The 144,179-nt window shown below is 37.4% G+C and overlaps 1 protein-coding gene across 3 annotated transcripts; it reads left to right on the top strand.

The window, feature by feature from the left end:
- Positions 1 to 23,714: 23,714 nt before the first annotated feature.
- On the top strand, positions 23,715 to 143,162 carry UBE4B (ubiquitination factor E4B). Of its 3 annotated transcripts, XM_031962893.1 has the most exons (29): positions 23,715 to 23,878; positions 53,650 to 53,836; positions 70,746 to 70,881; positions 72,611 to 72,698; positions 83,923 to 84,067; positions 86,165 to 86,393; positions 86,861 to 87,247; positions 87,950 to 88,105; positions 96,869 to 97,010; positions 98,044 to 98,144; positions 99,529 to 99,643; positions 103,760 to 103,843; positions 105,944 to 106,000; positions 106,883 to 106,999; positions 107,101 to 107,199; positions 108,348 to 108,461; positions 108,799 to 108,997; positions 109,402 to 109,540; positions 115,467 to 115,566; positions 117,546 to 117,673; positions 118,088 to 118,186; positions 119,029 to 119,264; positions 123,538 to 123,664; positions 131,675 to 131,819; positions 134,843 to 134,977; positions 135,272 to 135,463; positions 140,010 to 140,184; positions 141,163 to 141,309; positions 141,721 to 143,162. In XM_031962893.1, the coding sequence occupies exons 1-29, from the start codon at positions 23,855 to 23,857 to the stop codon at positions 141,780 to 141,782; spliced, it is 4,065 nt and encodes a 1,354-aa protein (XP_031818753.1). In that variant the 5' UTR covers positions 23,715 to 23,854; the 3' UTR covers positions 141,783 to 143,162. The 3 variants fall into 3 exon arrangements, with proteins under 3 accessions (XP_031818753.1, XP_031818754.1, XP_031818755.1); XM_031962894.1 differs by lacking the exon at positions 87,950 to 88,105; XM_031962895.1 differs by lacking the exons at positions 86,861 to 87,247; positions 87,950 to 88,105.
- Positions 143,163 to 144,179: the final 1,017 nt, after the last annotated feature.

The raw sequence follows: 144,179 nt of genomic DNA, 5'->3' as shown, positions 1-144,179 counted from the left end.
AATACTCCATAATATTCATATTGTAAGAGTAGGAAGAGGAGGAGTCACAGCACTCTGCAGTCAGGGAGTAAACAGAGGCTTTGAAGCCATGAGATCCCTGGGTGTGATTTACTGTGAGCAAACAGGGACCATCTCGTGAGCAGGAACTCTGGCCACATTGAGAGCGCATCATTAATGGGAAGTGTCTCCTTCTCTGATTGGCTGTGGGTGTGATCTCATAGACCCTATTTAAGCAATGGGGAGGAGGAAGTCGCTCTCTTTGGCCTGGTGTTCATTTGGGAGTCAGCAGGAGGTCAGGGGTAGGATGTGAACACGTGAATAAAAGATCTTGAGCTTATACATGGCTGTTTTCTAGCTCGCTACTGTGTATCTAAACCATTGTTCTTGTGAAACAATGGCCAGAGATCTCTGAAGACCTCAGACAGAGATAAGCTTGGTAAAATTGGTTTAAGCACTGCAAAAGACAATGACTGGAGATTTCTCTGGAGATTTAGGAGACACTGACAATAGTGAATGCAGAGTGGTACAAGGGTGTTCCCAAATAGTGAATGCCTAGAGTTAAGCATTTACATCATATACCATAACTTATTCAGCCATTCTCCAACTGGTGGGCATACACTTAGTTTCTAGTTTCTTGTCACTACAAAAAGGGCTGCCGCCAACATTCCCAAAAGACTATGTTATGAAAAATTCACATAAGGGAAGAACTCACGTGATAGTAGCAAGAAGTGATACAAGAACACTCTCAAGGTCTCTCTAAAGAATTTTAGAAACAATTGCACAACATGGGAGACACTGGCACAGCATGACGTGCCCTCATCAGAGAAGATGCTGTGCTCTATGGGCAAAGCAGAATTGAATTAGCTCAAATGAAATGCAAGATGCACAGATTTAGAGAGTCCACCCCCAATGGTCACATCAACTATTTGTGTCTAACCTGTGCCAGAGCATTCCATACTCATATTGGTCTGATCAGCCAGAGTTGGACACTCTGTAACTTGACTCTAACATATCAATGTCACTTTGGACCTCTTTGATAATAAAGCACAATAACTAACTAAAAGTAAATATACTAATGGGAGCTGATAAGCTGCATTTAAAGAGATGTAGGCACATTCAATATCTTTTTTAAATAATATTTTTAATTAATAAATTTTAACAATTTACAAGTACATGCAAGGATAGTTTTCAACATTCACTCTTGCAAAATCTTGTGTCCACATTTTTTTCCTTTTCTTCTTTCCCCCTCCCCTAGATAGCAAGTAATCCAATATAAATTAAACATATGCAATTCATCTATACATATTTCCACAATTATCATGATGCACAAGAAAAATCAGATCAAAAAGGGGAAAAATGAGAAAGAAAAAACAAGCAAGCAAATAACAACAACAGCAACAAAAAGGTGAAAATGCTATGTTGTGATACACATTCGGTCTCCATAGTCCTCTCCATACAAATGGCTCTTTCCATCACAACTCTATTGGGATTTCCTTGAATCACCTCATTATTGAAAAGAGCCAAATCCATTAGAGTTGATCATCACATAATCTTTTTGCTGTGTACAATGTTCTTTTGGTTCTACTCACTTCATTTAGCATCGATTCATGTAAGTCTCTCCAGGCCTTTTTGTATATATGGTATGTTGACTTTGGTGATAGTACCCAAGGGGAAAAGCCCTTCCAGTACAAAACTGTAATGTCCTGGTTAGCTTTCTGGAGGTCTTGGAACCAGCCTTAATTTCAGCAGAGTAATCACCACAAGAATAATCAGGGATAAAGTCCAAAAGTCTTTATTATCTTCTCTATCTGTCTCTTTTCCTGGGGCTCAGCTAGTTTTCTGGAGACCCTCCGGAATGGGTCTTAGTTTCAATGGAGGAAGCAGGAGAGCCACCATGACTGAGTTTGTCCCCAATTTATATGCTCTATTACAATTACATCATTACAGTATACTGAGTATAAACCAATCATTCTATCACTAGGGAACCATTATTTGTTGTAAGATTAAATCAATTATACTGAATTAGAGATCTCACATGCTAAACTAGATAACCATTGTCTTATCAATTCCACTGAGTTAACACCTTCTTTAAATCAGTCATACTGAGCCTTAAGTATATTTCTCCAAAGTTCCTGCCCTTTACACAAAACCCCTATGAAACTCACTGATAATGGGGGAGGGATAGTAACACAATAGGTGACAAGATCTCATGGAATTCAATAAAATTTAATCCAACAGGTATAAATCCAAAATGGAATAAGCACTTAAAGAAACCTAGCAGTGAGACACACAAGGAGGAAAATCCACATACTCTGTATAGCTCGTGCCTCCAGATTCCAGCCTGGATGTCAGTGTTTTAGGGAGCAATCTGCTTCTGCCACCTGTCCCTTTTCTGAACCTCTTTGCTTTTTTGCTGGATGAAGCTGTTTTTCTATTCCTCTTTGGCAGGTGAAGCAGTGTTAGGTTATTTTAATAAACCAGCTGCTTTACGCTTTTACAGTGAAACAGCAGCCCTAAGCCAGGAGTCTACAGCTTTCCAAATCTGCTCCCTTGCCTGGGCGCTAATGAAGTGTAAAAGCTATTTCTGGCAAATGATGCTCCTACGTCAGAAAACTAGGAAGCTCCTCATAACTGTCCTCTGAGTTCTAAGATTTGTTTCTTTCAATCAAGAAAAGTCATATCATTGTAGACAGTATCACAGTCAAGGAAACCCTAAGGGGTTTCCTTTATATCAGGTTTACAGATACTAATAATAGTATACTATACTGAAATAGGCTTATAATAGGCTACTAAATAGCCAAATTACATTTTAAAGATTCATCTACTACCTATCTTTAAGTTTTAGGCATATGATGAAGCAGATACAAGGTAACCTTTGGGTGTGGGAAAGGGGTAACAATGGAGCAGAGCCTGGAAAGTACTTGATCTGACTCATAGGAAATCAGAGATTGCAAGAAACTCAAATGAGGAGAAAGAGCATTCTAGGCATGAGGAACTGCAAATACAAAGGCATGGAGATGGGAGATAATGGGTCATAGATGAGGAAAAGCAAAAAGGTCAGTATGGCTAAATTGTAGATTATGTGGAAAGGAGTTGTGAATAAAAGAGCCGTCTGCTATGGGGAATAGAATGTAAAAAGAGCTTTCAATATCAAAGCAAAGGAGTTGCAGACCTTTAGTTTAGGCAAAATGATCTAACAGTTCAAGCTGGCTAAGCGTGTATTAGTTGAAATTAAGATGAACTGAGACACAAAACTCCAAGCACCATCAATTTATTAACGAAGTGTGAATTTATCAATAAATAAGACCTTAGCTTCCTTAGAAAAGCTAAGACCACAAGGTGAGGTGAGCTAGCCTTTTTATAGTATTTCTGGGAAGCTCAGAACAAAGAACAAGACTTAATAGGTGACATAGGCAGGAAATGAGCTATGATTAGTTACAAAGCCTAAAGAAAACAATATAATTGGTGGCATTATTGATACAGGATAGAAAATGATTAGCTGGAAATTGGGAATGTGGGGCTAGTAAAAACTCCTCCTTCTTATTAAGGAATGCTGAGTGATTTATGGAGTTCATCTACATCCTATATGGCTTGTTAGGGGAACAAAGATAATGGACTTCCTGGTACCCCTGTACATCTTGCATAGCTTTAGCCAACATAACAGAGTTTCCTTAATTGTACTTGGATACACAAGACTCCTTAATAAGATAGCAGGTCTCTCTAATTGTAAATGGGGAGTAATATATGTAGAGATAATACATTTCTTTGAAGTAGGGTGATTTATGGGACAACTTAGCTCAGAGAGGAAGGCTGAACCTACAAACGTCTTAATTCAGAGACAAGGAAAGGGACTCAGATGGTTATGACAAAATACAGAATAAAATTAACTACAAATAGAATTAATTACAAAAATGGAATTGATTTGTAAATTGAATCAATTTGATTTCCCCTCTTTGATCCATAGTAAATGAGTCTCCCATGAATCACTTATCTATAAGCTAACTCTCTACAGTTTTTAACATAGTCATGAGTAGTAGTGCATACTAACAAGTTTTTCTGGATCTAGGCTTGAACACAGCAATTAAGGCAAATTCTAAAAAGCATAACAAGACTGAGGGCATAAGGGTCTATTTACCAATAGTAACTTTCAGATCACTTCCTTGGAGTCAAGTAAACCATGAAGAGGGACTTCACTACAAGTCACCTGTAAAGATAATTGAATTTTTGCTGTAATTCATTGAATTTTGGGAAAGTTTTGTTACAATTTCACCTGGTTTATTGATATAAGAATAGCCAGACTGATTAATCTTAGTACAGGCTCGTTCCTGAGAAGCAGTGAGGAAATTTAGGACCATGTCATTATACAAGGCCATTTAGGTTTAAGTATCTATTTCAATGTGTAAGGAGGTAATGGATATGCTTGTGGCCTGGACTAATTTTTAAATTTTGAGGGAGAGATTCCTAGCTCTTGTTCTCAAATAGACTCCCACATAAGAAAGAGCAGCCCCATCAACTTCATGGAGTCATTGCTGGCTTTTACAGGATTCTTGTTTCCAACTTCATCCTTAGTGGAGAGAATTTCTTTCTTTCTTTCTTTTTTTTTGACATTTGGGCCACCATGTCCCCAAGTTTCTAATAAAGTATTTTTTCCCCTCCAGCTCAACAGTATGATCCAAGATTGAGCCTGGAGGGACAAAATGAGCAATTCCGTAAGTGCCATATCAATTTGGGGGTAAAGATGCACAAGCCGTCAGTACAAATGAAAAAGTGACCTTGGATTACCATTTTTCATGAGACTTCAGAAGGTGAAAGCTTAATTCCACTGATGACACTGTCATACTGGATCCATTTGGAGTTAAGGAAACATATCAAGGTCTGTTGTTACTAATATTGGCAAGGAGACTGGCTTTGGAACAGGTACACAGATTCATCTTTGGTAATGCTGGGAAAGGAAATACTATAAGTGATTTCCTATCCTTCCTAAATATCCTTCCTTCCTAACATTGGAACCTCTCTCCTTGGTCACACAAAGATGTTAGCTTCGAAGAAGAGTTACAACTCTAAGTAAGATGACTCTAGCTTTGATGCAAAGCGAAGCCAGTGAAATTAGAAGAGATTAAGAAATAATAAAACAAAATATGAAGAATGAAAAAATAGAAGAGAACATGAGACATTTCATAAGAAAAACAGCAGATCTGGAGAACAAATCAAGAAGAGGAAATATTTTTAAAATAGGATCACTTGAGAGATATGACCGAAAAAAGAATTTTGACATAATAATACAAGAAATAATCAAAGAAAATTGTCCTGAAGTGATAAAATAAGAGAGGAAAGTAGAAAGAGAAAAAAAATTCACTGATTACCACAAGGAAAACAAATGAGAACATAATTGCTACATTTTGAAAATCCCAGATCAAAGAGAAAATATTACAAGCAACAATGACAATCACAACAAAAACAAAAACAATTCATATATGCTTGAACTACCATTATAGTTACATTAAGACCTATCAGCAGCCACAATAAAAGACCACAGCTCCTAGAATATTAAATATCGACAATCAAAAGAACAAAGGTTGTAGCTGAGAATATTAAATCTAGCAAAATTAAGTATAATATTGAATGTAAAAAATAAACTTTCAATTTTTTTGCAAACCAACCCAAACTCATTAGAAAATTTAACATATAAGAGTCAACATCAAAGACTAATTTCAAAGACTCCATAAGGACAAACAGTTTATATTTTATACAAGGAAATGTAAACCATATCTTTAATTTAATTTAATTAATTTAACATTAATAATATTATGTTATATATAAATATAATATTAGTAATAAATAAATAAATAAATTTAATTAAAATCTTTAATCACACTTATTAGTAATTGGAGAGTAAAAAAAAAGGTTGGGATAGAGCTGAGTATGATGTGATTATAAAAGGCAAAACTGTCTAAAAAAAGGGTAAAAACAGTAATTATGTTATATGAATGTGACATGAGAGCAAGAACTCTAACACAGAAGAATTAAATAGGGGAGGAGGGCTGGCAGTTCTGAAAACCTACTTACAGTGGAAATGGGTTAAAGAGTGAATACACACCTACATAGAGACCAAGAAGGGTATAGCACTCTTCAAAATCTATAAAGAAATAGGAGGAGGGAATAGTATAAAGCAAGGTATAGAAGAATGTGTAGATTAATGGGAAAGGGATACAAAGGGAGAGAAGGGATTGGGGGGGAGAGGATAAGGGAGAGACTCTTGGGGTGGGGATGTGGGGAGATAATAGCAAGGCAAGTTAGCAGGTAGAAGTAAAGTAAAAGTTAGCAGGGATAGGAAATGATAAGATTGTGTATGCGTGTGCGTGTGTGTGTGTGTGTGTGTGTGCGTGTATAAAAATAAATGTATCTATGCTTACATGTAGCCTGCTTGGGGGGTGTAGGAGAAAAATAAAGGAGGAAAAAAAATAAAGTAAAAATACCCAGCAGAGAACTAAAGAAAGCCTACAAGAAATCAAAGAAAAGATAAATAGTTCTGAATATAATGTTTTTTATTATTATACATGTTTTCTAGAATGGAAATTTATTGTTAGATATTGTGAATCTTATTGTATGTTCTGCTATGCACATTACAATTTTTTTCTTTTCCTATTTCATTTTCTTTCTATTGTCTATTTATGTTTTAAATGTAAAAAATGATATAAAAAGTTCTAAAAGGAAAAAAGAGAGAGACCTACTGAATTTCTAAGTAACTTGGTTATGCAGGAAGAGATTAAATTTAACTTTTCGCTTCCAAATAGTTTGGTACTTCTTTATTAGGGTCATTAAGATTATAAGTGGTTAAAGCAAAGGACATTAAAGCCCCACTTAAAGGTAGAGGGCTAGGCTCTGGATCACCTGCCACAGTGGGAAAAATTTCATTTTCAGTAATAGGAAAGGTCATCTAACATTCATGAGGTACAGTCGTTTTGAGGTGGTGCAAGTTTTACCTACTTCTTCATGGAAGTTACTAATAGCATTAATACTTTTCAGCTTTTCTTCAAGAGAGTAGATTGGGGAGGAAAAAGCCACAAGCTGAGTGAAGGAAAGCAAACAAAATAAAAATGTTATGACTTCATATGGGGAGGCAGGTTTCAGGTAAGAGCAATATACCCAGGAATCCTTTTTTCTGATCTTGATTGCTATCGAGATGGTCTAACAACACCTGGAAGGGTCCTTCCCAAGTTGGTTCAGTTTCATTGTTCCATTGGAAGTTCTTGATGTAGATCTTATCTCTTGGGGGTAAAATCAAGGAGTGATAGGTCCAAAGGTCCAGTCTGTCATATATATATATATATATCGTCCTTTGTTCTGCTGAACAGATAAAATAAAGCCAGAGGAATGACATCAAGTCATTAGATGGGTTTCATTTCACAATTTACTGACCATCGTTTTAAGCTCTTTATTTATATACTCAATTTGGCCTGAACTTTGAGAGTGTTGGGGTATGTAAATTTAGGAATTTCTCCTAGGTAAGAGTAAACTTTGAATTGTATAGAGTTGGTAAAGTGGGCACTGTGGTCAGAATCAATAAATGCTGGTGCTCTCAAATGGGAAACAATTTCCCTTGGGAATATTTTAGCAACAAAATGATTGTGGCCCCAGAACCAGGAAGGTCACTAGAAGCAACAGGGTGCTTCTGGTCAATAATAAAAAGGCATATATTATAGTGGCCAGATTTAGGCATATAGCTAAGATCTATCTGCAAATATTCAAAAGGAATACAGGCCAGGAGGAGCTTATGGCCTATGGTCACTATAGGAAGTAGCACAAAAGGCACGCTGGTTATATACTTATAATTCCAATCCACAACAAAAGGCAAGTAAGAACATGAATAATCAATTTATTAGGAAGACAAGTAGTCCCTAAGCAACTGGATCCACAATTCTTCCCCATTAAGGATCCTTCTGCACATTGCCCTTGGAAGGTCACTAAAAATAAAATGAGGTGATATAATATTATGATCTGTCAGCTTTAGAAGGAGATTTCACATGATTGGTTATGGGGGAGAGGTGGAAGAATTCCTATATTTGGTTAAGGGTGATGCTCATTAATCATTATTTTGACAGTAGCATTCTTGGGCCTTTTACCAACCATCTGGCCATCTCAGCAGGGGTTTTCAGGGATTTGGTCAGCAGGATTCTGGGGTTCAAGAAAAATGTGACAAAGGACCAAGGAAGTTGTAATTTTTAAGCAAAGGTCACTTAGAAGTGAGTGGGGTTAGTGCTAGTAAAGCAAATTCCTAACAAAAGTTAGTGTAATTTCTCATAATTGGCCCAATTAATGTGCTATAACTCCATCCTATCAATCAATCAGAAATAATATAATCATCACTACAAGATAATGACCACTAATAAGGTCATTAATCATGACTCTTATTCTTACAGCACTAACATAATTTAATCAACTTAATTCTTATAACACTAAAAGTTTGAGAGACATAATTTCTGGATAATTAATCATTTTACTAATAATGCTAGCATTTTATTAATAAGAGGATCAGTGATATTCTCAAGTGCCAAAGAGAGATCAACATTGTGGGTGCTCAGTTTATATATCCTTGAAAGAATGGGTGTTCCTGAGGGTGGCAATCAGCTCTTGATTGGTGAACAAGTAATGAAAAAGAATGAGTATTACCATGAAAATTAGATCTAGGCTTGGGGAACGTAAACTTTGATCAAGTCATTTATTTATAAATTGCCTAATTTGGGACATTTTTGTCCCCATCCAAACTTGGGCAGAGCACAATGAACTTCTTTTCCCCCACATTAGAGTAAATTCCTTATAAGATTAAGTAGATTGATTGAGGAGAAACTCAATTCAATCTTATCATCAATGTCCTTCAAAGACTGAAGAACCTATGGCTTCTGAAAAAATCCTGGTCCTAATTCAATAATTGATTATTAATAGGAGAGGGAAATAATCATTTTTCTCATTCTACTTTACTTAATTCACTAATGTAGTCATTGATCTCCATTAACTCATAATGATTTGAGTAAATGCTGATTAAAATGAATAGGGGTATCAAAATTATTTTCACAATATCTGGTGATAGAAACACTGGAGGAGGAGTATCCCAGAGGCCAGCAATTTATTTTGCTACAACAATTAAATCATTGTTTCTACTTTTCATTTTCAGAGTTACCACAGAAAAGAGAGACTTGATCATCACATAAAAAGAAATTTAAAATATGTGTGGGGCCTTCTAGGACAGCAAGCTTGTTGACTGTGTCAGCACCATCATTCCCTCTTTTATATCTTTTTTTCAAAGATGTATTTTTGGGGAGTTATACTTTCACTTCTTTTTCTGAAGAAGAATAGTATCTTCTTTCGCAAGTCCTTTTTTAGTTGGTTTGAGTATTTATAATACTCGGAAATAACTTAGTTGTTCACAGATGTGCTTTAAACAATATTGTTATTATTGTATACAATGTTCTCTTGGTTCTGTTCATTTCACTTTTCATTATTTCATGCAAGTCTTTCCATATTTTTCCAAAATCGATCAGCTCATAATTTCTTATTGAACATTATTATTCCATCACAGTCATTGTTTAGTCATTCCCCAATTGATGCACTTCCTCTCAGTTTCTAATTCTTTACTTCTACGAAGAGTGCTGTTATCAATATTTTCGAACATATAGATTCTTTTGAGAAATAGACCTAATAGTGATATTGACAGTTGCTTCCTCTTGACACAGAGTCACTTCCACCAATAGATAACGTGGGCAGGACAATAGATAATGGCTAGGGCAGTGGCAAGTTTCAGAGTGGACAAGAGATCTTTGATAAAATCTACATTAGCATTAATTGTACTAGCAGATGTCAAAAAATGTCTCTGTGGTCAAAGCACTCAGACATGGCAGACACCAAATGTACAACGTGAGTAAGGATTGATAGCGGTATTCTTCCCATTGGCTAGCTGACATGCCTGAGTAAGGGCCACAAGCTCAGCATGCTAAGCAACTGAGATTACAGGGCAGTGATGCCACGTCATAGTCAGAAAAGAAGATGGTGGCAGAATAGTAAGTACTATCTCTCATAAAAGAAGACCTGTCAATATATAAAACAAAGTTAGGATTTTGCAAAGGGATATCAGAAAGATCGTTACAGGGTTCTTCAGCCATATCTACTGCAGAGGCATAATTATGTAATGGCTCTCCAGTGAGTGGCAAATTGGGGAGCAATGTGGGCTTTTTTGGAGGTGATGTTCATTTCCGATTTGGCAAGATTTGAGTTTGGTGATGAAGAGGACCTCAACATTATGGGGTACTACACTATTAAGGGGACAGCAAAAACTAAATCATGAGCCTTCTCTGCCAAAAAGCAGATGCTCTAGATGTCACAGACTCAAACTGAAAAAAATTAATAAGCTACTGGGTGTGGAGTGTGTCCAAAAGACACCAGAAGCCACTGCCATTTTGTTTCTGTACAAAAAGAGAGAAAAGCTGTAATCTGGGAATCCTAGTGTAGGTGCCAACAATGGCTTTTTTTGAGGTCTAAAAAGGTGCAAAAGTGCTGATGATCAAGCTGCAAATGATCCAGAACCAAGTATTAGGAAAGGATGATTATGCTCTTGGCACATTTAGGCACAGATTGTTGCTAGTAGGAGGTCATGGACATATTGGATCAGAGAAGAGCCCTTGAAAGTGATATATACTAAATCCTATTGTTAAATTTGTGAGAATAAAGTGGAGCTCTGAACATACTGTTGAGGCAGATAAGTCCACTTCCTTTGTGTGTTTTTCCAGGTGAATGCAAATAGATATTGGGTGTCTGAGTGAACGGAGATTATAAAAAGTGCTGAGCAAATATCTATGATCATAAAATAGGTAGCTTCACAAGAGATTGAAGAAATAATAGTAGCAGGATTGGGCATCACTGTATGCCTAGGGATAACATAAGTATTAGTGGCGCTCAAATCTTGTACAAAGTAATAAATAGGCTTCCCATATGGACTTGGGCTAGACTTTTGAACAGGGAGGACTGTTGTACTGCAAGGTAATTTGCAAAGCATTATAAAACCCAATCCCTTAAAGAGTCAAGATGGGTCAAATGTTCTCAATAGCCTTTCTGTGTAAAAAGTAAATCAATGTAGGGGTGGAGGGCATGCTCTAATTTTGATGGCAATAAGGATGGCAAATTTCAGGAGTCCCACATCTGGAAGATATAGAGGTCCATAGGGAGTCTGCAATATTGGATAAGGTGCTAAATATATCTCTGACCATCTCTAGGTCATTTTGAATGAAAATGGGAAATGAGCAAAAGAAATCCTCTAGAATCTCCAAGTATGAAGTACCATTGAGAGAACAGGAAATGGTAGTTCTAAGTTTGCTTACGAGATCTTGCCACAGTAGATTTATAGGAGCTTTGGGCATGAGGAGAAAAGAGTGTTCAACAGACAAGGAGTCAATGGATACTGTGTGATGTAACAATCTAGAAACATTCAGAGGCTTTCCCAAGATCTCAACAACATTTAAAGACCTAATAGAGGTACAAGTGGAATTAGGTTTGCTCTCAGAAACAAAAGAGAGGCTCTGTTATCCCAGTAGTCAATCATAAGAGTGTGTCACTAACTTTAAGCATAATATAAGTTTCACTATTTGAAAAGAAGAATATCCTGGAATAACTGAAACCAGAACATCAGGTTCAGAAAAAATAAGAGTCTTCTTTGGAATCTGCAACCCCTCCCTCTTTTCACCCCACCCCTCACCCCCATCCCATACCTTCATGTAGCAAAGTTACCCTGGGAACTCATAAGGTTACCTTTCATTTCTGAGGTCCTATTATTTCTTTTTATAATCTTGGATAATATGGACTTTCTCTCTTCAGTAAAAACACTCATATGATTTGTGCATTTTGATAGAGTCTCTGGAATAGATGGTACAATGGCCTCCAAAATAGCCTGTATGGGAATTTCTGAAATAGCCTGTACAAGAACAAAGATAGTTTGTTCCTATATCTTAGGTTTCCCCTTTCCCCTTTCCATTTCTTCCTTAGCCTTTCTTTTTCAGAAACATCGGGAAATATTCTTAAGTTGACCATCCTGGGTACCTTTTACGGAAATGTTTTCATATTTCGGGCAGTGATTGATTTGTAAATTGTGTGTTAATGATGTATGTATCTCATGGTTTGAGTGGATCTAATCTTGCATATAGCTCAGCACTTTTTGCTCAATCTATCATAAATTTCTCCTCCTGTACTGTCTCCTGAAAGTTACTTCAATTTTCAGGTCTGGTGGTACAAGCTTTCATGCCTGCAATTAAGTTATCCCTGGCTTGCAATACTCTAATACAATGAACCTGAATATTATAATTCCAATGTAAATCTTATAATGGCCAATTGGGAAGAACTTCAGGATCTTGAGAGTCCCCTCAGATTAGGGGACTAATTCTATTAATCATCTATCATGGCAATTCTTTCTCCAGTCAAGAGTAAGATCTCCCTAAGGTCAGCAGCATCTCCTTAAGTAGAGTTATACCCTGTAAAAATGGCCTTAAATTGGGAAATAAAAGTCCCAGGATCTTCATAAAATTTGGGTAGAGTGATTGAAAGACTAATGGTGTCTATTGAGTCATAATTAAGTCTTTCTTGGAGAAGAAATATACCAGTTCCTCAGTTTTCAGCCAATTTAGGAGAGAATAGGATTAGAGTGTAGAAAGAGGAGAAGAAAGAAGAGAAGGTAGTGGAGGAAGAAGAGGAAGAGTTGGTGAGGAAGACAAGGGAATAGGAATGGAGGAAGAAGTAGCCAAAAGGGAATTAAATATAATTTAACAAGTGATTATTGTCACTGCTTTTGAGTAAATGAGTAACCAAAACACAGAGAGCAGAAGTAACCTAAGATATATAAGAAAAGATCCAAAATTGGTCTGGAAAGAGACTATCATGTGTGCCCAGTCATTTATTTTTGGAATTTTGCTGTTTAGTATTTTGTTCTGAAAATTTCACAAATCCTCTGATTGGGGAAGTGAGGGTAGGGATGTGAGAATTTGCCTCAGGGATTAGGCTGGCTTTCTCCACTACTCCTAGCTGGCTCCCCAATTGTTGGATAAAAATTTAGGTAAACTGAGGCACAAGGCTCCAATTATGATCAATTTATTAATAAAGTATAAATTTACTAATAAATAGGATCTAAACTTCTTCAGAAAAGCTAATTCCACAAGGTGAGGTGAACTAGCCTTTTTATAATCTTTCTGGGAAGCACAGAATAAAGAACAAGATGAGATTTCCCAGGCAGGAGATGAGTTATGATTAATTATAAAGTCTAAAGAAAACAATATGCTTAGTGGTATCATTGATGTAGGGTACAACCTGATCGGTTTGAAATTGGGAATGCAGAGCTAGTAACAATCAACCCTTCCTTGTTAGTAAGGAATGCTGATTGATTTATGGAACTCAGCTGTATTCTGCAGGGCTTCTTTGGAGAATAGAGATATCAAACTTCCTGGTATCCATGTGCATCTTGCAAGGCGTTAGCCAATATAACAGATTTCCCTTAATTATACCTGGGCATCCAAGACTAATTAGTAAGATAAGTCTCCTTTATTTGTCCATGGCAATAATATCTCTATGGGTAGTATTATGTGTGGAGCTAATATATGTCTTTGAATTAGGGTGATTTGTGGGACAACTTCACTTAGAGAAGATTAGGCTTCTGAATCAATAAGTTTCTTCACTCAAAGACAAAGAAAGGGACTTAGGTGGTTATACAAAATACAGAAGAAAATCAATTACAAATAGAATTAATTATAAAAATAGAATTGATTAAGAAATGGCATCAAGTTGATTTTCTCCAGTGGAATGGGGTCTCTCAGGAGGTGGTGGGTATTCTCTCTTTGAAGGTGGTAAGCAGACTGTGATTCCATGATTCTATTTTAGATTGGAGCATTCAGAGGAACAGGTTATTTTGAGGTTATTTTGGAGCATGTGTGGAACTCAACTGAGCTCACCTACCACTTCCTGTGAAAAGTGCCCTTGCTCAGTACTGAAGCCCTTCCTCTCTCCCATAATGCCACAATTTTGCATTGTTCTTGGTTGGAACATGTCTCTGGCATGAGGAAGCAATCTTTTAGTTGATTTCTTGGTCCTAGTGGCAGAATTTGGGTGAGGGAAGACAGTTTTGAAGAGAATTGACCTCTGAGCAGAGAGCTGCCCACTCAATAGACTTTGCCAAGAGAGACAACTCCATAATTGCTTGCTTTCTTCTTATCTTTTGAGGTTGTTAGGATTCATCAGAGAACAAGCATTTATTGTCAGTCAGTGAACATTATTAAATGCCAGGTACAATGTTAATACATACAAAGGATACAAAGAATGTCACACCTACTCATAGCTCTCAAGAGTTCTCAATTTAATAAGGGAGAAACATACAAACAATAGGTACTAACAAACTATAGCCAGGATCAATTGGAAATAATCAACAGAGAGAAAGCTGCCAATTAAGATGGGTGGGGAAAGATTTCCCATAGATGTAATTTTAGGTGAGACTTGAAAGAAGTTAGGAAATTAGGAAGGCAGAGATAAGGAAACAGTCCCATAGGAGACAATCCCTGAAAATGCTCACAGCCAAGAGTAATGTCTTATTCAAACAAGAGCAAGGCCAGTGTCTGTAATGTTCTCTTTGATTTGGTTTTCTTGGGGTCTCTGGGAGCAGCCTTTGTTTCAGTTCAGTAAGCACCACACGAGGTGTTAAAGTCCAAATCTTTTATTGTCTCCTTCAAAGTCTTGTCTCCTTTCCTGGGGCCCAGATAGTTTTCTTTCTTTCTTTCTTTCTTTTAATTATAGCTTTTTATTTACAAGATATATGCATGGGTAATTTTTCAGCATTGACAATTGCCAAGTCTTTTGTTCCAATTTTTCCCCTCCTTCCCCATCCCCTCCCCCAGATGGCAGGTTGACCAATACATGTTAAATATTTTAAAGTATAAATTAAATACAATATATGTATACATGTCCAAACAGTTATTTTGCCATACAAAAAGAATCAGACTTTGAAGCAGTGTACTATTAGCCCGTGAAGGAAATCAAAAATGGAAGGAAAGACAAAAATAGAGGGATTGGGAATTCTATGTAGTGGCTCATAGTCATCTCCCAGAGTTCTTTCGCTGAGTGTAGCTGGTTCAATTCATTACTGCTCTGTTGGAGTTGATTTGGTTCATGTCATTGCTGGAGATGGCCACGTCCATCAGAATTGATCATTATATAGTATTGTTGTTGAAATAAATAATGATCTCCTGGTCCTGCTCATTTCACTCATGTAAGTCTGGTCCGGGCCTTTCTGAAATCATCCTGGTCATTTCTTACCGAACAATAATATTTCATATTATTCATATACCACAATTTATTCAGCCATTCTCCAATTGATGGGCATCCACTCAGTTTCCAGTTTCTGCCAGATAGCTTTCTTAGAGGCCTATCTTTTGCCTTGGTTCTGAGAGCTTGAGCTCCTGCCGTCAGTCCTTTGTGTTCTCTGCCTCTGCCAGCTGCTTGAGGTCCTCCTGAATGTGTCTTGGTTTCAGTGGGGGAGGCAGGAGGACCATTACCACGCTCTCTGTCTTCCCTAGTTCTCTTTCTGGCTGAGTCTGTCTGAGTTTATACACTCTCTTATCAAAGGTGTGAATCTTGTAGAACTATAGTAAGTACTAAGTACATGTACTGAACTAGAGAACTGTTAAGCACCATGCTAAATAACCATTGTCTCTATCAATTCCACTGACTTAGCACCTTGTTTCAAGTTCTGGCCCATAACAAGTGTCATTGAAGACTATATGGGAGTGTAGGGTATAAGAAGATTAAAAAGAAAGGGCAAATGTTTTGAATCCAAATAATCTCAATAATGAGAAGCTTGTTCTCAATAAAGAAGGCATGATATGATCAGATTAGTGCTTTAGGAAATAATCAATTTGACACTTGAGTAAAGAATAGACTGAAGTGGGAAAAGACTTGTGGCAGAGAGACCAACAAGCATCCTATTGCTGTAGTACAGCATGAGGAGATAAGGACTTGCACCAAGATCACAGCAGTGTCATGGCAGAGGAGAGAAGGGGGCATATAGCTGGAATCTTGCAAAGGTAGAATCATAAGGACTCAGTAGCAGATTTGATGAAGGGAGTAGAAGAGTTGAGGATGTCAACTAGGTTTCAAGCCTAGGTGATTGGAAGGAAAGTAACACCTTTGACTCTCAGTAATAAATTTGGAAAGAGGTAGATTCGGAAAGAAAAATATTGAATTAGTTCAGTTTTGGACATATTGAGTTTAAGATGACTATAGGACTGCTAATTCTAGATCTGAAACTGGAGTTCAAGAGAAAGAGAGGTTAGGAGTAGATCAATAAATGTGAATCTTCAGCATGAAAGATCATCCTCAGAGATAGTAGTTGAATCTTTGAGAGCTGAGGAGATCAGCAGATGAAATAGTACAGATAAAGAAGAGAAGAGGGTCCAATTTCGGGCACAACCATAGTTAATAGCCATTATCTAGATAAAGATCCAACAAAAGAAGCTGAGGAGTGGTCAGATAAGTAGAAGGAGAATCAGGAGAGAATGATGTCCCAAAAAGAGAGTGTTAAGAGGAATAGAGTGATCAACAGTGTCAAAAGCTGTATAGAGATCATGAAGGAAGAAGACTGAGGAAAGGCCATTAAACATGGTCATTAAGAAATAATTAGAGGGAGCAGTTTCAATTGAATGATGGGGTCAGAAGGCAGATCATAGAGTGCAGAGAGGAAGAGGAGAAGAAATATATTGTTCAGCCATGTCTGATTCTTTGAGACCACATGGATCATAATACAACCAGCCCTACTATACTCCACTTTCTTTTGAAATCTATATAAGCTCATGTTTGTTGCTTCCATAACACCATCTTTGTCCATCTTATCCTCTGCAATCCCCTTTTCCTTTTGCCTTCATTCTTTCCCAACACTGGGCTCTTTTCCAATAAGTCCTGTCTATTCAATTCATAACCAAAATATTTAAGCTTCAGTTTTGGTATTTGACCTTCTAGTGAATAGACTGAATCAATCTCTTTAAGTATTGATTGATTTGACTTCCTTGCCATTCAAAGGAATTGCAGAAGTTTTTCTTTCCAAAAAAGCATCTTTTAAATCTCCTGGTACAATCACTGTCTGCAATGATCTTTGAGTCCAAGAATATAAAATCTGACATGCTTCTCTTTCTTCTTCCTTTGTTTTCAAAGAGCAATTGTATCAGTTGGGTTCTCTTCCAATGTCCATCTTCTGATGTCATCTCTTTTATCATTTTAGTATTATCCTTGGCATTTTCTTGGCAAAGATACTACAGTGTTTTATCTTTTCCTTCTCCAGTACAAAACCTTATGTCAGAACATTCCACTATGACTACACTTGGTTACATCTTGGGTAACAGCATATGGCATAGCTCATAGTTTCAATGAGCTACACAAGGTTTTCGGACATAACAGGGCAGCAGTGCACCAAAGGATAGGGTTGTTGTTGCTGAGTTGTTTCAGTCATGTTCAGCTCCTTGTGACTCCCTTTGGGGGTTTTCTGGGCAAAGATACTAGAGTGATTTGCCCTTTCCTTCTCCAATTCATTTTACAGATGAGAAACTGAAGCAGACAGAGTTAAACAATTTATTCAGAGTCACACAGTTAGTGTCTCATGAAGATGAGACTTCATAATTTTAAGGCTGGTGCTTTATCCACTGCACCATCTAGCAGCCCAGAGAGAAACTTGTGAATGGCCGCCCTCTCAAGGAATTTAGCCATAAAAAGGCAGAGAGATAGGACTCTCTAATCATTGGGGATAGATGGATCAAATGCTGGTTTCTTGAGGATGAGAATGTAGGTATGTTTGTAGGCAGTAGGGAAGCAGGTAGCAGACAGGGAATGATTAAAGATAAATGAAGATGACAGAGGAGGCAATCTAGATGGAACAGGATTACTTGTGCATATAGAGGGGTTTTCCTTGTTAAGGAAAAGGGTCACCTCATTATGTGAGATGGATAAAGGAGATAGTGTTAGAAAGCATCACAGTATTGTGAAATGAGGAGGAATGAAAAGATGGAGAAGTAATAACCTCCAGGGAGAGAATAATATTCATTTATTCAACATAAGTTTGTTAAGCATCTACTATATGTCAGGCACTGTACTAAGTACTAGGAATCCAAAGAAAGGCAAAAAGTAATCCCAGATTTCAAGGAATTCACAATCTAAGGCGAGAAAATAGCACACAAATAATATGTACCAACAAGATATAGATAGGATAAATTGGAGCTCACCTCAGAAGGAAGGCATTACATTAAGACAGATTAGAAAAGGCTTCTTTTCAAAGGTGAGATTTTAACTGAGAGTTGACTGAATCAGGAATTGGAGCTAAAGAGGAAGAAAATTCCAAGGATGGGGTTCAGGCAGTAAAAATGTAGAATTGGGAGATAGACTGTTTAATTCAAGGAAGAGTCGAGGGCCAAGAGTCAGTAAATCAAGAAAGATGAAGACTGAGAAAGGCCATTCAATGAGATCACCCAGGCAAGAGATCATTGGCACTTTTTGAAGGGAGTAGTTTCAGTGGAGGTTCTGGAACCTAACATCCTTTGCAGAGGAGGGAGGATTTTAATTTCATAGGCCCTATTATCCTGAATTCAAATATTCCAGGTGCAAAAGGAGATTTCCTGGGCAAAGTCAATTTAGGTTGTGGCATTAAGAGTAACCTCAAGTTCAAGACTGTAGAGATCTGCTCTTTTAGAAAAGAAATATAAAGGAATTTACAACTCAAAAAGAATTTTAATAGCTTTTTATTTTTCCAAATACAAGCAAAGATAGTTTTCAACATTCACCTTTACAAAATCTTGTATTCCTATTTTTTCTCTTTTGCTTTCCCCTACCCCCTCCCATAGACAGCAAGCAAGCCAATAGAGGTTAAACATGTGTAATTCTTCTAAACATATTTCCATATTCATCATGCGGCTCAAAAAAAATCAGATCAAAAGGAGAAAATGAGAAAGAAAAAAAACAAGCAAGCAAACAACAAAAAAGGTGAAAATATTATATTGTAACCCACATTCAAACCTGACAATCCACTTTCTGGATGCAGATGGTTCTCTCCATCCCAAGTGTATTGAAATTGGCCTGAATCACATCATTATTGAAAGGAGTCCACATCCATCAGAAATGATAAGCACATAATCTTGTTGTTATGTACAATGTTCTCTTGATTCTGCTCACTTCACTCAGCATCAGTTCATGTAAGTCTTTCCAGGCTTTTCTGAAATCAGCCTGTTTATCATTTTTTATAGCACAATAGTATCCATTATATTCATAGACCATAACTTATTGAGCTATTCCGTAACTGATGGGCATTCACTCAGTTTCCAGTTCCTTGCCACGACAAAAAGAGCTACTACATTTTTGCATGTGTGGACCCTTTCCCCTTTTTATGATCTCTTTGGGATACAAACCCAGTAGAGACACTGGCTATATACAGTTTGATAGCCCTTGGGGCACAACAATTCAAAAAAAAATTTAAATGAATGTTAAATTTGTTAAATGCAATTGGGAAATACTTAACAAGATAAAAATATATTTAAAAATCAATAAAATCTGGTTCTGAGGGACAATAAAGAAAATAAATATAGATCTTGCCCAGAAGGACTTGCTTCTTGGAAAAAAAAGGATCACTCATGAAGTCCCATAGTTGGGGAAGCAAGTCATGATATGGGGAGCAGAGAGAAATACTCTGCTTGTCCTTCTTACTGAGTTATTCAAATAATATTGGTTGTTTTCCTTTGTTCTTGAAGAAGCCCAAAATGAGATCACTATGTTAAAGTCAAGTTACAGTGTGTCTTTAACTGTGGCTGTTCAGACCAATATGAGCTCAGGATGTTCTGCCACAGATAGGCACAATAGTCCGTGTGAGCATTTGGGGTGAATTCTCTAAATTTCCACATCTCACATTTCTTTTGAGCTACTTCAGTTGTGCTTTGCTCACAGAACCCAGAATCTTCTTTGATGAAGGCACACCATGCTGAGCTGTCCTGTGCCAGGTCTCCCATGATGCATAATTAGCTAGGGGAGACCATAGTTCATAGAGCACTGGGGTTGGAGTCAGGGAGACTTAGCTTCCCAAGTTCAAATACGGCCTCAGACACTTTCTACCTGTGTGACCCTTGGCAAGTCACATAAGCCCATTTGTCTCAGTTCCTTATCTGTAAAATGAGTTGGGAAAGGAAATTCAGATAATATAGCTCTATCGGAAGGAGGTGTGACTATCTAATAATTCCAAACTGGATCTGTCCTTTATGGTGAATCTGAACCATATGTAACCCTATGAATTAGGAAGGATTAGGCAAGATATAAGAATAAGGAATTTGGTCATGATTTTACCATTGACAGCCTTATGTTCAATTCCCTTTTGATGGGAATTTAAGCATTATTGTGAACATTTTCTGTTTAAAGGTTTAAGGGTGCTCAAAGATCCTTTGCACCTTTGGCATTTTTGGGGGGGGACTGAAATAAAAGCTGTCTTCTACCTAACATGCATTTTTTACCTTGAATATTAATACAGGAGCTAGAGATTTTGTTGTGCTGGAGAAATCTGGACAGGAATTTGTGGAAGAGGCATAATAAGTTAAAGAGAAAATATGCCTTTGGGGAAGTCCCTGAAGTCTGATGCACCCTGTTTAAGGCCAGAGCGTGGGAGGTCTTGAACCAAGGGTTACATTAGATTGAAATAAATTAGTGATAATATTTGTATTTTATAACAAAACTTTAACAGTTCAAAAACGAAAGCTGTTTTCACATAATTACTGGCAATGCTCTATTTGACTTCAATAGTTTTCCAGTTAATCTCTTCATAAAACATTTCTTTTCCTGGATTGAAGATATTTTACAAAGCCCCAGCTGCCTCCTTAACTCACAAATTCCTTAAATAACTAGCAGTCAGGTTAAATTTAAGCCTAATCAAAGTGAATTGTAACTGTTCTGATTTTAGAACACAATCTTTAAAATTACAACCAGGTAAGAAATCAAATGCCTTCTTGGTATGTGATAAAACTTGGAACTCCATCCTGGCAATAACACTTTGTATTTTCCATATGTCAGCTTAGATACACATGCCTATCAGGAAATGCTCCTCCTCTTGTCTATCTAGCTCCCTGATTTCCTTGCTTTTGCTTATTGTTTTAGGGCAAGGAATCGATTGAACTATGTGTCTAGAGATTTAAAGCTGTCCATTATCCCTGTTACCATATCTAATCATTTTCTGAATGTATTCAAATAGCTCAACCAAGATATTTTCTTCAAAAGCCAACAAAGTCAAATTAGCTGAAATTCTGCTCGTGTTCCATTTTTTTTTTTCACACCCAGTCAGATATCTCAGAACAGATGGATGAGCTTAGCAGACCAACGGGGGGAAAAGATGAGACTGTGAACAGTGAGATATTCGCTGTGAGAATGCCTCTAGAAATGAGATTTGATTTCATTGTGCAGGGTGTATGTTTGTACAATAAGGTGTATTTGACTTTGCATAGCAAAATAACTTTGTCTCGAGGTGTGTTTGTGTTCATAATGAGGGAGTTTATATGATGTGAGTGTGCATGATGGGGTCTTTTTGTGTTTATGGTTTACGACAAAAATGTTTGGATGTATGGTAAAGAGAGTGTGCAATATAATGAGTTGTATTTTTTTTTTTTTTGCATGTGTAAATGGTAGTCACTATGTATGCATGGTAAAGGGTATGCATTTTGTCTACATGGTGATGGGGTATATGGTCCGTTTTTGTGTACAATGAAATATATGTATTTGTGTACAAGAATGACATTATCTACAATGGGTTTGTATGAGTGTGTGTAGTGAGGGGATGTTAATGTGTTTAGGTGTGCGGTGATGTGTATTTGTGCAAGGTGAGGGCAATATGGCTATGGTGGGTATGGTGAAAGACGTGTGCTTGTGTTTATGGTGATGAGAGGTAGTTTTTGTGTATGTCAATGAATTGTATTTTTATATGTTCGGTGATGAAATGTTGGCTGTGTTAGGTGTTTATGGGTGTATGTATATAATCTGGTTGTGAAATCTTGTAAAGGCTGGGTCCCCTTTGGTGGCCTCTCTGTATGGTGACCGGTTTTTAAAAGCATGTGTAAGTGGGTGATGTGTTTATGATCCGTTTTGGGAGACAGAGCCCTATTCCTTGCTCCAGCTGTCCCCCAGAAGTCCTTGCGCGCGGGTATAGTGAGAGAAACTGGTTTGTGGCTATTGTTTACGATGTGTCGGTAAGGACCTCTACTTCTGAGAACTCCAGTATGGTGACAGGGATGCATGTTTGTCCCAGTAGGTCTCAATGTGCACGTGTGTCTGTGTGCACACGGGTTGGGGGATGGGTGGGGTACGCGCGTGTGTCCCAGTAGGTCTGTGTGTACTTATGTGGCTCCCAGGTCTTGGTGTGTAGTGTGCGCACTACTCGGGGAGACTGACGGGGTGTGTCCCAGTAGGTATCGGGGTGTACGTGTGTCTGTGTGCACGTGTGTCCCAGTAGGCCTCAGCGTGTACCTGTGCCTACGTGTGCATACTCTGGTGGGGGGGCGCGCCGCTGTGGGCTGTTCGGGTGTACGCGGGGGGTCCCAGTAGGTCTCCGTGTGCACCCCCTGGCCGGGGGCCGTGCCGTGGGAGTGATGAGATTGTCCGTGGGCCGAGCGCACAGTCTCGCCCAGGTCTCGGGGAGTGTGCTTCGCGAGGATGCGCAGCCCGCCCCTCCTCCTCCCCGCGGCGGTCCCTTTGTGTCAGCCTTGGGCCCTGGCCTCGCTGTAGACTACATCCCGCCTCCTCCAGTCCACGTCCCCCAGACCGCACTCCCCCGCGCGGTTGCTATGGTAGCCGTCCGTACGACTTCCCGCCCCCTTTGCTAACTCCGCCCCGCCTCTCCTCCCGCCTCCCGCCTCCCGCCGCTGTGGCTGAACTGGGGAGGGAGGAGAAGAGGGTGGAGAAGAGGAAGAGCGGGGGCCGCGGCCCTCTGAGGAAAGGAACGCCGGCGCGCCGGGGCCCGCGCTCCCATTGGCCACCTCGTTCGGGGGTCGAGAGCCCCGCCTCCCCGGCGGAGGTCACGTGATCCCTTTCCAAGATGGCCGCCCTGTTGTTTTGATGAATAATCCTTGGTGGGGCCAGGGGGGCCAGCGGCGGGCGGAGGGGTAGGAGGCTTGGCGCTCGGGCCTGACGCACCCGCACTCCCGGCCCCTTCCCCGGCCCCCGGCGGGGCTCTGGCACGCAGGCAGGCGGGCGGGCGGGCAGACAGGCCGGCAGAGCGGGGCGGGGCGGGGCGTGGCGTGGCGTGGCGACCGGCCTTGCCCGAGGAGGCGGCGGCGGCAGCAGCGGGGTCAGCGGCTGCCCGGGAGGCTCCGGCCCCGCAGCTCCGAGGTGCTCGTCCCGCCCGCAGTCCGCAGTCACCGGGGCACGAAGGGCGGCCGGAGCCGAGCGGAGCACAGGCCGGGCGAGGGGCGCGGGGGAGAGCGAGTGCCCGGGCTGCAGCCGCGGCGGCCGCCACGAGGAGCTAGCCCGGCGGGCGGCGGAGCCGGGCCGGATCGGAGCCGGGCGCCCTCCTCCCCTAGCAGCGCGGCGGCCGCGGCAGGCGGCGCGGGCGGCCTCGGGCTCGGCGGCGACGCGCGCCCAGGCGCAGCCCCCCTGGCGGCCCGGGGCGCCGCTCCCCGGGGCCCCTCGGCCTCTCTTCTCCTCTGACTATGCAATTCTGAGGCCGCCCGCCCGGCCCCTTGCAGCCGCCGCCGCCGCCGCCCGAGGAGGGGACGCGGACCCGGGCCCGGCCCCCACGCCCCCCTCCCCGACGCCCTTCACCATTAAGAGGAAAGCGATGGAGGAGCTGAGCGCTGATGAGGTGAGGGGGGAGGGGAGGCGGGCGCGGGGAGGTGGGGGGAGGGAAGGAAGAGATGGGGGAGGGGGCGGGTGTGCCTGGGTTGTGTCTGAGACGGTGCGTGTGATTGTGGGAGACTGATGCGACTGGTGCGAGCAGGGATGGAGCTGTATGAGACCGACTTCGTAGTGTGTGTGTGTGTGATACAAAGTTTTGAATGTCAGAGCTGGAATTGTGAGTGGTGTGTGTGTGACTGAGTATTGTGGGTTTTGTGAGACTGAGAGTCGTGCGTATATGTGTGTGTGTGTGTGAGAGAGAGAGAGACTGGGTGTAGGACAGTACGGGTCTGTGACAACGAGAGCATTGTGTGTTTGTGTGTGTGATTGAGTGATAGAGTGGTGCGTGTGTGTGTGTGAGATAAGTGTGTCGTGTGTGTAACTGAGCATTTTGTGAGACCCAAGTTGTGTGTGTGACTGGGTGTGTGATAGTTACAGGTGTGCGTGTATGAGAGCTTGATGTTGTGTGTGTGTGTGAGACAGTTTGTGTCTATCTGTATGACATGTAGGAAACTGGATTGTGATAGGTGTGTGTGTGTGTGACTGAGTGTTGTGATACAAGTATGGCGACTGAATGTGGGAGACTGTGATAGAGTGTGTGTGTCTGTGTCTGAGAACCTGAGGGCGAATATGAGTGTGTAAGTGTGTGTGTAGGGTGGCACTGCCCCAGCTGCTGACAGACCCATTTGGGCCGGAGTTTCCCAGCTGGTTGGGGGGCTGAGTCTCTGAACAGGAGACAAGGAAGGTTCCCAGTGTGGGCCCTCTGGCCACCCTCCGCCTTGAGTTCTCTTCCTCCCCTTGGCTGGGCCTCATTTACTTGTGGGGGCCGGGAGTGGGTCTGGATGAGCAGGGGGAGCCTGGGGCTGAACTCTTGTAAAGTTCCTCACCTCAGGCCCCTGGGGGGATCTTGTTGAAAAGCCCTTCACCAGGTGCCCCCAACCCAGCAGCTCGGTCCTGGTGGAGCCCTTGACCCCTGGGAGAGAGCAGGGAAGTCTGGGTTGGCACCCCGCCTTTCTGGAAGCCTTTTCTTTAGGACTTGTCCGTCCCCTCTCTAGTGCTGCTTTTTTTCCCTCTTCATTTCTGTTTCCTTTCAGACTGCTGTGCATTTCTTGCTGTGGTAGAGACCGTGCAGTGCAAAGACACTTGGGGTCCAGAGAGTTCTGGGATCTGGCGTGGCCAAGTTGCTTAAGCTCTTTTTTTCTTTATCCTCAACTTAACCTCAATTTCTTTACCTGTTCAATGGAAATATTTCACATAGTGCTTACCTTACTGGGTTATTGTAAGGATCTGGTGAGAGAAAATGTGTAAAGAATTTAAAGATTATTTGCTTTTCAGTTATTCCTATTGTTCTCTAAAAGGAATTAGACTGCTTTTTGAAGATGATTTTCATAAAGCAGGGCTGTGCTCACTCCCGAGGTGCCTTCGGATGGTTCATAGAGAACATGCCTCACGGTGAATGGGAAATAGTAGTGAACCCTCAGGCTGGTTGTGTCAGGGCTTGGCATGATATGTTCTACAGTGGTCAGTGGCTTTGCTTAGGGTAAGGCAGGCGTCAGGTTGGGAAAATGGGCTGCGGTCCCTGGGCCGACCGGGGCCCCAGACCTTTCAGACAGGCCATTTGGGGGAGCAGCAGCATCCCCCTGGAGGAGCTGACCCTTAGTGTGGGGGCCCTGGTCAGCATGGTCGCCTGCCCCTGTCTGCTGCTCTCTGTGCTGATGAATGGGCTCCCAGTTCTTTGCTGCCTCTTCCTCCAGTCTCTTCTTCAGTTCCAAGGGAGGTTGGCCTTTCCTTTCCCCCACAGGAAAACTTTGGTGCTTTGGTATTTGGATCCGATTCACATTTGGTAGTTGTCTTCTCTGGGCAAGGTCCTGAGGATAGTAAGACCAGTGATGAAGCCCTCCTTGCCTTCCTGGCGCTTCCATTCTTCTCAGAGGAAGCAGCTCATCTGCACTCTTTCTCTCAGCCTGTTAGATGGTCAACTCTTCAGAGTTAGTGAGGGCTTCTCTAGGTGATCCTATCTGTGTTATATAATATCGGTTTGGTAGTTGGGTGATTTTAAAGTGAAGAAATTGTGTTGAAGAAGCTTTAATTTTTTCCTAAATTGCCATATGCACATATATTTTGTGTAGCATCATTTCTGACATATTCCTCCTCCCTCTCCCCTACCAAGAGAGCTATCCTTAATAACGAAAGAAAAAGGCAGTGTTAGATGAGCAGTGCCTGGCATGTAGTGGGTGCTTAATAAATGTTTATCAATTGGTGGGAGAAGAGAAAAAGAGTTTAAGCAGCCCCTCCCCCTCAGTCTGCCAGGGCCTGCAGGGTAAAGATGCACTTCCTTGGGCCACTTTCAGGGCTGAGCTGGCCGCTTATAAGCACCCAGCATGCCACAGCAGACCTGCTGAAGTGATTCTGTGCCCTCTTCCTGGTCCTGCTGACCTGAGTGTGGAATCACTCCTGGGAGGGACTGGTGCTTTTCTGGTCTCCCTGTTCCAGGCCATCACTTTGGCCAAGCCATTCACCTTCCTCAGCTTCAATCTATCTGTGAAATGAAGCTGAACTTGATGACCTTTGAGATCTCTTCTACCTCTAGATCTGACCTCGGGGTCATTTCTCATGGTGCAGGGATAGGGCAGAGGAGAGAGGAAGAGAGCAGTCTGGAAGGACTTTCAGATCCCACCTCACAGGCACATTTTATGATCCTGGACAAATTGGTTTTCATTGGTAAATTGAGGGGTTGGACTAGATGGCCCCCTCAGGTGCATTCCAGCTCTAACCCTGTGACTTCAGGATCTTGTTCCACACTGCTGACCATTCCACAGCTTATGGGCATCTACCTTGTTTCAGTTCTTTGCTTCTGCAAAAAATTTTAATCCATCAATCAGCTTCTAAGTGCTAGGGATACAGAAAGTGACAGAAGGCATTCTCTAATCCCAAGGGATTTACAATCTAAAGAAGACAACATTCAGACATAGAAAACTAGCTAAATACCAGGATAAGTTGGAAATTAACCAAGAGAAGGTACTAGAATTAAGCAAGGTTGGGAGAGAGGAAAGACATTCTGTAAAAAATTTTGGCTATAAATATTTTGTTGTGTGTGGGAACTTTCTGCCTTTAAACTGGTAACAATGTGGATACAGCTCTAGCCTGGAGTCAGGAAGACCTGAGTTTGAACCCACTCTTGGACATTTAATAGCTGTGTGAACGTGGGGAAGTAATCTCTGTTTACCTTAGTTTCCTCATCTGGAAATGGGAAATTATAATAGGACCTCCCTCCTATGATCCTTGGGAGGATCAGATAATATTTGTTAAGCCTCAGCACTGTACTTGGCCCATAATAGGTACTATATAAGTGTTATTGTTATTATTATTAGAAGCAGTTAGTACAGTGTCTGGCACATAGGTAATGCGCTTGTTCCCTTCATATAATTGCAAATAGCTTTCCATAATGGTTGGAAAGTTCACAACTCCACCAGCAATGTATTGATATTCTTTGCTTTCCACAGATCTTCCAAAGTATCCTCTTCCTTTTGTTAGACAGCAGCTAGGGCTGAGATATAAAGTCCAGAGAGTAAGGAGTGGGGCTGAGAGAGAAGTGAGCTTTGTGGCTCTTTGATACGAGGATTGAATGCACTCCCTTGCTCTTTTGCTTTTCCTTGATGCATTATAAATTTTGTTCCAGCCTCTCATTTTCTTTTTTGAATTTTTCCATTATTCTGTTCTCTTTTATCAGGTTGTTTAATTCATTCCTAGTTAATACTTTTAAAATTTCATTTTAAGTTTAATTCTGAATATAAACATAAAATAAAACAATTTTCACAGATACAGTAGATCGGAAATAGATGATTGTACGCAAAAATGTGAATATTATTATGTACAGCTTGTATTTCTTTTAAATAGATTTTTCTAAAAAAGATACTAGAACTGTTTGCCATTTCCTATTCCAGCTCATTTTACAGATGAAGAAACTGAGGTAAACAGGGTGAAGTGACTTGTCCATGGCTAGTAGATCTTTGAGCCATATTTGAACTGAGGGAGATGAGTTTGAGTCCAGGCCTAGCAATCTATCCACTGGATCACTTGACTGCCTTGAGTGGGGAGTTCCCTGCAGGGATACAATTTCATGGGCCTGGACCATAGGGACAAAAGAGAGCAACATAATTACTAAAGAATTTTCCCTTTTTAATGTCAGTTCTTTTCTCAAGAATCTATCTATTGTCATCTAATGCTTTAACCTTTTTTGGGTGGGAAAGAAATCTGATTTCTTCAACTTTTAAAAAATTTTTATTGTATAGTATTAATTCTAACATGTGTTATACTTATGTCACATCTCTTGGATTGTAGTCTTTTTCAGGCCAGGGAATACGTTATATTTCTTACGTTCTCCAGTTTCTGGCATAGTTGAATCAATAAACATTTATTAAATGCTTACTATATGCCCAAACATTGTGTTATACAGTATACATAGTTAATATTTAATAAATATGTATAGGTGTTCTAAGAGGACTAGCACCTCTGATAGAAGGGCTTGCCAGATGCTCTTTGGGGCTCCTTTGCTGTCCATGGTTTCACTCAACTCTCACCTATGGCTCCAGGAAGCTGTAGCATGCATAGTGGTCAGGGCCCAATAAATGGGCCTTTGTTTGTTAGACAAGCTAAACTAGGTTGAGGGTAACCAGTAGGCCACAGAGGGTGAGTTAGGGGGATGTCTGCTCCAAGTGCACGAAGACTTCCCTTGGTGTAATGAACAGATGAGTACAGTTTGTTCCAACACCATGTGGGAGGGTGAAGCTAACTCTGAGGAGCACTGAGAGCTTGGTCAGACATCACAGACAGTAAGGTCATCCATCCACTGTATCCTAGGCTGTTGGCAAGCATCCTGGGCTTCGAAGGACTTTGGTTACTGGGCTTCAATGAGTTGGGAAGAGAGAGCGAGACTGACGACTTTGCAATTCTGCCTCCCTTAAATCTAATTCACCCAGGAATCCAGACATTACACTGATGTCATTGCTCCTATTCAAAAATAAAGGACAGACAACATCTTTGCCAGTTTGCTTAATAGGAAGTGAAACCTCAGATGATTTTGATTTACATTTCTCTTCTTAGTGGAGTAATCTTTCATATATTTGTGAATTGTTTGTATCCTTTGTTCTTTCATATATAAGATATATCTTATCAGATAATTAATGCAAAGATTATTCATTTTTCATTCAGGTTACATTTTATTCTGTCATCGCTAAGTTGTTCTAATTTAGAAACTTTGATTTTTTTATGTTAATATTTATTTTAAATCATTACAGGAAAAAGAGTGAGTAGTATCACATAATTCTGGAATTGGATTGAGGACAAGCTGGGTTCAGAAGTCTACCACTGACCTTTTTTTGTGACCAGGGACAAACAATTTCTCTGGGTCAGAGTTTCCTGAATTGTAAAGGACAAAACAAAACAGGATAATAATACCTGTACCACTTAACCTCCTAGGTAATAACTCCTCCTAATTATTAAGAGGTTCAAGAATGTAAGATCTCTGTAAGTTCTAAAACATAGAATAATTGTTACCTATTATTAGCTTCTAACAGTTGTCTCTGCAGTTCGGGAACTTGTATTAAAAACATGGGCAATGATGAGAGGAAGGGAGGCCAACAAATACGTTTTGTAATGATTAGAGTACTAAAGCAGCAGGAGAAATATAGAATCATAATTATGCTGATATAAATTTGCCTCAGCAAAATATTGAGGGAAAAATGACTTCAGGATTATATGTTACTAAATAGAACTTAGAAATGACATTTCAAATACTTTTTTCAAATACTTTTTTTTTTAATTAAAAAAAAAACTTATGATTTTTAGATAGAAGTCTTTTAAGTCTGGGGACTAGAATCTAGTACTTGCAAATGAGATGCTTAAAGCTTCTGTTGTGCCATAGATTATTTGTCTTTTGATGGAAATTTGGTGCATTTTAGTCATGGTAGTATTTGGCATTGTGCTGGTTCTCAGTAATACAGTTAGTAGTCAGTACTTGCAAATTCCTCCTAAATAGATGACTACACAGTACTGTGATATTCTGATATATCAGGTACAGGAGATAGAGCATCTGATAAAGATGATCATGCTGTTCTTTTGGAAAAGATGGTAAGAAGACTGAACTCTGAAGGGCCTCTGGTTTGGTGTTGGCGTGTGGATCTGGACTGGGACCCTTGGCTGATTGACAAGAGTAATCCCTGCTCTCAGACGCTCCCATTCCTAATGGCCGAGGCAGGGGAGGTTTCACCTGCAGATTAGATGGTGACATCTCATGGTGGACAGGCAAAGCAGATGGCCATGCCTCTTCATTAATGTCATTTTCACTGATAAAATAATATCAATCAGTAAGCATTTAGTGCATACTGTGCCTGTTACTGTGCTAAAGTGGGACGGGGAGAGATACAAAGAAAGGCAAAAGATAGTCTCTGTTTTCAGGGAACTTAGAATCAGGGGAGGCAACATGAAAATAAATATGCAAAGTAAGCTATGACAGGATAAATAAGGAACAGTAAAGAGTGGGTAGGCTCTGAAGTTTAAGGAGAGGTTGGGGAAGACTTCCTGAAGAAGGTAGGATATTAGTCAGAACTTCAAGGGAGGAGTAGGAATTGAGGAGGAGGAAGAGTCTTCCAGGCTTGAGGGACAGCTAGAGAATATACCCAGAGCCAAGAAGTGGAGGGTCTTGTTCATGAAATAGCCAGAAGGCCAGGGTCACTGGATCAGAAAGCATAGTAAAATGTGGGAAGACTGGAAAAGGGAGAAAGGGGCTAGTTTCTGAAGGTATAGATATCTGCAGATCACTTGTATTTCTTTCTGGAGATGAGAGGGATTCACTGGAGTGTATTTGGTTTTGGGTTGACGTGGCCACTCCTGTGCTTTAGGAGAATCACTTTAATGACTTAGTGGAGGATAGATTGGAGTGAAGTGAGAATTGAGGAAACGGAGCCTCTAGCATATCGGTTTCTAATGCTGAACTATTTGACAGGGTTGAGGACTTTGGTGGTTCGAACTTTTCTGGGACTTCAAGAGGTAGGACTTGAGCACCTTTAGGGCCATTGCCAGCACTGCTCCAAGAGGGCTGCTTTCCAAGATGATTGCTGGGCACAGAATTGGAAACAGTGCTTTCCCCAAGATTCTTGGGTTCAGATATTTGGGCTGTCACCATTGAGGTTTGAGAGGAGAGGGTGATCTAGGGTACTGGTGATGATTTGACTTGCTGGCCCATGCTGCCTCCTATTTTTCCTTCAGGTACCTTGCTGCTAATTGAGGTAAATATTAAATCTTACACTTAGGTTTAAAAAATCATTAGTATGATAAGGGGGAGTCATGGCTAGGTAGCAGTTCATCTAACAAAGCTTTGGGCTACAGAGCCCACTAAGTGACCAATGTGATATAATGCTGAGAAAGTAAATGCAAAGTCTGAAATGAAGGGAATCTGCAAAATCATAATTTAACAAAATGTGAAAGTGTGAGAATACTGTTGAATATCAAGATAAGGAAGGTCTTGGCCAACACTAGACCACTGAATTGTAAACATTTTGTGATGGGGTTTCTTGGCATCCAATTTTCACTCTTTGTTTCATACTTTCTGCCTTGGATGCTCTTAAGACGAATGCTTAATGTCATTCTATTCATAGAAACATTGTGAGAGAATGTATGTGAATACACTTTGAAATGGTAAAACACTGATTTTATAAGGGCGGGTGTAGCATATCAGTTGTGAATTAGTTGCTACAGAGAGCCTGACTAAGGTTGGTTGCTGTAGAAGTTCTGCTAAGGCATCCTGACCGACCCTGTGTTTCACATACTACATTCTTGTCTTTCACATACCATGGCAATGCTATCACAATAGCTACATTGTGTACTTAGACCTGTTGTCCCAGGGATGGTGAAGGATTTGCACTGATTCGCTGTATTCTCTTCTCCAGTCTGTCTTTCCTTCAGAACTTGGGGGGAAGATCTCATCAGAGAAGGTATTCTCCCTCCTTGAATCTTTATCCATATCTTTATCTCCTGCCTACAAAATCCTCTTAACATGTTTCATGTAGCCAGATGAGTACAGGGATATACATGTAATATCTTATTCCCAGCATCTAGCAGGTTTGCCTCATGTTGTAGTCTATTATACTTGATGAAATCTTTACTACTGCTTCTTGTATGGTAGATAAGTGTGTTCCAGCTTGGTTGTGCCCACCTTGAAACTTTACCTGGACTTTTAAGTCACATGAGTTTGCCTGGTATATCGTGATTTGAAATCATTTGTTGTCAGAATATTGATGTGAACACGATAGATTTTTGTGTAAGAAAGCAGTCTGACATCAGTGAAGAACTGAACTGTATTTTATTTCCTCCCAATTTTATATAAAGACAATTCTTAACATTCATTTATAACAATTTTGAGTTCCAAATTATTTTTCCTCTTTCCCCTACATTGGGTAAGTTGATATGGGTTATACTTGCACAGCACAATTTTTTTTAGTTTGTTTTATTGATAATTTTTCTTGTAACAAAACATACAGAATCAACCAAATAAAAAAGTATAATCCCTGTAAACAGTTAAGAAAAAACCTAGCCAGTGTTTGCTGATGGTTTTTATGCACACCTGTTTGGCTTTGTTATTCTTGTTTCTTAAAGAGAAAGGCTGAGCATCTAACAGTTTTTAAAATAAGTTTTAGTGAAGCCTTTTGTTTTTACATCATTCATTCTGGACATCTTTCTTCCATTCTGCCAAAATTGAAGCCTCCTTTGTAACAAAGAAATACAGTTAAGCAGAACCACCTGGATGCAGTGACTCTCTCAGACAATGAAGACACATTCTGTCCTTGGCATCTCCTGCTCCCCTGCCAGCAGTGGTTGGTTGGTTGGTTTCATTGTCTCTTTTCTCAGACTTTCATTGGTTTTTCGATCGCTTGGAATTATGCCTTTTTTTTTTTTTTTGAGATGTTTATATTCTTTTGCTTCTGTTTTAATCTGCATCAGTTCATATAAATCTTGCCATGTTTGAGTAAGAAATGACAAAACTGACAAAAAATTATTTGTTACCTACCATGTGCCATTCGCTGTGTCTGGTGCTAAGGCACCAAGACACAAATAATAGCTACTGTCCTTAAGGAACTTGTCTTTTAGTGGGGGACAGAAGGGAATGGAGGATGTGGACACAATTTATAAAACATGGATAAAAGTGTTAATTTCTTATTCCATCATATTAATTTACTAGAGTTTTTTTTCTTGCTATTCTCCAGAAAAAGTGTTACTACAGATAATTTGTTTTATGTAGGACCTTTGTATCTCCATCTCTTTGCATTATATATTTGCTCTGGAATGGGATTATTGCGTCTTGATATCCAGAATAGTCCGAGCAATTCACAATGTGCCTGTCTTCGTCCAAGTTTCCAGCACTCACTGATTTTTGTGATTTTTGCTAATTATGGTGCACGAAGTGAACCTGGAATTTCTTTCCTTTGGGTCTTACACTTAAGCAGAGCAGTCCCAACATTGTCCACAATCTTTAGCTTCAGTCTTATTGCTTTTTGTTGTTTTCCTTTACATAAGTTCTTTTGAACCTCCTTTTTTCCTTCTGTCATTTCTTTGTATTCTTCTGTACATTTCTTTGAATTCTTATTAATTTATTCTTAGGATAGTAGCATATTCTTATGTTCATATAACACAATTTATTCAGCTATTTCCCAATCATTGGGCACAGGGTTTGTTTCCTTTTTTTTTTTTTTTTTTTTTTGCTGTTGCAATTAATTCAGTTATATAAATATTTTTGTAAAAGATAGGTTCATAGGCTATAAATACAAAGTTTTATAGATAGCAGTTTTATGACTGGTAGTGAATAATTTTGAATTGCTTTGTCATTTTAATGAATGTTTTTAAGATTTTATTTTTTAGCAAGTATTTTATTTCAAATTAACACGCTTTCTCCTTTCTATCTCCTCCTAATTAAGAAATTAAGAAAAAAAGAGAGAAACAAAACCCTTAAAACAAATATGCATGGTGAAGCAAAATGAATTTCTACCTTGGCTGTGAGTCAATCATTAAGCATTTATTAAGTGTCTGCTGTATACCAGACATTGAGTTGAACCCTAAGGACATAAAGAAAGACAAAAATAAAAACAGCCTCTGCTTTCAAGAAGCTCACAATTTGATGGGGGCAACAGCATGCATAGAAATATTTACAAATATGGACAGGATAAATTGGATATCATTACCAAGAGGAGGCACCAGCATTATAATGGGCATTAAGAAAGGTTTCCTATAAAAGGCAGGGTTTAAACTGATTTGAAGGGAGAGGGCTAGCTGGGAGAGGGCTAGAGAGGGAAATGCAGTGCTAAGGAGCCAGAGAAGATTGCTGGAGTCAGAAGAGGATTGGGAATGGTTTTTCTTTTGTCCACAGATCAAACAAATTGTGAATCTTGAGTTTATTAATACTACAATATAACCCGTTGACTTTGTCTGTGTATATCAGACCAATATCTATAAACCACTTCTTGGCTTTGGTTTTTTTTTCCCCCCTTCAAATTTTAAAATACCTTTTTATTTTTTTTTCTTTCAAGTTAGAGTTGAAGTGACATAGAGAAGTAGGTCAGTTTGGTATAATGAAAAAGGTATTGCTCTTGGGGAAGACTTGAATTCAAGTCCTGGCTTGGATGTTTTCTTAGCTGTGTGACCCAGGCTAAGAGTCATTTAAAGTGCTCAGGTTTCCTCATCATTGTACTCATCAATAATGAGTACCGTCATTTATATGACCTGCCTCTGAGTTTTTGCAAACACACTGCTTTGTAAACCTTGAAGAGCTGTATGTTGTTTTTCGTGATGCTTGATACAAAGATAGATGTAGATATTCTCATTCATAGGTTTTCTAGAATCAGAATTAAGAGGGTTATTGCATTTTTTAAAAAAATTGTGAACTTGAAAAATACTAAACACATAACATTTTTCATAAACAAAGAATAGGAAAAAACTCTTGTATACAAAACTGTGAAATCCCTATTTATGTACAGCAGTTTTTTAAACTGGGTGATGATCTGACCTGCTTCTGAATTGTACTTAAATGAGGAAGAGCTGTACACAACTATCAGTCTCATTCTCTTCTCCAGAAGACAGAATTTCTGTCTTGGCTATGACTGTCATTAAACGTTTATTTAGTGTCTACTGTGTATCATAGGAGTATCCACATTGCCTTGTGCCTGGGTCTGTGTACCCTTCTGAACTTCCTTCTGCCCTCTTCTGTGTATGTTTAAATATTTCACTGATATTCTTTTCTTTATTTTTAATCTTTCACCTTCTCTGTAATTCTCCCCCCCGCAAAAAAAAACAAAAACCAAAACTTGTAATAAGTAAATTTCAAATAAAGCAAAGCATATGCATTTATTTTAAATTATTTCAGAGGATCTTTTCTCTACCCAGTTCTTGGTCAGTGTCATTCCTGTTTCATCTATAATAAATGCTCCTCCAGCTTCTGCTTTAAGAGTGACAGAGAGCTCCCTGTGTTCTAAGGAAGTCCATTCTACTCTGGGTCCACTCTAGCTGCTGCCAAATTTTTGTGTGTGTTGTGCTGAAATCTGTCTCTGTGCAGCTTCTACTTGTTCTTCCTAGTTCTGTCTCCTGGGGCCGAGGATCCTGTCTAATCTTCTCTTTTGTCTTCCAGCTCTTCATAAATTCTAGTATTTTTCTTATATCCTACCATAGGGCTTCTCTCTTTTGGGCTAAGCCCATTCTACTCTGCTCAGCTGGTTCTTAAATAATGTGGATTGGAGTTTTTCATCATCTTGATGACTGTCCTCTGGACACTGTCCATAGTCCCATAGATTTAGAGCTGAATAAGACCTTGGAGACCATTTACTCTAATCCCCTCATTTTACAGATGTGGAAATCCCATGAGGGGAAAGGAAGGACTTGCCAAAAGATCTCCATCAATCTCCCCTCTTTACCACACTGCCACGCCTGTAGTATTGAGAACAGAAGGGCCAGAGGTGGTCCCAATAGAGCAGAGCAGCTGAAGTTCTCCCACCTCCCTGAATCATGGCTCAGCCTTTGCTAATGCAACTAAACATCACATTGGCTCTTTGTCTGCTGCATCACATTGCTGACTCATACTGAGTCATAGCATCTCAGCATTTGAAAGGACTGCCAAGGTCATCCGGTCCAAAACATACCTGAATAATGAATCTCACCTAGAGACAGTGTTGCCCCAGAATGATTGTGCATCCTCTCCTTGAAGACCAACACAACTTCCAAAGCAGTCTATTCATTCTTGGACAACTTTAATTAGCAAGTTTTTTTTTTTTTAATGTGGAGCCAAAATCTGCCTTGATTTGTCCTCTTGAGGCAAGCAGAACAACTTACTTCCTCTCCCCTTTGATTCTTAAAGACAGACTTTCAAATTAAATGTCTTCCTGAGACACAGTACTGTACCACAAGGTTGTAATCCCCCACCTCGTTCTCCACATTGGATGAGCACCACCTTGTTGCCAGTTGCCCCAGTTCACAACCTTGGTATCATCTTCCCTCCCACTTATTCTACATAACCAGTTTGTTGTTTCTTCCTTCTTGCTTTCTGTCATATACATCCTCTTCTCTTTACTCCCACAGCAGGCATCCTAATGTATGCCCTTACTGCTTCATTGCTGAATCGTTACAATAACCTGCTTGTAGGTCTGCCTGTCCTAAATTTCTCCCCACTTGGTCCATCCTCCACTCAGCTGTCAAAGTGATCTTAAGAGTATATGTGACTGTCACTCCTGTCCCCCATTTAATAAACTCCAAAGGCTCCCTTAAAGATTCAATATAAAATCCCATTTGACTTTTAAAACCCTTCCTAGCTCAACGTCTTATACTTGGCGATCTACTTCACCCTGAGGGCTTCAAGTATCACCTTTTGCACATTACTATCAAATCAGATCTGTATTTCTAGATCAGATCTCCCTTCTGAGTTCTTTATTAGAGTTCCTGCTGCTCTGAGGTCATCTCCACCTGGATAGTCTGAATTTGAAAGTTGTCAGAAACTGAAGTTCTTCTCTTTCTTCTTCCAGTCCACTGCTTTTTCTTTTATTTCTCACTATCATACCACTCTTGATTCAGGCTCTTCCATTAGTAACTTTGGGTCTGTCTTGGATTCTTCTTTCTTCTTTAACCCTTGTTTAGTCAGTTCCTGGTGTCTACCAGTTGCTGTTCTGAATTATCTGAATTATTGAATCCACTCCCTCTTATTCTTCCTGGTACTTCACTAGTATGTCATTGAAATCACCTGCCTCCACTATTGCCGTAATCTAATATTCTTTACTGTTTTCCCCTCCTCCAACCTTTATACAGTTATCAGAATCATCTTTCTTAGATCATCAGTGATGTGCTGATTACTTGGGACAAGCAATAATTTGAAATGTTTTCATTTTGTGATAGCATTTGTTGACATGTGGGTATTCCTGCTGACTCTAGGCTTACTCAGGAGCATCTGACCTTGACCACTTGGTCAAGGAGATGGTTTTTCTGACGTCAGTTAGTTCTCTGTCAGTTGAATGCTAGTTTTTGTACCATATACCATCCCCCCAGCTGACTTACTTTCTGTCTTTGTGAACTTTTCTGGGATGACTTACTTACCATCTCATCCCTGGCACATTCCTGTGAAAATACTGGCCCCCCCCCTTTTCCCATTGGTGAATTCCTCCTATGGCCTTCCTATTTGGGCTGGGCTAGCCATGCTCCATTCCTCTCCCAGTTGTGCTTTTGACTCCATAGATTTTACCCCCGTTCCTGCTACCTGCCCCCAGCCTTTTAATTCGCTTCTATCTGTTGTCTTCTGTCATTTGAATGAAAGTTCATGAAAGGCAGCAACTGTATTTGTATTTGAAATGCCCCAGTTTAGCACAGTGTCTTGGCACTTGGTAAAGTTTGTTGTGTGCTTGGCGTACATATTTATTTTATTGTTCTTTTCTTTGTTTTTGATACTGTGGTTTTTAAGAGCGAATACTATCTTAAGGAAATTGCAAAGATTATGATCTTAAAGGAGGACTTTCAGAGATATTGGAACCACTGCTGTCATGAGGAAGGTGCAGTTTTATCAAAGCCCAAAGGAAAAAATAAAACAAAATGATAAGACTTGAGAAGCAAAAAACACTAATTAACCTTTAGAAAATAAGTACAAATCTTCAGAAGGCCCTGGCAGCTGAAGTAGCTGTTACTGATTCCTCTGGTGTTGGTATGGACTTCTTGATGTTGGAAGAACAAAGCTTAAGGCCAGTAAAAAAAACACATCCAATTGCTTATCAATGATAGGAAGAAAAAACTACTCGTATGTGTACTAAAGGTTGGAAAAGGATGTAATTTCCACTGGTGAAATTCACTTTTTCACCCATAGTTACTGAGTCTCCCCAAAAATATTACGAAAATTGCTGGATGAATCTGTAAGATCTGGACAACTTCATCAATCTATAAAACAATTTCCCATGGGGCTGAAAGTCTTATCTTTATCAGGAGATTGATGAACTTTGATAAACAAAGGGAGAGTTTTTTGGAAATTTAAAAAAAAAAAAAACTTTTCCTGTGGAAATGGCATTTTGTAACTTTTTTTTTTTTTAACCATGTCAGACGTTATACAGGTTAAAGAATTTACTCAAGAGATGGAGATGAACCCTAATATAAACACTATTAGAAAATTAAGAACTGTAATCATAGACTTATAAAACTGAATCTAGTACAGTCCTTTCCCACCCCTTAATGTCTTTTTCTTTGCTATCATCACATCAGAATCCATTCATAGCTACATCCTCTGTCCATGTATACCCCCTATAACTGCCCCAATAGCAGATATAGTTCTCAAGAGATAACATTTTTCCATCTAGGGATGTAAACAGTTGAACCTTTAAAATCTGTTTACCTTTCTATTTTTCTTGTGAGTCCTGTGTTTGAAGATCAAATTTTCTTTTTTTAGTAGGAATGATTGAAAGTCTCTTAATTCATTGAAGATCCTTCTCCTCCCCTGAAAGATGTTGCTCAGTCACACTGGGTAGTTCTTGGTTGTAACCCCAGGTCCTTTGCCTTCCATTGTATTGTAGAACCTGCTAGATCTTGGGTAATCCTGACTTGCTCCTTGATATTTGAATCATTTTTATTTGGCAGCTTGCAGTATTTTTTCCTTGAGATTATAGTTCTGGAGTATTGCAACAATGTTCCTTGATGTTTTCCTTGTGGGGTCTCTTTCCAGAGGTGATCCATGAATTTTTTCAATGACTATTTCAGGGCAGTTTTCATCAATTGAATGTTGTCCAGGCTAATTTTTTTAGTTGTGACCTTCAGGTGAACCAGGAATTTTAAATTGTTAAAATTTAAATTTTCTGGATTTTCCAGATTGGCTGTTTTTCTAATGAGGTATTTTACATTTTCTTCCATTTTTTCATTTGTTTGATTCTTGGTATCTCATAAAGTCATTGGCTTCTCTTTGCTCACTTCTAGTTTTTAATGACTGATTTTCTTCAGTTACCTTTGAAACTCTTTTCCTATTTGGTTAATTCTACTTTTCAAGGTGTTATTTTCTTCAGTGATTATTTGTTGGTTTTGTTTGTTTGCATTTGGTCTGTTATGGTTTTTAAGGAATTGTTTTCTTCATTTTTTTTCTTCCTTTTCCAAGCTGTTCACTCCAGCTTGCATACCTCCTGTTTCTTTTCTTATTTTTTTTCTCTACCTTTCTTATTTGCTTTTAAAAATCCAGGAAGCCTCTCTGGGCTTGAGACCAATTCATATCACCCTTTGTGATTTCCTCTGTGGACATTTTGTCCTCGTCTGAGTTGGTGTTTTGGTCTTCCCTGTCATCATAGTAGTTTTCAGTGCTTAAAGTTCTTTTCTGTTTCTTGCTCATTTTCTTTTCTTCTTTTTTGATTTCTCCTTTTGTGCTTCTTAAGGTCAAGCACTGCTCCTGGGGCAAAAGGGGGCACTGTCCCAAACTTCTTGTGCAACTCTAAGCCTTGGCTTTGAGTTTGTGTTTGATGTCTTGCTCACTGCAGTGAGTAGCCCTTACCTGTTTTTTTCAGCAAACAGTCTTATTTCCTTAGCTAGTGATTGGCCCTTTGAGTTGGGATTGAAGACTGCTCCATTGATCTGCTCTGCTACTGGGCCAGGACTGAGGGTTTTAGTTGCTGATCTGCTTAATTAAGACCCTCTCACTAGCTTATCCAGACTCCATCTGAGCTGAGCTGAACATCCCTTTCACCCCAATGAGACTGGCCTTGAAATCCTTCTAGTCTTGTCTTTATCTGGAGAGTGTTTTCCATCAGACTACTCAGAGACTTGTTTTCATGTGGTTTTCAAGGGAAAATGGGAAAAATTGAGCAGCTTCCTGACTTCCCTCCGCCATCTTCCTTCTCCCCTCCCCCCCTCAGCTACATCCACCTGAAACATTTTATGTGACACCTGTAAGGGACAGGAATAGTGGAGGATTTGTGGAGGATGTGAGATCTGTCTTGGACTTTGAAGGATGGGGAAAAGATGAGAAGTATTTCAGGCATAGAGAATGGAAGCTACTGAGGCAACAAATAAAGTTTTTGTTTTAGCGAAAGATCAGATTGGCTGGATCACACTACAGAGTGAATGAAGAAATCAGTAATTCACCAGCTTCTAGGACTAGGAAGACAAATTTTAAAATATCCTTGCCTTTAAGAAAATTTCTATTGCAAGGATAGCAACATTCACACATTTAGTTGAAATTGGAAGAGTGCATAGCCAGTGTGTGAAAGACTTCGAATTTCAAACATAAATGTTTTAATTTTAAAAATTTTAATCTGGAGACAGTCTGGGACCACTGGACTTCTCAAATAGTGAAGGGGAATGGTTAGATCTTCATTTTAGGAATATCATAAGAACTGTGGAGATTAGAGAGGAGAGAGAAAGTTAGAGACAGTTCAGCATAGGTAAACAACCTATGCTATGGTGATACCCTTGAGTAGAGAAAAGGGAATTGCTGCAGGTGCTATTCTGGCTGGATTTGGCACCTCATCAGACAAGAGTGGTAAATGAGATTAGGAAGATGCCAATGTTGTGAGTCTCAATAACAAACTACAAGCAACATTGAGTTGCCTTTGGGATAGCTGGAAGATGTCCAACATGGCCTAGATGGATATGCGACTAGAGTGCAAGAAAAAGGTGATAGCTAGACTAGGTAGATTTGGGAATCATGTTATTGGAGGTGATAAAACCAAGAGGCTTAGAGGAAACAACCTAAGATCTAGGTGTGCTGGATAGTCACATGCTGAATGGTAATTCACAAAGGAGCCTGAAAAAGTATGTTTGGACAAGAGAAGAAGAACCAGGAGAGAGCAGGGTTGTTCTCCATAAAATCGAGAGAATTCTACAGTCCCACTCTCAGAGTTCCCCAACAGTGCTGTGGCAGTTGCATCGTAAGTTCTCAAGAGCTCTCTGGGAATTTATTTCATCTCAGCCAAGTTACTAGAAGTTATTCAGGGTAATTGAATACTGTCTTAGTACCTTCTTACTTGCATTCCCTCATTAATGATTTTTGTTTTATCCTCCCTTCCCAACCTAAAAGAGAGGCCATGTACAATATAGGAAAGGACACTAGATTTGGAGTCAGTGAGCTTGTTTGCCTCCTGGTTCTATTAATTATCGGTGTGACTTTTAGCACATTCATCTTTCAGAGTTTTAGTTGTCAAATCCTTAAAGTGAGGGGGCTGAATTTAAAGACACTTTAATGTACCTTAAGGGCAGCTAGGTGGTGTACTGAATAGAGTGCCTGGCCTGGAGTCTGAAAGACTCATCTTCTTGAGTTCAAATCTAGCCTCAGACTTTACTAACTTTGTAATCCTGGAGAAGTCACTTCTTCCTGTTTGCCTCAGTTTACTCACCTATCAGATGAGCTAGAGAAGTTAATGGCAAACCACTCCAGTATCTCTGCCTAGAAAACCTTAAATGGAGTTGTGAAGAGTTGGACACAACTGAAAAATAACAACAAAAAGACCTTGAAACTAATTTTATGCTCCTAAGAATAATGAAGGCTCAATTGAAGTTGTGTAATACAGGGTTGTAGTGGTTTCGATCAGTATCTTGTTCAACAGGATATGTGTAGGTAGTGAATGGAAGAAGTGACCCAAGGCTGAAGGTTAGGGTCAGGCTCAATTGGTGAAATGAAAAAGGAGCTAGGACTCAAAAAAGATGGCATAGAGTTGAATTGGTTCACCAAAAGGTCAAGATGGGAAAAAGAGGAAAGAATGATTAGTGCAGTGAAGATGGCATGGAAGAGAATTGATGGACTAAGTGATGGAAGGGTATGTTATAGATGAAGAAGTTTGATAAGGGAAGACAGAAGGAGGAATAGAAAGCCAACAGATTATAGTCAGGGAGATTTTGAAGTTCTTGAACATGCTGATGGTACATTTGTAGGTGATGGCAACATCAAAAGTATAACCATCTTTGTGTGTGGTTTGAGGTAGGTGGAGGAATAGGTCATGAGAAATGAGTTCCCCCAGTCTGTAATATTGAAGTCCACTAGGAAGAGGGTGATAGTTGGGGAATTTTAGTTCCATTCAGTAGACATTTATTAAGCACTTATTATTTGCCAGCTAATGCAAGGCACTGGGGATACAAATAGAAAAGGAAGATAATCCCTACTTTAAAGGAGTCTACAATCTAAAAGAGAACATACAAAAAGAGAGCTGAAAAATGGGGTATCTGGGAGGTAAAGATGGAGATGGAAATTGCAGTGTAGAGGAAAAAGAGACAGCTTATGAGCCATTGTGACCTGGGAGTCTATAGAACAGTACTAGGATCCTGTTTGGATGAGATGACTAGTATGGTTCTTGAGGAAGGATAGATTACTGAATGATGGAGGAATGAGGAGAACCTGGAATTGACTAGAGAACAAAGAGTATTCCAACTCCCCTGCCTTAACCAGTGAGCCGAAGAGAAAGAGGAAAGATTCAGTCAGTACTGGAAAAAAAAAGCCAGAAAGGCTTTATCAAGAGGGAGCCAAGTTTCTGTAATGGCTAGAAGATGGGAGAGGAGAAAATTTTGTTGTTTCTGGAACAGATGTTCTGGATGGCACAGGGCTGGATGGTGTTTGAGAGGAATGGGAATAAAGGATTACACATTTATTTTCACCAGCCTTTAAAAAAATTCCTAGTTGAAGGAAATTATTTCAGTTAAAAACTTGTAATTACAAGCAAGGACATCCAGGTTTCCTCATACTGCTGTAGGAGTGCAGGACACACAGAAAGTGAAGCACTCCTCATCTAATCGGCTACCTCAGCCCTACCCTACTTAAAGTAAGTGAAGAGGGGCTATGTCTAGACCTTAGAGGTGTGAACATGATTGGACTTTAAAAAACACATAGGCTTTAGAATGAGTGAAAAAAGGCCTTGTTTAATGCCTTTGAAATCTGTTGAGTGAACCGGATGGATTGGCTGGTTGAGGGACTTAGTCATTCTCTGTGGGGCATATATATAAGCTCAGGAAGCCAGCTGGAAATTGTGTTTGGAGCAGCTTTGTGGTAGGACCCTTCAGTCAAGCCCCTGAAAGGGATTCTCTGGAATAGAGGGAGCAACAAGACTTAGTCTGTTCCCCCACCTCTTGTCCAGAGATCCCAAGGAGGACTTGGCCTTTTTTTCAGCATCTGAGCTTGGACTGATTATGGTGGTGGCATCTGGAGGATGAAGGAGAAGTTAGTCTGTTTATTTATACAGAATGTTACTAACCTTAATAATGTAAATGTTAAACACAAACAAGTGTTTATTTGCCCCCTCTTTGTGGTTGAAAGAGGTTTTGTTCCTGCTTCTATTTATTTTTTTCATACTTGTGGTTACTATGTATATTGTTTTGATACTGCTTCCCCTCTGATTCCACCTATAGATTTAGTTACATTTATTTGCATATTTTGTAGTAGATGGTGACAAATTAAATTCCATTGTGTTTATGTGCGACAAATTCAGCCAATTCTGAATTGTTGGACTACATAGGGAGTTTTCAGATTTTTTGCAATTTAAAATAATACTGTTTATATAAAATATTTTTGACCAAAGACTTTTTTTTTTCCTTTTAAGAACATCTTTAACATATAATCCTAGTTATGGAATTACTGACATAGGAAAATTGCTGACACTCTTATGTCTCATTACATGTTACCATTTTTCTTTTTCAGGAAGATTGTACCAATTAACTGTTTCCCTACTCCCCCTCCCAGTAATGTATTAATGGATATATTTACCCACATCAACTAGTATGGGATTTTGTAATTTTAAACTATATTTGCCAATTTAATGGATGTAAGGTGCTTTCTTTTAAAAGTTTCAACATATTTTCAATGAGTTATTGATAATTTGTATTTCTTACTCAGAAACTACTTATTCATATACTTTGCTTTTGTGTGTGTGTGTGTTTAATGTTTCTTTTTTCACTTGGCAGAAATCCATCTTTTTTTTCTACCACCTCCCCCACTGTGAAATATGCACATTGTGTCCCCAAAATGTCCCATTTTGCATTATTAGGTAAGGAACATGTTTCATCAATCCTTTGGAATTGTGGTTATTCATTCTGCTCATGACAATTCCTAAAGCTTGTTGTCATTATTTACAATTTTTCCTGTTTCTAATTCATTGTGTACCAGATCATCCTTTCTTTGAAATTATCCCCTTCATCATATAATATTTCAGTACATTCATATACCATAACTTGTTCAACTCTTCCCCAGTTGATGGGAAAACCCCCTTGGTTTCCAGTTATTTGCCATCACAAAAGCTGCTATAAATATTTTTGTACATATGGGTGATAAAAATTTTTTAAAAGTTCATCTTGTCTGAGAATTCTGTTTGAATTTATATTCAAGCTATGTTTTTCTTTGAGGCTTTACTTGTAGATGCTTTAGAATCATTCTTTTCTCCTGAATTTCTGTCAGCTGTGTTAAAATTTTTAAAAATTGTCATCCACTAAATTGGTTGGTTGTTATCTTTCATTCCTGAAGAGGATTAAAATATTACTGTTAGAATGAATTACAGTATGTTTGACTATGGCTAATTGGATCAACATGAGCTCAGAATGCTCTGCCTCAGGTTAGACACAAATAGTTCCTATAAATTTTACACCTTCTGAGCATATCATGCTGTTCAGTCCTGTGCCAGTCTCCCAGGTCATACAGAGTTTTTAAGAGAGGTCTTGAGAGTTTTCTTGAATTGTTTTTTTCTGACTACATTGTGATCATTTGCCATGTGTGAGTTCACCATAAAATAGTCCCTTTGGCAAGCATCCATTTGGTATGTGAACAGTGTGACCAGCCTAAAAGAGTTGTGATCTCTGTAGTAGTTTGGATGCTTGATAGTTAATCAGTTAATCAGAAAGGATCTCAGTGTCTGGTATCCTATCCTGCCAAGTGATCTTTGCAATCTTCCTAATACAATTCAAATGGAAGTGATTCAGTTTTCTGCCATGGCACTGGTGCCCTGTCCAGGGTTCACAGGCTTACAACAATGAGGTCAGCACAACAACTCTGTAGCCCTTCATCTTCATAGTCTACCACCTCCTCTTCTCCTACACATTTCCTTTGGAATCTCCCAAACACTGAGCTACCTCTAGCAATGTGTGTGTCAATCTTATTATCAGTGTGTTTGTCCCTGGGGAGTATACTGCCAAGGTAAGAGAACTTCTCCACAGCATTCAAAACTTCTCCATTTACTGTAACTGATGGTACCATCTATGGATGGTATGGTTCTGACTGATGGAGGACCTGTGTTTTCTTGTGTTGATTGTTAGGCCAAAATTAGCGTTTACAGCAGAGAATTGATCTGTACTTTGTTGCATCTCAGCTTCAGAGGCATAATTTAATACACAATCATCTGCAAACAAAAACCATGCACCAACACTCCCTCCACTTTAGTTTTGGCTTGTAACCTTTTCTAATTGAAAATTTTACCATCAGTGCAATAGTGGACTTTAATTCCTTGTTTGTCCTCATTGAAGTTGTTTGACAGCATGGCTGAAAACATCATGGTAAAAAACTGTTTCACTCCATTGGAGACTGGGAAAGCTTGAGAGCATTGCCCATTGTACAGAATCAGAGCAAGCAGGCCAGCATGAAATTGACATACTATACTGATTAATTTCTCTGGACAATCAGATTTTGACATAATTATCCAAACAGCCTCATAATTGACAGTCTTGAAGGCTTTGGTCAGATCTAGATGTTGTATGCAAACTTCTGTTCTGCTCCTGGAATTGTCACAGGACAATCTTTATTTTTATAAAGATTTTGTTTTTTAAAAATAGCTTTTGGTTTTCAAAATACATGCAGTTTTTTTAAAAATTTCCTTCACAGGTTAATCGTGCACTATTTCAAAGTCTGATTCTTTTTGTGTAGCAAAATAACTGTATGGATATGTATACATATATTGTATTTAACATATACTTTAACATATTTAACATGTATTTGTCTACCTGCCATCTGGGGGAAGGAGGAAAAAAATTGGAACAAAAGGTTTGGCAGTTGTCAATGCTGAAAAATTACCCAGGCATATATCTTGTAAATAAAAAGCTACAATAAATTTTTTTAAAAAAAATACATAGTTTCCAACATTCACCTTTGCAAAACTTTGTGTTCCAAGTTTTTCTCCCTCCCTTTCTCCATCTCCTCCTCCAAATAGCAAGCAATCTAATACATATCAAACATGTACATTTGTTCTAAGCGTATTTCCACATTTATCGTGCTGTACAAGAAAAATTGGATAAAAAATGAGAAAGAAAAAAGGCAATCAAGCAACAACAAAGGTGAAAATACTATTTTGTGATCTACATTCAGCCCCCATAGTCCTCTTTCTGGATGCAGATTTTTTTTTATCCATGTACATCGTCATCATGTACAGTGTTCTCTTGGTTCTACTTACTTCACTTAGCATCAGTTCATGTCAGTCCCTCCAGGCCTCTCTGAAATCATCCTGCTAATCATTTCTTATAGAACAATAATATTCCATTACATTCATATACCATAATTTGCAGCCATTCCCCATATGATGGAAATCCATTATGTTTCCATTTCCTTGCCACTACAAAAAGGGTTGCTACAAACATTTTTGCACATTGTGGGTTCTTTTCCCTTTTTTATGATCTCTTTGAGATACAGGCCTAGGAGAGACACTGCTGGGCATAGTACACCAATACTTCCTCCATAGTTTAGGCATAGTTCCATATTGCTTTTTTAGAATGGTTAGATCAGTTCACAGCTCCACCAAAAATGTATTAGCTTCCCAGTTTTCCCACATCCCCTCTAACATTCATAATTATTTTTTCCTATCAACTTGGCCAATCTGAGGAGTGTGTAATGGTAGCTCAGAATTGTCTTGAATTGCATTTTTCTGATCAGTAGTGATTTAGAGCATTTTATTTCATTTTTTGTTATTAAAGCTTTTTATTTTCAAAACATATGCATGGATAATTTTTCAACATTGATCCTTGCATAGCTTTGCATTCCACATTTTCCCCTCCTTCTCTCTACCCTCTCCCAAGATGACAAGTAATCCAATATATGTTATACATGTTACATCCAATATATGTAAACATATTTGTACTCTTATCTTGCTGCACAAGAAAGATCAGCTCAAAAAGGAAAGAAAATGAATAAGAAAAAAAATGAAAATAAACAGCAACAAAAAAAGTGACAATGATATGTTATGATCCACACTCAGTTCCCACAGTCCTCTCTCTGGGTGTAGATGGTTCTCTTCCTCACAAGATCATTAAACTGGCCTGAATCATCTCATTTTTGGAGTCACGTCAAATCAGAATTGATCGTTGTATAATATTGTTGCCATGTACAATGATCTCCTGTTTCTGCTCATTTCACTTCACATTAGTTCATATAAGTCTCCCTAGGCCTCTCTAAAATCATCCTGCTGATCGTTTCTTATAAAACAATAATATTCCATAACATTCATATAGCATAAACTTATTCAGCCATTCACCAATTGATGTACATCCACTCAGTTTCCAGTTTTTTTGTTTGTTTGGTTTTTTTGCCACTATGAAAAGGGCTGCCACAAACATTTTTGCACATGTGGGTCCCTTTCCTTCCTTTAAGATCTCTTTGGAATACAGACCCAGTAGAAACACTGTTGGATCAAAAGGTATGCACAGTTTGATAAATTTTTGAGCATAATTCCAAATTGTAGAGCATTTTTTATATGACTAGAATAGAATGTGACTAGGTTTTAATTCCTTTGTTTGAAAATCCTTTAACCATTTATCAATTGGAGAATGGCTATAAATTTGAGTTAATTCTCCATATATTTTGGAAATGAGGCCTTTATCAGAATCTTTGGATGTAAAAAATTTTTTCCCAGTTTTTTGATTTCCTTCTAATCTAATCTGCATTGGTTTTATTTGCTCAAAACCTTTTTAAATTTAATATAATCAAAATTATACACTTTGCAGAAAAATACTTTATTCTAGTTCTTATTTTTGTTCAAAAATTAGCTCCAGTTATTTTTTGGCTGTAGATTCCTTCCTCTTCCACAGATCTAAGAGCTACACTAAACTTTGTTCTTTTAATTTGCTTATACTATCACTCTTTATGTCTAAATCATGAACCCATTTCAACCTTATCTTCATATAGGATATTAGATGTTGTTTCTGCCATACTATTTTCCAGTTTTCCAAGCAATTTTTTCAGGATTATCAAACATTTGATTACTATAGTCATTGACTATTGTGTTTTGTGAACCTAACCTATTCCATCTATCAACTACTATTTCTTAGCCAGTGCCAAGTGATTTTGATGACCACTGCTTTAAAATATAGTTTTAGATCTGTTACAGCTAAGCTACCTTCATTTGCATTTTTTTCATTAATTACATTGGAATTTTTGACATTTTGTTTTTCCAGATGAACTTTGTTATTTTTTTCTAGCTCTGTAAAGTAGTTTCTTGGCAGTTTAATTGGTAAAGCACTGAATAGGTAGATAAATTAGGTAGAATTGTCATTTTTATTATATTAGCTTGGCCTACCCATGAGCATTTGATATTCTTCCAGTTGTTTAGGTCCGACTTTATTTTGCGTAGAAAATGTTTTAGAATTATGTTCTCATAGTTCCTGACTTTGTCCTTGGCAAATAGACTCTCAAATATTTTTATATTATCTACAGTTATTTTAAATGGAATTTCTCTTTGTATCTTTTGCTGCTGGACTTTATTGGTCCATATAGAAATGCTGATTTTTATGTGAATTTATTTTATATTCTGCAACATTACTAAAGTTATTATTTCTAGTTTTTTTTAGTTGATTCTTTAGGATTTTCTAAGTTTACCATCATATCATCTGCAAAGAATGATAAAATTTGGTTTTCTCATTACCTACTTAATTGCTTTAATTTCTTTTTCTTTTCTTATTGGTAAAACTTAACATTTCTAATACAGTATTGAATAGTCATGGTGGCAACCTTGTTTCATCCCTGATCTTATTGGGAAAGCTTCTTGTTTATCTCCATTTCACGTGATGCTTGCTGATGGTTTTAGATAGATAGTACTGAGCATTTTAAGAAAAATGGGTGTTGAATTTTGTCACATGCTTTTTCTGCATCTATTGAAATAATCATACAATTTTCTGTTAGTTTGGTTTTTGTTATAGTGAGTTATGCTTACACTTTTCTCTAATATTGAACCAGTCCTGTATTCTTGATATAGATCCTACTTGGTCATGCTGTATTATCCTGGTGATAATTTTCTGTAATCTCTTTGCCAGTATTTTATTTGAGATTTTTGCATCACTTTTCATTAGAGAAATTGTTCTTTTTGTTTCTCTGTCTTGACCCACCCTTTCTGGTTTAGGTATCAGCACTATATTTCTATCATAAAAGGAATTTGGTAGGATTGCTTCTCCTATTTTTCCAAATAGTTTGCATAATAAAATTAATTAAAAGTAAATTGTTCTTTAAATATGTGGTAGAATTCATTTGTAAATTCATCTGGTCTTGGAAATTTTTTCCCGAGTGTTAGAAAATATTCATTTTTCTAAAATGAGGTATTTAAGTATTATATTTCTTTTATTAAATTGGACAGTCTGTATTTTTGTAAATATTCATCCATTTCATTTAGATTGTCATTTGTTGGAATGCAATTGGGCAAAATAGTTCCTAATAATTTCCACTTCATTGATGGAAAAGTTCATTCTTTTCATTTTTCAATACTGGCAATTAGATTTTCTTCTTCCCTTTTTCTAATCCAATTATTTTTCTCATAAAACCAACTCTTAGTTTTGTTTATCAGATCAAGAGATAACTTGCTGTTACACACTCTTTGCTAATATTTTATTTAAGATTTTTGCAACAATTTGTTCAAAGGCTTGATTTGATGTTGATCTGAGGGAAGTCGGAAAGAGCTCAAAGATCTGGCTACTTTGTACTGTCTTGGGTCTTCCTGTATACTTTTATAAAGATTGACAGTGGAAGCATCCTTGAACTGCTGGATCATAATCTTCTCTTGTCATAATCTGGGACATTCCATTCAGCTTTTATATGAGCAGTCTCAACTGGAATAGAATCAGCACCCCATGCTTAACTACACGAAACTAGCCTAATGGCCTTCAAAATCTCTCCTTAAGTTCAAACTTCAGTTAGGGAGTGATTGATTTCAAGTTGAGGTACATGGTCAGTAATAAATTCATTGATTAGCAATGTTTTGAACACTGTGGAAATGTTCAATTCATCTCTCTAGACTCATGTCCTTATCAGTTATGTGTGTGGCACCATCGGTACTGAGTAGTTGAGATGTCCCATAAATCTTTGGACCATAAATAGCCTTCAGAGCATCATAAAAACACATTGGATTCCTATTCTCAGCATAAAACTGAATTTCATCTTACTGAGCAAGAATCCTGCATCTCTAAATTTTTGTTGGAATTGAATGCTATCTTAGAGATTCATCAACTATCCTTTATTTTTTAAATTAAATATTTTTATTTTCAAAACAAATGCATGCATAATTTTTCAACATTAACCCTTGCAAAACCTTGTGTTCCAATTTTCTCCCTCTTCTCCCAACCCTTCCCCTAGATGGCAAGTAATCCAATATATGTTAAACATGATAGAAATGTATGTTAAATCCAATACATGCATACATATTTATACAATTACTTTGTTGCACAAGAAAAATCAAGTCAAACAGGGAAAAAAAAATGAGAAAATAAAATGCAAGGAAACAACAAGGAGTTACCCTCAATCTGCTTTAGCCTGTCTGCTGAAACAATTTATTGTCTACTGTGGCCACTGTATGTCAGCTTTTTGGAGCCGCAGGTAAGAGTTAGGTGGATCAGGTGGACACCAAAGTTGGAAAGCAGCCCTCAACCCAGAGGTATGAGTCTTCCATGAACATACCCTAAACACCCTGTCATTTATGAAGTATAGAACATTACAAAACAGTGTTTGTGTGATCGTGCTGTCTTTGCAATCATGTCTGACTCTTTGTGACCTTTGAGTTTTTCTTAGCAAAGATACTGGAGTGTTTGCCATTTTCTTCTGCAGCTCATTTGACAAATGAGGAAACTGAGGTAAGCAGGGAGAGGTGACTTGCTTAGGGTCACACAATTAGGAAGTGTCTAAAGCCAGATTTGAACTTAAGAAGATGAATCTTTACCATTTTAGGCCTAGTGCTCTCCCCTGTACTACCTAGCTGCCCATTTTGTAATAAGTTATTAAGTTTTGTAAAACTGTTTACAAATGTTTCATTTGATTTTTATGATAATCCTGGGAGGGAGGGGCTAGAGATGAGGAAACTTGTAACTTGTCCAGGATCATACAGCTAGTAAGAATCTGAGACCAGATCTAAACTCAAATGTCCCTGACTCCACGTCCATTGCTTTAAGTCCACTGGGTCATCTAACTTCCTCTGGGTTTATAACAACAATTCTATACTTAAACGTAGTTTATTAAGATACTGTGTGCTGCTTAGAAAGTACCCAAACTGTCCATTTTAGCCTAAATCTTGATGTAGGAAGACCTCATCTGTTTGTGTGTGCATTTAGAACTGCACACATACATGTGGTTTGTTTACTTTTTTAGAAAATTACTTCGTTTTTCCACAATTCTTTGAAATCTTCTTTGTCATCCTTTAGTGATGCAGTAAAATGTGAGTATCACAAGATACTCGGCCATTGGATACATAATTTCCATCTTCTTACTGTTACAGATCATGTTTCTAGGAATATTTTTGCACAGAGACTTTTTTTCCCCATCTCTGTCCTGGTCAGACTCTAAAACTTTTAGTTGGGTTGTTGAGACAAAGGGGATAAAAAAATTCCTTAACTGGTATTCCTTAATTGGTATAATTCTCGATTGTTTTGAAAAACAATGAGAGGAAATGACAGCTCTGTGCATTAATTGATATAAACACCTTTCTTCAAGGAGGGCACCTTATCTGCTGCAAGGTTCATATTATCAAAAGCTGTACTTTCCATGTATAGCTCCCATATAGCTCAGGAAGACTTTGCTTTCTCAGGTTGGGGGATTCTTTTGGGTAACATTTTTTTCATCTTCATCTAGATTTGTCATAGGGTAGGGAAATTTTTTCCACCTATTCATCTCAGTAACTTTTTTGCCATTTAGTTTTAGGGACAACTTTTGAAATATTGGAAAACTAAGTGACTTGCTTATGGTTACATGGATCATATATATCAGAGATTGAGATTGTGCCTAGGACTCCTGATATGAAAAACATTCTTCTGTTCACTAGATCAATTACTTCCCATTTAGGAATTTAAATTATGCAAATGTTAATTGAGATTCCTATCAAAAGTCTAGGCTAGAGTTTGAAATCAAATCCTAAAGCATTTTAGCTGACAAAATAGCAAAATAAATAACAAACAGAATCATATACACATGGGTCCAATTTTCCTATTCCAATTTCTCCTGCCAGTGAAGTTGGATGTGCCTGGAACTTCTCATGTCTTCCAGTAGCCTTGCTGATTTCTAAGTCTACCTCACCAGCAGGTGCCCCAGTTCATCTGAAGATGCTAATAATTTTTTCTTCATTGATCTGCTGGGATGCCATCTGTTCCTATAGCTTTTCCTTGGGATGAAGGGAATATTAGAGCCTTTTTTGGGAGAGGAGAGGGCATGGCTGGTGAGAGTCAGTAGGGGCTAATTAACTCATTTTAAGCTGTTGCATTGTTAATGCCACAATATCACCAGCTGTAAGAGAAAAGGGGCCCTTGCAGAAGTTTCAAAGATTTTCTTTGCATTTGATTTGCTTCTTCAGTCCTAGCTGGTTAGAATGTATTTTCTCAGTTTATTTTATTTGGGACATGGATATTATCCAAACTAATCCTCAGAAAATCTCTTGGAACGAAGATAGGAGAAGCTGGTTACCTGTGCATAGCACAGTACTTGACCCATAGTCGGTTCTCAGTTAGTGTTTATTGATTGGTTATAGATTGTGCTCGGGACTTCTGCAGTATGGCCTCTGATCCCTTGATTCAGAAAAGGATATCAGAGGGGGGTTTTCATGTGTTTCATCCTCAGTGAAATTCCTGGAACTATCAGGATGCGTTCATTTCCTGCTCCTTGGAAAGTTTGGGCCCTGGGATGTGTGACAAGTTGCTTAATCTCTTTGTCCTTTATAAAATAAAGGCGGTGAATGTTGTGAGAGTCGATTAAGATGCCATTGCTCCTTGGCTGGTTCCATTTCAGATGCTGTATAAAGAGGATTGACGTCTATTACCTTTAAACATTGTGTCTTTGTTTTCTAGATCCGACGGAGGCGCCTTGCTCGGCTGGCCGGTGGACAGACTTCTCAGCCCTCTACCCCACTCACCTCTCCACAGAGAGAAAACCCACCTGGTCCTCCTGTAGCAGCACCAGCCCCAGGCCCTTCCCATAATCTTGGTCTAAATGTCCACAACATGACCCCAGCTACCTCCCCAATAGGTGCATCAGGTGAGCCTCCACTTAATCCTGGGAAGGAGTTTCTAATTTTGACCATGGTATTTCATGAAACCTGCAAAAAGCATCATTTCTCTGACAGATTCTAGACAAATACCTCAAAGTGCTGTATACTTTTAAATGATATTTGCTGTGGTGTATTTCCATATACAGTGGAATATTACTGCTGTTTTAAAAGCCTCAGCCTGATGAATATATTTGACTTTTTTATATATATATAAATATAATATATTTGTCTTTTTTAAGTTCGTTTTAATGTACCAAATGTATGTTTTTTTTGTAACTCAATATTTTATTTTTTCCAATTCCTTGTAAAAACAATTTAAAACTTCTTTTTTATTTTAATTTTAAGCTCCAAATTCTCTCCCTTTTTCCTCACTGATAAAGCAAGCAATGTTTTTCAAATTAATTTCTGTTCTTTGAGAAATAGTATCAAGAAAAAGATACTGTTTTAAAACTTGAATTAACTTTTTTCATTTTGCAGTTGCAGATCAATATATTTTCCAATTTCTCTCAACAGATTTTGTTTTCGTCTTTGAGTCTTAGGGGCCAACTCCCATTTTTCAGTTTAAGAGTTTTAAACTCTTAAGTTTAAAGAACTTCTTAAAGAATAACATTTCTTCACAGTCATTTATTAAGCAGCCTCAGTGGTTGCTGAGTACAATCATAACAGTATACCTAGGTAGCTTGAAGGATCCAAGTCTGTTGTAAATATGATTCCATTTTGGTGATTGATAGATTATTGTTTGTGTTTGGCATTCCATGGCCAGGGTCCTTGAGTTTTTATACAGACAAGGATGTCAGAGGTTTTTCAAGTGAGATTTTTGGTATTGTTAGTATGAATTTCTTTTCTGCTCCTTGGAAAGTCTAGGCCCAGTGATGTTTGTTTGCCAAGTCACTTAATGTCTGAGCTGCTCTTATTCTTCATCTATAAAATGGGAATAATGATCCTTTAAAGTTCACATTTTCTCTAGTTACAGAGCCAGTGTAAAAACTAGGGTTGGGAGCAAGAATATGATATCGTCTGTGCAAAAATGGAAAGGGGTGATCCTGCAGTTTTAGACTATGAAGATAGTTTGATGAGAGAACATCCTATGATGCTTCTGTAATTGTGACAATTTTGAATGGATTAGTTAATGTATTTTTCCTAGGAAATCTTGGGATTTTTCTTTCTTCCTAATCTAGATTTGTGATTTAGAAAAAAAAATTAAAAAGCATTTCCAGATGAAAGTTTGTTGAAACTTTTCACAGTGATAATTAAATGAAAAGATAAAGGCTTTATCCCTTCCCACCTTCACCTCTGTATACGTACTGTACAGGTCTAACTTAGAGGCATATATTCAGTAAATATATAAGCATCCATTTGGTGCAAGTTCATTATTTATTGCAGTTCATTTAGAAGGATGCAAAGATGAATAAATTCAGATTTTGAATTAAAATACTCCCTGAGCAGCTACTTTGTAATTGTGGTGCAAAAGAGCTAGGGCCCTAGTTCTGGGTTGCAGTTCCAAGGAGAAGAGGAATTGTGGTTGAGAAAGAGCAGGGGAAACAATGATCATATCTCTCCCCAGATTACACCACTTTTACTGTTGTCGATTCATTTCATTCATGGCCGATTCTTCAAAACCCTATTTAGGATTTTCTTGACTAGGACATTGGAATAGTTTGCCATATCCTTCTCCAGTGCATTTTACAGATGAAGAATTGAGGCTAACAGGATTAAGGATTTGCTCAGGGTCACAGAGCTGGTAAGTGTTTAAAGCTGGATTTGAACTCAGGAACTTCCTGATTCCAAACCCAATGTACTATCTAGTTGTCCTCATGCCATCTTGGAAGCATCAAAAACTCACAGGGTCCCCAGAACTAGCTGTGAAAATAGAAATGCAAAAAAGCATCCCTCACCTGTTCCATCTCCCCCCTATCATGAGGAGAGCAGAGTAACTCCAACATATAAAGTTCAAAAATCAAGAAATATAGAGGAAAAATGAACCAACAGCCAAAAAAAGAACCTGACCACAAAAATACTACTGGTGACAGGAAAACTCAAGACAAACTCAGAAGAAGATAAGGACATGAAAACATTTATAAACAAAAGCCTCAAGGAAAAATGTAAATTGTTCATAAGTGCAACAAGAATTCCTAGAAGAATTAAAGGTTTTTTTAAAAAGAGCAAGAAAAAAATCCAAAGTCAAATGTGAATGATAGAGGAGAAAATGCAGAAAGAAACAAAAAGAATATAAAAAAATTACAAAGAGAATTTACAACTTGATAAAAAAAAAAAACAGCAATGTTTATTTACAAGAAATACATGCAATTGAAACAGAGAGCCACATGTAAAGTTAAAATAAGAAGCTGGAGCAGTTAAAATAAAAGGCATGGGTAGCAATCATTGATCTCTGACAAAGTAAAAGAAGAACTAATTAAAAGATAATTAGGAAAACCACATTATATTAATATATATATATTAATATATATTAATTATGGAAAACCATGATACTTCTTAGTAAAATGTGGTTTTCCTAATTATCATAGACAATGATGCAATATCAATACAACAGATATATATACATCCAGATTTTTAAAGTTAAATGAGTTACAGGAAGATGTAAAATGTAAAAGAAAAAAAAGTAAAAGACATTTTAAAAAGTTGGACACAGATAAATCTAACCATAAATAAGAAAGAAGTTAAGGAGATGAATAGACTTTTGTATTTTATCAGAAAGATTAAAAATTTAAGACTATCCAGATTTTAGGAATTCAAGACCAGTTCAATATTAGGAAAACTATAAACATAATTGACCATATCAATAACACAAAACATCAAAAATCATGATTATATTAAAGATTCAGGAATGACTTTTTACAGTACATCGATTTCTATTAAAAACTTTAGAAAGCATAAGAATAACTCAATATTTTGTAGTGTCTTTCTCAAACCAAGAGCAAGCATTGTTAGTAATAGGAATAAACTTTAAACCTTCCTAGTAAGATGAGAAGTGAAGTAAAAATGCCCATTATCACCACTATTATTCAGCTATAGTAATGAGAAAAACAAATGAAAGAATAAGCCAAAAGGAAACAAAACTCACTCTTAGCAGGTGATAGTATGCTATGTTTAGAAAACTCTAGAATCATTTAAAAAAATACTAATCAAAACAATGAAGAAATTTAACAAAATTATAGTATATAACAAACTTCCATAATCAGCATTTCTAATAATACCAACAAAACCCAGTAGGAGGAGTTAGAGAAACTCTATTTAAACTAATTTCAGACTGTATAAAATACCTGGGATTCCTCCTTCTAAGACACCTAGGAACTATATGAACATGATGATAAAATAGTTTCCATACTAGATCTATGCAATTGGCAAAATATAAATTGTTCGTAGGTAGATTAAGCCAGTATAAAACACGTTAATTGATTTATTCAGTTCATGCCTATCAAACTACCAAAGAATTATTTTATGGAGCTAGGAAAAAACCCAACAAAATTCATTTGAAAGAATAAACGAGCAAGGATATTTAAGTAAATTAGTGGGAAAAAATGTGAAGGAAATCAATCTAGTAGTGTTTCATTTCAAAATATATTGTAAAAAGGTAATCATGAAAACATTTTAGTATTGCATTAGAAATAGAATGTGGATCAGCAGAATAGATTAGGCACACAATATATAGAAATAAATGACCTAAGTGACCACAGTATTCTAAGATTTGATAACACCCAAAGATCCAAGCTTTTGGGAGTATTCATTCAATGAAATAGAGGACTTTCCTGATAAAAAGACTAGAGTTGAATAGAAAATTTGACTTTCAAATACAAGAGTCAAGAGAAGCATAAAAAGGTAAACAGTACAGAAAAATCACAAGGGATTTAATTATTAAACTGATTACATTTCTACAATTACTTGTAAATAAAAATCCTAAAACCTTTTTCCTTAATAGGGAGTTAGAAGAACTATACATAAGAGGGCACAGGTGCGTTGAATGTGAGGGGAGGATTATCTAAAAAAAAAATTATGCAGTGAGAATGGGAAAAGTAGGGTAGGGTAAATTATCTAACATTGTAGAGGCTCCAATGAGCTTTATAATGAAGAAGAAGATGGAGGGGGTAAGAGAGAACAGATATATTTATTCTCATTGGAATTGCCTCAAAGTGAAATTGACATGTTCAGTTGGACCTATCTTATCCTACAGGAAAATAAGAGGGGAAGGGAATATATAAAGAATAGAATAAAATTTTAGAAATGAGCCATTTCTTAGTTGATAAATGTGTAATAGTATACGAACAGGCAGTTTTAATATAAAGTAATAAAAATTATCTTTAATCATAAAAAAGTGCTCTAAATAACTTGATTAGAGAAATGCAAATTAAAATGCCTCTCATCTTGATTCAAGCATTCTTTCTATAGAGTAATTTAGAACTATGTCCAAAGAACTCTAAAACCATGTATACTTTTTGATTCAGCAATATCACTACTATGTTTGTATCCTAAAGAGATTAAATACAACAAAAAGGAAAAGGACCTGTTCAAAAATGTTTATAGTAGCATTAAATTGGAAACTGAGGGGATTGTCTGTCAGTTGGGAAATAGCTTAACAAATTCTTGTATATTATGATGGAATACTATTATGCAATAAGAAATGATGAGCAGAATGCTCTTTAAAAAACTTGAAAAGCCTTACACAAAACTGATACAAGTGAACTGATACAAAAGTGAAATGAAATGACCCAGGAGAATATTATTTTATTAAATAGTCAACTATGAATGACATTCTCAGTAATAGTGTTCCAAGATAGTTCTGAAGGACTTATGAAAAATGCCATCCATTCCAGAGAAAGAACAGATGGAATCTGAATGGAGATTAAAGCAAATTTTTTCTTTAACTGCCTTTACTTTTTCTTAGGTTGTTTTTTTCTTTTGTTTTTGTCTGCTTTATTTCATAGTTGGCTAACAAAGTCCTTTTTGTTAAAGATCCATTTTCCTCTCATAGAGGATAATAGTTTTATAGCATAAGTTTTTCTTGGTTTCTTTTTATCTTTTTCCTTTTGAAACATTTTCCATGGTGTAATCTTTCTGTGATATTACCTCCAAAGTCATGTTTGATCCTGACTGATCCTGTGGTGCTTTTTCATTATTCTTTTTTTCTTGTTCTCCTAAATCTGTTCATTTTACTCTGCATCAGTTCATATAGATCTTTCCAGCTTTGTCTGAAATTATTCCTTTTGGCATTTCTCATAATACAATAATATCATTATGTTCATATGCTGTAATTTTTTCAGATATTCATTCACTAGTGGTATATACTTCCATAGCTTCTATTCCTTTGCTCCTTTTATAAAAGGTGGCCATAAATATCTTTGGATGTAGAGATGCTTTTCCTCTTTCTATAATCTCTCTGGGGATATATAAGCCTACTGGTGGTACCACTGAATCAAAGCATAGAAACATTTTGTTAACTTGGGGCTCATTGTTCCATATGTTAGACAAGTAAGCTTTTCAGAATAGCAAGACCATTATAGCTCTTAATGATTAATGTATCTGCTCCCCTATCCCCTCTCTAACAATTGCTGGTTTTTTGGGGGAAGAGGGGAGGCTTGCCAAGCCAATCTAATGAGCGGGGAAGTTAGCACTAACGAGGTTGATTTCACTTCATTTAATGTATGTGGGGAGGATCTTTTGTTAACAGTTTGAATGGGAGAATAATTCTTTGACCTACAATGTCATCTGACTTATAAATTATAGTCAATAAGTTGCTTCTTAACCCTCATTCCATATTGTCCTCATTCTGGTACATTGTGTATAACTGTCAGCTGAACACAAATGCTTCCCATAACATTCCTTTGGTGTTTTCAATTATTATAACATATTTGAGTTTCTATTAGGCAAGTATGAGAATACACATTTATCTGTATGTAGTCTCTGTGTCGAGTGTGTTTTTATTCTACTAAGGGATATGAGATGTTTGCTATTATCAGATTATTTGCATAATATCTTTCTCCTCTGCAACCTTTCTTATTAAATCCTAATTTTCCTGCTTGATATGCAAGACCCTTGATAATCTGGACTCATTAATCTAATTTTTCTACCAGCAAACACTCTGCTTTTCTCATTTTTTCATTTGATTTCCCTTTTATTCTTTATTCACATTTTTTCCTGCACTTTTTCAACCTACAACTATCCAAAAACCTAACGATCTTTCAATGCAAACTCTAGAATATAGTATTCCTTGATTTTTCAACTCTTCTTTCAACTTTTCTTTCTCAACATCTTCTTTTCCAAACTCTCTAGTGCTAGACTTTACTATACAATTTAATTACATAATTACTGTCTTAAGCGTTTTGATATACATTAATTTTTTCCCCCTTTCTAAATAGATTTTAGGTTTTTTGGGGGTCAGGGAATTTGAGGAAAAGCATGTTAGTGATCAAAGACCTGCAATTGAATCCCATCTCTGCCCCTTCTTACTTGTGTTGGAGGCAAACCTTTCAGAGTCTATAGGATTGGGGAATAATATTAGATACAGAATGGAGGGTTGCCATTATGAGGTAAGGGAGTCTAGGTAGTGATAGGTGTGTGGGGGGAAAAAACATCCAGGAAGCATATCTGGAGAAGGAAACAAGTTCCAAAAGAGGTTAAAAAACAGGGCAGCTTTGTTGCTACTGTATTAATATATAATTTTATTAATATTTTAATTTTTTATTACATTATGTATACATATAATTAATTATTAAATTATATTTAATTTTAATATAATTATATCTAATATTATTAATATATCTTAAACTATGTAGTATTGTAGTTTCATGTGTCTTTTATGGTTCTTAAGTATTTGGAGGAGGTAGAAAAATAGTTTATGTAGATTTCAGAAAGTGCTAATTTAGAGGGGAAATTATTTTTATTAATTTCTAACTGAAATTTAGTGTTTTTTTCAATTTAAAAACATTCTGAAAAGGGGACTGTAGGTTCCATCCAGATTGCCAGAGTGCAGGGTCTGTGATAGTAAAAAGCTGGAGAATATCTGCTGTACCATAAGTTTCATTTGGTGATTAAATGCATAAAAAAGAATATATAAATAAAAAGAACATAAGTTGTAAAGTTTTGGGTTTTTTTTTGGACCAACTGCTACCAACTATTAGACAAGTATAGGAACACTGTGGTGGCCCCATCTCCCAGAACATCGGCCCAGCTTCTGCCATAGCTCTGCCAGCCTTCCTTTGGTGAAAAAGGGAGCAGTCATTCCCCCAGTTGTGATCCAGCTGCCTCCCACAGGGCATCAGTCCTGGCGGAAGCCTGGCATCTTGAGTAGGAGCATACCATCATCTCCCACCGGAGTTACAGCTCAGAACTTTGGAGAGAGCAGGACTTCCAGGCCTGTGGCCTCAGCCATTGGCCTGGGAAGTAGCCTCTGGGATCAGCCCACCCACTGCTCCTGATGATTGTCCTCGCACATGGTACACCCCTGTCTGCTGGGGTCCCAGAATGGAGAGTTCTTGTTTCCTTGGCCTTGTCAGGATCAGAAAAGACATGAAGGAAGAGGCATCTACATCTGCTTGGTTGCTGTACCTTAAGACTGTGATCTTGCCACAGCTGAAAGCTTTCTTAGGTGGAAGTTCTTAAGGGCAGAGACTAGCTTTCTTAATCAATACTTGTTCTTTTGAGACAGAGGAGAGGGGCTAAGTTGGGAAAAATTGGGGCTTTTGTTGCTGGTATAAAAGTGTATTCCTGAGTAGAAATTTTTAGCACAAGCATCACTCACTTTGTTCCCCAATGACAGAAACTTCTTTTAGGGTCTTGGACTTATACCTCTTTTTTTTTTTAACACACATTGTTTTATGAATCGTGTTGGGAGAGAAAAATAAGAGCAAAAGGGAAAAACCATGGGAGAGATACAAAAACAGCAAAAAGAAGTGAACCTATCATGTATTGATTTATATTCAGTCTCCTTAGTTCTTTTTCTGGATATAGATGGCACTTTCTGCCCAAAGTCTGTTGGGATTGCTTCGGACACTGAACTGCTGAGAAGAACCAAGCCTTTCATTGTTGATCATTGAACATTCTCGTTATTGTTGTACACCTCTTCTTCAGGACCTTCCTGTAGAGACTGCCTAAGCTGTTACATAGACAGGAAACTCTCTTTCCTCCTTGTAACCAAATTATGTCGTCAGCCAGTGTTTATTAAGTACCTACTGTATGTCAGGCATTGGGCTAAGCTGTGGGGACTTCAGAGAAAACAGTCCCTGCTCTCCCCAAGAGCCTTGAGAGCAGAAAGACAGCCTAAGAACTTTGTACAAAGAAGCTATAGACAGGGTAAATTGGAGATAATAAAGGGCAGGCATTAGCGTCCAGGGGGAAAGTTGAAAGCTTCCTGCTTCTTGCTCCAGCTAAGGATTCCTTTTCATTAGCCCTGTTGGACTCATTAAGTACCTGGGAATCTTTTATCAAACTCTTGGAGATTATTGGAGGTGGGGAGGATATCAGGCCTGGAGTAAGGAAGAGATCATTACAACCCTAGTAACTGCTATATACTCAGCTCTTTGCAGCTCTTCTCTCCATTGGTCATCTCAGCAACCCTAGAAGAAAGATGGTAGCATTATCTGAACTCTAAGCCCTCTATCTACAGTGCTATTTAGCAACACTCTCCTCAGACACTTTGTAGATGTGTCCCTCTGGGTACATACATCACATACAGCTGTTTGCCTCAGTTTTCCCATCTTAAAAATGGTGGTAATAACAATACCCAGCACCTCCTCACCTTTGTCCTTCCCATGGTTATTGTGAGTAGTGGTGGTAGTGGTAGATGGATTGATTCACTATCCCTTTTCATAGTCATTGCCTTACTACTGATAGAATCTTAAGAGGTCATCTAAGGATCCTGGGCCTGGAGCCAGGAAGATCTGGTCAGGAAGGAGGGGGCAACTAGGGGGCGCCGTAGTGCATAGAGTACTCTAGCTCGTAATCAGGATGATCTAATCAGGAAAAAAGGGGTCAGCTAGGGGGCACCATAGTGCATAAGAGTACAAGGCCTGGAGTGAGGAAGCTCTAATCAGGAAAGATGGCAACTAGGGGGCGCCATAGTGCTTAGAGTATTCTAGTTTGGAGTCAGGAAGATCTGGTCAGAAAGGGGGGTAGCAGCTAGGGGGTGCCATAGTGCATAGAATGCTGGTTCAGGGAGACTTAATTTTCAGAGTTCAAATCCATACTCAGACACTTCCTAGCTGTGTGACCCTGGGCAAGACACTTCATCTTGTTTATCCCATTTACCTCAGTTTCCTCATCTGTAAAATAAGCTGGAGAAGGAAATGGCCAGCCACATAGTCATAGAGTCAGAGATATTGGAAAATGACTGAACGGCCAAAAAAGTAGGAAATTCAGATTTCTTGTGTTTGGAAGCTAAGCCTGCCACTTTGTGTAGGAAGGTCGTTTAAAATCTTAGGCCTTAATTTACATAGATTGCAAAATGAAAGTGTTGGACTAGGTGACCTCTAAAGGCCTTTCCCATTCTAAATCTGTGATCATTATTTTGTAAATAAGGCCCAGAGAAACATGCCCAAAGGTCATACCAGTAGGAAGAAGGTATGTTTGCTTAGTTTTCCAGGATTGGTTTAGTTCAGGGCTGAGAAAATTTCCAGATAGGCTAGCTTTAAGGAGAGAACTGGTTTAACAGGAATAAAACTGACAAGAAAGTTGAAATTGAGGTGGAACAAAATTGATTTTAAAACCAGTGAATCGAGTTATGTGCCTTTCTTAAGACCAAGGCAGGATGCGTAATAGATTGTGTTAATGAACTAGACCAGAGAAAGATTGTAAGCCAGACAGGAAAGGCTGGTTTATCCTTTTGAAACATCTGGGATTTCCTAAGACTACTTGCATATAATCCTTGGCTGGTTGTATATGAATTAATAATTTAGAACATAATTTAGGGAAAAATATTTTTAGGTACTTTCTCAGTTGTGTTTTTTCTTTTAATGTTTAGGAGCCTACTGTTCCTTTTGAGGGAAGAAATCTGGTTACCATAATTAAGAGGTTAACAGTTGTGTGTGCTAAGGCATAGAATATATAAATTCTTTTAAAGTAGCATAAGGATAGGAATATGATATGGGCCAAATAAAGTATTCTGATATTAGCATTTACATAATGTTAGATTTTTGAACCTTTTTAGTTTTTAATTCATTGTAATATATATTCAGTTTACTAGCTTAATGAAGCTCTTGTTTAGGTGGTTTGTTGATGTTTTATTCTAACAAATTAGAAATTATCCTCGTCTTGCTGTGATAGTTCTTCAGGGTAAGAAGCTGCCTATGGATGCTCAGAGCCTACTCCTCTAAATGGTAAGGTCTGGTCAGCCCCATTGTGGGCCAGAAAATAGATGACATGGCAGTTTCCCAAAGGTCATTGAAGCTAGATTTAGAGAAACGCCTAATCAGGTGTACTAAAGGAAGGGAAATGAATTTTTCACCCATAATCTCCAAAATTATGGAGAAGCTTTGATTCACATATAGATGGTAGAGATGTTATCTACACTGATCATTTTATATAATGAATATTAAAGATAAACTTTTAAAATTAAGGGGAGGATTTATAAAACATACATCTTAGATTTAAAATGTCATAATTATACAAGTGTTTTGTCTATAAGTATACAAGTTTATTGATTCCTTTAAAAATAATTTTTCCGTAATTATAGAATGAGGTTGCATATCATTAGAACTTAAAGATAGGTTTTTTGGCTCTGATTTTCTTATTTTCTTTTACCAGCCAGTCTTATTTAGAAAATTTTGAAATACCAAGAGCAAAACTTGAAGGAATATTATTTATCACATTGTTTCTTTTAAAATAGTATATTTCCAGGACAGCTAGATGGCATAGTGGATAGAGCACCAGTGTTAGATTTAGGAAGACCTGAGTTCAAATCCAGCTTTGGAGACAATACTTCTGTGTGATTCTGGACAAGTCAGTTAACCACAATTGCCTTGCCAAAAACAAAGTAGTATATTTCCCATCTAAAAATAGGTTTTTTCTTTAATGAAATTACTCAATTAAAGAAATTTCATTATGCTACATTGCTATTTTGACATTTTATTAAGCACATATAGTTTTAACGCTGTTCTCAGATGAGCTTAGAATGTCCCTTTTCTTTAAAACAATTTTTTAATTTAAATTTTTATATCTTTAATTTTTACTTTATCTCAATTTAATATATACCTCCTACTTCCCCTTCCAAAGAGCCATTCCTTACATCAAAGAACAAAAAGGACAGAGAGCAAGAAGAAAAAAGTACAGTTCAACAGAACTAGCCAACCCATCAACCAAATCTGACTTTATGTACAGGGTTCCCCACTTCCAGTCCTCCACCTCTGTAAAGGTATAGCCAATATACATCAGGTGAGCTTCACTAATATCCTTGTGATGGTAAGATAAAGCAAAGAAGGTCCCAAGGACACAGGGCAAATTCATTGGAAGGACATGGGCAAGAATTTCAGTCAGTCAATTAACAAAATTTTAAACGTATGTCCCAAGATTTGTACAAACTGTGAGGGATATAAAAAAAGGCAAAAAACAGTCTTCCCTCAAGGAGCATTGATGGGAAGGGTGGCTGCCAGGACTTCGCGGATGGACTGCAATCTTCATTTTTGTACCTTGTCACCAGAGAGCAGAAATCAGCAACATGGAGAAATTGGAAATAAGAGAAATTTTGAGGAACACGATGCGGAAAGAAGTAAGGAAATCCACAGCAACTATGGACAACAGTGACTTCAACATTGCAGATGAAAGAACCCTGAAAGCAAGTAATTGTCCCAGAAATAGATAACAAAGCACACCTTTGTCTTGAGAGAGGTAGGGTACTATAAGACAGACACCATATTCATCAGTCTGTCAAAAATATTCATGAAGTGCCTACTATGTGCCAGACAGTGTGCTTGGTACAAGGAATATAAATATAAAGAATAAAACAATCCCTGTTTGCAGAGGGCTAATGGAGGAGAAAATATAAAAAGTATACATATATATATATATATAATATAGTTGTAAAGTTTGTAAATACATATTATTTACAAAGTAATTTAATACAAAATACAATTATATATATATATAATATATATATAATAATATATAATATATTATATATTATTATATAATTATTATATATTATAATATAATATATAAATATAATATATATATAATATATATAATATAATATAATATTATATATATATATATATATAATTTAATACAAAAATTTTGAGATGAGAGCTACCAGCAGTTGAAAAGATCAGGAATGATTTCATGCAGGAGATGGTAATTGAACTACATTTTAAGGCAAGATAAGGACTCTGTGAGTCTGAGATGAGGGGTGAGGGCATTCCGGAAGGAGATAACGGCCAGTGCAAAGACAGGGACATGGAGTATTGTGTGTATACAACAGAGAGAAGGCCAAATATTATGAATCATTCAGTATATGCTGATTACTACTACTATGTGCTAGACACTGCTAAGCACTTGCAATACAAAAAGAGGCAAAATGCAATTGCTGCTTTCAAGGAGCTTAGAATCTAATGGAGAGACTACATGTAGGCAAATATCTACAAAGAAAGCTATATACAAATAGGAAATGATTAACAGAGGAAATACATTAGAATTAAGAGGGGTTAAGGAAGATCTCTTGTAGAAGAGAGAATTTTGGTTGGAAGCCAGAGAAGTCAGTAGAAGAGATAATGCATTCTGAACACTGAAGACAGCAGAATTGAAATGTCTTATTCTTGGAACAGTCAGGGACCCAGTGTAGTCCCTGGATTGAAGAATACATGTAGGGGAGTAAGACTAAAAATGTAGGAGGGGCTTTGAAGGGACTTAATGCTAAAGAGATGATTTTATATTTGATCCTGAAGGTAAATAGGGAGCTGCTGGAGGGTGTGTGTGTGTGTGTGTGTGTGTACACGTGTGAGAGACACACACACAATCAGACCTGCCCTTTAGATAAATCACCTTGGCAACTGAATGGAGAATGGCCTAGAGGCAGTCAGACCCACCAGCAAGCTCTTACAGTCATCCAGTGATGAAGATCTGCAACAGGGTGGGGGCAGTATCAGAGGAGAGAACAGGGAATATTTGAGAGAGATTGCAAAGATGAAAGCAACAAGGCTTTGGTAATAGCTTGGATAGGAAGGTGAGAGGTAGTGAGGAGTCTAAAATAAACTGGGTTTCAAGCCTGAGAGATGCCCTCTACACTCATAGGGAAGGTAGTGGGGATGGGGGTGGGGATTAAGGAAGGAGTGAAATCTGGGACATTCTGAGTGTAAGATGTTTGGGATGTCTGAAAGGCATTCGAAGATGTTTGATTAGAGGTCAGCAGAGCATTTGGGACAGAGAATCAACACAGAGAGTAGTTCTGTCAATGGGAGCTGATGAGATCACCAAGTGAAACAGTATAAACTGAGAAAAGGGTCCTGGACAGAGCTTTGAGGGATAGCTCTGGTTAGAGGACTTGGTATGGATGAGGATATAACAAAAGAAACTGAGAAGGCAGGAGGAAAACGGTGAGAGTGGTATCCTGAAAACCTAGAGAGAAGAGAGTAACAGGGAAGAGAGAGCTCAACAGTGTCAAAAGCTGCTGAGAATGAAGATTAAAAGACCGATGGGTTTGGCATCTAAGAGGTCATCCGTAGCTTTGAAGAGAGCACACTGCTGGACAGTGTGGATAAGGTCCAGGGAGGCCAGGAACATAGGTTGGAGCTAGCTTGTCTATGACTTAAAAATTTGATCGCAGATAATGGGAAAGGAGTCTATTGAATAAGAATGTCAGAAGTCGTTTGAATAGGAGGAGCCAGTCAGAAGGCTCTTGTGATAAGTAAGAAGTATTAAATTAACATGTTAGCAGAGTGAGGATAGAAAAAGTCACATTAGAGAAGTATTTTTTGTCATTTCTGCATTTCTATTTTCTTATACTTCCCTTTTTTTCCTTTTTCTTTTTTAGTTAATAATGGGTTTTTTTTTAAGTTTTCAACATTCATCTATATCCCAAAGAGATCATAAAAGTAAAGAAAGGACCCACATGCAAAAATGTTTATAGCATTTCTTAATTGAAAAATGAGTAGATGTTCATCAATTAGGGAATGACTGTATAAGTCATGGTATATGAATGCAAGGGAATATTATTGTTCTATAAGAAATGTTGAACTGGCTGATTTCAAAAAAGCCTGGAAAGATTTTTTGCCTCCCCGGTTATACATGTACAATTATTTTGAACATATTTTAGTTACATTGTGAAAGAAAAATCAGAATGGGGGGAGGGGAGGACTGTGAAAAAGAAAAAACAACCAAAAAAAGTGAGGTGTTTTTTTTTTAAATAGTTTTTATTCATATTTTATTCAGTTCTTTCTCTGAATGTGGATGGCATTTTCCATCCTAAGTCAGTTGGAATTGTTTTGTATCACTATATGCTGAGAAGAGCCAAGTCTATCATAATTGATCACATAATCTTGCTTTTATTGTGTACAGTATTCTCCTATTTCTGCTCACTTTACTCAGCATCAGCTCATATAAGTCTTTCCAGGCTTTTTTGAAATCAGCCAGCTCAACAGTTCTTATAGAACAATAATATTTCCCTTACATTTATATACCATGACTTATACAGCCATTCCCTATTGAACATCCACTCATTTTTCAATTTTAACATCCACTCATTTTTCAATTTTTTGCCACCACAAAAAGAGTTGCTATAAACATTTTTGCACATGTGGGTCATTTTCCTACTTTTACGATCTCTTTGGGATTTAGACTCAGTAGTAGCATGCTGCTAGACCAAAGGGTATACAAAATTTTATAGTCCTTTGAATATAATTCCAAATTGTTCTCCAGAATGGCTAGATTAGTTCACAATTCTACCAACTGCATTAGTCATCCCCGTTTTCCCACCTTCCTCCAACATTTATCCTTATCTTTTCTTGTCATCTTAGCCAATCTGATAGGTATGAGGTGGAACCTCAAAGTTGTTTTAATTAATCAATAGTAATTTAGAGCATTTTTTCATACAATTATAGATAGCTTTAATTTCTTCTCCTGAAAATTGCCTGTTCATATGCTTTGACCATTGTCAGTTGGGGAATTATATTCTTATAAATTTGACTCAATTCTTTATGTATTTTAGAAATGATATCTTTATTAGGTACACTGGCTATAAAAATTATTACTCAGCTTTCTGCTTCTAATCTTGGCTACACCAATTTTGTTTGTGCAAAACTTTTTAATTTAATGTAATCCAAATTAATTCATTTTATAATGCTCGCTACTTTATCTTTAGTCATAAATTCTTCCTTTTTCCAAAGATCTGACAGGTAAACTATTCATTGATCTCCCAATTTGCCCATAGTATCCTCCTTTGTGTCTAAATCATGAACCCATTTTGACTTTATCTTGAGATAGGGTGTGAGATGTTGGTCTTTGCCTAGTTTCTGCCATACTATTTTTCAGTTTTCCCAGCAATTTTTGTCAAATAGTGAGTTCTTATCTCAGAAGCTGGCCTCTTTGGATTTATCAAATAGTAGATTACTATAGTCATTGACTATTGCATCTGGTGTACCCCTGTTCCACTGATCTAATGGTTTTGATGACTGCCATGTTGTAATACAGTTTTAGGTCTGGTATGGCTAGGTCACACCTTCCTTTGTATTTTTTTTTTCCATTAATTCCTTTGATATTCTTGACCTTTTATTCTTCTAGGTGCATTTTGTTTTTTCTAGCTCTCTGAAATAATTTTTTGGCATTTTGATTGGTTTGGCACTGAACAAATAAATGAATTTAGGGAGAATTATAATTTATATTGTATTTACTCAGCCTCCTCATGAATAATTGATACTTTTCCAGTTTGTTAGATCTGACTTTATTTGTGTAAAAAGTGTTTGTAATTGTGTTTATAAAGTTCCTGGATTTGTCTTGACTCCCCAAAATTTTATATTGTCCACAGTAATTTTAAATGTAATTTCTTTCTTTCTCTTGCTTCTAGGCTTTGTTGGTAACATATAGAAATCTCGATGATTTGTGTTGGTTTATTTTATATCCTACAAATTTACTAAATTTATTGATTATTTCAAGTAGTTTTTTAATTGATTGTCCAAGTCATCATATCATCTGCAAAGAGTGATAATTTTGTTGCTTCACTGTCTAATTCCTTCAATTTCTTTTTCTTCTCTTGTTGAATAATAGTGGTGCTAATGACACCTGTAGATTGTCTTGGGTTATTGCAATGATTATTGATTGAGATGACAGAATTTAATAATTCTTTTTTGAAATAATAAGTTTTTAAGTAATACATTTTGTTTTTATGTTAAATTTTCTCCTATATCTTGCCTTCCAGAAAGATATTCCATATTATAAAGAATTTCTTTAAAAAAGAAAGAAAATAAAGAGAAAAAAATTACCAAAGGTGATCATAGTACATTGAAAAAAAAAATCTGACAAGTGTTTCTAATATCAGTGGCCCCTTACACCTGGAAAGGACAGGGGGACAGGGTCTTCTTTCTCTTTGTTGGGACCCAGCTTCTTTTTTGACATTAACTTTAAATAGTTATAATTTTTCTTTGTGCTTACATAATTGTAGCCATTGTATATATTGGGTTTTGTTGTTGTTTTTTTACTTCAACCACTATCAGTTCATGTAAATCTTCCCAGGTTTTTTGTTTTTGTCCCATTCATCATTTTTTAAAGCACAGCTTTTCTTATTACATTATATTCATGGATCACAATTTATTTTCTCACCTCCCCGGCAGTGGACATCTTTGGGTTTAGTTCTTTACTCCTACAAAAAATGACAGTAGAAAGTTCTTGATGTAACTGTTTGAATGAAAGTTGGTGAAGCTCTCTTGCTATTTTAACATTGTATATTTATATTCTTGTCCTTTGTAGGAGTCGCGCATCGAAGCCAGAGCAGTGAAGGAGTCAGTTCGCTCAGCAGTTCACCTTCTAATAGCCTTGAAACACAGTCGCAGTCTCTCTCACGGTCCCAGAGCATGGATATCGACAGTGTCTCCTGTGAGAAAAGGTAGTAAACTAGAGGCAGATTTTACATAAAGTTATTGTATTATGGGAAATACCAAATCATTGTCCTTAAACTCACTGCCTTGTTTCCTCTCAGAACTCTCAGATACATGTGTATGCAATTAGTAGTGCTTCTGGTAAATGTTTGAAAAGATAGTGAAAGATCCTACTTATTATGAGAAAATGATAATGAACAAAATCTTCTCTCTTAACCATTACAAGATCTCAAGCTTTATAGTAAGTTTTTTTTTTTTCAAATTTTGCATGTTAGAATTATTTTTGTGTAATGGAAATGGTAATTGTTAGTGACTTCCTCTATATATGTCTTTTTTCTTTTCCTTAGAACTGGCATATCTAGGTAAGCATTTTAATTAGGTGGAGATAGATGATTCATACTTATCAGACTCAAACTAGTACTGAATGTTGGGGAATTGTCCAACATCCAAGTCAATTGGAAATTTAAAAGTATTTGGGACTGTAAGATTTCAACACCTATGAAGTATTTCATGTTGTCTAAGGCTTTATGTGGACCCTTAATGCTTATTGGGTGTTGGGCAACACTGACAATATGATGCCTGGTTAAATTGATTTTGAAGTGAGGAAAAGTTAATTAAATTACTTGAGTTCATTAAGATATGCAGAAGGGTGAAAATTGGTGGGGATGTGTTTGTACAGGTATGATGAATTTCTAAGAAATTTACATATTATTTCAGTTGATCCTATTAGATAGATGTTATCACCACCATCATTTTACAATTGAGGAAGCTTGAGGCTGAGTGAAATTAAATGTTAGTTGCTCAGTCACATGGAACAACTGGGTAGAGTGCAATGGTTAGAGCTCCAGGCCTAGATTAGGGGTTCAAATACAGTTTCAGATACTTCCTATCTATGAGACACTGTCCAAGCCACTTCTCCCTGTTTGCCTCATCTATAAAATGGGCTGGAGAAGAATGGCCAGACATTTTAGTATCTTTGCCAAACAAACAAACAAACAAACAAACAAATGGGGTTAGGAAAAGTTGGACATGACTGAACTTGGGTCTTTTTGATTCCAAGTCTAGTGCTCTATCCATTATACACCTAAGTATCTCCTTATCACTTATTTATTATGTTCACTCCAATATCTATATATCTATATTCTTAACCATGTTTTAGTTTTATAATGTGCTTAGAAATGTGAATGGACAATCTATATAATTGTGTGAAGGAGCATCAGTCAATATGCATTTGTTTAACAACTACTGTGTGCTAACTCTAGGTTAAATTTTATTGGTAAGTAGATAAACTTAGGAAGTCCAAATGTTCAGTCATTTTTATCAGATAAAATAAAAATAAGAATGTAAACAATATTTTAAGTCTGCTTCAATTTTAATGTAATGTTGAAAACCACAAATGAACTTTAAAAATGTTACTGCTTGGGGGCAGCCAGGTGGCGCAATGGATAGAGCACCAGCCCTGAAGTCAGGAGGACCCGAGTTCAAATCTGGTCTCAGACACTTAATAATTTTAAGTGCTGTGACCCTGGGCAAGTCACTTAATCCCAACTGCCTCAGCAAAAAAAAAAAGTTCACTGCTCAGTATTGTTAATGGCCACAAGTCCTTCTCAATTTTCCTGTTCTCCTTTTAATTGTTTTATCTGAGTAATTTTCTTTTTCATTTAAACATTTTCCCAGGTAAAAGTGGGATTAAACAATCATCCTTCTAGCATTAATTGTTTTTATTTCTACTTAAAGCATGTCCCAGGTGGATGTAGATTCAGGAATTGAAAACATGGAGGTTGATGAAAATGATCGCAGAGAAAAAAGGACTCTCTCTGATAAGGTTGGTAAGAAATCCAGTGTGTTCATTAGCTTTTCTGTATTATATGTCATATCTTTTATATAGAATTGGAAAAAAAACACATAACATAACCACAGCTCCTCTTAATCAGTTACTTTTGTGAAAAAATAATGGAATGGCTCAATATGCCCTGTTAGAAGAGCATTTAATGCATATCCTTTCCCAGAACAGGCTGATTCAGAAGCTGGTGTGGTCTCTATCCTTGGAAATCTAAAGACACCATGTAGATGACATGGAGGGCACTCATGCTTGGGTTGGGCTTTCTGACATCTGAAGTCCCTTCCCAGTTAGAAATTCTAGACTTCAGACTTGTATTTGATTAATGTAAGTTCTTTGATGAGTAAATAAGTTTGCTTTCGCGTTGACTTCTTGTAGCTAAGTAGAGACAGTCTTGCTCAGGTGAACAGACTGATATGTAATTTCCATTATCATAATGTGAGGAAGCATATTGAGAATCAAGGCTGCGTATATAGTTGGTGGCATGTAATAGCAAAATAGAAGAAATGTTGATGTCATGATTATTTAACTTACTGAAGTAGCTGAGGAAGGTACAGTAGATAGAAGAGAAACTGATGAAGCCCTTTTATTAAAAAGATTTCCTTTTTGGGAGTCCTGTTTGAAAATATGTGTTGATTCATGTTTTGATAACTGAATCACTTTTGTTTGTGAGAAAAGAAAGTGACAGTTTATACCCGGTAAATATATTCACATCATCTACCAAATTAAAATATTATGATATTGTTTGATGAAGAACTGTGTATGACTCTCAGCAATACAGTGATTCAAGACAATCCCAAAGGACTAATGATAACGCATACTATCTACTTACTGTCTACCTCCAGGGAAAGAACTGATATTGATTGAATGCAGACTGAAGCATAAGCATGCTGTTTTTTACTTTCTTTCATTTAAAAAAATGTGAATCTTCTTGTACAAAATGACTATATGGAAATGTTTTACATGATTGCACATGTATAACCTATATCTGATTGTTTATGGTCTCAGGGAAGGGTAGGAAGGAGAAATAGAATTTAGAATTCAAAACTTCAAATAAAAATGTTAAAAAAAACAACTTTAAAAGGTATTTGCCAAATAGTTATTATGGATAGTAATTGTACTTACAGCTATGGAATGTTTCAATTCAAGCACATAGTCATTGAATTTGAAAGACCATAAAGTACAGCCTTTATTTGAATAGTCATCCCTCTGCTCCTAGTCAGGGATTGTGCAGTCTATTCTATTTTAGGAGAGCTCTAATTGTAGGATATTTTTCCTGATATTAAGCTTGACTGTCCTTCTGCAAGTTTCTGTTCCTTTTCTTTTGTTCTGTTTCCTTTCTGCTCATTTTCTCCATGGGGGCCAAGAAGAACCAGTACCAATCCTTGGTCTGTGTGACTGCCCATTACTTAGCATCTGCTGTCATGAGTCTGTCAGTGTCCTCTTCCCAAAGTCCTTTACTATTTCTGTGACTATTCAGCTTGTGAGACCTGAACACAGCAGTCCTTCAAATAGGGTCTAAGCAAAGGACAATAAGAGGATGAGCTTCTTTATTCTGGGCACAATTCCTCTCCTGTTGTTTCCTGAAATTACTTTAGCTTATTGAGCTGCTGTATCATAGTGCTACTTCATGTTGAGTTGTAGTCCTCTAAAGTTCTTTGGAGTTTTTCATTTAAAAAAATAAACCGAACCCAAAAAACTATTGCTTAGCACTGCCTGCTCCATTTTTGGCTTTTAGAGTTCTTTTTTCTTTCTTTTTTAGATTTTACATTTATTCCTATTACATTTCATCCCACTGGATTTGACTGTATATTCTAAATTGTCAGGATTTTTTTTTTTTTTTTATCTTTCCTCTTTTGTATACTCAATTGATTGCTCTCATCATTATCACCTGAAAATTAGATAAACCTGCTGCTTTTGTCTTTAGGCCCTTAATAAGTACTGGCAAGTATTGTAGAGACCCATCCATCCATTGACATTGAACCATTAATAATAATTCTTGTCCCCAGCCAGCCACTTCAATGTGTCATCCAGCCTACATACATGTCTTCTCACTAAAACAGCACAAAGTTGTTGTTTTTTTTTTTTTAATGCTTTTTAAAAACCAAATATATTGCATCTATCATTCTCCTAAACTCCCTATGTGGGAAGTCTATTAGAAAAGGTTTAAGATGTTCATCACAAAGTCCTGCTGGCTCTTTGTGTGATTACCACTTTCTTTTCTAGAGGTTCACTAAGAATCTCTCATGTAAGACATTTTCCAATTTTGCCAAGAATCCCAGTCACTCACAGCAACTTGTGTCTTGCAAATCCTTCTACCCATTTTCTGAAAACGAGGGCAGTTTGCCCTTTTTTCAAGCCACTGCACCCCCATCTCACTTTCTCAGTGGGAAGCAGAGGCAGTAGCTCATCTATATTTCCAGCCATTCGTTACTACATAGTTCACCTGCGCCCAGGGGCTTATGCCCTTCAACAAGCAGTTATTGTTTCCTCTTACTGCTGTCCTGCTTAGCTTGGGTTTCTCTTTTTATATTCATTTTTATTCTGTTCTTTTTAATCCAGAACTTTGTTTTCTGCTTGGTTTGTTTGTTTGTTTGATTTAAACTAAAAACAGACTCAAAATAAAATAAAATAAAAATTGCTCTGATTTCTTTTTATCATCCTTTAGCTTTGTACTAATTCATTTTAAATAGGAGCCCTACATCTTCTTGAAAAATTTTTTGTCTTTCACTTGTCTCAAATCATTGTGCTCAGATTAGTATTCCTGGTCCATTCTGTGTCCTTGTCATTCATATGTACATTGTCCATGTATGAGAAATAGAAGTGAAGAGAGAAGTAGATATAGAGTTGGGAAGACTTGGATTTGAATAATGCTCTACATATTGCTACTTTGTGACCTTGGCAATGTCACGGAATCTTTCCACTCTTTCACACCTCCATTTGCAAAATGAGGGTAATAATAGCATATTATTATAGTCAAATAAGATAATCTACAGAAACTTCTTTGCAAAATTTACAGTATTTTTTAAGCATGAGGTTTTATACTTTATTATTTGCCCTTGATTCTATATTTTTATGTGTTTTTAAAATGTTTAATTTATCCATTAGTTACTTATGACATCTGTGTTTCACGTACATCTCCACCTTTTCTCTTTATGGAATTTTTTTTTTAATCTTCAAGATTATTTTTTTGTGAGTTTCTCATCCCTTCCACTAATTGTAAAATTTTAGTTCATGAGCCCTCCCTTGCTTTTCCCTGCTACATTGAAATCTGCTTTCTAAAATTCTGGGGTCTCTATTGGACAATTCTTTGTTTTTCTCTCTTCTAACACAATCAAACCAAACCAAAATCCACCAATTAGATAACTGTGTTATGTACTAACATCTACTGAAAAGGGTGAAGAGATGAGAGATTTATAAACGACTTCTATCAGCCTCTCAAATCTGATGAACATATAATGTACATATCAGATGAACATGAAATTTGGTGGCAAAAGTGAGAATAGTCCAAAAGAGTGAAAAATAAATTTCCTTTGTAAAGAATGAGAGAGACTAAGATATTTTTATTATTTAGAATCTTGTACTTAAACTCCTTCATGTTTAGTTGAAAAAAATTATTTAAAAGTATCAGGCATGGAGAATTCCAGATTTTTAAATTTTTTAAAATATAAAAGTAAAATATTTTTTAAAATGAAAAGATCATAGTTTATGACAGTAAGCCTATTACCATTTATAAGAACTTATTATGAACCATGCACTGTGCTGAGCACTGGGAATGCAAAGAAAGGCAAAAACCAGTCCCTGCCCTCATGGAGCTCACAGTCACAAGTAACTGGGTACACATTAGCTGTATACAAAATAAATTGAAGGTATACAAAATAAATTGAAGGTAATCGTAGAGAAAAGACATTAAACCTTGTGGAAAGGGTATCTTGCATAACCTAAGACTGGAAATGATTAATGTTGGGTGGGTCGTTTCTGAATCAGTAGTTTTAGTATGGCCAGACCACTTGAAGCAAAGATCATAATTAATTCAAAGGTGGAAGAAAAAGATGAAAATGGAAAATATGACATACATTTAAACAACTGCAACCCAACCTATTTTTAAGGAGTTAATGATGATGAAAAATAGGATAAAAATGGAAGACACGTCAGATGGATCATTTTATGTAATTTAAAAAAAAAACAAAAAAGAAGCCGGTTCAACTAAGGAAAGGATTAAAAAGAACCTAGAAAGTGCCCTAGCCAGCAGACTTCTATTTTAGTACAAAGAGATATGACCAGGGAGGGGTAAGTGTGTGTGTGTGTGTGTGTGTCTCAAAATAGAAATAATGAAACATAAAACCAGTTTGAAGGAAGAGATCCCACAAATCTCAGTAGAATTCAGGGATAGCTAGAAGGAACATAATACACAAATGAAAAATGGAAAAGATTTGCAGATTTTTCCATATTGGTTATGTTGTGGAAGAAGAATCAGAATAAAAGGGAAAAACCATGAGAAAGAAAAAGCAAACCAAAAAAAAGTAAAAGTAGTATGTGTCAATCTCCATTGTTCTCTCTCTTGATGTAGATGACATTTTCTGTCTTAATTCTATTGGAATTGTCTTGGATCAATGTATTGCCCAGAACTAAATCTATCATAGTTTACTCATATTTTTATAGCCAACTCTTTTTCACCATCAGGTAACATTGAACTCCTATACTCTGATTGCAGTACCACAATCCAGGATGTGCTAAGCATCCATAGAGAAGGAGGCTGCATAATTAGGAGATCATCACACATTTGATGGAAAGCTTTGCAGTAGACAAGGTCCACTGTTGTTGATTATTCAAAAACATCTATATTAAGAAATACGGTTTTTTTTCCCCCTCTCATTTATACATGAAAATTCTGTTAATACTTTGAAAGGTACAGTACCAGAGAGACCCTCTGATCATTAGTTTCACATGAGGCATGTAAAATCCCTGTATATTTTTGCCTTTTGCCACTATCATGGAAGAGAGAGTCCATATTAACTTAGGTTGAAACCAGACTCGTTATAGATGGTTAATTTCTTCATATGTTCTGTCATGACCTGGTTCTGGTTATATGAAGCCTGAAAACCTCTTGGATGCTACATATTCATTCATTCATTTTCATCTACATAGGAAAAGCCAAGTGGATGAAGAATGTCTCTTTTTCAGGTTATGTGAGATGGTTAAATGAATAATCTACAACAGTTATGTGTGTACATAGATGCAGCACTTAAAAAAGACAGTGAGTTGAGTTTAGAATTAAATAGGAGGAAACAAGATTGTATTTCCTATGCAAAATTTTAAGAGCTCCATTAATGACTTTAAACTTCTCTTTGAAAAGAAAGTCCATCTTTTTAATGCTAATATTCTGCTACTGGTATTGGATAGTTATAGGTCATGAAATATTAGTTTTCACAACAGAGAGATGCATAGTGGGCAGGAATCAACACAAAAATAAGGAGTTCTAAAGAAAATGTCATCAATTTGTATGTTTGAAAAAGATGGACTGATCCTGAGACAGAACCATTGAATGGCGTGTGTGTGTGTGTGTGTGTGTGTGTGTGTGTGTTCCATTGGTTGGTACTTTTATAGTGGCGAGAGATCAAGGTAGGCCCCTAGTACAGTGGGTGAGCCTCAGTTGTCAGCTGTGGGGACGATGAGTCAGACATTGCACTGAACAGACAAGCCATGGCTGCTTTGCAGTCTTTGTTGTAGGAAGGAAAAGTCTCATTAATGAAATCACAATTCCTTTGCAGTAGTTGATTATTTCTTTCTAGAGCCAATATACTAAACAAAATATTAAAATATTAAAACTAAAAGTCTGTCCTCCAATTTGGATGTCTTGTTCACTTTCCTTGTGGGCGGGGTTTTCTGCATTTGCATGTAGATATCTCAGGTTGTGGGGGGAGGGGCTCCGTTTCTCAGATGTTGGTTTGCATGGATTTTGAATTTTATGAATTTCTGACTATATCTGCCCCATTTTGTTTTCTTGGCATTGTTACTACCTTAATTTGTAGCTCCTCTAAGCTCCACTTAGCACAAGCACAGGTGGATGCTTTGCTTTTCTTCTTTGTCATCATCCCCATCCTCCTCCTTTTGTTCTTCCTTCGGACTTGCTGAAGACACAACAGCTAAAGCCCTCCCCGAACACTCTGTCACCAATCTGTGCTTCATGATACAAAAACCAAAATCTTACTGCGAGGCCCTATCTTCTCAGCCAGCTGCCCACTTCCCAAATTTGCCTTTCCCTTCTGGAATCTTCCTCTTGGTAGTAATTATGAACCCTTCACCTGTGACCCTAAGATCTCCCGTTCTTGCCTAACACTTCTTAATTATTAAACAATGATTGTTAACAAAATACAAGGTTTTTTTGTTTGTTTGTTTTGTTTTGTTTTGTTTTTTGGTAGAATTATAATTTAATGATAATTCTATTTGAGGATAAAAATGTAAATTCTTTATTTGGGGTCTAGGTGGGGCATTCTCAATAAGTGGCATCCAGCTTTTAGTGATCCCAACACATGAATTGCTCTCATTGTTAGACACATGTTAATTTTGTTGGGTCAAAATGTATAATTTATGTGGAGTCTTATCTCCCTCATAATTTTTTTTACACTGTTCATAGTACCAAGGTGTGAAATTGCAAAGTATCCACATAATTTGGTTTCCTTGTAATTCACACTTGGGATCTCATTGATAAAGAACCTGGAGAAGAAAAAACTACCTCTCCCAATGCAAAGGGTAGTTTTAAAAAAATTATTTAAGAGCTGGGAGAGATTAAGTGACTTGGGTGAATCAAGACTTGAACCCAGCTGGCCCTAATTCTGAGACTAACTTTCTCCCCACTGTGCCATGCTATCTGCACATGGTAATTCCCATAAACACAGATACCAAGGCCACCTCCTTCCATCTTCCCTTCTCCAAAGTAAATGTCTGTTTAAGTAACTGCCCTTTTGTGACATGATTTTGAGTTCCTTCAGTTCCTTTGAGTTCAGCTGGAGGTACGCCAGCTTGTCCAAATCTTTCTTACCTTTCTTGAAAATATCTCATCCGTGAGGATCATCACAGTCTCAGAAAAAATTAACTTAGTCTGGTTGCTAACTTGGTTTTTAAAGATTATTAACAATTTAACTTCAGACAAAAACTAAACCAAATGAGTCCACAACATAATATTTCTTCAGAACTTGCTTTAACTGAGGACTCAGTTTGAGTTTGTCAAATGGGTCTTTAAGGTTATCATCATAGAAAAGAATTACTCCTCCATAAATAATCTGGTGATGATCCCTTTTGAACTTAACTAGGCTAACATAGATAAAAGACAAGGTCCATTATTGAGCCTGCATTCAAAGTATTTCTAAATTAGTTTTACTGATTACCTTTGCTAAGGTTTTGCTCTGCTGTCACAGACTTGAACAACCTGGTACTCACTGTATTTCCCAATGTTATGTCATTGGAGTTGAACCTTGGCAGAATACTTGTGCAACTTTTTAAACTTATGCTGCCATGAATAGATTATACATAGAAATCCATTTCTTAGTTTTCTTTCTCTCCCTGCCCCCTTCTGTTCTTTACACTCACCTCTGTGGGCATCAAATTTATTTTAATGTAGTCTGATGTAAGAAATTTTAAGTGCTAGAGATAAAAGGATGAAAAATTATTTGCCTTTGTCTTGGAGTGTGGGGAGGACTGGGAACTATAGTGTTTATGATGAAACAGAAGTGCAAATTGTTACAGGAAAATTGTAAAAGAAGCCAAGTCTTCCTTCTCTCCTTTTATAGTGATCAAGCTTATATTTATATTAATTTTTTTATGCTGAGATAATTACATCTTTATCTTGAAAAAAAAAGTAATTGAGCCTTTTGATCTGAAAGCACAAAGGAAATGATTAAGAATGAACTAATAAATACTGAGGCAGCAGGTGATGCAATGGATAGAATGATGAACCTGGAGCCAGGAAGACCCGAGTTCCAATGCAGCTGTTGTGTGAATTAAATGAGATAATCTTTGAGAAGCACTTAGCACCATGCTTGGCACATAGTATGAACTATATAAATACACTGCTTCCCAACTCCACCCCCACCCCCTCAGGAAAAATAGATTTTTTCAGAAGGAAGGCTACCGTACTTGGGTCTGTATTTGGATTTTCTTTCTTACTATTATTATAGAATAGAAGCAAGATTCATTAGAGGCGGCAGGAAACTGTTGACTTCCCTGAATCATTTAGGGAATGGGGAGGGATTTTAGGAATGTTACCTCCTTTATCAATTCTTAAGGAAGTCTTGATTCTTGATTCTGCTTATTCTGTGACTTTTCTAACCCTCTTTAGAATCCTCAGACACATCAGCTAGGTCTTTGTGGATAGATACTTTAATGTTGTATATTTTGTTTCCAAAGGGAGTGAAATTGTCGTTGTCCACTTTGCTTAAATTGTGCTTAATTTGTAACTTTACCATGGAACTGAAGTTATTCTGGAAAAATACTTTTTCCTAGGTAGCCAGCATTTGTTAAGCATTTTACTTTATGTCCTCGGCTGTAGCTTTGCATTGGGGATAAAATGAAAAAAGTTGAGACAGTACCAGAACCTGCATCCTTTCTCACATCATTTCTTTCTCTGAGGGGGTTCCTGATACAAACTTCATGAAAGAAGCACCATTTATTTCACTTTCGGGGTTTTTTTATTTATTTTAAACAAGTACCAAATGAGAAAAGAAAAAGAAAAAACAAAACATTGCCATGTGCACAGAGCAGAACATGAGAGGATTCAGTATAAAACAATAAATTTCCATTTCAAAGAAAGCTATTTAAAAAATACAAAACATTATTTTCAAAGCTTCCCAGTTTTTCTTTGCCTCCTTCTAGGTTTTCTTTTGTTCTCTGCTGTGTAGGCTTTAATTTTTAATAATCTTTACCATCTAAGAAGCTTTTGCATCAAAAAAGTTTCTTCTGTAGAACTAACTACAACTAATATTGAATGACTCTACGGTTGCCCTCCCCCATGTCACACATTTGCGCAACCTGTATTCATTAAATCCTAAAACAAGAAAGGAAGGAATCGAACCCTCAAAAAATTGATTTCAAGTCAACCCCATAACCTTTATGACTTTCTCAAGATTTTAGTAACAACCATTACATAACTTTGCCATAGTTAAATTACAGGTTTAAACCCGGTATATCTTATTGTGCCTTATCTTATGCAACTGGGCTTTCAAGATGCTATTTCCCCCTTCATAGAAGAACTCATATATTTTGTTAGTGGAACTGTGAATGGATCCAACCATTCTGGAGAGCAGTTTGGAACTATGCTCAAAAAGTTATCAAACTGTGCATCCCCTTTAATGTAGCCTTTAATCTTCCACTGGGCTTATATCCCAAAGAGATCTTAAAGGAGGGAAAGGGACCCACATGTGCAAAAATGTTTGTGGCAGCCCTTTTCGTAGTAGCAAGGAAACTGAGTGGATGCCCATCAATTGAAGAATGACTGAATAAGTTATGGTATATGAAGGTATGGTATATTATTGTTCTGTAAGAAACTACCAGCAGGATGATTTCAGAGAGGCCTGGAGAGACTTACATGAAGTGATGCCAAGTAAAATGAGCAGAACTCTCTTCAGCATTGAGATGATTCAAACCAGTTCCCCTTGTTCAGTGACAAAGAGAGCCATCCACACCCAGAGAGAGGACTGTGGGAACTGAGTGCAAAACACAACATAGCTTTCTCACTCTGTTGTTTTCCTGCATTTAGTTTTCTTCCTCAAGTTTTTCTTTTTCTTCCTTCTTGATCTGATTTTTCTTGTGCAGCAAGATAACTGTATAAATATGTATACATATATTGGATTTAACATGTATTACCTGCCAGCTAGGGGAAGGGGTGGGGGGAAGGAGGGGAAAATTTGCAACAAATGATTTTGCAAGGGTCAGAGTGGTGGAAAAATTACCCATGCATATGCTTTGTAAATAAAAAGCTTTAATAAAAATAAAGGGAAGAAAGAAAAGAAAATTGCTAAGAGACAGGTTCATCCTGACAATAAAAGAAAACTTTGCTAATAATTAGCATTGTTCTAACTTGTAATGAGCTTTCTTGGGAAATAGTTGATTCTCCCTCCCTCCTTAAATTCTTCACTCAAAGACTGGGGTTTGCTTCGTGGAATTGTTGAGAGACAATTTCTGTCAGCAGGAGTTGAAGAAAAGGACTTCTGAAATCCCTTCCAGCTGGAAAAGAATAGTTTTTGTCTGATTTGCTGAAATTCAAATGACATGCAACTATAACTTTTCCTGGTTTCAACTCCCTAAAGAATTCAAACATGACATTGTTTGATGAGAACTACTCTTGGCAAACTTTTTTTTTTTTTAATTATTAGTAAAGCTTTTTATTTTTCAAAACATATGCATGGACAATTCTTTTTAACATTAGCCCTTGCAAAACTTTGTGTTCCAGTTTTCCCTCCCTTCCCTAGATGACAAATGGTCCAATATATGTTAAACATGGTAGAAATATGTTAAATCCAATATATGCATACATATTTACATAGTTATTGTGCTGCACAAGAAAAATCAATTCAAACCAGTTTAAAAAAAGAAGAAAATGCAAGCAAGCAACAATGAAAAGAGTGAAAATACTATGTTGTGACTCACATTTAGTTCCTATGGTCCTCTCTCTGGGTGTAGATGGCCCTCTTCATCACTGAATAATTGGATTAGTAAACTCTTCTTGGCTATTAATGATCACCACTTTGGTGTTATGAGTCCTCATAGACCATGCCTTTCAACAAGCAGAAAAGGGTTATATTTTGCTTTTTAGTGGTAAATGGTTATGTTCACAATGCTAATCTCTTTTAGAGATGAGAAAATGTGTACATACATGTGAGTGAGTAGAATGTACAGATCCTTTCTGGGCTTTTTTGCCTTAAAATTGCCAGATGATGTCATTATCCTTTCATCCTCCTCCAGAGAATGTATTATAAATTGTGGAGCTCTAGGTTTTGCAGGGGCTCCAAGTTACAGTAATTTATGTATCAGATCATTTCCTTTTTTATCAGCAAATTAACATTTTTAGATGATTTCTTTTTCATGCTTTGTTAATGTCCTTGAATTTGTGTAAAATGTTATTCTTTGTAGAAATATTTGACTATATGTTTCACAAAATTTCATTTGAAATTTATGCTCCCCCAAATCTTTTTTTTTTAATCCTTTCTGAAAGGAACTTTCATCAGGTTCTGAGGTATCAGAAGAACAGGCCTTACAGCTGGTCTGTAAGATCTTTCGCGTCTCTTGGAAAGACCGGGACAGAGATGTCATTTTTTTGACTTCACTTTCTGCACAATTTAAGCAGAACCCAAAAGAAGGTATGGATTTCTGTCTTGTCACCTTTCAATATATTGATTGTCTAAATGTAACCCATTCAGTTTGGGGCATTTATTGTTAACAGTGGTGATTCCTGCTGCTGAGGTCAGAGTGACTTCATTTCTCCTTTCTTGTGGTTTTGTTAATAAAACGGTCTTTTGAACAGGACTTCTCTTTCAGGATGAGTGGACTGAACCTGTGATCTTATTGGAGTTCCATCACAGTGCAATTTGGCAGCTCTTTGGAAGTTATAGTTTTCATCCACACTGTCATGCTGCTTTTCAACAGTTTGTTTTGTTAAAGTTAACAGACTTATAGAAACAAATTGTAAATTTTAAGGTTTTTTTTGCTTTATATGCAGTCTTTTCCATTTTGTTTATTTGAATGGTAGATAAACCTAGGATGAAAAAAGTAAAAAAATAATATATTTTTTTTTATTTCTGTGAAAGAAAACTACATCTGAATAAGTTATTCATAGTCCCCCTCAGTATTTGTCACTGTTAGAGGAATATCACGAGAAAGCTTATAATTTCATGAATTTATTTTGTAGCATTTTGTTAATTGACATCTGAACAGCTTAAAAGGTACCATCTTGGTCTTAAAGATCTCTTACAGTGTTATTTGGACTCAAGTAAAACGAGTTCAATACAGCTTACTTGTTGAACTGGTAGTATTTGATGTAGTGTTGTTGGGATTCCAATTTTTTTTCCTTGTCATTAACCATTTTTCTTTTGACTGTGGGGAGAGACCCATTCTGGTCCTATGATTTCATCAGATGAGCAATGTCTGGGCTAGAAACTTCCTAATATAATTGCACTCTGCCCTAAAACATTAGAGGCTTATTTACTTGGGTCTCGACAGATTAAAAGTTGAGCAATTGATTCATTAGCACCTAATCAGTATGTGTTAGAGACAGGGTTGAACCTTGCTCTCTATTCTTTAGTACATTCCCGATCACCAGATGATCATTTTTAGCCATCAAAGGACTTAGAATTTGAGTTGTAAACATTTATTCCTGCTTGGTCTTTTTTTTTTTTTAATTAAATAACTTTTTATTGACAGAACCTATGCCAGGGTAATTTTTTACAACATTATCCCTTGCACTCACTTCTGTTCCGATTTTTCCCCTCCCTCCCTCCACCCTCTCCCCAAAGATGGCAAGCAGTCCTATACATGTTAAATAGATTACAGTAGATCTTGGATACAATATATGTGTGCAGAACCGAACAGTTTTCTTGTTGCTCAGGGAGAATTGGATTTAGAAGGTATAAATAACCTGGGAAAAAGAACAAAAATGCACTGCTTGGTCACTTTTAACTAATTATCTTGAATGATATGACAGATAGGGGAAGATTATTGGGGGGAAAACCTTTTCTTCTGATTCTCAAGAATATTCTCTTCCTTTCTTATCTTATTGCTTTTCCTTGTAGAGGAGACTGCCTTTTTTGCCAAGACAAAAACAAAAAGAATCCTTTTATTCTCTTGCAAGTCTCATTTCTCAGAATTACCAAGATTTGTCAGGGGAATATAAGGAATAGTCTGGCCCGTACAGACTTTTCTATTTAGCCTAAATTCCAGAATTGAGCTCAGCAATTGTCTCTTTTCGGACTTGGTCAGCATAATGCCAGACTATTCCTTATATTCACCTGACAAACCTTGCTAATTCTGAGTCTATATTCTATTTACTAACACTTTTAATAACCATATTGTAAGTGTATGGTTAAGCCACAGAGGATTTACATGTGTTAGAATTTCAGGGAATATAGGATAGTGTGTCACACTGGAGGAAAAAAAGCATTTCAGGCACAAGGGAAATGTGAATATGAAAAAAGCAGGATAAATTCTCAATCTATTCTCACTTGAGAACTTAAAAAAAAAAAGGAACTTAAACCATTTTCACATATAGCTTGCCATTAGCTGATGGGCATTCAAGAGTAGAACACTTCAGGCAGATTCTTATAAATCTTACAGATCTCCACAGTTGGTGGTGACCAGTCATTAGCCACTGTGCTTGCAGCACTTTGTGATGTTTATTTTCTGTGTCCTAGTTTTGGTCCATGATACTGACCCTAACTTCCTCTGTCCTGCTTTTCCAACAGTGTTCTCTGATTTTAAGGATTTGATTGGCCAGATTTTAATGGAAGTGCTAATGATGTCCACTCAAACTAGAGACGAGAATCCTTTTGCCAGTCTGACGGCGACTTCCCAGCCGATTGCAACTGCAGCTCGATCACCGGACAGAAACCTGATGCTTAGTGCAGGATCTAATCCAGGAACGAGCCCCATGTTTTGCAACGTGGGTTCCTTCAGTGCCAGCTCACTGTCCAGGTCAGCATGGTTCCATTTGCATGTCTCCTTGAACCATACCAAACCTAGGAATGATATACAGGAAGAATTTCTTTCAGGATTTCCTTTTTAATGAGTTTGGATGAGGTTTAACACTCTTAGGGGTAGATTTAGTCATCAAAAGTGTTATCTTCTCTCCTGGCTTTCTGGTTTGGGGAAACAGATGTCACTCATTAAATGATGAACTTTGGATATAGGAATTAGAAATGCTGAATCTAACATTGTCCAGCATTTAGTTCATTATAAATATATACACATGGCAGATGTGTGTCCGAGAGCTCAAAGGTAAAAACAGGTGCGGGCCCTTGCTTTATGTGCCCACAGAGGAGGGAAACATGAAGTTGAAAAGTAAGCTTTCCTGTATTTTGTGTGTTCTTTCCTACTTTCTTTCTTCAATTGCCTTTTTCTTCCCCTTTCTCTTCTTTTTTTCCTTTCAACAATTAATTTAGCCTCTATGACACTAGTCCAACTCCCAATACCCCTTTCTCAAGCTATGTGCCAGTGACGAGCTCCTCTTGTACCTCACCTTCCAATGCAGCCGCTCCGATATCTGTGCCTTCCATTTCGCTCAGTCCTCATATTCCAGGAGAAAGCCCTTCAGGAAGCCAGGCTTCGTCTCCGAGGTATCGCCCTTACACTGTGGCCCCTCCCTGGGGCTTTTCGACTTCTCCCACTCTGCGGTCCTCGAGTCTCTCCGCTTTGTCTAGCTCACCAAGCCCGCCTGCCCTGTCGACCAGTCCTTCCAGACAAAGACCCACAGCCATGGGCCCACCTTTGTTTCCTGCTTCTCCAGGTCCCACGAGCAGGCGTCCCTCTGCCCTAAGGATTCCTTCTAGGTATTTTCTCCAGAAGAGAGTTGTCTGTTTGCAGTGCTGGGACTTTGGAAAAATTGTTTTAGTACTAACCTTAGATATGAACATCTGATTTTTCTGTTTTGAGTTTAATTGATTGTGTGGCTAACTAGTGGGGTAGCTCTAATCCCTGAACCCATGCTTTGGCCAGCCTTGGATTGAGAACGTCATAGGGTCGAGTTCTGCAGAATCATGAGACTTTCCTTCCAATCCTCATGCTACTCTCTTCTGCAGAAATTTTAATTGTTAGCAAATTAACTTTCATAGAAGATCAGCATAGAATTTGAGTATTGATACTGAATGGATCACTTTAGATGCACTTCAAATCAATACTCCAAAGTTACTCTCACTTGTAGAGCAGCTAGTTTTTAGGATTAACTGCCCATCTTCAATTATTGTGGTCAGATATCCCTTTTCTCTGGTTACTAAAATTGAGGGCAAAGCTAATGCCAAGGCATATTAATTCATGTGTGTTTGCATGCAAATACAACCTCCTTAAAAAGCAATATCACAGTTTTCTTAACCCAGTAAATTTGTTTGTCTGCTTTATATTTCTCCAATTTGGCTATGTCGTTTGCATGTGGATGGAAACAGCTCTTGTAGTTCAGAGGGAAAGCTGTTGCCAAACCTTTTGTTGCCTTCTTTCCTATCTATTCTGATGGCACTTTTTTACTTTTGTTGTGGTAGTACATACGACCATCCTTTCTCCTTCCTCTTCCTCGCACTTTCTGATATGTCTGGGGACAGTAGTGATGAAGAAAATGAAGATGATGATGGTGATGATGAGGATGAGGATGAAGGTGGTGGTGATGATGATTTTACTTGTGTCCAGTTTGGGTCCAGGTATCTGAGGATTGGAGCTTTATTGCATGCACAGGCACTTAAGAACTAACCTTGTGCATCATCAGCCCTGTTCTAGGGGGTGCTTTAAAGGCATGCTGGTGGAGGAAGTGAAGTGTGTATATTAGAAACAAGGGCTGAGAACAAATGAAAAACTAGTGCATGTATCAGCAAATGAGAAAGACGATTCACTATATAGAGGTTTTGTTTTAAGTACAGTGTGGGGTTAGAAAAAAGTTGTAATATCATAAAACATAAGCTGGAATGCTTATTTTAGGTACTGTTGGAAGCCTTTTTATTTGGCTATCAGATATGTAAAAAATTGTGAGTTATGTTTTCTTGATAGTACAAAGGTATAGAAGAGGGGAAGAAGAGCTGTATTTCATTAGTTATTCTTCCCTGAGAATCCAGAGTCATTTTTTAAAAGTTTTTTTTTGTTGTTGATGAAATTGTGTAAGGACTTTATATCTAGCCTTTTTAAACCATAACTTTATCCCTAAATGAAGATTTCTTCTGGTCAAAATTATTATTTGCCTATCACTACTGTCTAAAAATGACTTGAAACTACAAGTAGTTAAATCTTATTGTTCCAAAGAATCATTAAGATGGAATGTAAGGAGGCTGATGAGGTACTGTTAGGTAAGTTGTTGGTTCTGGAGACTGTTGATTGTGTTGGACTTGATAGGCTCACTCCTAAATTTATAGAGAGCCAGCAGCTTGCTTATGTAAGATAAAAGCTCTGCAGAATCAATACAGTCTCCTTGGCCTGGTGCATGGTTTCTGTATTTTCATGTATTTTTGTTGTTCCAATTCAGGTAAATTTATCTTTAAAAGCAATGCTTCCCCTACAATTGTCATTGTTATCATTCTCTGTGATAATGTATTTAAGTTATATTGGTGTTGGGTGTTAGGGAATGCTTTAGCTCTGTGATGGAATTGAATTGATGGAAAGAAAAAAAAAATGAGTAAAAGTTATTCTTACATTCCCTCCCAATCCCCTATAAAGAAATAGTTACTTTTAACTGGTTTCAATTCAAACATATTTCATACTTTGGATAGAAAAAAAAAACATTTAAAATCTAAAATCACCCACAAAAAGATAGGACTGATACAGATAACTTTTAAAATTTATTCTTGTTCTGCTTAAACATTTTTTTCTGTTTCTGTTTTTATTTTTACAATATTTTTATTGGTTTTTATTTAAAAAAAAAAAAAACTGCATCTCTCCTCTATTCTCCCCAGAGAGAATTCTCTTAAAAGAATTTTTTAAAGAAAGAAAAGGTTCCACAAGACACATGAACATTTTGTTGCTGTTGTTGTTTCTGTGAGGATTGGGGTTAAATGACTTGCCCAGGGTCATACAGCGCGAAATTGCTGTATGACCCTGGGCAAGTCATTTATCAAATGTCTGAGGTCAGATTTGAATTCAGGTTGAATTTCAGGGCTAGTGCTCTGTCCACTGCACCATGTAGCAGCCCAGCACATGAACTTTAAAAAAAAAAAAGTCGATTGTATAGTGCTCCACATCTTTGTCTTTCCTCCCTGAATAAATATGAGGAAGCATCTTTTCCCTTTCTCCTTTAGGAATCTAATTTCAATCAGTTTTGAATTTTTTGGTCTGTCCAGAAGAAGTCACATAGCCAGAAAGGCTTAGCTTTCAAATCTCACCCCACTACATACCAGCCACATGGGCCGCCAAATCCCAGGCCACTAACAGCCCATGATGTTTCCAAGTGGGTCAGAACCAGATTCAAATGCATTTGGGAAATAAAAGCACATAATGTTACATTTTAAAACTAAACTATAGGCATCCTTAAGGATAGATTAGTGGGCACCATTTTTATTTTATTTTACTTTTTTCAGTTTAACACCATTGCGGTAGGTTATTCTCCAAAATTCCAAGTACCAACCTGCGTTGGTACAAAGGGCCTAACGGGTAATTGCATTTGCTGAGTCACTACAGAGAAAGTGGACATTGATTTGTTTTGTTTTTTTACTATTTTATTTAGAACATGACTTGGCATTTTTCTTCCTTTCCCCCCTTTTTATTAGTATCATTTGTTTTTACATAATTGTTATTTCAGATATTTCTCCCCCTTTCCTACACAGAGAGCCTTCCCTTTGTAATAGGGAATAAAAACAATTAGAAAATGACAGTTCTGTCCAATCAAGCTTCACTGGAGTCTGGCCTTATGTATGTTGTTCTGTACCCAGAGTCTCTCACCTCTGCGGTGAAGGGAGGAAGATGAATATTTTCTTCTCTTTTCCAGGCTGAGCTTGATCATTAAATTAGGTAATAGAGGTATTATTGTGTAATACTACAGTTAGGCCATTTAGCACAGTACATAGTCCTGGGCAGCTAGGTGATACAGTAAGTAGAGTATGGGGCCCAGAGTCAGAAAGACTCATCTTCTTGAGTTCAAATGCAGCCTCAGATACTTACTCGCATGTGATCCTGGACAAATCACTTAATTTAACCCTATTTGCTTCAATTTTCCTCATTTGTAAAATGAGCTAGAGAAGGAAATGGCAGATTATTCTTCTCTCTTTTTCGAGAAAACTTCAGATGGAGAAACTGAGCCTGTCAGTTGGGAAACAGCTGAACAAGTTGTTGTATATGATCATCATGGGATATCATTGTGCCATAAGAAATGATGAGCTTAATGATCTTAGAAAAACATGGCTAGATTTAGATGAACTAATGAAAGGTGAAATGAGTAGAACCAAGAGAACATTGTATACAGTAATAGCAAACTTTGAATGACTGTCATTTTGACTATTATAAATACCCAGATTAACTATAAATTAACAAAGGATGCATGAAAGGAGACACTATCTGCATCCAGAGAAAGAAGTGATAAATATAGAAATATGTCAAGAATGGTTTTATATATATATATATATATGTAAATGTGTGTATGTTTATGTATACATAATTTATATTTGTCTTATGGTAGCCACTTCTAAGCCAAGAGTTGGAGGGGAAAGAAAAAAAAGTTATATAATGGCTTTATTATACTTTAAAAGGAATAGTAAACTATACATAGTGCAGCTTTTTCTGTTGTTTTTGTAGATGCTGTTATAATAGTTATAATAGTTAGCAAGATGCTGTTAATAACTTCTTTAAGAATAAATTGTGAGTGCTTAAGGGATTTGATCTTTACAGACTTAGAAAATAGTGTTTTTCCCAACTCTTAAGATTTGGAGGAGGTAGGAATGAAAGGCGTAGCTAGAAATCATACTGATTGTTTTAAAACACTATTTGACAAGACTATTGAAGAAGTGTATCATTTTTCCTTAGAATTGCCATTGTAAAGATTTTACTTTATGTGTCACTTGAGCAATCCAAGAGGATTGGAAGGGACAGTAGATTTTCTGCCTCCAATCACTTCCTAGGGGTGACATCAAATTAGGAATAATTTGAGATCCTAGGTGAAGAGAGCTTTATAGTACAGAGGCACTCCTTGCCTCAGAGTTTAGACTCAGTTATGTGACAGATGCTTATTTCAAGGAAAATGTGTTCAATTCTTGGTTGGGAAGAGTGGAAATTGGCTTAACCCTGCCTAGATATTGTATGGTGGGAATTTGAATGTCTACTGTGAATGAGGAAGTAGAACATAGAGTAGGTCTTTGATACCAGATTATTGTTCTTGCTCTGGTGGTGATCTTTTTGTGACATAAAAATACACCCAAGATTTTTTATTTTCCTTTTATAACTTCCTTTCATAAAGTTTATAAAGTATAAATGTAACTTATATTAAGAAAAAATTGGTATACAAAATCCAATCTTTTTAGCTATTTTAGAAAGTAGTTATTCACATGAATTTGTATTATCATAAAACTTTGATAAGACCTTAAAGGTCAACCTCTTCAGACTGGATATGAACAGAAATTTTCTCTAGAGGAAAGCCAGTCTTAAATATTACTAATGAAAGGGAATTCACTTACTTTCCAGAGCAGCTCATTGGACATTTGGATGATGTAATTGTTAGGAAGTGTTAGCATAAGTCAAGACTAAATTTGTGTCTTTACAGCTGTCACCTCTAGTTCTGATTTTGCTATTGGGGGCCAAGCAGAACAAGTCTTCATAAAAGCTCTTAAAAATAGTTGGAAACAGCTATTATCTCCACATTTCTTCCATTCTCTACTCCAGTGTCTTTGCCAAGAAACCCTGAAAAGGGATCGTGAAGAATCAAATATAACTGATGTGACTAAACAGCAACAGAGCTTTACTGTGTTGTAAACTCTGTAACTAAAAGTTTTTCATGGATTCTCCATAGAATCATAGAATTTAGAAGAGGAAGAAGAGCTCATTAGCCATTTAATCCAACTCATGCACAAAAGAAACCCTCAGTATGCCCTTCTAACTTTTAGTTATCCAGCCTTTCCTTGATTCCCATCAAAACAGCTCATTCCCCTCCAGGAAACTCATTGGTTACTGACAGTAAGTCCTAGTTTATCTCTGCTACTTTTTCCTGTTACTCTTGGTTCTTTACTCTCTTCCAAACATAGTGTAGGCAGATTCTTTGCTGTAGGGCAGCTCTTCAAATATATGAATTATGCCTCGTGTATCTTCCTTGGTCTTCTTTAGACTAAATATGCTCTAATCCTTCAACCAGTCCTCAGAAAATAATAGACTCAAGATTCTTTACCATTCTTCTTCCCCCTAAAACTCTCTGTAGCTTCTCAGAGAGCTTCTTCAACTGTAATTTACCACCTGAAAGGAGTACTCCAGATGGGGCCTGATCTTCATAATTCCTGGAACTTATAAAGCTTTTTATTTAGTGCAAAATGGTGTCAAATTTTATTTTATTTTATTTTTTGCTTCCATTTCACAGTAATGGCTAATATTGAATTTGCCATCCACTTAAAAAGAAAAAAAAAAACTCCCTTTCTGAACAGCTGTTATCTATCTTGTACTGGCGATGTTAACTTTTTTTTACCCAAATATCAGAAGTTAACAGTTGTTCCCTGTTGAATTTCATATTATTTCATTTGTCCTGGTCCTCTAACCTGCCAAAAATTTTTGGATTATGAATATATTCATTTTTTGTTTACCAACATTTATTTAACACCCCCCTGAGCTCCAGACTGTGACTACAAAGAAAGATAGAAACAGTTCCTGCCTTCAAGGAGCTCACAGTCTAATAGATGAGACAACAGGAAAACTAGGCAAAAAATGTACAAATTAGAAAAAGTTAAATAAGAGGGACCAGGAAAGACCTTGCAGGAGGTACAAATTGAGTTAGACTTAAAGGAAATCAGGGAAGCCAAAAGGTAGAAGTAAAGAGAGGGAGAATTGCAGGAGTGGGAAACAGCCAGTAAGAATGAAGCATCTTGTGTGGGGAGCAGCAAGGTGACTGGTTTTCCAACATGATAGAGTATGTGGAAGGGAGGGAGGAAAGGCAGAAAGGAGCCAAGGTCATAAAGGGCTTCAAGAGCCAAACAGGGCTTTCTATTTGCTCGTATAGGCATTAGGGAACCACTTGAGTTTATTGATTGGGGGAGAAGGAGTGATGTGACCAGGTCAGCCATCACTTTGATGGCTGAGTGCAGGAGAGCCCGGGAGCAGAGATACCAGCCAGCAGCGATGGCAGTTGTTTAGAGTTGTGAGGTAATGAAGGCCTACCTCAGGGTGGGGGCACATAGGACAAATGTGACTTAAAAGGAATGTGGCAACAGATTGGATACATTGGAAAGGAAGAGTGCGGAGGCAAGAATGACAACTAGGTTTTAGATAGTGGTATCTCAGGGAGCCTGGTGGGCAAATGTTGGTGCCCCAGATAGTAATAGGGAAGTGAAGAACAGTGGGGAAATGAGTTCTTTTTGGAGTAGGTTTAGTCTGATATGCATATAGGATATCCAATTTGAGATGTCTGGTAGGTGCAGTTCAGGTCAAGGAAGGTCAAGAGAAAGGTTAGGGTGGGATAGATAAATCTGAGAATCACCTGTATGAAAGAAGATTAAGTGGAAATCCATCCAGAAGAAGGAAGAGAAACTGAGAAGGAACAGTCAAGAGGTAGGAAGAGAGTCACAGGAACCTAGAAAGTCTCAAGAAGAGGGTGTGTGATGTTTAAGAGGCTACAGACAGATCAAGAACCATGAGGATTCAGAAGAGTCCAATGGATTTGGTAACTAAGAGATTGCTGGTTGCATTGGCTCAGCACAGATCTGTGAAGCACTCTCCTAGCCTCAGTTTAACAGAGTCATTAACAACCCTGTGTAAGGCTAGATTGCCAACTAGTTCTTAACCACCTAATTGCATTACCATCTGGGCCATATATCTCTTATCTTATTCTAATTTACTAAAATTTTGGTAAGCTGTCCAAAATATTCTTGATAAAACCACATTGGCTCTTTAATCCCTTGTAATCATTGCTTCCGTTTCTGAACGCCCACCAATCAACTCTGATTAATTCTAAAATTTTCCTAGAAATAGAAGGCAGGCTGTGGTTTGAAGTTTATTTTCTTCCCTTTTGAAAAATGGGACACTTACCTTTCCCCAACCTTAAACCTTTCTCATTTTCCATGATATTTTTAAAATGCCACTTAGAGCAGTTCACAGTACCCTTTGCTCTTGTCCAAACCTTATTTTACAGATGACCAGAGCAACTCAAAATAATGCAAATTCAAACCCACATTCATATCCAATGGAAGCTGCCATTTCCATAAAACATTGGTTGCATGCATGCAGTACATGCAGTAATGATTTGACACCATTTAGCTTGCAGCAACTTCCCATCATAAGTTGGGAAGCAAAAATGTAAGGAGAACTTAAGTTCTTTTAAAAAAAAAAAACCAACCTTCAAATGTGGATTTGTTAAGGATTTCTACTCTTAGTCTTTTATGGGAGCTGGAAAAAAAGACATTTTTCCCTCCTGTCGATCACATATATTCCACAAGAAAACCTGTGAGAGCAATAGTCATCAAGGGTATCTTATATTGGGCAGAAAGTTGAAAATTGCTTTCCCCAAATGCAGAAGAGCAGAAGGGCATCTGTGTTCTTGTATGAGAGCCCTAGGCTTGTGACAATTGCCCATGCTCAGTGACACCTCTCCTCTTCTGCCACCGTTTAACCTTCCTTGCTTGTCTTTGGTGGATTATCTTTATTTTTTTTGCAGTTCAGTGATATTGTCTCAAAATGCTCAAAAAACACAAGATTCTGGCAAATTGTACCAGAAATCATTGACGGAAGAACAAAAAGAATGCTGACATTTTTTCTCAAAGGTTTCTTTTGACTGCATCCTTTCTTTGGAGAAGAATCCTCTTAAGTAGCCAAATGGTTCACACATCTAGTTAACTTCTCAGTATGTGACTGGCCAATGGTTACCAGTCTAGTTCTTTAGTCTGTCAGTAAAGTTAGTATCTTTTTCTGAGGTGGTACAACCTTTTTTTTTTTTTTTTTTTTTTTTTTTTTTAAGGCAATCATGGTTAATTCAAGGTCACACAATGTCGAATGTCAGGGTCAGTATTCTAACCAACTGTGCTACCTAGCTGCCCCTGAGGCAATACAGTAATTCGAGTTCTAAAACCTCAGACACAAAACTGGCATTTTTATCATCATGTTTATTTGGAACTGTCTCTTGATACTTCTTCCCAAAAAACCAGATTAGATTCTTAGATTCGCTTTAAAATTTTAAGTGCAAATATATATACAGGGTTCTAACCTTGCCTCCTTTTCCCAAAATTGCATCTCGGGAGCTTTTCTCAGATTGAAGAGATTTTGTCCCTTATTGTATAGTGATTTGTCAGTTCCTCTTTTATTTGTAATGGTCTCTTCCTGGATTTTTGTGTCTTCAATGTATATCAGTAAATCAATAAGACTCCTGATTAATGATCTTACCTCATTTTGCCCCTTTTCACACTAATCTGGAGTATATTCTAGATCTCTTTGGATACTCCCAAAAATAAGACCTTGAATTTTATAGTGCTATAGTTTATGTAACACTTTTTCATTCACTTTTTTTCTTGATAATTTGGTGAAGTAAGCAGAATAGGTAACTTCTCTTTTTCTCTTTCTATCCTTCCATCATTATTTCTTTCTTATTAATAAATTGAAGTTAAGAGAATATACATGCGTGTTCAAAAACCCAATATTCATTGGCAGCTAAGTGACCTATATGTTTGTTCAGTCTAGATTTTCTAATTATCTCTTGGTTGTTTTACAATACAATGTTCTATGATTTATTGAAGATTTGAAAACTACGGGTATTCAGTATCAGATATAAAATTCACAACTTATTGATGAGAAAAAGTTAGTAGTCTCTCAGCCTAAAGAGGAGTGAAGAATATGGGAGTTGAAATTCAGACTCTTAGTGCCATATCTTACTCTCCACAGCCCCTGAATAGCTTCACTTCAAACAGAACTAGTTTCTGTTTAGGGTGTTAGCATTGAAGCTTGGCTTGCAGTGACTCCAAACTGGGGTTTGAGCATCCAAATGACTAGAACTTTATCCAATCCTGGCCTTTGGCTTCTTCAAGCATCACCCCCTCCACAATAATAAAGCTAAGATTCTTGTGATTGTGAAGGCATACACACCTTCTTGTTTCTTAAAGTGGATTAAAATGCAGCCGCAGTTTTGTTATGGAACAAACAGAACAAAATATCCAAATGTTGTGGCATGGTGGTTTATGCTTTGTGTGTCTGCAGGGAATCTAACAGGCTTTCTGCTGTGGAAACAAAATATGATCAGAAAGAATTCTTTCAAGAAGATGGGCTAAAGAAGGTTAATTTTCCTTTTCTTCTTCTCGCTTTTATTTCCCAAGTTTGGGAGCCTCTGGTGGGGCGAGTGCTTCTGATTCCTGCAGTGACCATTTCACCATTGAAATGTGCAAGGAGACAGATATGCTGAACTACCTCATCGAATGTTTTGACAGAGTTGGAATAGAAGAAAGAAAAGCACCAAAGGTAGGCTTGCGTGTGTTGGCAGAAAAACCACCTGATACTTTGTCAGCTTCAAGAGCTTTTAGGACCTTTAGAGCCCTGGGACTTCAGAAAGGAATCCAACGTGCTTTTAAGTAAACCTCAGGGGCTTTCCCTTTCCTCCTTGAAATCCAATGCTTGCCATTCTGGGCAGCATTGGCATAGAGTGGGGAAAGCTCCAGACTTGATGGCTGCCATGTGGAAAAGGAGTTGGATAGTGGGGAGACCCAGCTCACAGAAGCCAATAGGATCAGTAGAAGGGGGGTGGGGGGTTCAGGTGGAAGGAGAGGAAGCAGGGTGGGGGAGCTGTCCAAGGCGGCATCCTTCAGGATGGAAGCTGTCTTTGTTTGATTTACCTATGGCATTCTTGTCCAAGTGTTGGCGAGTCTAATGACCAGAAGAATCGCCATGCTCAGAGATTCTTTGATTCTAGTTTTTAAGGACATTCCCATCTTGGACTTGCCTTCTATTTCCCTCCCAGTTTTAAATCACAGGGGTACCTAGGTGGTACAATGGATAGATTACTGGCCCTGGAGTCAGGAGGACCTGAGTTTAAATCTGACAGCAGATACTTAACATTTATTATTTGTGTGACTCTGGGCAAGTCACTTAACCCCGGTTGCCTCTCAAAAAAAAAAAAAAAAAAAGAAAAACCCAGTTTTAAATTGCAAAAGATGTTGGTTGTTGCTACATTAGTTTCCCACCCATAGAAGAGCCCAGTGGGATGTGATATGGATTGGTCTGCTCAGCCACAGAGGTCATTTGTAGTTTTGTGAGACCAAGAAGACCATTTGATTGGGGGATGCTAGATTGAATGACTAGCTGTGCTCTGAACTTTTCTTTCCTGACAGTAGACATCAGGGCATTAAGAAGAGATTTTATTGCAGGATATTTTCCTGTAGCTGAATAAGGGATGGAGAAAATTCCCTTTCTGTGAACATTTTTCTTGGGACAATTTTCAGTATAGAAAAGGGTTTTCTCTGTCTCTGGTATGACACCCTTCACCTTTCATTTTCAGATGTGCAGCCAACCGGCGGTCAGCCAATTACTGAGCAACATCCGCTCACAGTGCATATCCCATGCTGCGTTAGTGTTACAAGGCTCATTAACGCAACCAAGGTATGGAGCATTGGGAATTCTTGGGGGTTTAACAGTGAGAATTATCCCCATTGAGTTGCCTTATTTGCAACATTTTGAGGATTGATGAGCTATTTTAACTGGAAGCTACCTCACTTAGCTCTAATGGTTTTTTCCATTTGTAAATGAAAAGACCCTCTCTGTCTCTAAATCCTTAGATTTCTGGGTTTTATATACCTGTTCCCCCAATCCCTGAGCTTACCCTCTTTCTCTAGGCTATATGACATATGTGATTGAAATAAATCAAAATTCATTTTATTTTGAGAGTTTTATAATGCCTTCTTAAGATAACTATGAATCTTTGTATTTCAGGATCATTTGAGTCAATAATTTTTTTAAAAGCACCAAAATGAGCATGGGTTGATATAGGTAGCCTTATAATCATACCCATGAACTACTTTGTATAGATTCAGGCAAGGTCAACTTTTGGTTATCCAATAATGGAGAATAGTGATGGTAGGAGGGGACCAAAACATTAAATAGTTATATTTAGTTGTGAAATAAAGTTTCCCTCCTCCCCTATCTATCCTTCTATTTCATTAATTGGGCTTAAGCCATGCTTCAAAGTAGCTTACATTCCCTGAGTAATAGTAGCAGTAGCAATAGCTAGAGCAAATCATCAGGAAGGTCCTTAGAGCACACAGTGTCAGGAGGGTCACTAATGATATCCTAGTGTCCATTTTCCTCTCCTATTTTCAGATGAAGATTGAGGGAGTTCATTCTACCTTTCGGCTGATAAAACTTTTGCCTTCTTTTTTGTGTTTCTGTGTTTGGTGTTTGTGGGTTTAAAAAAAAATCATAATCTTAACTCTCTAGTCTGTGAGCTGACTATTAAAACTTAACTATTGGTCAAAACAAAATGTATAGGCTCATTAATATCATAAACAGGGTGACTATTCAGAAGAATTTAGTTGCTTTTTGATGATTCCCATCAGTTTCCACGATTCAGAATGATTCATGGGCATTAGATTGTTAGATTAAGTTAGACTATAATCATTTCTTTCTTATAAGCTATGTCTGGGGAAAAGTTTTGTAAATTCTTTTCCTTTCCTTCGTAAATTCCTTTCCTTTTCCCCTCTGGGGGATGGAGGGTTATCCCTCTCCTCCTGTCTCCCCCTTCCTTTTTTTTTTCTCTTCCTTCCATAACAGTGGTTGTTTTGAAAACTTTCATAAGCCTTCACCAAAGAAGGCAGAAAAATAATTGAGGTTTTCCTGAACCCTCTTGTAAATAATTAACAGAATATTCAAAGAATTTTAGCCTCTCAAAACCCTGAGACTGTTACTTTTACTATGCAATTCTACAGTCGTCTTTGGTGTAGATTGTAACAAATAGGCTTTATTGTTTTTGATTTCTTTGTGAATAAAGGTCCATGCAGCAGCAGTCTCTCTTGGTACCCTATATGCTGTGTAGGAACCTCCCATTTGGTTTCATCCAAGAGCTGGTGAGAACAACCCACCAGGATGAAGAAGTGTTCAAACAGGTAAGAAGCTTCTGGCATTTCAATTGCTCAAGCTTCAGCCATAAATAAGCCCCCACACCCAGGCTGCTGAGTTATGGGATATTAGGAGATGGGGCCTGTGTAGAATTTCCAAATATGCAATAGCTAGCCTCCTTTCATGTGAAGGATGAAAATCATGTGTTTTTTGTCCCAAAATAATTTTTAGCATCTATTCTTTCAATGGGAAAGGAAAGTTGTTTTACTATTAGTTTTTTAAAATACTATCCCTTAAGAAGCCCCTTTCTCACCTTAGCTTTGAAAAATTGTTCTTTGCTCCCTCACCTTTGCCCTTTACCACAGTTTACCTATATCATCCCTTTCCCTTTTAGATGATAAATTCTTTGAAATGGCAGATCTCTTTTTCTTCATCTCTGACTTCCCCATTACCCAGAATAAATGTTTATTGAATTGAGAACTTGATCGGGCAGTCCACAAGTTTCCTTTGAAAAAGTGCTACCTCTGCCAGATACCATTATGAGTGATTCCAAGAAGCTTCGTGGTAAAATAGAAAGTGCATTTGACAGAGTTGAGCACTGCTTCCCTGTGTCTCTTGAGTGAGGACAAGTCACAGAAGTGCTTAAGTGCTTATGATATTCAAGGTTCTATGCTAAATGCAAAGGATACCAAGAATGGTTTGGGGCTTATAGACCCACATCCACGGGCTAGTATTTTTTATAGTAAAAATTTCCTTTCTTCAAGTAACTTGCAATCTAGTTGATAAGAAGCAGCACCAAAAACATTCAAAGTTTAAAAATAAGACATTATGATTAAGGATATCACAAGGTAGGATAATTGAAATAGAAATACATTAGGAGAACGCTTCACCAGTCATTTGTATTGATAAAATTGGCCGAGTGATCTCAAAAGCTTCATCTGCAAACTCATTATGGTAATGACTCCATGGCTTTCTCTGCCACAATATTGCTCGTTTTAAGTCCTTTTAAGATAGCACGGATTGCTGACAGAGGCAGAGACTTTGGAGGCTTTTAGATTTAGAGCTGTAGTTCATCACTGTCTGATTTTGCTAGACAGTCCTGTTTTACAGAGTGAGCATTTTCCTTTAGGACATTTGGAAATTGAAAGGTTTCACTGAGAAACTAAGTGATCTCCCAAAGCAGGATGTTTTCCTTTTTCCTTATAGTTGCTCTCAGAGATAATGGTTCAGTTGTCCTTGGAAAAGATGGATCCGTTGACCTGTTTGTCACTCTGGCTTAGCTATTAAGTAGTTTTTAGGCATAATTAAGTCAATCAGAATATTAAATCCTTATTATATGCCAGGTACTGTGCCAAACACAGTTTATAATATAGTATTGATACAAAGAATCAAAACTGCTATCCCTTTTCTTAAGGGTCTGCCATTCAAATGGAGGTGGTGGGGGTGATAGAATGACTAGTTATATGCAGTATATCTACAAAGTAGTTGGGCAAAGGGACCCAGCAGCATCTGAGCAGTGAAAGGAAGGAGACTGGGATTAGCAATGAGTAGTGAAGGAAGCCATAAGGGAGAGATGAGGGGCGAGGCCATTCCAACCACAGGCCAGCCATTGAATAGGCAGCAAGTGGGGTAAGGGGTGTTGTATATGAGGAAGGGCAAGGAGGCCAGCACAGCTGAATTGTAAAGGATGTAGAACATTGAGGAGGCAGAAAGGAGCAAGATCATAATGGCCTTTCAATACCAAAGGACTTCCTGTTCACCTTGGACAGTCCCTGGAGTTTGTTTAGTAAAGGAGTTGTATCATCATACCTGTACTTTAGGAAAATCACTTTAGCAATTGAGTGGAGGATGAGGGGGAGGGAGGAGGTAATGAGACCAAGGCTCTGTGAGGCGATGAGAGTCATAACTGTGGCTGAGAGTTTGAGAGGCTTTTGTTGTTGAGCCATTTCAGTCCTGTTTGACTCTTTCATACAATTTGTATGAGACTGTAGTTTTCTTGGCAGAGCTGTTACAGTGGTTCCCTTCTCCAGTTCATTTTTACAAATGAGGAACTGAGGAGATTGAGGAGTCATTGATTGCCCAGGGACACACAGCCCCTGATTGCCCAGGGACACACAGCTAAGAAGTTCTTAACGTTGGATTTGAACTCTGGAAGAGGGACCTTCCTAACTCCAGATCTAGAGCTCTATCCATTGTGCCACCAAGCTGCCTATCATATGAAAGGTGTGATAGAAATGACAAGGTTATGGCAGTGGATTGCATAGGTGGGATGATGAGTATGTATGAGTCCAGAATGTCACTGGGTAACTGGGAGGCAGTTAACTGGTAACTCCCCAGGTAACTGGGAGAAAAGAGTTGGGGAGCAAAATCATTAATGCTCTTTTGGACATGTGAAGTTTGAAATTCTTACAAGTATATTCAGTTCATTATGTCCAAAAAGCAATTGATGATGAACTGAATAGAGACTACAGAATAGAGACTACAATAATTGTGGGAACTATTTACATAGAAATGCTAAATACATAGAAATTTATACAGAAACAGGAGATGATAGATCATTAAGACAGATGGTAGAGAAATGAAGAAGGTCCAGGACAGAGTTTTGTGGGACACACACAGTATAATTGTATTTTTCTCTGATAAGCTATGGTAGAATTTTTTTTTTCAGTTTTTAATAATAGCTTTTTATTTAGAAGTAATATGCATGGGTAATTTTATAGCATTGACAATTGTATGGTAGAATTTTTAATGACCAGGAACCTTTTATCCAGTAATTTTGTAGAACTGTGGTAAAGTGGACTTTGCATATTTCTAAATTGGGAAATAAAATTCCAGAGATGAAAATGTTGAGATATGAATACACATATATTTTATTTGTGAATGTTTTTCTTGTCTCACATTGATTTAATCTTGTTGAGTCACAGGAATGAGAGGTGCCTGATGAATGATGAAACTCATCAACAAATAAAAGAAAATTAGAAAACAATCAGATTCATTCCTTGCAAGCAACGGCCTAACCTGTATACTATTAAGTGATAGAGACAAGTTTTACTAGAATCAGGGTTAATGTAGTTATTAATCTCGCTGATGTCTGGAGTTATAAGCATCATCAAAGTTGGCTCAATCATGACTCACGCATATTTATTCTAACTTTTTTCTAGGAAAGCTGTAGTTTTTGATGACCACATTATTTAATCCAGAATTTTACTATAGAGTTTTGCTCTAATTTACATGATGCTGCTTCCTTGTTTATTTTATTATTGATTTTTTTCTCTAGAAAACAAAATAATCTGTTTTTGGTAATGGATGGAAAATTAAAATACATTTGAAGTGGGGATTGGCTAGATCGTATTGTATTCATTAAATTTTCTTTGGACTGGACAATTTAAACTAATAGAATAGATCTGGTATTGATTTTATTGTTCCTTTCCCCAACTGAATCAGTGAAATGGACAGAATTAAATGTGGGAAGTTCAACTTTCTTGGTAAGAATTTTTTTACCTTCTAAATCCATGAATCTGAGGAAATGTCGAGAAAACAGCTTTGATTATATCACACATGGTTTGAGCAGGTGATCTGTAGAAGAACTTTTCAGTTGATTCTTTTATGAAGTTGGCATGGGAGGGAATCTGCCTTCCACCTGGAAGGCCCACCTACAGGGCATTAAGGACACAAAGTCATCCACCCATCCATACATCCATTCATTCATTCAATAAATACATACTTGTCAAGTATTGGAAAGCATTTGATGAGGTTTGAGTTCCACAAGAATCTGTTGAGCTCCTGGGTACTTAGGGGACTCAAAGATTTCTGGGTTGTGGTCCTTACTCTCAAGGACTTTTTGTAGCAGAAGGGATAAAACAAACATGTGGAAAACTACAGTAAGATTAAAAAAAACAAAAAACTTGTACTGTGTGCCATAAGGGACTCTGATAATTCACAGGGTTTGGGGTGGGCTTTGCTCACTCCATGATTCTTTTGTGCTTCAGGGTTTCCCTTGTTAGAGGAGAGCCTTGAATATCCCTATTGTGGGTGGGTACCTTGCTGCTTATCTGCATGCTAAAGACTACAGCCCAGAAAGGGGGCTTTATTGAATGCATCTGGTTCCAGTTTTTGAATTATCTTAACATTGTGCTTTTTCTTTCTTTTTTTTTTTTTTCCAGATCTTTATCCCTATTTTACAAGGTTTGGCTCTTGCTGCCAAAGAGTGCTCCCTTGATAGTGACTACTTTAAATATCCCCTTATGGTAAAGCTTTATTTTTAACCCTTTAATAGATGATTTTCTTTTCCTGAAGATTATGTTTAAATATTATCGACTCCCTCCTTTCATGGATAAGTAATACTTGCTTGTTTTCCTTAGTTTAAAATTATAACTTGAAGTAATTCGATATGGTTTTTTAGAATGTTTGGTATGAAGTGAGATGAGTGATGGAGGCAAATTTGAAGCCCTGCAATTAACACTTTGCTCATACCTTCAGTCAGGAAATATCTTACGAGTTGAGCAACTACTGAAATGTATCTCTTCATAGGGAAAAAAAAAAGCAGCTTAAAGTTAGTTTAAATTCTTGATTCATCTGCTAATAAGCATAACATGTTTGGGGTGCAAATTTAGCAATTTAAAGCAAATTATAATTTTAATTAGAGTAGAGCTCCATTTCATATTTATATAGTATTTTTTTGCGACTTGACACCATAAGCCTCTTTTCAGATTTTATTTTCTATGCAGAGAATTTTACTTTTCTACTGTATTTCTGCTCAGTTCTGAGAAAGTATTATGCAACATGGAGAGAGCTGTCTTCTAAATCCTCTTCAAATTATAGTTGCTGATAAAAAGATGGTCCTAAAAAGAGGAGAGCTCAATTTCCCAGTCTTTGAATTTGTGACATTGACTATTTGGAGGGGAAATATTTTGTTATTTGAACTGAATTTTTTTGAATTAGACACATTTGAAAAGACATAGATTTGGAATCAGATAGTATCCTCTACAAACAACTTATTAAAATATTTCAACAGAGGCATTTTATAGAAAAGCTTTGTTTTACATATATTACAAAAGGTTTCTTTCCCGCATGCTCTGTTGTCCTGTTACTAAATTGTGCCTCTTGCTTCTAGGGGAACCCAAGAAGTTTAATAGGAGAAGGATTAGATAGGGTTGTCCAGAAAAGCCAGGTTCAGATCTTTGCTCCTCTACGTGCATGTTCTGGAAGTAACCTCTCAGGCCTATGTTTTTTCCTACAAAATGAGAAATTTGGACAAGATGATCTGAGATTATGAGACTCCTTCTGGGAAGTAAACAGGAGAAATGTTATTTTAAAGACAAAATTTGAAAAGGGATCATATAGTGAGAAAAGCTGTCCTTGTGTGCTGTCTTTGTGTTAAGGACCACCTTAACACTGCCCATGCCATGTGGTTCTGTCCAGTCACATTATTCACTGTGAGACATGCTGTATCATTGAGGCTATCATTGGGATTGAAGAGTACCAGACAAAGAGTCATTCATGGGACATGGAGTTCAGGGTGGAAGCATCTTCCTGAACAACAATTTTCTTTTTCTTTCCTTTTTAAAAATTACACAAACATTTTCTTCCCAAAAGGAAGCTTTTCTTTTGTTTTAGCTTCTTTATTTGTGATTTAAGCTTGCTGTTTCAGATGAGACTTTTTGGTGTTAAATATCAACAGAATGTTCTGCTCTTGATCAGAAGACAAAAAGCCTCTGTTCCAGGGGACAATAGTGTGATGAAGTGCCATCATTGACGCCTGCACCAGAGGGGAGGCGTGGCCGTGGTTGGCGTGCCACTTATTCAGATCATCTTGGCATGAATTGTGACACTGCATGTGTGCTCTGCAGAGGCTGCTCCTGTCACTGTCCCCTAAAGCTTTGGCTGACTTTATTTTCGTCAGCATGGGGACACTATGACATCAGGACACCTAATATGGCTTATCAAGTGTTAAGTGACCCCTGTCATCCCATGACATAGGGGAAACAGGCTTCTCATGGAAAGGCAACAGCAGATTTCAAGCAGAATTTAGAGGCTTTTCAGAGATGCCAGTCAGCATATCTTTAGTTGTCATAACAATACCCTAGGAAGAATCCATGGCTTTTTGCAGTTCAAGTGCGAGTTAGCTTTAATAGTTTCTGTAGGAATCTTATGTACCTTGGTGAAGTGGTTGCCATTCTAACATCTAAAATATAAGGAGAACATTCACTCAACCAGGATCAGTATTTTATTAGTCTTTAATGCTTGTTAAAGATATAAACAGAACTGAAGTAGGTTGTGTTTTTTAATAGGTACTGTTTTTGTTTATTAGGTGAGCCCTGCTTGATTAAATCTTATTTTAATTGTAGGCATTAGGTGAACTCTGTGAAATTAAGTTTGGGAAAACCCATCCTATTTGTAGTTTGGTAAGTGTTGTTTGTTTTTTTCTCCCAACAACCATTACTACAAGTCTAAAACTTTTCCTCAAAATAATATTGGAAACATTACCTACTTATAAAGCATTTAATTAAACATTGAATAGTATGTAAATGTGAGCTATGATTATTAAAACCAATATTAATAACCAATATTAATAAGTAATTTATAGCAACTATTTTAAAATGCACTTTTTTGAGTGGTGAATTTCAAATGTTGAGGAATTAAAAAAAAAATTTAATTCTGTGTTATCCACTGTACACTGGAAACTATTCTATTTTCTAGGAGTACAAAGGCCAAAAAAGACAGTTAAAATGAATAAAGTAGGGGCAGCTAGATGGCACAATGAATAGAGTACCAGCCCTGAAGTCAAGAGGACCTGAGTTCAAATCTGGCCTGAGACACTTAACACTTCCTAGCTGTGTGACCCTGGGCAAGTCACTTAATCCCAATTGCCTCAGCCCCCACAAAAAAATTGGATAAAGTAGTCTGTGGCAAAATATAATTTAAAAAATTAATCTCCCAAGAACCTCCCATTCTTATGGGAAAAACAAGTATCTATATAAATGTATAAAGAAAAGTGGTGATATTTTAAAGTATTTTAGAATAGAGTGTTCATTAGTTATTAATAAGTAGTTCCTATAGAAAAGAATTGAAACTTTTGGCAGGGTGAGTTCATTTGATTCAAAGTATTTGCTTTGGAATTTGAAAGTTGAAATCATGTCCAACAGAGGTGTGTGAAATTGTATGAAGCTGAGACAAGAAAACATCACAGACTTCAGCAAAATAGCCTATAGACAATAGTCTTCTATTACCAGTCGCAGACTTCTGGGCATTGACTATGTGTCTCGCTGACTTGCATGTCTTTATAGGTCGCCTCTTTGCCTTTGTGGCTGCCGAAGTCCTTAAGCCCAGGTTCTGGGCGGGAGTTGCAAAGACTCTCTTATTTGGGGGCCTTCTTCAGTCTCTCTGTCTTTGCTGAGGATGATGTGAGTATCTGACTATTGACTGTCTGTACTTCTTACCTGCACATTGACCTGTCCCTCCAAAGGTCACTTTGTAGAGCTTGACCATGTTTTTTCTCTTCCAGGTAAAAGTGGTTGAAAAGTATTTCTCAGGGCCTGCCATTACCCTAGAGAACACCCGAGTGGTCAGCCAGTCACTACAGCATTACTTGGAGTCAGCCAGAGTAAGTGTTCAGCCAAGTGAGGTTTTTCTTTTTTTTTTTTTTTTTTTTTTTATTTAATAGCCTTTTATTTACAGGTTATATGCATGGGTAACTTTACAGTATTAACAATTGCCAAACCTCTTGTTCCAATTTTTCACCTCTTACCCCCCACCCCCTCCCCCAGATGGCAGGATGACCAGTAGATGTTTAATATATTAAAATATAAATTAGATACACAATAAATATACATGACCAAACCGTTATTTTGCTGTACAAAAAGAATCAGACTCTGAAATCTTGTACAATTAGCTTGTGAAGAAAATCAAAAATGCAGGTGGGCATAAATATAGGGATTGGGAGTTCAATGTAATGGTTTTTAGTCATCATCCAGAGTTCTTTCTCTGGGCGTAGCTGGTTCAATTCATTACTGCTCCATTGTAAATGATTTGGTTGATCTCCTTGCTGAGGATGGCCAGGTCCATCAGAACTGGTCATCATATAGTATTGTTGATGAAGTATATAATGACAAGTGAGGTTTTTCACAGAAGAGCCACAAATGATCTCAATAACCTTCGAGATGATGGTAAAAATTCAGTTTATAAGCATCAGTTGCCTGCTTCATGTAAGATAACCATGCCAGGCTCTGGGGAAACAGTAATCCTTACCCTCAAAGAGCTGGCAGTTTTCTGTGCTCTGCATCATTTGTGCTGATGCCTTCTTGGAGGGCTTTCAGGCTGATTTGTCTTTCCATTATTGAGACGTTTGTGTGGAAATACTCACATTCTCCCCCTTGATCCCATTTTTGAAGTTAGCACGGTGGTGGAAAGTACAGGACTCCTCTTTGTCCAAAACTTCGATCAAAATGCCGAGGTATAACTAGAATGATCCCAGGCTTGTGTGTGTACTGAATTGTATAAATACTTAACTCTTTGTTGGGCCAAGCAGATTGTAAAAGCAACTTTGGACAGTAGAAATGGTCCTTTGTCTATCCCGTCAAGGTCCTCAAGCCCACTTGTTTGCACCCTAGAGCTAGTTTTATGATGTCGTTGGAGCTGGACAAATACCTCTCCTGTGAGTGCTGCTCTCAGCATGTTCTTCTGTAGAGATCTTAGGTGGAAAAATTCATTCTTCAAGGCAGCTGATCTCTTCTTTCTTATTCAAAATTACAGCAAGAATTGTTCAAGATCCTACATAGTATTTTGCTGAATGGTGAAACTCGTGAGGCAGCTCTCAGTTACATGGCAGCTATTGTCAATGCCAACATGAAAAAAGCGCAGATGCAGGTAAGGATGTCTGAGGCTGCTCCCCTCTCCCAGTGGTGATGGGAGAAGCTGAGTATATGGCCAGCTTCGTATGGGAGGATGGTTTTTCGAAGGCAGTGACAAGAACCTAGAACTGGAGGTATTTGATGGATTATTCCATTTGTAAACTTGCGACAAGCCTCTGTGATACTTGCCTTACAGCCTCCGTAAAGACCGGCTGACGTTAGGCCCCCCAGCCTTCCTGGAGGCACATGGCTTTGATTTTGGGTTGCCTTTTCAGGGTATAATAGGAAATAATATAATAGGAAGGCCAATGATTTTGCTGTTCTGAATCAATATATCTCTTCTTGTTTCACAGACAGATGATCGGTTGGTGTCTACAGATGGGTTTATGCTGAATTTCCTTTGGGTGCTGCAGCAGTTAAGCACAAAGATTAAGCTAGAAACGATAGATCCCACTTATATATTCCATCCACGGTGTCGTATTGTTCTTCCAAGTGATGAGACACGAGTGAAAGCAACAATGGAGGAGGTTACTAGTTGGATGACTGAACTTTGTGAGTGTTGTCTATTGTTTCTTGCTCCTAAGATTGTCAGAACTCTTATCATATTCTGATGTTACTGATTACCTGGCATTTTAATGTTTGTTTTAATTTCATTTTCCTAAATAAACTTTCACCTTTTCTTAAAATGTTGTTCTTTAATTTTCCATTAGGAATAATACTTTTTGCTGAGTTGGTATGTTAATAGTTTTGTTTTGTTTTGAAATCTCTCTGTTTTGGGGGGATGGGTGTCTTTCAGGCTTTAAAAGGGTTGACTATGATGGACTGTTTCCATTGTACCATAATTCTGTTTTTTAAAAAGTTTTTTGCAATAGCAGTGAAATTGTGGGGAAATTAGCATGAAATATTTTAAGCACTTTAGTTTTTTTAATTCATTCTCCCCTTTTTTGTTTTCCTAGATGGAGAACAGTCTCCATTTTCTGAGCCGAAATTCCCTACAGAATGCTTCTTCCTTACGCTACACGCCCACCACCTCTCTATTTTGCCAAGCTGTCGTCGTTATATACGCAGACTCCGGGCCATCAGGGAGCTTAACAGGTTAGAGCTTTGTCTATCCCGTATATTTGTCACCTTTGGCATTACCTAATATCCAGATTATGTGTCACTATTCACAATCCATATCCCTAGTAACCTTGCATGTAAGAAATGCCCATGTTTGTAGCACACTTATTGACCACGTGCATTCAAAGTCTAAATAGGAATAAGGGTGACTTAAACATCAGTAATGAATTGTAATGTTCTGACAGGGCATATTGTTTGTAGGATTCATATTTCTCCTGTTGAATGTCCTTGAGTCTCTTTAGAGTCTTTGAAAAGAATGTCTTGTTTGCTTCTCTGAACTGCAAAGTTTGGAAAGTATCCTGATCCACCTGTGTTAATGAATTCTTTTAATGACTTGCTTTAGAATACCTTCTCATATTTGTTGTGCATTTTCCAAAAGATGAATGAAAGGCTCCTATCTCAAGAAACAGCTTTTCAATTTGGGGAAATCTATATGGTTTGTTAGAAATAACTCCTATAAAAATTATGTTTGCTTTTCTTCATATGACCATTGGTTAATTCAAGTCTTCTGCCACTTTAGATACCATGTCTAATTATTTATTTTATGATACATAACTGAAAAATAAAAGCTCCACTTGTGCTTATTGTATATTATATATTTTTTTTAAAAAGCATTTTATGAAATGTGAAGCAAACTTCAAAATATTTTATCAGAGATTCTCCCTTACATATGATGAGTTCATATAATCTTCTTTGATATAACAAGGCAAGGGACATTTTTTAAATGAAGTTTTATTTTCAAACAAAGATTCTTCTCTCCTTCTCATATCTCATCTTGTCCTCATTGAAAAGATTAAATAAACAAATAAAGCCCCCATTTACACACATGTATAGTTTAGCAAAAAGTTGAGGATTCCAACAAAATCCAAAAAGTCCAAAAAATGTCCGTCTATAGTCTGAGTTAATCACTTGTGTCTCAGGAGACGGGTAACGTTTTTTATCATGATTCCTCTGTAATCGTGGTTAGTCTTCATAATGATATAAGTTCCAAGTCTTTCAAAGTAGTTTTTACAATATTGTTTTATTCTGTAAATTATTTTCCTGAACTTACTCACTTCACTCTGCATCAGTTTATCTAAAATCAACCCTTTTGTCATTTCTTTTAACATAGTAGTATTCCATAGAATTCACATTACACAGCTTCCACAAATTGATTGGCACCTCACCAGTTTTCAATTCTTTGCCACCCATAAAGGACTACTGTAATATTTTTATATTTATGGATCCCTGTCCTCTCTCCTTAATCTTTTTTGTGGTAGACATAGTAAACTATAGTCTACTATATATATATAGTGGTAGACTATAGACACAGTGATGTTTCAGGATCAAAAGGGTATACACTGTTTTAAAGCTTTTTTGATTATAGATCCAAATCGAGCATCTATTAAAGGCTTATTGTATTCCAAGGATTGGGCAAAGCACTTGGGGTACAAAGACAAGCATAAAACAGTCCTCATTCTCAAGGTGAATGTATTCTAAAGGTAGAGACAATGGGTAGTCTGAGAGGAGAAGGCACTGGTAGCTGGAGGAGCCTCCATGGACCCACCTGCCTTTTCTTAGCCTGAATCTTGAAGGAAGCCACAAGTTGTAAGAGGTTGCAGTATTGAGGATTATTTAAGCACCTGCTGTGTGAAGGACCACTAACTGCTGTCGTTACTAACTGCTATCATTACAAACTAACTGCTAACTGCTGTCGATACAAAAAAGGCCAAAGGGGGCCTATAGTCTAATGCCAGAGACGGTATGAAAATGAATATACATTGAAGGATATGTACAGAAAGTTGGAAATAAGCTCTGAGGGAAAACTTCATAGTAAGGTGGAATTTTCATGGAATTGCTCTTTATCTCTTCATCTTTTTGTGGCCTCTCAGGAGAGGCTCTCTACATAGATGCCTCTATTTTCTTTGCTCTCATTCTCCATTCTCTTCTTCATTCTTTACAATCTGGCTTCCAAGCTCATTTTTCAGCTGAAATTTAGCCTCTCTGAAGTTATCAGTAAATTTTTCTAAGCTATTTTTTTCAATCAACAAAAATTGGCCTTCCCAGTACTCTCTTGCTTGCCAAATCTCAGAGTTCATCTTTCTTGACCTCTCCATAGCCTCTGACGCTTTTAATCACTCTTTTCTCCTCAAAACTCTAGGTTGCCACGACACTGGTCTCTCCTGCTTCTCCTACCTATTGCTCTTGATGGATTTCCACCTAGCTTCCCCTCATGAGGCCCATTAGCTGAGAGTACCTCTCAAAGATTTGTTCTGGACCCTTCTCTTTCTGTATACAATTTATTTCTCTTGGTGATTTCATTAGCCCTCATAGTTTCAACTATCATCTCTATACAGATGATTCCCAGGTTTGTTTGGGACCTCTTCCCTTACCTTAAAAACAGTAGACTGGTGCATAGTGGAATGGCATTACTCTTTTTCCTTGGGACCTCTTCCCTTACCTTAAAAACAGTAGACTGGTGCATAGTGGAATGGCATTACTCTTTTTCCTTGGCAATCAGGCAAGAAACCTGCCATATGGCTCATGTCCGTGAGGGACAGCCCATATACAAGCAGGACATTAGGATGTCATGTTAGAGGAATGAGGAAACTTGATAACATGGAGGGGAAGAGGTTATAAGGAGCTTCTCTTTGATAGGTAGCTCTCCAGTTGTGGAGCAGGAGATGACAGGCTCATGCTTTAGAAAAATCACCCTGGCAGCCAATAGAAAGAGACTCAAGGCAGAGAAACCATGTGGAGAGCTAGTGCAGGAGTCCTGCTGAGAGCTAATGAGAATTTGACCTAAAATTGTGTCATGTGAGTAGAGAAGGAGATGTTCTATATTGATTTGGCAGCAAACTGGGATACTCACAGTTATGGAGTCTGATGAGACTGAGAAAAGGGATAGGAGGAGATCTAGGAGAGAGCAAGTAACCTGAAAACATAGGAGATGGCAACCCATGGCGTCAGAGGACTCAAGAGGGAGGAGAATTGAGAGAAAAGATCATTGGGAAAACAGATTTTTGTTGATGGGAAAGAAAATACTTTTTTTTTTCTCCATAAAGATATCCTTGGCAACTTTGGAGACTCTAATTTCATTTGAATGATGAATGTAAAGTTAGGGTTAGAGGGGCTTGAAGAAAGGAAATGATATTTTCTCAAATAGTAGAAGATAACTTTCTCTCAAGAAGTTGAGCCACAAAAGGGAAAGAGGAGAATTAAAGTATGATAGCCAGCAGGGAGGGTAGGATCAAGTAGTGTGGGAGTTTGTCAACTTGGTGCTATTTGACCAGCACATGCCTCTGGGGAACAGAAATCTTCTTGCTTTGTGCCTCATTAATAACTCTGATCAACAGCATTCATAAGCACCTATTACCTGAATGGTCCTATGGTTGCTAGTTCCTGCATTCAAGGAACTAACTAAAGCACCTATAAAGGAGAACATTAAGAACTAAACAAGGGTCAGGAAAGGCTTTCACAAGAAGGTAGCCCCTGAGCTGAATCCTGAACAAAGTGAACATATTTAGGCTTTGGTAAAGATAGAAAGATGATGACGATATATACAGTTTGCTGGAGAAATTGAAAGGTGATGATATCGAGGGTTCATATTGTGAGGTTACTACTTCTGAGACTGCTGTGGAGACTGGGGGGAGATTTCTGAATGATGTAATTTGAGAAGAGGAAAGAGACAAATCTTGGTAAATGGCCTCAATTTAAAAAATAAAAATGGGGGGGGGGGGAATCAAATGTAAGGAAGAGACTTTTTTTGATATAGGGTATGATGGAAGGTTTGAAGAGAAATGAAATAAGAGATCAAATTGTCCTGTACATGGAGCTGGGTTGTGGGCTGCTTGCTATTATTTTTGAATCCTTCCTTCGTGTTCTTCGTGAGCTCCCATGGGTTCAACTCTTATGGGAATAGAGCCAGCTCTGCATTAATGCCTGGTGTCTGTATTTATGCCCCTGCTCTCCTGTTTTGTCTCAAACTTAACATTCCAGAATGAAATTCATCTTCCCATCCTCGGTCTACTACCCTCTTTCCCTTGAGGGTGTGACCATTTATTATACAGATTTGCCATTTTGAAATTGTACCTAGAATCCTCTCCCTTCCATCTTTCTCCATTTCAGTCAGTTACTAAATCTTGTCAGTTTTGATTTTTTTAAAACTTCTTTCAATTTGTTCCCTTCTTTCCCTTTATATTTCTCCTGAATTCAACTTTTGTTGCCTCTTTTCTGAATTGTTGCAATAAATAGCCTTTTAATTGGTTTTTCTCCTCTCTACCCCACATCCAAAAGAATCACCTTAAAGAACAGGTCTGACATCATTCCCTTGCTCAAGAATATTCAATAACTCTGATTTTCCTATAGGATTAAATATACTTTCTTCACCTTGTCATTTAAGACCTTTTACAATCTAGCTTCAGGCTGACATTACACACTTATTTTCCTTCCTACTTTCTCTAAATTGAACATTCTTTCTCCCTACTCAAAAACTTGGCACAACCCATCCCCCAGAGCTGGGCACATCACTGTTTCCTCATTTTCTTCAGGATTCAGCTCAGGGGCCACCTTTTTGGAGAAGCCTTTCCTGACCCCTCTGTTTAGTTCTTAGTGCTCTCCTTATTTAAAATGGCTTTTTCCTTTTGCATGTTATATAGTCCCTTGAGTAAGTTCCTTGAATTCAGGAACTTCTACCACAGGACCATTCAGGTAATAGGTGCTTTGATCAACTCTGTTCTCCCGAGGTATTTGCTGTTAAATATAACCAACTTGTCAAACTCAACACCAGATTAATTTGTGAAATGTTTAACAAAAATATATACAATATATAATACAATAATGTTAATTTATTATTTTTTAATTCTATATGTGACCAATAATAGTTTACCACTCAGCTCATTGTTAAAATGGAAGAGAGATTCCCCCTGGATGATGATATCTCCTCCCCACATGGCCCTTTCTGTAACTCATTTTGTGTGGATATTTTCCAACTCCCTTGGTATTTTTGAATCTTTATACTTTTATAGTCAGTCAAGAGTTTGTCTTAATTCAGTAAGAGGCAATCATGCGGGTAAAAAAATAGCTCAATCAATGCAGTGGCCAATCTGGACTGTAGAGGATGGTGGAGAAGTAGGCCTCCTTCCTTCCTGTTTGCAAAGAATGGGGTTGTGCGGGTATTTGAGGCATTTGTTGTCAGACGTAGGCCACGAGTCCATGTTTTGTCTAACCATCCCTTTGTTCAAAAGGAACGGTTCTCTCTAGGATAGGTTGATGTTATTAGGAACTGACAGTATTAACTTTTAACTATTTGTGATACATTTTTAAAAAGAAAAGCAGCACAAAAGATAAGAAATTTATAGTCTGGGATAGGGAGTAGCCCTCCCAAGGCAGCAGAGGGATTTGTACAGGCGGTCCAGTCTCTTTGCTGGCAAGATGCCCCATCAGTTAGATCACAAAATGCATTGAAGTATTCACATTTTTTCATAATCCCTGGATGATGTGTTTAAGTTTTTTTATGGAGATTCCTTTTTTTCAAAAAAGGAAATTCTTCCCCATAGCCTCCTATACCCAGATACTTCCTAGCTCAGCTCAAAGTTTTTAGAACTTTTATTTAATAATAAAGATAATGAAAAAGGAGATCATTCTGTTGAAAACCCAGTCTTTTGATTTCATAAGTAAAAATAAGTACCAGAGCCTTGATATTTGTTGAAAGAAATGTTTTCATCCTGAGAGAATAAATAAGGAAACATAATGCTTGTGGTCACCACACACACACACACAAACACACACACATCCCATATTACCATTATAAAAGGATATACTGTCACTTTCTGTGCAGACTGATTCATGTCATAATACATATTGAATAGATAAAAATGAATACACTTCCCTTTTTTAGATTTTGTTTTTTTTTTTATTCCAGAACTGTGGAAGATCTTAAAAATAATGAAAATCAGTGGAAAGATTCCCCTCTGGCAACTAGACATCGGGAAATGCTGAAACGTTGCAAAACTCAACTCAAGGTTTGTACTGCTTAATTGGTATAAATATCCAGTGACATCAGAATTAAACTGATAGTCATTTTGTAGAGTGGTTCCAATTTTGTTCTATAGACTTGGAGATATTCTTCTGGAGAGTGAATGTACTCTATCTCCTGCACATGGGGTCCTTGGGGAGAGTGGGCACTAACTTGTTTGTACCCCCTGCTCTGGAAGTCATTTTCTGCCTTTGAGAAATCCTCATGAAGTTCCCCTTGGATACATCTCTCCATGGGCTGTGTTCTTAAAGTCTCAGCAGTCGGTTTTGTCTTAACATGTGCCTCACCTTGCAGTTTAGATGTTGACAACAGCCCCTGTTCTCTGGGAACATTGCTACTGAAGTTGATGGTGAACTCCTAATTGTCTGATCTTTTTAAATTCCATAAGGTCATCAAAAGACAACAAATTGTTCTTTCTCAAGAGTCCTTTATACCCTGTGGAGCCTGATTCTTTCACCCAATCACAAGATGTTTCCTGTTGGTTCCATCGGCTTTCATCTAAAATCCACAAGCCCCTATAATCTTTTCAGATTGATTGAGGGCCTATTCATACTTTGTTTACTTTTCAATGATTCACTGGAGATGTCTGTGATCAATTAGGAAGGGGTACAACCCTGACATGTACACATATATTATCTTGACAGCTGACCTAGCCTAGTGAGAACTGGTTCCCTCCCTCTCTCCCCTTTTCCCCGCTCCTCCAATCTAGTCAGAGGAGCCTTGGTTATTAGAAACAGAGAGCTTTTGCTATCAAAAGGAACTTAACCACAGGAGCTGAGAACATAGATTCTCCCCTAAACTAACCTAAGCTGAAGAATGGGGTCTTTTCCTTTTATTATTATATTATCCATATCTCATTTGTCTGTTTACTATTAATATTAACCTTACTTGGCTAAATCCAAATTCCTGGAATGATAAAATTAAAGGAAGATTTTTTGACATTTTTCAACTACAGGAATCAAACTGAGGCATTTTATAAACAAAATTACCTAAGAGAATTCTTTTACATGCTGCAATTTTATATATCCTCTTGGCCCATAAAAATGGAACAAGCTTAATTAGAAAGAATCATAATTTACAGATTAAACTACATTAAGAGGGTTCATAGTGGTCTAATTGAGTGGGGAGATTTGCAAGCCTATGGAGTTCAGTCAATCTTTCTGCAAATAGCTAAATCAGAATTATTTTACTATATATTTCATTTTATGTAATTCCTCATTACTTAATAAATACTTGTTTGATCTTAGCTAAAGCATGAGTGGTTAGACTTGTAAAGTTTGTTTGAAGATTATAAATAGTTGGATAATTCATAAATTTCACAGTTATGTTTCTTTGGCCAACGGCATGACAAAGTGATTGTGTTTTTAGCCAGAATGCACACTGTAAATGGAAACAACTCCATTAGCCAAATCCTCAAAACTTCTTTACATGGTCTTCATCTCCAAGTACACCCTAGCAATATGGAGATAATATAGTGAATATTAGTCATATTTAGAGAAAGAGATGAAATAGAGGGGATCACAATTGCATTAACAGAAACACTTTTTCAGTTTTGAGTTGTTTTTATTCTCATACATGTTCTACTCTTTAAGGGAACTCTTAAGGTCACAGGGAAAGAACCCTAATTTAGAGATTTGGAAAACAAGGCCCCAGAAGACTGGAACGATGACCAGAGATCCACAACTCATGAGTGGGGAAGCTGAACGCTGCCCCATTCTTTCAGTAGCCAACCTGTTTCTCTGTGGTCTAAGCCTGAGTCTTCAAATGCATTTAGAAATAGACAAGGCTTCTTATTGATAGAAAAAGTCATGAATTGACATTATCTGTATTGTGTTTTTGCCTGTTTTGTTCAATATCTCACTCTGATTGGGCCATGCCCAGCTTGACATCTTTGGTCTAATTCATCCTGCTTGTATGTATGTGTGCACTGTATTCAGTGGGGCCATTTCCACCTTGTTTCTGCAGAAATTGGTGCGATGCAAAGCCTGCGCTGACGCAGGTTTGCTGGATGAAAACTTCCTGCGAAGATGTCTGAATTTCTATGGCAGCGTAATCCAGCTGCTGCTGCGCATCCTTGACCCCGCCTACCCTCAGTAAGTCTACCTTGCCTTCTTTCTTGTCTTTAGCATCCTACCTAACATGTTAGCATTTAGAGATCCTCTAAGTCCATGCCATCTTGGGCCTTCCTTGATTTAACTCAAGCTCAAGAACAGCATAGGCAGTGCATCTGGTGTCTTTCCATCCCTTGCAAGTAAGTCAAGACAAATTGTCAGTGGACAGCCAGTGTGCCAAGGTGTTGTGTCCTTACCTGTGTGGGCTTCAGGACATTGGGGCTGATTGAGAGCACAGGACAGCCATCAACCCTGTCTCTAGCCTCCTATGTTAGTTGTGAACCAACTGCTACTGAGATGTCAGGGGATCAGGGGCCTTATTCCTATTTCTTAGCTCTACTTATGAATTTGTTTGCTTGCTTGTTTGTTTGAAGTTGTGCTTTCTCTCTTTCACAGTATCACACTGCCTTTAAATCCAGATGTCCCTAAGGTGTTTGCAGCATTGCCTGAGTTTTATGTGGAAGATGTTGCTGAATTTTTATTTTTTATTGTACAGTAAGTAAAGTCCATTTCTGACCTTAGTGATGCTCAGATTGCTGTAGCCCTTGATCATTTGCCAAGAGTTCTCCTTAGAGCAGCTTGCTGAGGTATGTTTTCTCACCAGCATGAATCCATCTACTTTACAGATGAATGTTTGATAGATTAAATTTTTGTGCTGGATTTTAGGGTGGCTAAGGAACAGAAAAGGAATCTCTCTTGGTGATACTTCCATGGTCTAATATGGGCTCCAATTGTAACTCATTTTGCACTTATAAACTTTATGGCACTTGAGAAACAGCACTACAAGCTTTCATTTTGACTGCTGTCTTATGCTTAATATTTTCTGTTTGTTGCCTTGACAGACTGTCTGGGGGTTGAAAACAAATCCTGGTGTAAAGAGTTAGTTCTAGTAAGAGCTCTGAGGGCAGTAATAGGGATTGAGTGTATTTAAAAAAAAAAAAGAAGAAGAAGAAGAAAAAGTGAGTGTGTTTAATAGGGATGGAGTTAACTGGTACATGGAAATGGACAGAGAGTGGTATGGGAAATAGGGCTGGAGCCTGGGAACTAGAAGAACTTTCATTGTTGGTTCTTTAGTTTTGTGCAGTATACAACATTTTAATAAAAATCTCCCCATGTGAAAAAGGAGAGAGAACTGAAAGATTTTGTTTTCATTCGTCATTTTGAGGCTGAGGAGTTCCTATATGTTATTCTATGTACCTGATTAAATCATAAGTTGAATTTAGGAATAAAGAAGTATTAGGTGTTCAGTTGCTCAGCCATAATACTATTTATTAGGTTGTATCGAGTGCCCAATGGCAAGGCTTCATTGTTTTTTTCTATTTTCTCTGTCTGCTAAGATACTCACCTCAGGTGCTGTATGAGCCCTGTACTCAGGATATTGCCATGTTCCTTGTTGTGATGCTCTGCAACCAGAACTACATTCGGAATCCATACCTGGTGGCCAAATTGGTGGAGGTTATGTTCATGACCAACCCTTCTGTCCAGCCACGGACTCAGAAGTTTTTTGAAATGATAGAGAACCACCCTCTTTCCACCAAGCTGTTAGTCCCCTCACTGATGAAGTTTTATACAGGTAAGGTGATCTAGAATTCTTTAATAGGGTTAGTTGGTGGTGGTCACAGTCAGGTTCATTTCTAGTGTTCCTCTCAGTGTTGTGTCTCATAATAACATCTGATATTTGTATAGTATTTCCTGCACACCAGGTATTATGCTAAGCTCCAAATATTTTCTCATTTAATCCTCACAACAATTCTAGGATGTAAGTGCTATTATCTCCATTTTTACAGATGAGGAAACTGAGGCAAACAGGTACAGCTTGTCCATGATCACACTGACCCATGTCTGAGAGCAGATTTGAGTTTTTTATCCAGGTCTTCCTCCAGGGCCAGTCCCCTGTTCACTACGCCAACTTCACTGCCCTTCATTTAGGAAGATTTTATCACTATTTGGAGGACATTTTGCCCAGTGTTACTTTTTAAGTCAAAGCAATAGCATTGCACATTTTTAGTTGGAATCTAGCTTGCGGTTGGTTACAGCAGGTTTTCTCATAAAACTAACTGTTTGAACCTGTAACTTACTCCATATTTGTATCATATCCCAAAGTCATTGAGCCAACTAAGCCTAAAATAAAATGACAGAGATAAAGTGTGTGAGTGGTGAGGGCATTGGGAATCAAGGGTGAACACCCATATGTAGAGGAGTTAACATAATGGCAGGAGGGGACTTGAAGGCAGTAGAGAAAGGGAAGGATGTAGTCTTGGGAAGGACTACAGGTATAGATGTTATTTTTTTTTTTCATTCAAGCAAAGGAAAAAAAGGCTAAGTGGGAAAGCAAATAGCAATCACAAATTAATTTGTTAAGAGAAAATGGTCTTCCAAAGAAATAAGAAATAATGGAACCAAAGTCCTTATTTCTTTTAGTCCAATGTCAGTGGAAGAGTGGATATTTCCGTTTCTACTCATGCTTAAATAAATTGACTGTCACTAAAAGACATATTGAGAATTTTTTTTTCTTAGTTTTGAAAGGTTGGGAGAACAATGGCATTGTTTTATATTTTTGTGTCTGGTTTTATATGTCTGGTTTGCAAAAAGACACCTGGATTATTATCTTTTACATTTAATCTGTTGTTTGATTGAAATATAAAAATAAAATATAGCCTCACACAAATAAGTAGTTGGAAAAGGAGTAATGGTTTCAAAGCCCTTTCAGATAGTTAAGGATATTCTTCTTGGATGCCGAATCAAAACTTGAATGGTCCTAGTTTATTAAAGATTAGCTCCAGTGTGAAATTTGAAGCTATGTTGATGAAGGTTTCACATTCTATTACATTAAAATCCTGTCTTGCACTTGAATCTATCTTTTATTCAGACATGATCATGCTGTTGCATTTATGAAATGTGCCAGGCAGTGGGGATTCAAAGACAAAGAAGCCCAAACAATCCTTGCCCTCAAAAGCTTAAATCCTCTAGTAAGAAACAATATGGACAAATAGATAAAAGTATCTATCCAGGGGTAGGGCTCGGGCTAAGGGACAAAAAGAGAAAAAGGTCAGGGACAGCTTCAAAAAAGCTTCATCACTTAAATTAACTCATTACAGGAGGAAGAGGTGATCAAGAAATGCATACCTAGCACGAGGGATAGCCTGGGCAAAGACACAGAGATGGGAAGTGGAGTGTTATGTAAAGGGAAAGAGTAAAACGGTCAGTCTGAATGGACTATCAATCACAAAAATATGTGATAAAGTTGGAAAGGTAGGAGTCAGGGTGTGAAGAACTCTAAATGTCACATAGTGTCATGTGTTTTAGAGTAGAGGTAATAAGGAACCATGAACACTGTCACTTTGGGAAGTGACAGAAGTTGGATTGGAATAGAAGGAAATGAAAGATATTAGATAATTGCCATGGCACTTACCAGGCAAAAACTGCCAAGGGCCTAAACTGGGTTGGTGGCTGTGGGAGTGGGAGAGAAAGGGACAGATGAGAGTGACTATTGAATAGGAAAATGAATTGGACAGGACACTGGAAATATGAGTGAGTTATAAGTTAAGGTTGTAAACATGTGGCTCAAAAAAAGCATGGAGGGTGTTAGGGAAAGGTAGCACATTTTGTTTTGAATGTGTTATGTTGGTGATGCCTGTAAAACATGGAACTTGAATGTGTCCAGAATGTGATGGGGATTAAATTGCCGGTGTGAGAAATCAGACTAGAAGGCAAGACACTTGGGGCGTCTTCATTGAGACAGTAATGGAACCTTGAAAGCCAATGAGGTCATCCTAGGAGAAAATCTAGATAAAAGAGAAGTACAATTGAACTTGAGATAGAATATGGATGCCAGCAAGAGTCTGTGAAGTAAGGGCCATTGAAGGAAACAGACCCCCAGAGAGGTTAAGATACTCATCCCAGGTCACGCTTAGCAAGTTAATATTGGAGCCTAGGTTGAAATGTCTTTTGTTTTCAAATCCAAAGTTCTTTACACTCTCCTTATACAAAGATCTCATTATAAGTGGCAAAATGATGCTGTTGCCTGCAATTGGTCACATGAAACCTGATCCATTCTTAACTTAGGACATGGTCAAGGAAATACTTGACCAAATAAAATGTTATTTCAGAAATGATAAGTAGTTATCCATCTAAAATCATCAGTAAGCATTATATGTAATGGGGATAAGCTAGAAAAAAGCAGTTGCTCTATTTGCTTATCTGTGAACTCTTGAGCTTTCTGACACCATGGAAGAGAGCTTGGCAAAAGTCTAATTAGGAGGATGTCCTGTGATATAGACTCAAAGACAGAAGGCCCAGATAAACTTGGTGCACTGATACTAGTAATAGGAATTGTATATTGCAATAAATAAAGAAGGTAGAGAAAGCATTTATTAAACATTAGCCACAGACATCAGATGCTATATATTTGCAAACGAAGTAGAAATAGCTATCTTGGTTCTCATGAGTCATTCTGGGTTACACCAGAAAATTTGAGTCCCCAGGCTAACCCATCCTCTTGATGGGTTATCTAATATATATATTCTTATTATCTTCATTTGTCTTTATATACATAAAAGCACCTTTAAATCTTGAAGTTTCCTGAACTCCAGAAATTACTCATACTTTTTACTTGTCTTTTCATTTTATATTGCTTTCATTTCCAAAAATATCTTTCCCTCTTCCCTTACTAAATGAACAATTTCTTTTGGAACAGATTAAAAAATGAAGAGGTAATTCAGATCTTGCCAGCATATTATCTGTCCAACAATATATGTAGTGACTTCATACCATATGTAGTGACTTCACACACATCATCGTGCTCTCTCCTCTGCCTCTGCAAGAAATGAGACACGTTTTCACAAGTTCTTTTTGGTTTTGGTTTTTCTATTTAAAACCTTTTAGACATTGTACCTTGTTTTTTGAGTTCTGTTTCTCTTTACTACATCACTTCATCACTTGTTATGCTCCAGCAATATTTATTTACCATGAATGCTAGGTCCTTCCTTTATTGATTGTCATCTACTTCTTTGTCCAGTTCCGAGCTGCCACCAAAATCCTGCTATATGTTTTGGTCAGTGTAGGAGTCTTCCTACTGTCCTTGACCTCTGTAAAGTTTTACCTGTCAGTATAATATAATATATACTGTCAGTATAATATAATGTCAGTATAATTTTTTTTTCCACAGAAATTTTGGGACAAAACTGAAATTTATTCTCACATATCTGCCACATCTCCACCCTCCTATCTAAGATGTCACCAAGGCCTGCTAATTTAACCTTTGTAATATTTCTATCTTAGACCCCTTTCTTCCCTCTGATATTAGCACAACCTTGGTGCCAGCATTCAGCCCCTAATGCATGGATTATTACAATAGCTGCTGGTGGGTCTGCCTGTCTCATACCTCTCCCCACTCCAGACTGTTCTCCATCTCCAAAAAAAGTTGCTTTTTGCTTCTTACTGGAGCAGGACTTAATTCAGTTAAATTGCTTGTAAACGTTTTGGATAATTTGGTGTTTTTGTTTTTGTTTTGTGTTTTTTTTAAAGAGGGAGAAGTGGGAAAATTTAGTTTCTGGCTGTTGCTAAGTTGTTTTTATTTGATGAAATAAAATCCTCACTCTTGTCATTGATTTCATTTTCCTGGGTGATTTCTTTCCCCTTTTTTGGGGGGAGAGGGGGGCGTTGTTTCAAAGAGATGTAGGCCTAAGGGATAAGTTTCTAGTTATTTCTCCTAAAATAAAGTCATATTAGGATGGCCTTTTGGCAGATTTGTATATTTAGGTCTCAAGTGGTAACAATCTTAATTGATTTTGTACAGAAGCATGTGGCCTTGACTCAAGCCCCTTCCTTCCCTGTTTCTTTTCTAGATGTTGAGCATACTGGAGCCACCAGTGAGTTCTATGACAAATTCACAATCCGCTATCATATCAGCACCATTTTTAAAAGTCTTTGGCAAAATATAGCCCACCATGGCACCTTTATGGAAGAGTTCAAGTGAGTATTGGATTTCCCATTACAATTTTTACTTTGGTGAAAATCTTGGATAGGAATTCTCTTGTCACTGGGCTTCATTGGGCAGACTTCTTTTGAGAGATGATAAAAAGCATCTTAGTTCACTTAACAACATTTTAAAGTATTAAATTCTGCAGAAATCTTTTGGATGCTGGGAAAAGGAAGTTTTGATAAGAAAGAGTGTATCTTTGTGGAATACAGTCTGTGAGGTTTTACTCACACATACAACTGTAATAAACAAAAATATTAGCGAAGTATAAAACAAGCTGAAATGAGTAGGAGATCTGGAAAGATTTAATATAGTAGCTCTTTTCATTGGGTCTTAAATTTTAGATAGGAATATAGAAAGTGAATAGGGATATGGGAGGACTGTTGAGATTAACTCAACTTCATGGACTCAGAGACCACAGGGAAATCCCTAGGTATGCTTGGAATAAAAGAATGGGCATTTGGGGAGTGGACATGGTGGAGCTGAGATTATAAGGCAAGAAGTATATATTTTGGGATCAGAATATGGAATACCCTCTTAGCCAGCCACAGAAAACAAGTAATCTAATGGAAAATTCAATTCAAGAAGTATTTATTAAGTGTTTGCTTTGTTAACACAGTTTTGGGATCCACAGTGTGTGCACAGCATGCAGATATAAGGAAGTTACATTTCTTCTGTTATCTCCCTTGATCATCACCCATCTGTAACACTATGCTCGTTCTTGGCTGCATATCTGAGGAAAGGCCCCTGTTAAACTGGAAAGTATTCAGAGGACCATGACACAAGTGGTACGGTCTTGAGATGGTCCTTTGTGAAGATCCATGCAAGACTTAGGAGAACAACTAAGAACAACTTAGTATGACAGATCATTAAGTCACTGAGAGGTCCCTAGCTGACTAAGAGATAAATCAGATTTGGTCTTTATGGCCCCAGAGCAAAGAAAGAGAATAGTAGACAGGTATTGCAAAGATAGATTTAGACTGGGGATCAGCCTTATAGTGATGGACCATTGTCATTATTTCTAGAGGCCATGGGGGTCCCACTCACCAGAGCTATAAAAGCAAAGATGGGATGATCATTTCTTAGTTGTATTGTGGTAGGGAGTTTTTTTTGGGGGGAAAAGGGGAAGTGTTTGGTCTAGATGACCATTGAGGTTCCTTCTAATGCTGGAATTCTATAATTGAACTCTGATAAAAGGAATAGTAAATTAATGATTTTGGAGCAGAAAAGTGATGTGATCAGATCTCCTTATAAAATCAGATTTGTCTGGCATCAGTATTCATTCAATTAGCAAACATTTATTAAGACTCTAGTGTATGCAAAACCTATTAGGTGATAAGATTAAATCTGGTTCCTGTTCTCATGGAGCCCAGAGTTAATCAGGAGATAAAACTCAAATATATACAAGTATGATGATGAAACATAATAGTGCATTAGACAGTTTTTTTTTTTTTTTTTAAGTCATTTGTGAGTGAATCAGTAAAGGTTTGATAGAGGAAATGACTTGTGGATTGGGCTTTATTAGAACAAAGGGGGAAAAAAACAGGCATAGATTATGAATAGAGTAAGTGATAAAATTATGAGGATCTTAAATGCCAGGTACAAGAAAAAAGGCATAGGGGTTACCCTAGAAATTTTGGCACAGAAGTGAAATGTTAAAATCATACTTGCATTTTTAATGGAATTTCTCTTTCTAAAAGAAAGTCATGCCCTAATGTCTTATTGTGACATGGAGATAGTTTTAGGTTTCAAAAGCTATGCCAATCAAATGTAAGTTCTGAGAGCTTCTACAGAGCTAATTTATCTCTGGTGATTGTTTTTATTAGAGAGCCAGCTCAAAAAAGCATTACCAATGGGTCATTGGTTTTTTGTTTGTTTGTTTTTTGGGTCAACTTGTAAGATAGTGTCTTTACCATTTCCATTTATGAAGCATATAAAAATACAAAATAGCCATCACCCTGTGTTGTCTTCTTCCATTTTAATGTTAATTGTGAGTTGTCAGTAATGGGGGCAGAGTGCCAGATTTAGATTTTAGATTCTTTCACAATGTAAACATTTAGAACCCTCAATGTGAAGTATTTGACACATAAAAAAAAGTGGATACACTATTTAAAGAAATGTATGATACATAGATGCACAGATGGGTAGATGGATGGATGAATGGGTGGAGATTCTCATTAAAATGGAAATCATAAGACATAAAGAAACTCTAACCAAATGGAAGAATGACTCAGATTTTCATTGGAATAAAAAATAAAGGAGTTAGCAGAGTTGATTTCATTGTGTGTCCTAGAATAAGTAGAAGTAGTTGATGGGACATTTGGCCATATTCCTTTGTAGTGCTCACAATGGGAGTAGGCAGAAGCCCACTATCAAAATAATAGTAGCAAGCATCTGTGACTAAGGATGAAGAAACAGAGAAAACGAATGAAGAACTTTACAAGAATGTCACAATGAGCCAACCTACACTTGGATTTGATGTGATTTTATTTTAAAGGGATAAATAGAAAATGATGGTTCATGATTAAGGAATAAAAAGTGCCTTAGATTTATAGATTATTCGAAAGTCAATAAAGTGAATGTTTTATTCAAGAAGAGAATTAGGGAGCTAGATTTGCAAGCACTAAACAAAATGTCAGAAGAAATGGACTGTATATTAATTGACATTTCTATCTGAATAGCTGTGCAGTTAGGTGCAGAAGTCAAACTAATCAGATTAGAAGAAAATAAGATACTATGTGAAATAACAATCTTCACTTGAAGCCTACTTGAATAAGCTGATAATTAAGAAAAATGGGTCATGGATCAGTTTTCTCCAAGAAATGATTATGGTCCATCACTACAAGGGGGAGACTACGAGGTCCATCACTACAGGAGTTCAGAAAGTACATCAAAAGAAACTCTTCTTCCAAATAGAGGACAACTCTGAAGCAAGCTCATTTACAAACCAATACAAAGATGATGATCAAAGAAAAGAAATTATATTCTATATAAAAAAATAATGGAGGAGAAAGTGACATTTCAAAAAATGAGACATAATACCTAATTGAACTATAACATGCAGAGCTTTGCAGATAAAACTGCATATAGAATTGGAAATAGATCTGAAATGCAACAAATCTGACAGCATTTCTAGACTGATTTATTTACATTCTCAATTATAAAGCAGCTACCACATTTGGACGATAAACTTTAATACCTGTTGTAGTGGAAATGAAGTTAATAAAGTTGTTAAACTTGGCTAAATAAGTACATAAATGAAATCTATCCTGGAAGCAGCCCGATTATAAAAAAGTATTCAGATTGCTTTTGAAGCAGTCTTGGGAAAAGATTTCAAAAGAATAGAAAAGATCATGGATGATGATAATAACTTCTCCAAAAATTGTTCTTTAAATCAAAAAGATACTAAAAATTTGTGTCCATATACAAACTTTCTTTTCTTTATAAAATTTTGTACGTACATATTGAAATCAAAATAGTAGGAAAGAACAAACAGATTTTTGTTTTTTCACTTGCTTATTTCTTTTTGAGACTCATTTCCTCTCATCTAAGCTGGAAATGCAGTGATCACTCATAGCTTGATCCCACTTAATTGACATGGGAGCTTTGTCCATTCCATTTCTGACCTGAGTTGGTTCCCTACCCCCGGAAAACTCCTTAGGCATTTTGAATGGCACCTCATCCCCAAGAGTTTGCATTGATAGTAAATATAGTACAGCCTCCAGATAGCCCACTACAGTTCAGAACTCTCAAATTCAAGGGACCCATCAGCCTCAACCATCTTAGCGATAGGCATGATTGGCACGTGTCACAATACTTTCTGGAATAAGCAATTTGTAACAATTTTCAATAATGTTTTCAGTTAGCCATGTGATTGATAGAGGTAGTAGAAGCAAAATTCTAGGATTTGTTAGTTACAAAGAAAAAAAATATATATATATATATATAATATATATATATATATAATATATATATATATTATATATATATATATTATATATATATATTATATATATATATATTGTGTGTGTGTGTGCATGTGCGTGTGTGTGGATATACACATACTTATATGAATGTATATTCACTATAACATATGTGTATGTATGTAAGGTTGTATGCACACACATTTGATTTCATTGAGCAGAATGCATTCTTAAAGGTCTTCCTCTAACATTATGTCTATAAATGTGCTGACATGAAGATTATGTAAGATTCATTAATAAATGCAGCATATTTCACATAGATAATTTTGTTCTACAGCTTTTGATTATCAATTATGTGTACCAAAGGCACTCGATCTTAGAGGATATCCATTGAAAATTCTCTAGATCATAGTAAATATCTACTCTGGTGTTTCTTGGTAGATAACCTTGTATTGTTTGATCTAGTCCCATGATGCTTTTGGCTTTCTTCACTGGACTCCAGTCACTCAAAAGAGAATGGCTGAATAATATACATAGAAGAAATCCAAACAGATGACAGATTCATATTGATCAAGCTGACATGGAGTTGGATAGGCAGCCCACTGAATTAAGCTATATATTTTAGAACTGATTTGTGCTAAATAATGAATGGGGCTGACAATTGACTAGTTAGGAGAGAGCTCGGTGCTTTCAGTGATTTTAATCCATTTAACCCTAATGCCAGTCTTTTTTTTTTTTAATATGCTCTTATACGGCTGGGAGCAAATAAATGAAAAAGCATTTTAAAAATATAAATGTACCAAGCACTGTGCTAAGTGTTGGGATTGCAAAAAGAAAAGACAGTGCTCGCATTGGAGGAAAAGTTTCTGAAGGGGGAATCTTCACCCATGGAGGGACAGTGCACTTTGTTCAGAAAGTTATAAGGATGATGAATGGAGGGGTCATAGGAAAATAGATTATCAGAAGGAAATTTGAGAAGAATCCAAATAGTGGGTAGTCTGGAGAGCATGATAGGTATAAGTAGCAGACAATTATCAACAGCAGTGACATTCAAATGAAGTAGTATAAAATGTATCATTAAGGAAATGTTTAATTTGAAAAGATTGGTCATGTAATGAGTTTGAGGGGTAATTGAGCCTGTTACATAAAGTGATAGATTGGTCATGTAATGAGTTTGAGGGGTAATTGAGCCTGTTACATAAAGTGAAAGGTCATAGGCGGTTATTAACTGTAATAGGGAATTTCCACACGAGGGAGGTCACATCCTTCCCAGCATGCATGAGTGATTGTTTTGGCAACCAGATAAAGGTGTAATTGGATGGAAGAAAGAGTGGCTTATAAGAACTGCTAGAAGGGCCTTGAAATTGTTCATGTGAGAGGGAATGCATTGGCAGCTGTAAGAATAGTGAAAAAATTGTCTAAGTAGAATCAACAGGACTTGGGACCTGATGTAACATAAATGGTGAATGAAAGTAGTGAGCCAAATAATGTTTTGAATTTTGAAAATCAGGAATAAAACAAATGCCATTGGCAGAGGTAGGGGTCAGTTTAAAGGAAGAGGGCTTCTTAATGAAAATAATACTAATTAATGAATAATAATTCATATAGAAATGTACTTGGGCAAATGAGGTCAAAAGAAGTCTATACCTTTTTTTTAAAGTCAGTGTTTTATTGATGCTCTTTTAAAATAACACTTTTGTTTCTCAGTGAATTCATCATCCACATGAACCCCACTGAATTCTCCCTTGTAACAGTTATGCAAATAAATCAACAGACTAGCCTTGTTAAACAATGTATATACCACAGTCTACATTGGTATTCTACCACCTTTTTGTCAAATGTCACTCTGTCCTCTGAAGTCACAGTTAGTCATTGTATTAATCAAAGTTCAGATATCTTAGTCTTTCAAGATTGTTTTCTTCCTTATGCAAATTATTCTGGTTTTAATTACTTCCCGCTGCAATTCATTCTAACCCCTTGCAAGTTTCCCTGAATTCATGATACCTGTTATTTCTTATAGCTCAGTAATATTATATTACTATTCATATATTGCAGTTTGTTCCACTGTTCCTCAGTCAGCCAGCATTTATTTGATTTGCAATTTTTTATTAGCACAGAAAAAGTGGTGGTCAAGATTTTTGTCTGTGTGGAGGAGGCTTTCCCTTTGCTTTTGACTTCCTATTGAGTAATACTTATGCCTGATGGTGATAGTTTAGAATATGTTAGGTATCTTTCCAAGAATAATTCTAGATTGAAGACTTCAACTATTTTGGATAACAATCTCCATCCAAAGTATATTCCTCCTCCCACTATTTGCCATTTCCATCTTTGGTCATCTTTGGTATGGGACGGTCTTGGATGGGATGAAACACACATATGCATTTCTATCAGTTCATTGGGGAATTCTTTCAGAGAGTTGTTGGTAGTTAGCTAGGTGACATAATGGATAGAGGCCAAGGCTGGAGCCAGGTTTCATATTGACTGCCTATGTGATCCTGGGCAAGTCAATTAAGTAAACTGATCTCTCCTCAATGTCCGAACGGTACGATGAGGACAATAATAGAACCTGCCTTTCAGTGTTGTTATCAGTATCAGTTAAATAATATTTTTAAAGCACTTAGCACAGTGTCTGGCACACAGCAGGTGGTTAAAAACTGCATATTCCTGTCCTTTTCTTTCCCTTCTTATGATTATCTCTGTCTTTGCTTTAGAATTCTATCCATTTCTTTGTGAATTGATGCAGAGTAAAATAAGCAGAATCAGAAGAAGAGGTTAGTGTAAATGATTTGGAAAGGCATATTTTGAATAATTAGAAAAGCCAGTAGAAATCCCAGAAAACAGATAATGAAGTCCCAGAGACAGGCAGCCTCAGGGCAAGATAGCATAGATGTTGTCAAAGTCTTACTCTGCTTGCTTTTTCTTTGTTAAAAGGGAATGTTCAATTTTTCTGTGGCCTGTTGATTGATATAAAAACAGAAAGCATCAATATAGTTTTTTTTTTTAATCTCCCACTAGTCATAGCTGTGTGACATGCCCCCTTTTTATTTTTTTTCTTTGCAACTTGTTTACATTAAGTTGTGGATGTGGTATAAGATACTGTTCGATGTTGTTTCCCCAAGCTTCTTCTGACTTTTCCCAGTGTTTTTCTCAAATAGGAGTCCTCAGTCGAGTTAGTATATTTGGTTCATTAAACACACTGATACCATGTTCCCTTGTTAAGAGGTCCTGCTTATCCATTTTGTCCTACTATTCTATTTTCTAACAAGTACCAAATAGTTTAGGGGAAATACTGCCTTATGGCAGTTTCAGCCAAAAGCTCTTTCATTCCTTCTATTGTCATTATCATCATTTAGATTTTTTGTTCCTCCAAATGAATTATTTTTACTTTTATAAAGCACGTGACACTTTGATGGAGCACTAAATCTTTAAAATAATATTGATAGAATTACTGTTTTCATCCATGAGTGAATGTTTCTAATTATTTAAGATTTCCTTTATTTCTGTAAAGTATATTTTGTGTGTTTGTAACTCCAGAATGGAAAGTTAATATTGATATTTTATGCATTTTTAAAAGTTACTTGAATGGAATTCATTTCATTTCCTCTTTGTTTTTCTAATCAGCTGGATACAGGTGCAGGTGAATGTTATGTCTTACTCCTTCACTGAAACTACTAATCACTTTGTTTAGTTTCTTTGTTGATCATGTAAGGTGTCTATTATCCACAACGTAATGATTATTGTTCCCTCATAATGGTCTTTTTCTTTTGGAATCAATTGAGTCTTAGCATATTTTCAATCCCAAACTATAGAGCATTTCTATACTACACAATTTGGGTCACAGGTTATTTACTTGCTTTTCTTAAAAAGGGGGGAGGAAAAAAAGATCCAATGAAGCCATTTGTTATCTATGTGAAGAATAACTCAGATTTCTTGTGTAAAGAATGATGTCATAGGAAATATTATTGGCCTTCCGGGTAATCGCTCATGGTCTTTTGGAGGACAGCTATTTTGCCTTTTCAGAGCTTTTTTGCCTTTTGGGGGTGATACATAAACATATATGCATTTTGCTTGCTTTTCCAGTTCTGGGAAGCAGTTTGTTCGGTACATAAACATGCTGATAAATGACACAACGTTTTTGTTGGATGAGAGTCTGGAGTCCTTGAAGCGGATCCATGAAGTGCAAGAAGAAATGAAGAACAAGGAACAGTGGGACCTGTTGCCCCGGGTGAGGATCTATCCCCCAGAAGGACCCTGTAGCTTTTCTGTGAATTTGCATTTGGAGACCTTGTAGGTCTTCCATCTAGATGGCACATTGATTCCCTTATACCTGTTGGTTTGATTCAATTATAGATTAGAAATAGGTTTAGAGGTGAAAACTATTTTCAGATTTGGGGGTATAGCTGTTGACTTTTGATGTCTCTTAGAATGCATCCTAAAAACTTAGATCTATCTGTTAGTTTTTAAAGAGCTCTTCTGGAGAAAAGCTTTTATTGTTTCACCATATTAACTTATATTTGGGAAGTAAACAAAGAGAATATATACCTTTTGGATTCTGTTAGCTGGAGAGGAATTTGGTTCTTTTTTACATTTCTCTCAGTGTGTTATGCGAGTAATTAAAAACTGAATGGATCTTTGTTTCAGATTAAGATAACGGAGAATAACTTTTGTCCAGTGCCATGTAGAAGTCCTATTGAGGAGGGGAATCTGTCTCTTCCCAATATGTTAGGCTTCATTTCTTTTGACACAAGTTTGGTTAAGTCACCAAGGTAGTTTATAGTCATTGCACATTGTTCCATATCAAAATCTGATTTGGAATTGTGTTTTTCTATGGAATGAAGACTATTGCCTAAAATTGGAGTTCCCTTCTGGTATAAAAGTGGGGGCATCTGTTAAATCTTTGTAAGGATTTCTTCAAATGAAGATAGAGAATTCACCTGTGACAAAGCCAAATTGTAACTCAAATCTGAGAGTTTATGGCAAATGTAGAACAGGTTTGTTCAGTAAAAGTTTTGCAAGCATAATGGGATTATAGTATTTAGTTGCTATTATTTGAATGTTTTTTCCCCAACTTAAATGTATCATTCACTTTTGAATAATATGGGAATTGAAAAGCAGCTTAGTATTTTATACCTTCATATGTGATCTTTCCAAGGCTCCTTTTTAGCTTGTTCCCTGCCAAAGTTTATGACCTTGTCATGCCTGAACTTTTTCTGGGCCACGTCCCTGCCTCCAATCGCTTTGTTTTCTGCCAGGTGCCCTTTTGTGCATGTCATCCTCCCATTAGAACTTTCATTGCATCTGTATTAATACTGGCTCCAACCTTATCTCCAAACAGCTTTCTACAGGAACCTCTAGTCTAGACCATAGGGATAATTTGGCAGCCACATGTCAAACTTTCAGCCTTCATACCTTAATATGCAGCTACCCTCCTCCGTTTTCTAGTTAGAACAATTATTCTCTCCCCAATCCTGCTCTTCTCCATATCTTCAAGTCTTTGCTCCCATGTTATGCCTCCAACACTGTTTGCCTTATCATTCCCATTGAGAAGCAGTTTTTCCTTGGCACTTCTATAGCATTTCTTTTGTGGCAAGCCTGTCTTTATCAGACTGTTTATGCCCTGAGGGAAGGATCCTTTTCTTGTATTCCAGTTAACAGTAGTAACACAATAGTATCCTGCACATAGTAAGTATACAATAAATCCTTCTTGAATGAATGTTGTCTGTGCTGATGAAAAAAATGATGTTCTGCTAAATTAAAGCTATTAGAAATAATTTGTATATCATTTTAGTCAAATATAGCATTAATATATCTAAATTTCATCCTTTGATATTTCTATATTGTTTTAAAACTTGGATGATTAGTAGGAAAAGATCCTCCACAATGTCAAAGCCAGGTTTTTCTTCATTAGTAAAATGGGGTTGATATTTTTATTTTTATTATCTGTCTCACTCTTTTGATGGCTGTGAAGAAAGCACTTTATGGGCTTTTCATAACCCATAAAAATGACTCATTAAGTTGATTATGGCCATCAGTGAGAGACAAAAGCAAATACTAGAATAGAGCTGGGTATGAGCACCATTACTGATCCATTCCAGTTTTGTGACCTCCCAAAGCCCCAGACAATGCTCTAAAGCCAGAAGCTGCTAAAGATCAGACTTTTGCTTAAGGAAAATTATTTTGGCAGCCATAGACTGGAGAATGGAGGCAGAAAGATCACATAGGAGATGATTGTAGCAGTTTATTTGGTTTGAAATATCTAACTAACAGTTAATGATGCTAGATTGATGCCCATAAAGGAAACTGGGACTGGATATATAGAGGTAAGAGTCATCTTCGTAGACATGTGAGTTGGTGAGGTCAGCAGAATACCAAGTATAGAGAAAGCTCAGGACAGAGCCTTGGGAACACACAGCATTAAAGGAGCAAGCTCAATAATGAATCCTCAGAGTTCAAGAAAGTGAGAGAAGATAGTGGAAAAGCCAGGAGAGAGTAGTGTCTAAAAACCCAGCAAGTAGAGGGAGAAGAGGAAGAGGAGCAGTGGCAGATGTGGCAGAGAAATCCAGAAGGATGAGGATTGAAAAAAGACTCACATTTGATCTCTGATAACTGGAGAGGGCAGTTTAGCTGAGTGATGATGAAGGAAGCCAAGCTGCAGAAAATTAAAGAGGGAACAGAAGGAAAGAGCTAGAGGCTATTCCAAGTATAGGCAGCTTTTTCTAGGGTAGCAGTAGAAGGGGTCAGAAAGGTGGAATGAATCTATATAAGGGTGAAAAAGACTCGAGGATGACTGGAACTAGGAAATGTGAGGGAACCTCTGGAGGGGATGGTCTTGGCAAGAGAGGCCTCCTCTTTACTGCAACCCAAAGGAAAGGGAGAGAGTGTTGGGGAGGGCGAGACTGAAGGGGCTTATATTAAGTCATATCTCCATTTTCTCTTAAAAGACCCTTATAGAAGGGTCTACAGTGATTTCTCTCCCTGGGTTCTGTTTTCACAGGGCTAGCCAAGAATTTTCATAACCAAGTTATTAATGAAAAGTTATATTTTGTTTTTGTTCTATATCCATAACATCTTAGGAACATTTCTTTCCAAAATGGCAAGAGTAACCCTTTGGCATTTTTGTCGAATGATAAAATTCCCTGGACTGGAGAGGACTCCTCATTTGCCTTTGGGATTTCTGTGATTATTTTTTTGGTGAGTAACAAAGAAGAAATGCTGACACTTTCTTTACCTTTGATTGCCTGTTCCTAGGACCAGCAGCAGGCTCGTCAGTCTCAACTCGCTCAGGACGAGCGTGTGTCTCGCTCTTACCTTGCACTAGCAACAGAAACAGTGGATATGTTTCATATTCTCACCAAGCAAGTCCAGAAGCCTTTCCTCAGACCTGTGAGTGAAGATTCTTTTTTTGCTGTGTTCACTTCCCAGTCTGCTCTTTTAATGGTCATGATCAGAGGGCCAACAAACTTAGACTTCCGGTTCTCTGAAAATTAGCATTTGTGTATTCATTGGGCATTACAAATTGATATAAAAGGATTGAGGGGAATTAATGTAGTTATCATAAAAGTGGAAGATTGATGTAATTCCTGCTTCAAAACTGCAGAAGAGGTTTTGTCTTTGGTTTTTTGGTTGAATTTTTTATGGTCTCACTACTCTTGACATCATGAGTTTTTATATCTCTAGGAACTTGGACCACGCTTGGCTGCTATGCTGAATTTTAATCTTCAGCAACTATGTGGCCCCAAGTGCCGTGACCTGAAAGTGGAAAACCCTGAGAAATATGGGTTTGAACCAAAGAAGCTCTTGGACCAATTGACAGATATTTACTTGCAGCTAGACTGTGCCCGTTTTGCTAAGGCTATTGCTGATGACCAGGTGAGTGATGGAGGGTGAAGTCCAACTCTTTCCTTAGGAGGTTCAATATCCTGTGTGCTTCACACTGCTTTCTTGCCTGACAAATGTAGATCACTTGTTCTTTTCTGATGGTTTTCCACCTTAAAATGAAAGGTTTTTTAAATCATAGTTGGTGGAATGGTATCACATATAAATAAATGTAATGATGAGTCACATAAACACATAGTCATGTATATGAGTCACAGAATCTTAGCATTTAAAAATTCATCAGATCTCATCCAGTTCATCCTATACCTTAAAAAAAAATCTATTCTGCAATAGCTTCTATTTTTGTAGCTTTTGATATAGAGAAACTCCTCACTACCTACTAAAACTGCTTGCTTTAGTAAAGGAATAAGAGAAAAACCCTGTAACATAGGCATTTATTAGACTCTTTCTACTTTTTTCACACAAAATTCAGCTAGAGGACATTGCCCTCCCTCATATTTTCATTTCTGGAATCTGCATCAATGAAAAACAGATTACCTGTTTGCAAATATTACTTTTACTCTGCAGAATGATACAATCTACAAGTTAGAAGATCCTTCTGCACAGACCTTCCTGTGTAATAACAAAAATCCCAGAAATTCTGAACTCCTTGTGTATTAAATCTGGTAAAGCCTACAAACCCCTTTTCAGAAAAAAACTTTTAAAAGCTTATGATTATCAAAGAAATTAATTATATTTGAAATATAGTTATAAAAGTACTTTTTAAAATACATATTCCAGATCCTAGGAACCATCTATACTTTTTGACTCAGAATTCCACCACTGGAGTTATGTTCCAAGGAAATCTGAATCAAATGTCCCAATATATCCCAAAATATTCAAAACTTTCCTTTTTTTTTTTTACTTTTACTTTACTAAACTACATTTAGAATTCGAAATAAAGTATATGCTTACCATTTGGGGAAAGAATGCAAAACCTGTGGTACATGAATGTAACCAAACATTATTGTGTAATAAGTTATGATGGTCATGAGGAATTCGGAGAAATTTGGGAAGATTTGTGTAAACTCTAGCAGAGAAAGAAAATAGGACCAAGGGAATCATATATACAAAGACTACAATATAAATGAAAATATCATTAAAAGAAAGTCAGACTCAAAAAAAACCCCCAAAACTGGAGTATATGAGCAAGTGAGTTTTTAATAAAGAAACACAAATTGTCAATAAATATGTGGGAAAAAATACTCTGGCTCACTTCCCTCTGCATTTGCTGTCCTACCTGGTTTTAGCTCCACAGAACAAGCTGCCACTCTGGTTAGCTCACCTCCAGTTTCATCACCATGCTGTTTTTCCCTCTGGCACAGTATCATACTCCTCCCAGCCTCTCTTCCTTTATACATGACAGAAACTCTACTCCATGTCTGCTGCTCTGCCTGGTTTCAACTCCACAAAACAAGATACCCCATGGTCCTACCTCTTCCTCTCTCCCTTTCCCGAGTTCCTTTGTATGTTGCTTCCCCTTCCCCCCATTTAATCATAAGCTCCTTGAGGGCAGATACTGTTTTTAATAATTATATCCCCAGTGCTTAGCACAGTTTGTGGCACATCATAGAAGTTTATTAAGTATTTATTGCTATTGGAATGATAATTAGAGAAATTTAAATTAAAACAATTCTCTGGTTTCACTCAAATTAGCAAAGATGGCATAAACAAAAAAATGACCATGGTAAAAAGGATTGTGGGGAACAGATTATTGTGCAGTTAATTGCAGTTAATTGATCCACTAATTCTGTAGAGCAATTTAGAATTATGCCACCAAAAGTCACTACATGCTCTTTATCAGTGATAACTATACCATGCTCATACTCGGGGAAAGTTAAAGAAAGAGGGAAAGGATCCTCATATACAAAAATATTTATAAGACTTCCCACCTGGCTGACTTTTTAGATTTCATGATCTCTAAAAAACTCAACATTCTGCAAGATTAAATCCAGTTTGAAACTCAATTGAAAGGAGTAGGAAGTGGATGGGAAGCTCTTCCCAAATCCTCCATTCAAAGAGGGCAACCAGAAAATTTATTTTATCTTTTCCCACCCTCCTGAAAAGAGCTCTGAAACTCATATTCCCTCAGCACCCCTGATCTTGGGGCCCCTCCCTCCCTCCTGTTGGGGAGGGTGAAGGCTGAATTCCTCCTTAATCCTATATCATTTAAAGAGGGTGCTGGGGGAATCCATATCATTTCCCATTGAGCTGACCTGGATTTCATGATCTCCAGAAAGTCATAATTAGGCAAGTCAACTCTGAAACCTTCTCAGTTCATTTCCCACCCCAGCTAGAGAACTTTATCATGCATCTATAACCTTCCCAGTCTCTTCGATTTATTTTTATGTATTCCATCTTATGCCTTTATTTTTGACTCTGGTGCTCAGCACAGTACATGGCACATAGTAGGCATTTAATGAATGTTTGTTGACTCTTATTATTCACTAGAACAGCACTTTTCATTGTGGCATAGAACTTCAAACAAGGAAATTGTTGATAACCATAAACACTTTGAAAGACTTGAGTCAAAACAATGGTCATTTGTAATTTTAAAAATCACTAATGGCAAAGATTTCTTTTGACTGAAACATAGTTGACTAAAGACGAAGAATGAGACCTGGGTTTTCAGACATGACTAATGTGCATGTTTTGTTTTGCTGGATTCCACTTTTTGTTGCAAGGAAGGGCTTCTGTTTAAGAGAAGGTGGTGAGTTAATGGGCAGGGGTGGAGATCCTGGTTCTTATAGAATGCTTTATGCTACTTCTTGAGCATAAATTATTATTAAATTGTAGCCCCTGTCCATCAATAAGAATAGTGGACATTCTTCTCATCTCTTTGGGTAGACCGGGATACTTGCTCTTTGTAATTTTGTTTGTTTTGTGATTCTCTCCTTTTATATTGTTGTAGTCATTGTTTATTTTGTTTCTTGACTGTACTTAGTTTAACTTTATATCAGTCCATGTAGGTCTTTCCATGTAGCTCTGTATTCTGCATCTAGATTATGCAAATAGAAGAATTGAGACTAAAAGAAGGGAAACAAAATGACTCCAGTAATAGAATTTTTAAATTGCTGGACCAGGAATTCCGTGAACATTTGTTGACCCCTGATGCAAGAGTCTTTGCAGCTCCTGTATAATTAATATGAAGTTTTAATTACTATACCAGTCAAACTATAAAGTACTCAGTCAAGTTTTAAATTCCTTTGAAGTAACTAAATATTTAGAATATCACAAGAAACAGTGGAAAGGATCAAAATGAAAGTTGAGGCCTGAAAATGCTATTTCCCTTTCATTTTCAGGCCTCAACTGTTGTATAAAGAAGTGATCCTCAAAAACATTTGACAATTAATTTTTAAAATAGGAAAAATAGGAAAGATCAATGGATGACTAGGCAGAAAAGAATTAGAAATAATGGCACTCCATGGTTCAATAAATCAATGATTTCTTGAGCTCAAAGCCAAAAAACTTTGATAATTTTTTCCATAAGTACAGAATAGGAATTTTACTTCTTAGCGTTTTTCAATTTAAACTTATGGAAGGATTTTGGTTACATTTTTATTGGATGGCATAAAGACAAGACAGTGAGGAACTGAGCAACCTTAGGTTTTTCAAAAGAAAATTTCTAAACTAAAGAACACATGAGCTCTTAGAGAAAAGAATCAGAGCCTTTTCATAATACTTTCAAGTTTTGTGTCACCACTGTAAAACTAAGCAGAGGCCACTTTTTCTTGAGAATGTCTAAAATAGTCTAACTTATTCCCTTTTCCTTTTTAGTCAGGAAAGAAAAGGGAAGATGTTTTTTAAAACTTGATTTATGCCTGTGGGGACTGCAGAATTTTCTGAGTGGATCTGGCTTCCTGCACTTTACTGCAGCAAACTGGCTGCTTCCCAACATTCTTCCTACTGCATGCTTGCTAATTTTTGCAGCAAGATGTTCAGCTCCCAGGAGAAACAGATATATGCCTCCTTCTTTCCACAATAAGGGTGGTGTCATAGGAATAAACAAGTTAGTTGTCACAGAGATTAGTTCATCTCTGCCTGGTGCAGCCACTCTTGCCTATTAGCCATTGAGTACAGCCTTTGGTATAAAGCCACTCTGAATGTCTTGGTTACATTGAATGCTTAGATGTCAGCTGACATGCTTGTAGGGCATTGGCCTTTGAGATTCTTAGATTTAGTACTTGCATCCAAATCAGTAAATTGTGCCTGGATTTTATGTAATTAAATTAAAGCAATTAACAAAACCAAAGAAGCAGTTAATAGTTTTTAATATGTAGATTTCTTTTAGTTTGCCATTCGTTGAGGGAGCAAAGAATATTATTTCCCCTCAACCAGTCCATCTATATTATCTGGGCCTTCCAAATCTAGGAAAATTACTTAAACTAAAACACTTTAAATAGGAATTAATTGTCAGTGGGCAAGAATGACTCCTTCCAATAACTAAGCATTTCTTTCTATGAATACTTCTTGAATCTAGTACTCTCTGCATTGGATTGAATATGATTTATCTCTTACTTTGCAAACTTCTCCTTTTCAGAGATCATATAGCAAGGAACTATTTGAAGAGGTGATTTTGAAGATGCGCAAAGCAGGAATCAAGTCCACAATAGCAATAGAGAAGTTTAAGCTGCTGGCAGAAAAGGTGGAGGAAATAGTAGCCAAGAATGCCCGGGCTGAAATTGATTACAGTGATGCTCCAGATGAATTCAGAGGCAAGTTGATTGTTTTTGTTTTTGTTTTTAATGAAATTATTTGTAGTACAATTGTGTACTTTTTTTTTTTTTTTTTTTTTTTTTGCTGAGGCAATTGGAGTTAAGTGACTTGCCCAGGGTCACACAGCCAGGAAGTACTAAGTGTCTGAGGTCAGATTTGAACTGGGTCCTCCTGCCTTCAATACTCTATCCACTGCACCAACTAGCTGCCCCTAGTTGTGTAACTTTTAGAAATATTTTGTGATTTTTTTTTTTTTAAATTGCAGTGATTTCTCTTTGAAGCAGTGCTTCTTTAACATGAAATGTGTTTTCTTCTTCTACCACTGGTCTTATTTTAAGTTCCATAAACTTATTTCACAGACTTACAGTTGAAAGGGATCTCAGTGCCCTTTAGTAGTCCTATTTGAAACAAAACCCTTCTGTGATCCCTCGATAAATGAGCATTCAGTCTTTGCTTGGAGACTTTAAGGGAGAGGGGGACCCCACTCCATCCTGAATCAGGATTGGGGATAGCCTGAATTGTTAGGAAGTTGTTCATTCCATCAGCTCTAAACTGACCTCTTGACAGCATCCCCACCCCCCATTTTCCCTAGTTTTTTACAACCTTTGGTCCAGAGAAAACTTGTTTAATCTGTTCTCTTTGTGATGAACCAAATAGCCCTTATACAAATTAGAATTCCTAGGATGGTGAAGAACTTTTCCTATCATTTTTATTGCAAAGCTTTTGAGCATCTGACATCTTTTTGTTCCCTTCTTCTCAATAGCAGCAACTAATCTTTTTCTTCTCCAAAGAGCAAAGCACATGACTTGATCCAATTCTTCTCTTCATGCAAAAATGGATGAATTCACGGAGACTTAGATTTAAATTGATTTCCTTCTGAAGTTTGTTTTTCCAGTGTCTGGGAAAGAATCCTTGCCTTGTTTGGGCCTTGTACTGGTAAGCATGGGTTTTTAATGGAAATATTGTTATCTTCTCAGACCCTTTAATGGACACCCTAATGACTGACCCTGTGAGATTGCCCTCTGGCACCATCATGGACCGTTCGATCATTCTTCGGCACCTGCTGAATTCACCCACTGATCCCTTCAATCGACAGATGCTGACAGAGAGCATGCTGGAGCCAGGTACTTCCCTGAGCAGCTTAGGGTGTAGATACGTACCAAGGTGGAACATGTTGAACCCCATCTATGTAGAGGAGCTAGCCCGGACAATCTACCTGTTGATTGTTAGAAGGTCATGATAAATTCCCACTTGAAATACAGTTCCATGAACTGTAGCGTCTGTAGTCTCATTGAATCGTACAAAGTATATGGAAAATGCCTGTTCTTCTCTGCAACAATACTTCTTTCTTCTTTCCTTCTTAGCCCAGTTTTTTCCTCCCTAGTACTTTCACCAAATAGTCCCTCAAAAAAAATGGCTTTTTATTTCCAATTTTAGAGGCCTATATAGGTATAATTTTGGGGGAGAGAATCTCATTTGGAACCATTAATCCTTACTTAGTTTTGTTTTTTTTTTTTTTTTTTTTCTTACTTCAGTGCCAGAATTGAAAGAACAAATACAAACCTGGATGAGAGAGAAACAGAACACTGATCATTAGGTTGCACTGCTTCCCTCAGCTTGAAAAAGCCCAGCCTCTTGAGGCGAACAGGAGCAACCTTGGCAGCAGTGATGCTGGTTAATCATTGAAGGATGGAGGTGGCAGAGGATGCAGAGGACCTGCCAGCAGTGACTCAAAGCAGAGCTCTGGAAGGACATCAGTGAGAGGAAGCGCCTAATTCTTGTACATATATTTAAGTGCTAAAGATGGTCAATAGCTTGGGGGACATATGAGGAGGTTGCTCATGTTGCAGAACATGTCCTTCAGTGTCACAATTGGGGTTTTTGCAGCTGTAACATTTTAGCAATGACGAATGGATCTGGGCAGCATCCCTTCAACTTTATTTTTTACAAACAGATATCCGTTGATTTGATTGTGATTAGAACTTTGGACATTTTGCTGCTAAAGAATCTTATTTTCTCCTTTTCCCTGCCCCCACTTGCACTGCTGTTTGGTTTTTTCTTTTTTCTTTTTCTTTTTTTTTTTTTTTAAGTGATGCAAAAAAAAAAAAAACAAAAAAAAAATGAGAAAATAAACTCCTTTTTCCCCTGGCCCTCTAAACACATATATTCTATGAAATAACTGTGCCTGCAACAAAGTGTTAATCCTGGGATCGTATTTTTATATCATATTCACATTTTTGGGTGTTTTTTTTTTTTAATTGGTGTTAGGTGACATGTGATTTTAAAAAAGGGCAGAATATTTTCAAGATTTGGATTTTTTTCTTTTGAAATGTCCCTTTTAAAAAAATTTTTTTTTTTTTTTTTTTATCGTGAACTAAATGAAGAGAATCTTGTTGCTCTGGTCCTTTAAACAAGCCCTGAAGTAGGAAGAAAACAGCTGCAGAAAAAGAGGTGTTTGAATATATCAGGACTTAAATGACATATTGTTGAGGGGGGAGGGTTTGGTTGTTTTTTTTTTTTTTTTTTTTTTTTTTTTTAAGCTGGTGATGTACTATGCTAAGGGACAGTTCTGAACTTTTTTTATTTACCTCCGGGGGAGGGGGAGGTAAATAAATTCCTCAACTCTTAATTTGCGAGTTTGGGAGCAGGGGTCATTTTTATGTTGAAAACTAGTTTGTGTCCATGACTTGGCCTTACCAAAGCAGAAAGAGTGTGGGAAATGTTAAGAGCGTGTTTTTCTAAACAGCAACACATGCAAGAAGATTTTGTATTACTGCCCCTGCATACAATACTTGAATTTCCTTTGGGGGGAAAAAAGGATTTTGAAACCACGAAGTGTTTTAAAGAAATTAAGCCTGTTTAAAAAATTTTGTTTTTCTTTTCCTATTTCTTTTTTTTCTCCACTGACAGTGTCCTCTGTTCAATTCCTGACTCTTGAACTACAATAAATGGTGATCTCCATTCACAAGGAACCTTCCTAGAGTCTCCTCTTTTCTTTCCGAGGGGATACAGGGGCGGGTGAAGAAACTGAACAAGGGCCATGTCCGTTTGGCTATGGTGAATTTTCTTTTGTTAGTGCAATTGAGAGCTTCCGGGTTTAGTGTGCTCCCATTTGTTGTCTGTTATAATTTGACATTTGGATATTATTGCCTCGGTCACACAACAGACTGAAAGGCAAAGAAAATGAAAGATCCCACTGTATTTTTGTTCTGTTGGGTTTTTTTGATTCTCTAGAGCAAAATGTGGCTTTAAGACCCACCAAGGTGTTTGCCATGTACATATTAAAATTCTGCAAATTCCCTGTTAGATGCATCAGTAGAAAGAATTTTGTTCAACAATCTTCCGATTATTTCTCTCTGCCAAGTACAAAACAAGAGAGACGTATTCATCAAAATTATTTGCCACCATCATCAAGGATGTCCTCACAGAAATCATTTGGAACAGGGATTTTCTATAAATGAAGTCTTCTAGACTTTCTTTTTTTCTTTCCAGCTGCCATTGTACTGACTGCATCAAGTCCTGGAATATTGTAGAGCCTTCCATAATAAGATACACCACCAAAGAGTGGTGGCTCAAAAGAGTTTAGTCTAATAATCCAGACAGGAAAAACAAGGGGATGAAGAATGCCTATTATCCAGACTGATAACCATCTAGATGGACAATCCTTTGAGCTCATGCACAGTTATGCTGGATTGATACTACAGATGAACAGTGAGCTGGGCTGAGAGAGTGGGCTGTATTGCATTTGAGATTTGGCACTATCCTTTCAACAATCCCAGACTGTTTCCTGAAACAAACCTATCTTTGAAAATACCAGTCTTCTCTGGATGATGTTATCTGGTTCATGGAATACACATAACCTTTGAGGAATCAAAATGGTGGATGACCCAAAGGGAAATGGAGAAATGTATGCTAGATTTAAATAGGGGCCACCCATATAGTCAGTAACGGCCCAGAGGATATCATCCTGGAGCTGTGTAAGGAGGAGGTGGCG

The sequence above is a fragment of the Sarcophilus harrisii genome, chromosome 3 (assembly GCF_902635505.1).
Source record: "Sarcophilus harrisii chromosome 3, mSarHar1.11, whole genome shotgun sequence".
NCBI classification, from domain to species: domain Eukaryota; kingdom Metazoa; phylum Chordata; class Mammalia; order Dasyuromorphia; family Dasyuridae; genus Sarcophilus; species Sarcophilus harrisii.
Note: the sequence above shows the minus strand (reverse complement) of the source record. Positions and strands in the feature narration are given on the sequence as shown.

Excerpts from the sequence above, each read along its gene's own strand:
- UBE4B (XM_031962893.1), top strand. The coding sequence starts at position 23,855 with ATGGAGGAGCTGAGCGCTGATGAG. Across the intron at positions 72,699-83,922 it reads AAAGGACTCTCTCTGATAAG|GAACTTTCATCAGGTTCTGA; the intron begins GTTGGTAAGAAA and ends CCTTTCTGAAAG. Across the intron at positions 98,145-99,528 it reads GGCTCATTAACGCAACCAAG|GTCCATGCAGCAGCAGTCTC; the intron begins GTATGGAGCATT and ends TTGTGAATAAAG.